We start from the raw sequence: 144179 nt of genomic DNA on the forward strand, positions 1-144179 counted from the left end.
TCCCTCAAAATTCTACACACAATACCCCATAATGACAATGTGAAATACATTTTTTTGAAATTTTTGCAAATCTATTAAAAATCAAAAATGAAAAAAATCACGTACATAAGTATTCACAGCCTTTGCCATTACACTCCAAATTGAGCTCAGGTGCATCCTGTTTCCACTGATCATCCTTGAGATGTTTCTACAAGTTGATTGGAGTCCACCTGGTAAATTCAGTTGATTGGACATGATTTGGAAAGACACACACCGTCTATATAAGGTCCCACAGTTCAGTGCATGTCAGAGTACAAACCAAGACATGAAGTCCAAAGAATTGTCTGTAGACCTCCGAGACAGGATTGTATGGAGGCTCAGATCTGGGGAAGGGTACAGAAACATTTCTGCAGCATTGAAGGTCCCAATGAGCACAGTGGCCTCCATCATCTGTAAATGGAAGAAGTTTGAACCACCAGGACTCTTCCTAGAGTCGGCCGCCCGGCCAAACTGAGCGATCGGGGGAGAAGGGCCTTCATCAGGGAGGTGACCAAGAACCCGATGGTCACTCTGACAGAGCTCCAACGTTGCTCTGTGAAGAGAGGAGAACCTTCCAGAAGGACAACCATCTCTGCAGCACTCCACCAAGCAGGCCTGTATGGTAGAGTGGCCAGACGGAAGCCACTCCTCAGTAAAAGGCTCATGACAGCCCACCTGGAGTTTACCAAAAGGCACCTGAAGGACTGTCAGACCATGAGAAACTAAATTCTCTGGTCTGATGAAACAAAGATTGAACTCTTTGGCCTGAATGCCAAGCGTCATGTTTGGAGGAAACCAGGCACCTGGCCAACACCACAAGCATGGTGGTGGCAGCATCATGCTGTGGGGATGTTTTTCAGCGGCAGGAACTGGGAAACTAGTCAGGATGGAGGGAAAGATGAATGCAGCAATGTACAGAGACATCCTTGATGAAAACCTTCTCCAGAGCGCTCTGGACCTCAGACTGGGGCAAAGGTTCATCTTCCAACAGGACAATGACCTGAAGCACACAGCCAAGATAACAAAGGAATGGCTTCAGGACAACTCTGTGAATGTCTTTGAGAGGCCCAGGCAGAGCTCAGACTTGAACCCGATTGAACATCTCTGGAGAGATCTGAAAATGGCTGTGCACCGACGCTCCCCATCCAACCTGATGGAGCTTGAGAGGTCCTGCAAAGAAGAATGGGAGAAACTGCCCAAGAATAGGAGCCAAGCTTATAGCATCATACTCAAAAAGACTTGAGGCTGTAATTTCTGCCAAAGGTGCTTCAACAAAGTATTGAGCAAAGGCTGTGAATACTTATGTACATGTTATATTTTCGTTCTTTATTTTTAATAGATTTGCAAAAATTTGAAACAAACTATTTTCACTTTGTCATTATGGGATATTGTGTGTAGAATTTTGAGGAAAAAAATGAATTTAATCCATTTTGGAATAAGGCTGTAACATAACAAAATGTGGAAAAAGTGAAGCGCTGTGAATACTTTCTGGATGCACTGTAAATTCAGACATGAACAGATTATTTTCCAGTATTTTACACAGATGAGAAACATTACATATGAAAACCAGTTTTAATAAATAACCTGGCACATAAAACATATTACGTGTGGTAAATTCACCTGCGGGTGCATGTGGATGTTGTACATGTGAAATCAGTCTTTTATGATCTTGACAGATTATGAACTTCAGGTGATGTTTAACATCAACCATATGATGCATTCACACCTCCATGTGAAAGTGGTGCTAGTACTGAGAAGACAATGATGAACACAAACAGACAGATCTGCTGCTGCTGCATCAAAAGGGTTAAATGTCTGGGTGGAGGAGGGGGGGTTGTCAGTGAGTGCAGCTCTATAATGTCAGTCAGTCCTGGAGTGTGAACATGTTTGAAGGCAGCAGGAGGAGGAGATAGTGAAGGAGGGCAGAGTGAGAGAGGAGTGGAGGAGGGGTGTCTGGTAGACTGAGGGAGGGAGGGAGGAAGAGGGCAGGGCGGGGTGGGGGGGAGACAAGCCCAGTGTGCACAATATTCATTCAAACTGACAGAGGCTGTGTGTGTCCTGGTTTGCACTTCTCACTGCTGCTCTCTCTCTCTCTCTCTCTCTCTCTCTCTCTCTCTCTCTCTCTCTCTCTCTCTCTCTCTCTCTCTCTCTCTCTCTCTCTCTCTCTCTCTCTCTCTCTCTCTCCAGCCAGACAGTAGGCAGTTTGAAGACACCAGAGAGGAAGGAAGAGGCGAAGAGTGTGTTAGACAGACTGGCAGGAAGCGGGAGGAAGAAGAAGAAGAAGAAGAAGAAGAAGAGAGGGAGTAGCTTTTCACCGGGAGGGTGAAGACAGAGACGGAGGAATGTGGAGGAAGAGGGACAGAGACACTCTGGCTCAACACCATGAAGGAGGTGAGTCAGTTCACACCTTGTGGTTTGCCTGTTTGCATGAGGCCGACTGATCCCAGAGCAGCCTGACGTCTCCATTGTCACTCTGGGAGAGGCCGACCGACAGGACTCCTCCAGCGGGACAGAGTCAGAGGATGTTTGCTCACACCAATGTCTGTGCATGATGCAACAAGGCAGGGAGGGACTGGTGGATGTGGGGGTGGGGGGCAGAGAGAGCCTGGTGGACTTGGGGAGGGACTGGGGGGGGCTGGTGGACATGGGGAGGGACTGCTTGGCTGTATGCTCACACAATGGAGATGTTCATTCACCAGCACTCGTGACTGGCAGCATGTGTGAAGGACAGCCAGTCCTGTTACCAGTCCTCTGCTTCAGGAGGATGGCTGGGCAGGCATGTGGGCACACAAGCATGTGTGTGTGTGTGTGTGTGTGTGTGTGTGCCTGCCTGTGGAAGGGGGGAGGGGAGGGGGTCGCTAGTCTGGGGGAAGTGAATGGCAATTAGATTAAAGTATTGATCCAGTCTGGACCAGGTATCAAGATGCAGACTCAGTCACACACCCCGTGGGAGAGAGAGAGTGGGGGGGGGGGGGCATCACCATCACCTCTGACATCACACACACCAACATATATATACATCTATATAGATATAGATGTGTATTAATTGTTATCTATAAACAAATCATACGTCTAATTCACACATCTGATGTACAGAAATAAAGTTTAAACAAAAACACAATAATTCAGTCTGTAAACACACACTAACACACACACACACACACACACACACACACACACACACACACACACACACACACACACACCAGCAGATACAAAATGATTTCAAAGTGTTGGTCTAAAGTGAAGCACAACCTTTTATTCAGCACTATTAATGGATAAATTTACTTTTTAAAAAAACACAAAAATAAACACACAGGCAGAGTCAGGTCACTTTGAAACTCACACACACTCACACACACACACACACAGACCAGTGGTTTCCACAGTAATGGTGGTGCCTCCCGTGAACTCATTCACCGGGGGTCATGGGTTCAAGTCCCAGGTGGGGGAAGGGGGAGGGGGAGGAGCAAGTGCGAGAGTGATCCAGTCACTCCCTGACTCACTCACTCAGTCGCTCGCCCCTCCCCACTATTCCCCCCCATTTCTCTGTCTCTCACTGCCCTGCCCCCTCTTTCTCTTTACCTTGCCACAATCTGTCTTCACACTCAGACACACACTCACATGCAGCCATGGGCACACACACACAGATGCAATGGCAACTATTATGCATGCAAGTGCATGTGCGTGTGCTTGTGTGTGTGTGTGTGTGTGTGTGTGTGTGTGTGTGTGTGTGTGTGTGTGTGTGTGTGTGTGTGTGTGTGTGTGTGTCTCTCTCTCTCAGTAGGTCAATGTTTATTTTGGCTGCTGTTACCTGAGCTGTGATGTTAAGATGTTCTATCCGTCTGGACCTGTGTGTGTGTGTGTGTGTGTGTGTGTGTGTGTGTGTGTGTGTGTGTGTGTGTGTGTGTGTGTGTGTGTGTGTGTGTGTGTGTGTGTGTGTGTGTGTGTGTCTGTCTGTCTGTCTGTCTGCATGTGTGATCTCTAAATAAAAGTACAGCCATACAGATGTGTTGTCATCATCATGTTAAATGACTGGTTATGTGTGACACAAAGAGACAGACACACACACACACACACACACACAACACACACACACACTTGAACACACACACACACACACACACACACACACACACACACACACACACACACACACACACACACACACACACACACACACACACACACACACACACACACACACACACACACACACACACACACACACACACACATGAACACACAGCTGTGCAGGGCGAATGTGTCAGATCTGATTCCAGCAGCAGAGACTATTTTTTTTTTAATCTTTTCCACAAGTGCCCATGAGCAAGACACCCGACCACCTGCCTGCAGGAGCTGTCATTCACAGATTGTCTGGTTAGAACAGCTGGAGATGAAATCACAGAGTTTGATCTGCAGATTTTATATTTAGGATCCTTTACTCACTCAGATGTTTAAAGTTTCGATGTTGTTGTTTTTATGCAATTTTAGTTTTAGTGAGAAAATACCCCAAAATTTAAATATAGATCCACTTTAAATAGAATGAAATAGAAATGTCATGTGAAGAAGAGGAAGGAAACGCCTAAAACAACAGTAGACAGACAAATCTAGTCACTCAGTTAAACTATAAACCCTATACACATGTATTCACACACACACACACACACACACACACACACACACACACACACACACACACACACACACACACACACACACACACACACACACACACACACACACACACACACACACACACACAGACCCTCTTTCATAGGAAACAAGAGCAGCTGACCTTTGACCTTTACCATTCAGCCTGTCTGGAAAATACCAAGCCTGGAATCGATCAACACTCCTCTCACCCAGACAGCCAGCGACCCCAACCCCCCAACCACCAACCACCAACCACCTTCTTATTCTCTCCACTCAGCCTTGACTCCCCCTCTTTCCCCCCCGCCCCCTCCCTTCCTCTCCTTCCTCCCCTTCGTCCATCATCATCACAGTCTACATAATTGCAGTTCTGCTGTGAGCCTGTAACAGAGCAGTGTTCAGGTTTTTACAGTAAGACCACACACACACACACACACACACACACACACACACACACACACACACACACACACACACACACACACACACACACACACACACACACACACACACACACACACACACACACACTCAGACACAGGTAAAATAATACTTCATATAACATCATCTGTTTTCAGGTCATTTATTATAAAAACATGAATGAAAGAAATGTTTCATCTTTAAAAGCATTACCAGGAGGAAACGGCTTTATTAGGTGTTTTTCTTATTAGCATTATAAGCGACTGACTGATGACATCACAGTAAATAGACGGCTTCCCTTGAAGTTAGTTTTACAAAGCTGACTCGCCATCCGCCTCGTTCATCGTCTCCTAACCTCCCTGCATACAAACAGTTCCAAGACACCGCTTTCCCTCCGTGTTAGCTTTGAGAGAACAACATGGGACAGGCTGGTCCGTTGTGTGTTTTCTTTGTTGTGACGTCGGCTGTGGAAGGTGGAGGTGATGTTTGGTCGGTTCGGTCCTGCTTCCTCCACACGGGCCCGCGGAGCTCATCCTGCTAACGGTGACATATTTCAGTTCAGGTGCGTCTTCGTGCCCAATTGTAGGAGAAGTATGTTCTTTACGTTGTGTTCAGGATCTCTCAGAGAACGATAATGAGAACGTTGCTGTTTGTCTTTGTTTGTCATCAGTAATAATCATGAAAATACTCCTTTTGAAGAAGTGATCATCTTTCATCACATCCACAGCAGCAGAAGACTGTAAGTTTAAATCATTCCAGCAGAAATCCAACCTCCCCTCTGAGAAGGAAGGACTTTTCAGCTCATAGCTGCTTCCTTCTTTTGCATGAATTTGATTTTAGAATGCTTTCAGATCTAATTCACACACATCTCATGAAAAATGACCGAGGGTGCATTTAGCTTCACTTCAACTCTAAGAAGCAACTTTAGATCAAATATAAAACAAATACTTTTGCATTTTCTTCCCAGAACCTTTGTATGAATCAATATTTGATTCATTTCTTCCTGTACTGACCAAATATCTGTCGTTTCTGTGTTTCAGCTGCATCTATAGGAAGGACTCCTCTGCTGTCATGATGATGTCACCATCAGTCTGCTGCAGGTCAGTGATTCTCACCTGTGACCAGTGACGAGGTAAACAAACAGTGATGCTCAGGATGCACTGGGACTGTCAGCTGATTTCATATCTGACTATAGCACTGAAACAACATCTATCCAGAGATATCAAATTCAATTCTAACAGGAAGAAACCTGCAACAGAACAGACAGAGGAGCGAGAGGAGAGCAGAGAGAGAAAAGAGCAGCGTAGCGATCCAGACAGTAAACAGGCAGGTCGGTGGGATCAATAACAACAGACCAAAAACATGCAGACAAATACACTAACTCCTGTTCTGCTTTCACAAACTCTTGGAACCACAAGCAGGCCGGTTGGGATATAATAATAATAATAATAATAACAATAATAATAATAAACTTTATTTGTAGAGCACCTTTCATATAAGGAATGCAGCTCAGAGTGGTTTCACGGCAAGAAAATGACATGCAGTGTTTCACATATAAAGGGACATTTGAAAATATAGAAAAGAACTAAAATACACGAGAACAGATTAAATGAAACCTCCACTGCTCCTCATGTTCACCATTTTATCCTTTCAAAACATCAACCAAATAATATTGTTCAATTTGATCAAGATAATCCAGTTCAGAACTGCTCTGATATATTTTTTCTTTTCAAACAGCTGATGGAGGATTTGCAGTTAAATCAAAACGTGCAAGTCATGATTCTTCTACATATATAATGTAGAAATATTAATGTCAGCCTGATAAATAAAAGTATCTCCATAAAGAAATGTGCATGAAATAAGCAGCCTGGTTTAGTCTGAAGGTGTCTTCCTGCAGCGCTGTTGTCTCCTTTCGTTTAGAGTCACCGCCGTCCTCTTCTCCCCGTCCTTTCCTCCTCGTCCTTTCCTCGTCGTCCTCTCCTCACCGTCCTCTCCTCCCCATCCTTTCCTCGTCGTCCTCTCCTCACCGTCATCCTCTCCTCCCCGTCCTTTCCTTGTCGTCCTCTCCTCCCCATCCTTTCCTCGTCGTCCTCTCCTTACCGTCGTCCTCTCCTCCCCGTCCTCTCCTCCCCATCCTTTCCTTGTCGTCCTCTCCTCACCGTCGTGCTCTCCTCCCCGCCCTTCCCTCATCATCCTCTCCTCCCCGTCCTTTCCTTGTCGTCCTCTCCTCCCCATCCTTTCCTCGTCGTCCTCTCCTTACCGTCGTCCTCTCCTCACCGTCCTCTCCTCCCCATCCTTTCCTTGTCGTCCTCTCCTCACCGTCGTGCTCTCCTCCCCGCCCTTCCCTCATCATCCTCTCCTCCCCGTCCTTTCCTCGCCGTCCTTTCCTCACCGTCCTCTCCTCACCGTCCTCTCCTCCCTGTCCTCTCCTCCCCATCCTTTCCTCGTCGTCCTCTCCTCACCGTCCTCTCCTCCCCGTCCTCTCCTCACCGTCCTCCCCTCCCCGTCCTCTCCTCCCCATCCTTTCCTCGTTGTCCTCTCTTCACCGTCGTCCTCTCCTCCTCGTCGTCCTCTCGTCACCGACCTCTCCTCACCGTCCTCTCCTCACCGTCCTCTCCTCCTCGTCCTCTCCTCCTTGTCCTCTCCTCCTTGTCCTCTCCTCACCGTCCTCTCCTCCTCGTCCTCTCCTCACCGTCCTCTCCTCCTCGTCCTCTCCTCCTCGTCCTCTCCTCCTCGTCCTCTCCTCTCTTCCTCACCATGCTGGAAGCCAGTCTGTCCGGTAGCTCGCTGTCACCACCGCTTTGTCAAGTCCTGGGAAACATTCAACGCTGTCGGTGAGTTTGTGACTCAGAGAAACCATCGAGTGTTGAGTGTACCCGAACACTTGAGCTTACACCTGATGCACCTCACGGCCTGCAGGGAGCCTTCGACCTGCCAAACACAAGGAAATAGTAACAGTGGCTGAATTTGATTGAGATTTCACATTTCCATGTTATCTAGTAACACACCGAACTGGAACTGAACCTCCTTTTATGTTATTAGTTCCTCTTCTGCTGACGAGTCAAAATATCTGATGTGAAAAAGGTTTGTTAAAGTGAATCCTTTCATATTGAAGATATTATTTCATTTTAGTTCAAGTTCATATTGATTTTAAATGCAGCCATGTACCAGAAAAAACTCCTTCAAGCATCTCACCCGGAGCGCTGCCATGAACACAAGCTAACGTGGACATTTAGCAGGACATTTGACTTTCAGCAGCTCCACCTGCCTCCAACTTTTATCAACAAATCAACTCATCTCTTCCATCCCGAACCCACATCCAACAGACGGGTATTAATGAGTTCCTCCAAGAGTCCACCAAATAATTATTCTTTTCGTTTGCTAACTCAGAATTTATAGCTATTATTATGCGTATAGTAGGTTTTTATAGAATCTACAACTTTTATGAATAAGTTATCTTTTTCCTTTTCATTAAGTTTATTTTAATTACGGCTTGAACTGTTATTTTCTTAGCATTTCTTAACATTTCAAGGAGGTAAGTCCCCTTCTTAATTTCACCAAGGTTATTTCAATTGTCATTATAGCTTGCTAATAACTTTGTACTGTAATGTTAGAAAAGGTCTTTTAAGTATTTTCATTAACCAAGGTTCCATGTAATTGTCTTGACATATTGTACCAGTGCTCATGTCATTTCTAAGACTTTTGTCGCGACAGAAAGAAACAGGTTTGTTGCCCTAAGAAAAGGTCATGTGACTTAAAGGATGAAGGTTCATATTTTTTTAAAAGTTAAAAGAGAATATTAGCAACTAATTCTGCTTTCAGCTACCCAACGTGTGCATTAAATGCTGCTTCTGTAGTGTTGAATACATTTGTCCAAAGTGCCGAGTCACTGATCCGTCTGTCCTCCACGTGAGTCGGCCGTCTGCGCTGCAGGAGTCCGGGTCACATTCATCGCTGTCGGTGGGTTGGTGATGCCGTCAACTCGCCGGACGATGAATGACACCTGTGCCCGTTGCACGGCAACAGTTCCTGAGGCGACTCCTCCATTGTAATATTGGCTTCTTGGCAGGTAATGGGGCTGTTTGGGTTTTACAGAAATGAAATATGTTGTCGGACATAAATAAAGACTTTGGAAAAAAAACCAGATTGAAGTTGTTGTTGTTGGGAACTAATTTACGATTTCTCTGTTGAAGGTAAACATGAGAGAGAAAATCAGACTGATGTACAGACAAGTGTTAAAAATACAACAAATGAAGGGGAAAAAAAACCTCATGCAGTGCTGCCACTACGGAGGACTTTCCAGGTGAAATACTTAAATTAGAGGAGCCCCACTTCTCTGCAGCGTATTTGAATCAGACCAAGGAGGGAACCTCCTCCGTTTCATAACTGTTCAAAGAGCATCAGTGTAAAAAGAGGCGGCAGGACTATCAACAAGATCATCCACTTCTACAGGGGTCAAGTTGAGGTCGCCGCCCTCCGTCTTATTGACACTTGAAGTAAATCATGATGGAATCACTTTATCAGCTAGACATCTACTGTCATGGAAATTCTTCACAAAATGCTGAGTAGTCCATTTCTGTAAATTCAGATGTTTTATAAAAATGGTCGGACAAAATACGGTTCAGAGGAAATACTATTAAATGTTCAGTTTCTATGACATTAGGTCAGAACTTTATTTCCATGCTTAGTCACCTGTTGGCCACGCCCACCTCACCTGTTCCCATTTACTCAACCTGCCCCTCCTGTAGTCACTATGCAATCATCAGTCAGTTAATAAATGAACTTCGTGGAGGTACGATTCATCTTGGAGAAACTTATTTACACAACAGACTTAGATTTAAATTTAGGACCACAAGATTAAACTATCACCCTGGTTTAGTGATCTGTGATGGATAAGACTGATGATCATGGCTTAAGTTTAAGGGCCGCTCCTCCACCCTCCGGCCTCCCAGCGCCTCAGACCAGGTTTTCCCCAGAAAGTTTCCTGATTGTCTCTGAACATCAGTTACAGTTAAGTGAGCTTTCATTGTACATTTCTATACATACTAATTATGACACGTTTCCATGAATGCATACTGTCCATATTAATATTTGGACAGTTGCATATTTTCTGTTCTTGCAGGCTTCGGGCTTCTTCAGGAGCTGAGGGAGATGGAACCTTTTAACAAACACTACCTGAAGTTTAAGGCTTATAAATACACAAAAAGTCAAACAAAATCATCTTTATTAATATTTCGGGGAAAAGCTTTGGGGCCTGACGTCTTCGACTCCTCGACATCAGGTGCTTTGATTCTTGGTCTGACTGAGATCAGCTGATTTCTGTCAGCTGACTGACTCTTCACCCTTTTGACAGGTTGGCTTTTGTTTCATCATTTTATCGAACTTTGTTCCAGAAGTCTGACAACCTTTTTTGAATTGTTTTTGTTCTTGTTAGCTGCGACCTGTCGCTCTGTTTTTGAGTCTTACCAGAGGTTTGCATCATGTTGGGAATCTTCTGGTCCTGATTGCTGACAAGAAAACAGCATTTCTACCTTCTTAATGGAGGTTTTTACTTCACCTTTAAATAGGTGCTATTTAAAGCTTTGCACTTTTCATGTCTATTATATTGCTAATGTTTCAAATTAGCTCAGATCCACAAGAACAGAACAACAAATCTGTAACTCCAAATACTTACAGTCTGAACTTTATATAGTTATATGTATCTCTATTAAATGCTCTGCTATACTGTATATAACATATAAATATGTAAAATAAAACATCAGCGGCCATATTCACAAAGATTCTTAGAATCCTCTCAGAGCTCCTAACTGAGCCTAAAAACTTGTATTAAGTCTTATTTTAGGAGAGATTTATGAAACTTCTCAGATTAACTCTGGTTTTAGTGAGGAGGTGTGGTCGACCCTGTTGCCAGGTGACACGTCCTTTTAAAAGATGTGATTGGTTGATTGGACAGACAGAACGGATAGCGACCTCCAGTGGAGATCAAATGAACTGCGTGTTAAAGTGTTTGTGTTTCTACTCACCAAACATCTCCACCTTCATGTTTGTGTTCTTGAGTTGAGAAGCGACGTTTCTGATGAGATCCACCACAAACATCAAGCTGCAGAGAGAATCAACCTCATTCACAGTCTGAAGAATATTTCTGGCCTCGCTGGACTTCAGCTTCTCATTAAGAAACCCTTCGTCCTCTTAAAGTCTTCCTCTCTGATCCGTGCAGTTTCTTAAGCTCTCTTTAGATGTTTTGTGAAGAACTTTTATCTTAATTTACTCTAAAATTTCAGGGGAAATTCTCAGAAAATGTCACAATTTAATAAATTCCCCACGTGAAGGAGCTCTTCGTCGAGGAGTCTTTGTGAACGCGACCTCTGGGGACACTTCTAGTATTCTGTGGCCTTGATGGCTGAGACTCTTCAGACATTACACACAGTCATTGAAGCCACCATTAATATAATTAACGTGCAGCTTTCTGTCTTTACATGTCATTCATCAGTGGATATTTCCAGTGTTGAACGTCATGTCTCCCTCATATGTTGGAATATTAAACCACTGCAGTTATTTAGTTGAGAGGGCTGTTCTCACTGAGACATACAACACCACATGATGGATGTGGGGTCGGGGTTAGGTTCCAGTCACTTCCTGTTGGAGGCAGATGGCGTGTCCTTTTTCACCTTTGTGCCCCCTCTCTCCTCTCCCCCATGCTAAAACAACTCCAGCTTGTTGGTTATCTGCAGGATATCTCCAGCCGATGACCTCGCTGGGACTAGAAAGAGACAGGAAGACAAAGGCCGGGCCGACGGTGGTGAGAGGAGGACAGGGAGACACCGGAGAACTCAAACCAAGCTGCAGGTAGAAATCTGGACGCGCTGGTGTGAACTGCAGCATCTCGGTGTTACACACAGACCGGCCAACTGTTCCTCCAAAGAAAGGAGAATTAGAAACTCTGCATCGGCACTCCTCAGTTAGAGAATCAGAAAATGAACACAGACTTTTGGCTCTTTGCAAGTACAAAATAAAAGTGTGAATACTTTACTTGCTAATTTAAAGTTTGCTTAAAAGAAGTCTGGTTTCTGTCACTTCACAGTCAGTGTGATCATTTCTTTAAGGACTTATTCATTCAGTCCTGAAGTCGTCTTTAATAAAGATGAATTACATGAAAACATTTCAATTTGATGTGTATGTCAAATCGTATTGTTTCATAAACTGAGAATAATAATAAGGACAACCATAAATGGCTCCAAATATCTGTTCTTAAAAAAAAAAAAATTCACAATGGAAATAACAGATAAAAGGAAAAGTTTGGTACCAGAGAGACCTCTACTGTTTCATTTACGTTACTACACCCAAGCGACACGTGAAGGAGCCTTTATTTAATAAGTTGAAAGGATCTTTCTCTTATCTCAGCATAAAGTCGGTGTCCATCTTATGGTCTGGTCTCACACCATCGACCTGACAAACGGACAGTAAACCTGAGAAAACTCCAGTGATGGAGGACAGAGAAGTGATGTATGTCTGTGTGTGTGTGTGTGTGTGTGTGTGTGTGTGTGTCTGTGTGTGTGTGTGTATGTCTGTGTGTGTGTGTCTGTGTGTGTGTGTCTGTGTGTGTGTGTGTGTGTGTGTGTGTGTGTGTGTGTGTCTGTGTGTGTGTGTGTGTGTGTGTGTGTGTGTGTCTGTGTGTGTGTGTGTGTGTGTGTGTGTGTGTGTGTGTGTGTGTGTGCGTGCGTGTGTGTCTGTGTGTGTGTGTGTGTGTGTGTGTGTGTGTGTGTGTGTGTGTGTGTGTGTGTGTGTGTGTGTGTGTGTGTGCGTGCGTGTGTGTCTGTGTGTGTGTGTGTGTGTGCGTGCGCGTGTGCGCGCGTGTGTGTGTGTGTGTGTGCGTGTGCGTGTGTGTGTGTGTGTGTGTGTGTGCGTGCGTGTCTGTGTGTGTGTGTGTGTGTGTGTGTGTGCGTGCGTGTGTGTGTGTGTGTGTGTGTGTGTGTGTCTGTGTGTGTATGTGTGTGCGCGTGTGCGTGTGTGTATGTGTGTGTGCGTGTGTGTGTGTGTGTGTGTGTGTGTGTGTGTGTGTGTGTGTGTGTGTGTGTGTGTGTGTGTGTGTTCAGTGATGTTGAATCGTTCTTATTCAGTGTTTTAATGTCGTCTCTTTGTGGACGCCCGCTGGCTGCCTCACCTGCTTCATTCCTCCTTGTTTTCCAGTTTGATTCTGACATCTGGTCCAGATTTGGAAGTTCAACACATGGTAGAAATCAGCAGGCCTGTGTGTGTGTGTGTGTGTGTGTGTGTGTGTGTGTGTGTGTGTGTGTGTGTGTGTGTGTGCGTGCGTGCGTGTGTGTGTGTGTGTGTGTGTGTGTGTGTGTGTGTGAGAGTGTGTTTTTAAACGAGTTCTTGATGAACTGCAGCTCAGACAGAAGCGTGCAGACGTTTCACTGCTGCCTGGATTAACTTTGAACCTTTCATTAGAATCGGTTGGTGTTGTTGTTGTTGTTGACTTCCTCAACATGCAGACTGGAAGTACAGGTTCAGCTGCAGCGGTTTGTCTTTGGCTCCTGATTTCAGGAGTTCCTCTCCAAACAGTGCAGGACAACATGGAGGGAGAGGTAGCTGCTGGTGAGGTGAGTCATTCAGGGGAAAATACTGTGTGTGTGTGTGTGTGTGTGTGTGTGTGTGTGTGTGTGTGTGTGTGTGTGTGTGTGTGTGTGTGTGTGTGTGTGTATGGACTGAACTGCTGTCACTGTACAGATTCACTGTTCAGTGTCTTTCTACATCATCACTTCATTCTTTGGTACTTTAATGTTCGTTTTGATTGTAATTCTTGTGTTGTGTTTTCTGTGTAAAGTGAACTGAATGTGAGGATTTCACAGAGGACTTCTCCACTGTGGTGTTGATGTCTCACTTGAGTTTAAGATTCATTACAAAGCCTTGAAATGCTTTTCTTTGCATCTGAAAGCATCATTTCAACCAGTGAGACATCTGAGATTGTGCAGTGAACGTCCTCTGGTCCTCTGTGCAGAAGCTGGTCCGTGAGTCCCTGTCTCTGTGTGCTGGTGAGCAGGAGTACGTTCACAAGAGGAAAAGCGTCGTTTTGGAGTCACTCATCGGTCTGGAGATCAACGCCACTGAGGTAAGAAAGAAGCTGATGACACGTCTCTGTCTTTGCTTCTTTTAGGGCTCATCTGTCTTCACAGTTTAGTTTTCTCACAGTAAATATTTTGATGTGTGTACGACAGGCTGTATTATGAAGTACAGGCTACGGTTTGAACATTTATCAGATACATCTCATGCTAATGATGCAGAACTATTGTAGAAAATATTGTCGTCATTACAAAGTGCAGAATGTGTCTCCACATGAGCGAAGTTCTCCAAGTAACTCAGCTGAAAATATTTTATACAAGTGAGTGTGAGCAGAATCAACACCCATCTTGGACAGTGAGCTCATGAGGTCCTTTATTGGAGCTTTACTTCTCATCAGAGGAGTCTGTCGGGCCTGAACAACAGAGTTTCCCTGACAGCAGCCTCTAAAACTCAGGTGCTGTGTCGACCCATCCGTCCGCCCCGACCTCCTCCTGATGTTCCCTCTCCTGTTTACTCCTTTACTTCTGCTGGACTGTAGTTCCTCCTTACAGGCTTCTGTCACAAATATAACATACTCATAGCTCTCAATAAGCTGCTTGAACAAAGGATTTATTGAGTCATTTTTTTTTATAGGAGGAACTTCTCATAAAAAGTGTCTTCTTGGGTATTATGTTACAGCTCGGCGTTGGAAGTCCCCGCCTGAAAGCACCAACAAATAGTTCTCGTCTTTATTTCAACACAGTTTGTTTTTTGTGCGGGGAGTTACGTGTTCTCATCTGTTTCAAATCTACTTTCATGTGTATGAATTAACTAGAGGAGACATAAAGCATTAACTCCTGAGCCTCAGCTGGTGGCTGGATTTGAACCTTTTTTCCTCCTGTCTCCATACTTTATGATCAGCTAAATTGAGTGCTCAAGTTTCAGATTATTTTCTCATTTAAGTCTTAGCAGAATATGGAATAGGGTTATTTTCCAAAGTTTATTTTGTATTTTCTTAGCAGGGTTGTGTGAGGTATCAGTAGTCTGTGTATTACCTGCTGTAAATGGAGGTCAGCATGTCCCCAGTTTAATGCTGCAGGCAGCTTTCCATCAGGGAGTTGAAGCCATTACATCTCTCTCCTTGAAGCCACCAGACTCCCTCGACAAAAACAATAATTTTACTTCACAGAAGTCGGGTCTTTGGTATGGGTTTGGATCCAAGCTGACGGGTTAAATGACCTTAACACAAACAAACCAACTGATCGAGGCAGACCAGCAATCATTGTGATCCATGAGGTAAAATGACTGTTATTGTCAAGGGAGTCTGGTGACTTTGAAGATGGCGATGTAATGGCACAATTCAATGTGAAATTTATAGTGAAGAAAAATAACCCTGAAAAGTTGAATATATAAAAACAAAGAGAGAGACATGTACTCGCATAACTAAAACGTCTCTTTAAACACCATCCACCTGTGACTAAACTGATGAACTCTCCTCCATCTCTCCGTTCAGGACTCGGTTCCCCACATCGCCCTGCTGGCATCTGGTGGGGGTCAAAGGGCAGCGGTGGGTCTGGTGGGTTCCCTCTATCAGATGGAAAAAGAAGGTCTGCTGGACACTCTGCTCTACCTGGGGGGAGTTTCTGGATCCACATGGTATTGATGATCACAGTCACACACATGTGGACAAGATTGTGCATGAATGACAGCAGAACATACTAACAGACCAGAACATATGACAGGACCACAGACTGAATATAAAAGTGTTCGTAGCTTCAGGTCTGTAAAATGGTTCCGATGCAGAAGTGTCTTAAACTGCAATACCAGCGAGTGCCACTAGAGGTCGGCTCCAAAAAGCCTCCGGCTCCATAGACTCCCATTTAACTTCTCTCATCAAATCCAAAGTGAATAAAATGTGTCCATCAGTTATCTCGGTGTTGTTAGCTAAAGTCACTCCTTCTTATTAGTTTTCTGGAGGTCCATCTGAAAATAATCCCTCATTCATTAGAAAAGAAGATTCAAGAAGACCTGTTTTTGGGGGCGTGTCTGTTTGATTGACAGGCCTGTGGTGCAGTCAGTTACAGCTATCGGTGGGCGGGACGTAGTATCGTCAGGTTTCCAATCAGATCAGTCAGATCCACCGCTGGCTCCTCCCCCAGCTCGTCCAAATATGGTCACTTCCTGCTCCAAACTGTTCCGAACTAGTAAAGATGGTGACGGACAGAATCTGAACTGGAGGCTTCATAACGTTCACAAACCAACGATGACATCACTGATGGATGCTGATTGGTCAGGACTCGGGTAGAAATGTCAGCACCCGGAGAGACATAAAAAGTGGAATGTTCAGGTGTTACTGAGCAGTTTGTCTTTAGTCTGTCATAAGACGTTTGTGCATCAGCATTTTAACATTAGTGAAGTGTGGAAAAAACAGAACTTAAAAGAATGTTAAATTTGATCCACTAATGAGCTTCTTGTGAATAATTATGTGTTTGGTAACTGTGGTGTACCTGTTGTATGTTTTGAAGTCATTTTGGGTTTAGAAACACATACTGTAATTAACTTGAATCAAAGAGCAGATTATTATTACTATTATTCTTATTATATATTATGTGTTTCACGTGGTTTTATAGGATGAACATTAGCTTTTCCAACAAACTAACATCACCTGGAATTTGTTACATCAGCTGTATTATTTCTTTCACACAGTCCAGCTGACAAAGAATATTTAGATAATTCCTTGTGTAAAATATTATCACCTCAACACGACACGAGTGAACAGAGAAATATGACAATATTCAAATCTGAAATAAAGAGATGCTGTTGAAAACCCTGTTTGAGTTTTAAAAACTTCTCATAATGTTTGATCAACAACTCGTTTGACTAAATGCAGAACTAACGATCATTTTTAGAATATTGTTTTACTAAAACGAAGAGATTTGATCATTTCTGGAACAGCACTCGGAGGCCATGTTTACCGTGTCCATCATCTTTTGTTTGCTGATCAGCGCCAAACAGAGTAAACTCTGTAAATCATGCAGGACCAGCTGATCGTTCACCAAACTAATGGTTTATTTGTTGGTAAAAGATAAATGTAATGGCTGTAAAGAAAAGATGTCCCAGCAGGTTGAGACACACGCTGGTCAGTCAGTCTGTCTGTCTGTCTGTCTGTCTGTCAGAGACCACTGACCTCCATCATTTACTCTCCAGACAGATGTTTTGTGAAGATTTGTTCACATTCTCTGTGATATTTGTCTTTTCCTCGTGATGCTGTCGAGTTTATGATAAAAAGGACAAATCTTTATATTCATATTTTCCTTGTACAGCTGTTATTGTACAGTATCTCCGCGTTGAACTCTCTTGACCCGCATGTCTCCGTCTGTCCTCCTGTCCCCTCTCACAGGTCCATGTCCTCCCTGTACAACGACCCACTGTGGAGCGCCAACATGGACGGAGCCGTGGCCCGGCTGTCGGGCCCCGGGGTCGACCTGGGGGAGGCTCTGGTCTGGTTGGGGGAGAGGTCCAAGGAGGAGCACTTCTCTCTGACCGACGTCTGGGGGTTGTTGACCTCCGCTGGGATCATGAAGCAGGTAACGGGTGAACACACACACACACACACACACACACACACACACACACACACACACACACACACACACACACACACACACACACACACACACACACACACACACACACACACACACACACACACACACACACACAGACTTCATCCCTTCACTCGCAGCAGAGAAAGGTCTCGTGTCTCCCCAGATGGACCTGCGGCGTCTGTCAGACGAGGCCAGCAGGAACGCCACCAACCCGTACCCCATCTACTGCGCCATAGAGAAGCACTGCTTCTCAAAAGGGCCCATTGAGGGTAACACACACACACACACACACACACACACACACACACACACACACACACACACACACACACACACACACACACACACACACACACACACACACACACACACACACACACACACACACACACACACGAACGCACACACACACGAACACACATCACCATGTCCCAGAAGTGAGGTCTCTTCTCCGTCTCTCAGGGAAGTGGTTCGAGGTGAGTCCTCATGAGGCCGGCTTCACGGAGCTCGGCCTCTTCGTCGAAACGTCTCTGCTGGGCAGCCGGTTCCAGAGCGGAGTGCTGCTGGAGAGGAAGCCAGAGCTGGACATGGTCAAACTTCAAGGTGTGTGTTTACAGGCTGAGCAGGTCATGTGACTGAAGTCGCAGGGTGAAAATAGATGTGAACAGAGTTTCCAGACTACAACCACAGATAAGACTGAAGCTGTGAGTGACAGGTGGGCGGAGCCAGGCTTTGACCTTAAAGTTGGGATATTCAGTTTTCTGAAAAAAAAAAAAAAGAAGCCAGAATTTGACAATGCAGGCCGTTATGAAGCCTCCAGTTCAGATTCTGTCTGTCACCATCTTTGCTAGTTTGGAGCAGTCCATATTTGGACGAGCTGGGGGAGGAGCCAACGGTGGACCTGAATGATCTGATTGAAAACCTGACGATACTACGTCCCGCCCACCGATAGCTGTAACCTGACTGCACCACAGGCCTGTCAATCAAACAGACACGCCCCCAAAAACAGGTCTTCTTGAATCTTCTTTTCTAATGAATGAGGGATTATTTTCAGATGGACCTCCAGAAAACTAATAAGAAGGAGTGACTTTAGCTAACAACACCGAGATAACTGATGGACACATTTTATTCACTTTGGATTTGATGAGAGAAGTTGAATGGGAGTCTATGGAGCCGGAGGCTTTTTGGAGCCGACCTCTAGTGGCACTCGGTGGTATTGCAGTTTAAGACACTTCTGGATCAGAACCATTTTACAGACCTGGAAGCTACGAACACTTTTATATTCAGTCTGTGGTGTTCAGAAATTAGGTTTTTGGAGCTTTTAAAACATTTTGTACCATTTCCTTTCATGATGTAATGCAGTGATAGATTGTTGGTCATTTCTGCATCAGTCCTCCTCTTTATCTTGTGCAGGTGTTTTAGGTTGTGCGCTGGCTCATGAGGAGATGGTCAAAGACTTCATCCCTGCCTGGCTCAACGGTAATCTCAGTCTGAAACTCACACTGCAGCTGCTGACAGTGTGAGTACTGTATCTTACATCGTGTGTGTGTGTGTGTGTGTGTGTGTGTGTGTGTGTGTGTGTGTGTGTGTGTGTGTGTGTGTGTGTTTCAGTGCCTAGGTATGTAGACATTGCTGCTGAGTACCTGCATGTGTATAATGTCCTGGACAAGCTGACATCTCTGACCCAGAGCACCCTGAAGGATCCTGCTGCTGTCGCTGCTCTGGTCAGCCTGCAGAAAATCCTCCAAGGTGATGAAGATGATCAACATGTTGAATACATCATGAGATCACAGCTGCTGATACTCGGAGAGGAAAGCTGTCAATGTCTCAGCTTCTCTTTGATGCAGTAAATGTCGGAGTGATTCCTTTCTCCTCCAGACAAAATGAATCGGAACGAGTCTGCGCTGCTGGAGTCAAAGAGTTTGGAGGAGCAGAAGAGTCTTTTCCAGCAGTGGAGTCTGGAGCTGCTGGCGGCGGTGGAGACGTGGAGCCAAAGTCTGGAGGACGAAGCTCTGAAGAGCCACAGTCAGTGTGCACCAGGCAAACCGGTCAGCGGGGTGGAACACAGTTTATTAAATGTCCTTTTTTTTAAATTATTCTCCAGTGTCTCTCCTCACCAAACAAGTCCTTCCCCTGATTGTGAAGTGGGAGTGGGGAACAACCGGAAACTTCCTCTATCAGTACCAAGGGGAGACGACCGCCTCGGCAGCAACAAGGAGAAACAACTTCAGTACGAAACAATGAATATAAATAAGGACGTGTTGAAACAGCTTTTTATGTTCTGCAGTAACTCTCTGAAGTGTCGTCACTGGCCCCGCCCCTTGTTTAGGAGCGAACCTTCAGAACCGAGCTAGAAGGGGTGGGGCTTAAAATCCGTCAACAGTATCCCAAAATCACCCAAATTATTTTTATTAATAAGTCTGTAAATCTCAGGAAATTGATCATTAAATTTATAGAAATATACAGTGTATGAATCATGCAACCTGCTAATAATGCTTTGGTGAGCATTATTAGCAGTTTGCATGATTCATACACAAGACTTCATTCGATCTGTTTGAACCAGAAATAGCTTCATTATCCCAAAGCTGCAAATTCTGTTGATTTACTTTATGGACCATTTTGCATGTTGTGTTGCTTCAGTTTGTCTTCTATGTCTCTGGTTGGAGGGTTAGATGACCACTACCCCTCCACCTATAAAAGAAACGGGACACCCTACCGTACGTGGATAGGGTCAATGGGAGGACGTGGGATTGGACCGAAGACTGACAAACAGAGACTTCAGGAAGTCTCATTGGGAATCAACGTTAAAAGGAAGACAGCAGCGCTGCTGAGAGACAGCTGAGAGACTCTGACCTCTGAGGCAGCTGTCTGCAGGACATCAGTTCACCCGGCTGACTGACAGCAGAACTGGACTGCATAAAAACAGATTTCATGCTGAGTCAGGAGGAAGAACTCAGCAGTGTTTTTATGAATGGATTCATGAATTTCCCCTTATTGTTCTCTCTTGGTTCCAGTCTTCATGCTAACGAAGCTGCCGGCTGCTCACTGAGCAAACATCCAACCCAGTATCACGGCAAAATGTGAGATAGTCACGCTTTGTGCTGTCCTGGCGTAAAAGTTACACGTTTTCTTGTAGTGGGGAAAAAAAAATGAAACCTATGCCGAGAGACATTTTATTAACAGGCAAAAACACATGGTTGGAAACAAATAACACCTCCTGGATTCAAACCTCTTCATCCTGCATGATAGTTCTGAATTTGGTCTCAAAACCTCTTTTGTGGGACCTCGGTCACGTTATATGTCACATAATATTTATTTAAGTTTCACACTTTCAGAACGTGTAACTTTCACTCCCATGCAGCCCACAGTGTGGCCGTCTCATGTTCTGCTGTCGTGGACCGGCATGTCTATTTCATGCTTTGCTGTGATACCGAGTTGAAACATGAGAGCTTCACAATATTCTCATTGGATACGAAGACAAAACATTAAAGATCATAAATCAGAGATTGATTATAGATTAGATTAAAAATCATGAATAGATAGATAGTAACATTGTGTTGTGACTCTTTGTTGCCGGGCAGATTCCTCCGTTCCACTGTGTCTTCAGTCCAATGAGAGGTTCCACCTGATGGACGCTGGGCTGCTGATCAACGTGGCCTACCCTTCGTTTCTGGGGGACAAGAGAGACATCGACCTCATCATCGCCCCGGAGTACAGCGCAGGGAACATGTTTGAGGTACGCTGATGTGTGTGTAATCCCCCCCCCCCCTCCTTCAGACTAAAACTAACTTTACATTCATCCAGTTTCTTTCCAGTTCCCGTATGTGAAGACAAATTTGAACCAGATGGAGACTTTTTTTTTTTAAACCATAAACACAAAAGCAAAAATATAAAGAAGGAATCAAACCTCATTTTCAAATAAGTCATCAGATGTAAACAATTCGGTGATTGAAGGTGTTTTAAATGATCATCATCAGCTGATGAACTCTGCTGGTGACAGGGTTTTTTTCAGCTATTTTATAAGGCACACTTGTAATGTGGACGATCAACTGTACTGTGATAAGAATAAGACCCTGTTGCCCTGATGGATCTTTTTACCCTCTATGACCATTCATGCCTTCATCCTTCCTCCGCCGCCGGTCCCATGCATTCGTTTAAAGACTAAAGTTTATTGCTACCTTTCAAGAGGACCGTTCTTCCTCTCGATTTTTCAGTTTCTGTCGACGCCTTCAAAAACCAACTTCAGATATTCAGACGGGCCTTCATCTCCCAACGTGTTTGCATTTCACTGGTCTGTTGTTGTTTGTTGTGATTTTTATTTTAAAATCGCTACATTTCTTTTGTTGTTATTGTTGTGATGCAAATAAATGACCGAGTCAACAAACTTTACTTGATATGTGAAAAAGAGTAGCTACAGAGCGCAAAACAAACGTTACAGTGAGAAACTCATTATTGTCCTTATTAATTCTCTTTTATATGAGAAACTTGCTGATCAGTAGATTTGGAAGAAATTAAAAAAAAAAAAAAAAAAAAAAAAAAAAGTCTTGTTCTTCTTACAAATGGTTTACTACACATTGGCAGCTGTTACTGAGACGTTGGTTACAACTTTAAAAAGCCTTCGTGACGTTTTCCTCACTAGAGATGTTCCAGTCAGGAGTGTGCATGTTACGAAGTGAAGGGTGATAATTAAAGCTGCTGCCCCGTGAACAGACTCTGACTCTGGCGAGAGATTATGCTGCCGAGGTGAAGAAGCCTTTCCCGGAGTTGGATGAGCGGATCGTGGAGGACAGAGAGTGGCCGAAGGACTGCTACGTGTTCGAGGGGAAAGATGAGGCGCCCACCATCGTCTATATGCCGCTCTTCAACAGAAACAACTGCAGAGGTTTGTTCTGACTGATATGTTCATCATGACTGCAGACAGCTGATGCACACTGTTCAGGATGTGACGAAACACGGGAGGTAAACTCAGACCCGGATCATTGAGGCCAAAGTTCACCCACAAACACACAAAAATATGGCTGCATACATTCCTCACACACCTGCCAGAGAGTCTGGACCAGTTAGTGAAGTGGTAATCAGGATGCACAGTAAATATAGTGCTAGAGTACATTGTTGTTTTTATTCTATTTTTTTACATGACAGCCTATTTACAAATTTTTCTTACTATAGCTCAACAATAACAATAAACATAGCAACTTTTATTTAAAAAAAAAATTGTTCTGAAGCTCAATTCTGTGGCTGTTCTATGAATAGTTTCCTAATAAATAATGCATTTAGAAATTTCTGATCAACCCGTATCAATCTCAGGGTTAAATGAACAACTTCCAGTTACTTCCCCATCCATGTCCAGTCTAAGCCCCGCCCACGCCCCGAATAAGCCCCGCCCCCATCAGTGTACAGATACAGATAATTTCGTTGGGTTAACAGATGCAGAGAACAGTTCACTCGCTCGTCCCTAGTAAACATGTTAGCATGTAGCTCAAAGCAGCACTCTCACTTACAACTGGTTCTACCGTGTGACCTGTGTTACTGCAGGTTTAAACACAACCAGAGTGTGATTGGATAACCGAGACCACCTCTGAGGGCTGATCAGATCTCAGCAGGTGACATTAAATCTTTACTGCAGAAACACTTCCTGAAGAAAAAAAAAATCCAGCTAGCAGGTTGAGAAGCTGACGAACTGAACGTCTTTCTGCTGTCTCAGAAGGGAAGCAGCCGTAATAGGACTAACAGTGAGCCACGCCTCCTTATTTGTGTGTAAGTTGGAGCATATTATTATTATTATTATTATTATTACAATGAAGACATCAGGAAGATATTTTAACAGCAGGTGTAAATACACAACCCAGTATCACGGTGAAACGTGAAATAGACACGCTTTGGGCTGTCCAGGCGTGAAAGTTACACGTTTTCAAAACGAGAAACTTACACACACACGTAAATGTCATGTGATGCATGATCATGTGACCAAGGTTTCACTTTCTGACGATGTTAAGAGACAGCAGCTGTGGGATGAAGACGTTTAAATTCAGGAGGTGACAACTTTTTCGTTGAGTTGTGTTTTTGTTTCGTACCTCCAACCAAGTTCTTATTTATTTAACCATAACCACGCGTTTTAGAATCACACGATGCTACGCATGCGGGAGGTTTCATCTTCATCCACGGCAGGAAAAGGTGTAACGTTCACGCCCAGATAGGCCGAAGCGTGTCTATTTCATGTTTTGCCAGTGATGCCGGGTTGCAACACGAAGAGCCAGAGAACATGTTAACATCACGTCGAAGTCACGTAACCTCCTTTAAACTCTCCGTGACATTCTTCCTTCTTGTCCTCCGTTGTAGTTTGATGTGTTGGTGGAACAGGAGCTCTTGAGGGTGCGTTCGTGTCCGAAAGCCGACTGAAGCGACTGATCTTCACTGTTTTCAGATGCGGAGGAGTTCCGAGCGAAGATGGAGGAGTTCTCCACCTTCCAGCGACCCTTCAGCCAGGAGAAGATCGAATTCGTGTTGGAGACGGCCAAAGCTAACGTGGAGAAGAACAGGGAGACTCTGCTGGGGGAGATAAAGATGGCCACCGCCCGCCGGCAGAAGAGGAGGTGGGGACGCGTCTGAGTGGCAGTCGGAGATCAGCGATTTTCACATCTCTGTACAGCATGTAATCCTGGAGCTCACTGTGTGTCTGTAACAGATACTGATGGATAAAAGACTTAGTGACAGCAGGTTATGTAACACCTGTGTGAGAGATAAATAACTGGCTGATGCAACATGTCCTCTTCTGTCTCTCCTTTCAGGACGGCAGCGGGACGACTCTGATTCCTCTCTCTGGTTTGGTGTGAACTCAAATCTATTTTCATATCTTCACTTTGTATTAAAGGAAACTCGCAGCTACAGGACGAGACGTAATCCTGTAATATTCTGCTGATCGTATTGTGCTGTGTGCTCAGACAATAAATCTGCACCTAAAAATACTGATTTACTACTTTGCTTCTTGGCTGATTTTGTGACACTTTGCACGACTGTTTTGTTTTATTGATACTAATTGTGAGAAGATGTTCTGCTATAAAAGGAGTATAAAGCCTCGCTCTTTGTTTGTCCATGTCATGTCACACACACCTGTGTTCAGGCTACCTGTGGTGACGGTTACCGTGGAGAAACAGAAGGTCAGAAACAGGTTCAATATGTCCCAGTACACAGTATGTTAATGTAGTATACTAAAAGTACCAGGATGTTCTACTACATCCGGTCCTATTCTGCAGTCTGCAGAGTTGGTGGCGCTGATGCTCCGCCCACAAAAGGAAGAAGAAGAAGAAGAAGAAGAAGAAGAAACCCTGCGTTTCAAATCACATGCATACATTTCTTTTGACTTTTAGTACGTATTGCAGCTGTTAAGAAGTATGTACTGTTGCATGTAGTATGTATAAAACTGGGACACACTACATCATAGAAATGCACGTTGACCTTTGACCCTCTTGGTCACTTCTGTCGCAATCCGTAGCGCGACATTTTAAGTAAAAAGAAAAAGAATGCGATTTGGAATGAGTACACTTCCTTTTAAAGCTTCTTCTTCCTCCTTTTGTGGGCGGAGCATCAACTCTCCTGCCGGCTCAGTCGATGTGACTTCAGCTGCTGAGGATTGTGGGTCAGAACATCCAGAGTATCACGCTGACCTGCAGAATAAAACCTGATGTAGCAGAACATCCTGGTACTTTTAGTATACTACATTAACATACTATGTACTGGGACATACTGAACCTGTTTTACTTCATGCCACGCTACAGACCAAGTGGGTCAAAGGTCAACGTGCATTTCTATGATGAAGTAGTGTGTCCCAGTTTTATACATACAACATGCAACAGTACATACTTCTTAATAGCTGCAATATGTACTAAAAGTAAAGATAAATAGCATGTGATTCTGAACACACAACATATCTCATCTGTCCTGAAGTCTTTATGAGCCTTTAAACTAATGTTGTTCATCAGCGTTCATGCAGGCCGGAGATGACGTCGGACCATCCACAGATACGACATCCTCAAATAATCACTTTTTCTTTATCTGGTTCATAATGAAATTACAGTTTTCTTGGAAATAGAAAATTATCAACCAGCAAAAACAAAATGTTCAAATCTTCTGTCCCTTTTTGGGGTTTTTAAATCCTGTTTCAAAGCCACAAATTCAGCTGGAGAAACAGTGGCTGTTGTCGAGCTGGTTGAGAGAATGTGAGGAGAGATGCAGCAAAGCAGAAGGACCCGACCTATTTAGAGATTTTGCTTCGTTTACCCTTTTTTGGTTGTTGTTGACTGCATATTTCTGCCTGACTTCTGGCTCCATACTAAAAAATCTACAGCACCCTTTACTGACCGGTTTCCACTGTAGTAACCGAGCCCTACCGGCAGAGGGCGCGCCGCCTTCGCAGGATACAGCGTGTGTTATGTAGGTCAATAGGAACCTTCACCGAGGCCGTCTGGTGAGCTTCACATCACATCATGTTTTTATGTTTTAACTCTCAGGTTTGAATGAAGTCATTAAATCTGAAAGTGTTGATGTTCATTCTCCCACATTTACTGTTTCTGCTAAAGTTTCCTTCATCCACATTTTTATCTGGAACTCTCATCGTTCACATAATTTACCAAAAACTTTAAATGTAAGTTTTTCTTGCTGATCTTCTGTCTCTCTAGATGAAAAATAAACCGTTGTCCCCCCCCCCCTGTTTTATAGGTTTAAACACTGAACCCTGACATCCTGCTCGGTGTGTATGCACGCGGCTCCCCTCCGTCACTCGGTGCGCTCCCGGTGCGCTCCCGGTGCGCTCTGCGTCTCACTGAAGTTTCCTGCAGACGAGCGGCGCGCCTCAAACATCCGGCCGCTCCGAGGACTGACAGAGAGGAGGAACATGCTCCACGAGCGGATCTCACAGCTGACGTCCCCTGCCGGTGGACGGACCGAGGGATAGACGTGGAGGAGAGCGCGATGCTGCCAGAGCACCGACCCGTGAAGCGACGGAGGACAACGCGCTGAGAGCGGATCTCTTCAGCCAGGCTTCTTCACAGCACCTCGGCGGCGCTCCGCGGGAGGAGAGACACCGGGGCGACGGAGGACCGAGCAACGGGAGGCGGGAAAAATGCTCAAAGTTTGGCGTCTTCAAGTGCGACGACGCAGCAGCTGCAGAACATGAGCCGGAATTAAAGGAAGGATGCATGCCGCGTGGGACATATGTGTGATTCTGCAAACATACATCATCTGCACTTCATCAGGTAAGCAGGAAGAAGTCCTACAAACATGAAGACATAACAGCATTATTAATCAGAGAATCAAAGCTGGATGTCACATAACATGGAGTTTATGGACATATGATGCTAACTGAAGTCACAATTTAAACTGCGGGGATATTATCGATATTTAATGACTTTGATGCAGGTGATAAAACAGACACGCGCTCACCTGCCCATCAGGTAAACCATCACCATCATTATCTGCGCGTGCTATAAAGTATTGACGAGTCAACAGGCTGTTTGCATAGAGACACACTGGAACACATCATGCACACTCACACTCAAGTGCACGTCATATGAGTGATACAGTAGGCGGCACGTGCCCACACAGGCTGCCTGAGACAGGTCTCACTGGGAAAATTAATAGTTAATGAATATCAGTCAGTGTGTCAGAGAGCTGATCAACCCCATCATCATCTTCATCATCACCTTCATCATCATCATCACCTTCATCATCTTCATTATCATCACCTTCATCCTCATCACCTTCATCATCAGCTTTATCATCATCTTCATCATCATCATCATCACCTTCATCATTTTCATCATCACCTTCATCATCATCATCACCTTCATCATCTTCATTATCATCACCATCCTCATCACCTTCGTCCTCACTTTCATCCTCATCACCTTCATCATCAGCTTCATCATCATCATCATCATCAGCTCCATCATTACCTTCATCATGACCTTCATCATCAGCTTCATCATCAGCTCCATCATCAACTTCATCATCACCTTCATCATCATCATCATCTTCATTATCATCACCTTCATCCTCATCACCTTTGTCCTCACTTTCATGCTCATCACCTTTATCATCAGCTTTTCATCATCATCATCATCATCATCATCATCATCATCATCATCATCACCACCATCATTTTCATCATCACCTTCATCATCTTCATTATCATCACCTTCGTCCTCACTTTCATCCTCATCACCTTCATCATCAGCTTCATCATCATCTTTATCATCAACTCCATCATCACCTTCACCATCACCTCCATCATCACCTTCATCATCATCTTAATCATCAGCTCCATCATCACCTTCATCATCATCTTAATCATCAGCTCCATCATCACCTTCCTCATCATCTTAATCATCAGCTCCATCATCACCTTCATAATCACCTTCATCATCATCTCCATCATCACCTCCATCATCGCCTCCATCATCAGCTCCATCATCACCTCCATCATCACCTCCATCATCAGCTCCACCATCACCTCCATCATCACCTTCCTCATCACCTTCATCATCATCTTAATCATCAGCTCCATCATCACCTTCCTCATCATCTTAATCATCAGCTCCATCATCACCTTCATAATCACCTCCATCATCATCATCTCCATCATCACCTCCATCATCGCCTCCATCATCAGCTCCATCATCAGCTCCATCATCACCTCCATCATCAGCTCCATCATCACCTTCATAATCACCTTCATCATCATCTCCATCATTACCTATATCATCAGCTCCATCATCACCTCCATCATCAGCTCCATCATCACCTTCATCATTAGTGATGGAGGGTTCCTCTCTGATTTCTACGGAGGCCCCGGAGGGTGACGGTTCCCTCGGAGCCACATGTCTGTTTGCTGCCAGCTGTTCGGGTCCAGTCGTCGTGTTCTGGTCCAGTTGAAGGAAACACTGCAGAGACAGGAAGCACAGATGATGTGACACTTCATATGGTTTTCATCTTAAAAGGCAGATGTCAGACAGGATTCATCTGCTCCGTCTGCTGTGATGTGAACATGTGCTTGTTGTTGGGACTCTGTGCTGTGATGGAGGTTTCTACCTGTTACTATTCAACAGTTCACGTTACAACCATTAAAAACTAACATTATTTTACCAACCCAAAGTCTGAAGGTAGCTTCTGCACTTATTCTGCACTGAAGGGGAAAGTTAATGGAAACGACTCGGAGCTCCGAGCGACACAGTTCATGATTCATGATGGTTTCAGATCTGGACCAGGTCTGATGGGGTCTGGAGGTGAAAACACAGCGTAAAACTCCCTTTTTTTTTTTTCCTTTTCACAAATAGAATAAACATTTCACAAATCAGAAAAACTGTGCTCCAACACAGTAGATTTTTAATCAGAGCTGATTCCTCGTACGATTTTGTCCATCTGATGAACTCTAATGAGATGCAGAGAATACGCAGAGCTCCTCTCTGATCATCTAGTCCAGGTTTGACCTATTTAAGTTCAGTGGTTATAAATCTGAACCAGGTTGCATTTTTACTGCTACAATAAAAGGTTCACAGATTTGAAAGTGCGTTTTCGGGTTTTATCTGAAATGTTTAAGACAGTTTTAGAACAATAAGAATTCACTCAAAGCTGGAGGATTCCTCTGAAGGGCTGAATCAGAAGCTAACTTTAGCATCATTAACTAAAACACTGTTGGAGATTGACTTTTAAAATGAATGTGAACTAATGCATCACAAAGTGTGACATCATGTCTCCATCCAGTGTTTCTTTTCCCTAGAAGTGGATTTATGTCATGGTTTGAACTTTGTTTTGTGTTTCCTGTTTTATTTTGAAAACCGCATGTCTCTTCCTTCCTTTATGTTTGTTTTCCATACCTGTTTTTTTTTTTTTTTTTGGCCTCATCAGCACTATGTATTTAGCTCCGCCTCTTCCTGTTGCGTCCGGCCTGTTCTGTGTGTTCTCCTGGAGTTTCATCGTTCTTCCTTACTATGAGTTTCATTTGGAGCATCTTGCTGTTTTAACGTTGCGTTCAGGTTCGGCTGCTGGTTAGCTGATGTTGGACTTTAATTGTTGGACTGTTGTGTTGCTGTCTGTTGTTTTCCTGTCTTGTGTTTGAGTCGGACCTTTAACATGTAGAACCTGAAGTGGACCAGAGGGAACTCAAAGGTTGTGTGTGACCCTTCTGGGCTTCTGTATTACTGATCCCAACACAGTCACACACCAGCTGTGGTTCATGTTGCTGCAGGTTAATAATGATATGAAGTTTCACATCTATCATAAAATGAGGTGGCAGCTAGCGTAGCATACATTAGCAAACATTAGTGGAGGCCGGTGTGACGTGTTCTTCTTCAGTCCTGGTTTATGTCCTGGTTCTGTGGGTTTATCTCTGGTGCCATCCATCTCACCAGAACCTCCAAGTCTCTGAGTGATGTTTTGACATGCTAATATTGCTCTGCTGGGTAGATGCAGTCGTTATTAATCACGCTCGTTGTCAGAACTACAACTTCTGCGGTTTGTACTGAAAGTTTCTTTTGAACCAACTCACTGAGAGACGGATCGTTAACTTGTTCAGGAGCTGATTGTGACTCTCGTCAAACTGCATTTGAAATGAGATCCAACCACAGACAGGATATAAAAGTGTTCGTAGCTTCAGGTCTGTAAAATGGTTCTGATCCAGAAGTGTCTTCAGCTGCAATACCAGCGAGTGCCACTAGAGGTCGGCTCCAAAAAGCCTCCGGCTCCATAGACTCCCATTCAACTTCTCTCATCAAATCCAAAGTGAATAAAATGTGTCCATCAGTTATCTCGGTGTTGTTAGCTAAAGTCACTCCTTCTTATTAGTTTTCTGGAGGTCCATCTGAAAATAATCCCTCATTCATTAGAAAAGAAGATTCAAGAAGACCTGTTTTTGGGGGCGTGTCTGTTTGATTGACAGGCCTGAGGTGCAGTCAGGTTACAGCTATCGGTGGGCGGGACGTAGTATCGTCAGGTTTCCAATCAGATCAGTCAGATCCACCGCTGGCTCCTCCCCCAGCTCGTCCAAATATGGTCACTTCCTGCTCCAAACCGCTCCGAACTAACAAGATGGTGACGGACAGAATCTGAACTGGAGGATTCATAACGTTCACAAATCAACGATGACATCACTGATGGATGATGACATCACTGATGGTTGATGGTTGCAACCAATCAGAGAATATCTGAGCGATGCGACCAAATCTGTACGACGTCTCGAGCCGAAGAGAGTGATTGAAGCAGGCAAAACTAATTCGTGAGTTAACGTTGAAGCCTCCGGTTAGTGTCAGATCATTTATTCGTTAAACCCAGCTGGTTCCTGTCCAGACCTGAGGACTCATCCTGATGTGGATGTGCTGTCAGTGTGAAGGATGCAGGTCAGTGGAGTAAATGATGGACTGAAACCTTTTCTTCAGCTCAGTGAGCTGCTTCCTGTTTCTCCCTGAATGTGTGCAGCATGTCAGAAGCGGTGCAACACGTCCGGATGTTCCCGTCACATCCCGGCGGCTCCATTTTAATTGTGCTGCTGCAGGTCGGATGTTAGCGGAGCTGCAGCTTCGGGCCTGAAATACACAGGACACGGATGTGGAGCGTCCACAGGGACTCGCTGCGTGGGTCACACATGACCAAGTCTCCACCACGACCTACATGTAAAGAGGAATTCATCATTAATGCAGTTTTATGAGAAATCAAGAGATCCATTTAAAGTAGTCGACTGATGATGGATAATTATTTGTTTCCAAAACTGTAATATCTCTGACATATTATAAAAATCTGCTTTTAAATTAGTTGTCTAAATTCCCACTTTGAGGTTAACAGCTTTGTTTTTAACGGAAACCAAACCAGAGTGATTTAGATTTAGATTTTGCACTCAGAGAATCGTGATGAATTATTCAGACTGAACACTTCAGGTGTCGGCGTGTTGCTGCTGTCTGAGTTTAACGGAGGGTTGCTTTTGTGTGTGTTGGTGTGTTGGACAGGCCGGCTGTTTAGAGGTGTGTCAGAGAGTGTGTGTGGATCTACAGGTGAGACCGCAGGCAGTCGGATCAGGACACCAGTTTTTGTCTTTTCCAAATGAAGGTGCAGCAAAACATTGTGAAATGAGCCTGATGAGGAATAAAGATGGAGATGAGTTGTTGGGAATTGTGTGTGTGTGTGTGTGTGTGTGTGTGTGTGTGTGTGGTTATTTTAACGAACACACACTAAAAGGAAAAGTGTCGGATGTCGCTAGATTCGGAGACAGTCGAGGTCGCCTGCTGCGTTTGAGGACACGTATAATGTGGGAACTCTCGGTTCTCATGCTCACAGCACGATCAGACAGAGAAACTCTGTAAAGTTAACTTTAGTACATGTTGGCAACGACAGGACACCAGGCTGTCTTCCAGATTGATTCACTGATGTTTGGGACTTAATGAAAGGAAACCTCTGAGTTACAGAGGCAGATTGTTTCTCATCATCACATGACGGCAGCGTTCAGGAGAGCTGACCGTGTCCCTGAGGACGCAGAGGAAACGACGGCTGGCAGGATCCAGAGTCTGTTCTGGAATAAAATCTCTTCTGGATTTTAGGATCATATGAGATTACAGCTGTTTGTTATATAAATCATATAAACATCAGATGAAGTTGCTGTCGCAAAGTTTCATCTCTTGTTCTGTGATTTCCCTCCTCAGAGTACATGGTGGTCAAGTGATGTTGTTTCTGGGAAACAAATATTTTACTTTTCTGTACAACTTCTGTTCTTCTGTTGACAACATTTTTTTTCCGGAAAAATCGTGGGAATTTACAAAAATGTAAAGCTCTGGCAAATTTGCGTTAATTATTGTGATCACGAGATGACGACTTCCTGGACAGACATATTATTCTATTTAAATGTGATCTGCGGTTGCAGTTTAGCTGCATCACAATGTCATTTCTTTAAAATAAGGCAGCTGGGAAATAAAAATGATTTAATAGAAACAGAAATCAATATTTTTTCTTTGGACAAACATTCATTTCACATTGTGGCTTTAATTCTGACTTTATTGAAACCTCCTCTACAGCATCAGAATCCCTTTAGAGAAATAAATCCCCTGTAATGACGTGAGTGACGGTTTCATGTGTTCGTTGGTCTCAGCGTGTTCCTGACGGTCTTTTCTTTTCCTGCCTCGCCTCTTTAATGAGTAAAAGTAAAAATGATGTTTTGTCTGACTGAAGACCTGTTTTCTGTGTTTCCATGTTTCTGTCTGCAGCTCAGCCGATCACGTCCAGGCTCGATGCGGGTTGGTGGGCGTACAAGGACGTGGTCCAGGGCAGCTTCGTTCCAGGTAACAGGCCACGCCCACCTCAGACATCACCGCTCAAAACCCACACATGCTCACAAATGTGAAGACACTTTGTGTTTTTTGTTTGTACGTGTCCACGTCGGTGATACACCCAGAGACATTATGTTTTCAGGCTGTCCATCCCTCTGTCCCGCTGTCCCTCCGTCCCGCTGTCCATCCTTTGCAAAAGCATTCACTTCACACCAACAATCAACTGATATGATTTTGGTTGTCAAAGGTCAAAGATCACACTGACCTGTGAATGTGATATTTCAGGACCGCCTGCATTTCTTTGAATTACTTTGACTCAAAGATGAACTGATTAGAATTTGAGGGTCAAAGGTCACTGTGATACTTATTAAATCTTACAAGTTCATTTTTACAAGTTTTACCTTATTTCTAATCTTATTTTCAACCTTATTTTTATGTTTGTGTGCCTGTTGATGGGTTTGCCTCCGTGTGTGTGTGTGTGTGTGTGTGTGTGTGTGTGTGTGTCACTCTGATCCGAAGCACTCTGGGCTGCAGTCTTGTTTGAAAGGTTTTTATATATAAATAAATCTGTTGAGTTGAATGACCTCACAAAAACACGGTTATGGTCATCCCTCAATAATTCATGCTTTAATCATGAGAATATTTTAAAGATCCAGTAGGATGAAATGATTAGTTTCTCATTTAAAAATCATCTCAGTACATTTTTCTCTCCTCTCCTCTGATTGGTTGACTCTTTTGTGACTGACACATGTCCAGACTAATCACAGGTTTTCTTCCTGACTTGGTCGCTCCGCTGCAGAATGACCGCTCTGTGTTTTCTTCCACATTAAAGGCTGAACAGCAGGCCGGGCTGGGGACAGACCTGTAACATCGCTGAGTTTGTGACATCACAAACTTACAGAGGTCCAGAGAGCACAGTTGCTGAATACAGGTTCTGTGCATCTGTGGAAATGTATACAGAATAAGACCTTGAAGAAATTTGAAAAGAGTTCAATATGTTGCAGCATGATAACTGTCTGTGTTTGACATGTTGATCTGAAGCTCTTTATTAGAACAGATCAGTTATGTAATGAGATCTCTGGATGACTGTGATACTGAAGGAAACCTGATGATTCTCAGGGAACTTCTAGAGTTACAAGAAACTTGTTTATTGTTTTATAACAATAGTTTTATTTTTTGGTGGACATGAGAGACAAAAATATCCTCTGTGTGAAAGTCTTCCTGAATGCAACAGCATGTGCATCATATCTATGCACACAATAAACGGCAGAAGAGGTGACGCTTTAAAATTGGAAAATGTAAAATGAAGGTCTTTGACTGAGCTGCAGATTCAGTTTGATTGGAATTTATTTTCACAATTTAACGTAACTCAGATTTACATTGTTAATACTCAACAAACATTCTAGACTGCACGGTGTAGAGATTATAGCTTCCATAAAAACGAGGCCTGTTTCTTTATAAATTTGTCCCTTCAGGAAATTGCGATTGCAATAATGAACACAAATTCAAGCAGTATTTGCAGGAGGTTTAAATTTGTTAACTTTCCCGCAATCTTTCTAAAAAAACATCATCATCAGAATATGTGCTGAAAGTATTAAAAACATAAACTAAATCTTTTCAGACAAATCTCTTTTTAATACCAACAATAACTCCTCATTTCCAATCAGAAAGTCTCTGCTCCTGTTTTCATCACCAAATAAAACTCTGTTCACCGGAGGAAACCGGAACTAGAGGAGAAACAGGAAGTGACGGGGTTTGTGGGAACTGTGGTCTTCACATTAAAATGATCTGATTAAATGTTTCTGATCAGAGGAAGTGATTCCATATTACTGGATGTTAAATGAGTTTTATCGACACGTCCAGTTGTCAGAGACGTCTCTTTGTTTGTTTCATCCAGCAGGTCTATGTGTTGAATGAACATGAATTAAACAGCATCTAAAGCTCTTATTTTGACAGCTGATGTAGTCCTTGTTTCTATATTCCAGTCACAGACGGTCTGTTCTAGAAACATACACAGCTTTTAGGACCTTTTAGGAGCTTTATTTTAAACTTTTATCCCCACGGTTCTCTAAATTCAATAAATAAACATAAAAAAGATTAGAACTAAAATATTTCTATGATGTGCAGCATGATTACTATCACAGGAAGTGATTACAGATTTACTCCTTTATCAGGTAGGCTTAAAAAAAAAAATTGCATTTCTCTTTCTCGACTTGCAATTTTTTTCTAATTCCTGCAATTTAACTGCAAACAATTCACTTGAAACTCCACAAATTACATCGACATTTCAGAAAAAAATCTGCTGCAGGGTTCAAACATTTTTGATCGGAACAATCCCAAAACAACTCAGTGAAATCCTGGAGGGACTGATTAGTGTTGGTCGTACTGGATGGATGTGCAGAAAACAAAGTTACAGCAGTCACAGACAGTATGATTAGAGTTGCGATATGATGAAGGTGAGGGACACAAGACGTCTTCCTCTCTGTAACTCTGCATGTGTAGAAGGGAGCCAAGATCATTTTATAATTATTCTGAAATCAGTCAGACTTTCATCCTGCACACGTCTGCTGTTTAATGCTGCATTTCCTGTTTTAGACTGAAACATTTACAAATGTGTGTGTGTGTGTGTGTGTGCGCGTGTGCGTGTGCGTGTGTGTGTGTGTGTGTGTGTGTGTGTGCGCTGACTTTGACTCCGCCCCCCGTCTCTCTCTGCACCTTTCTTCCTGCTCTGAGTGCTGTGCCAGCAGAGCAGGAACGTCTGCTTCAAGCTGTTTTTGGAGGATGAAGTGGGAATACAGTCAGCAGAAAGAGAAACTAGAATGGTATTAATGTCACCGAGTGTCATCTTGTGCTCGTATTTGCTGTGATCGCCTCTGCCGCCACATGAGTCTCTGGGATTGGCTGAGGTAAGAGGGCCGGAGCTGTGGGTGTTTCTCAGAGAGATGGGTGTCTGCCAGCCGGGAGCACCAACAGAAATCTCTGTTCCCTCCCTCCTGAGATTACTGAGATGGCCCGCGGCAGTTTCTGGAAGCACAAATGATGCAACTCTGCTGCTTTGTCATAAACACAGTGGAGCTCAGAGTGATGGAAAAGAGGAGGAGGAGGAGGAGAGGAGTCTGGCAGGGCCTTTGTGGTTCACCCATGAGTTATTACTTTGGCACCATAAAATATAAAACTAAATCTAACACAGATACAGTATGCAGCACCGATGCTGTGGAACAATGTGGAATGTTTGGCAGGTGGAGACAGAAATGACAAAAATGAACAGAAAAATACGCAACAGATTTGATTCTCCATGATGACAACCAAACGTGTCGTGTGTAATTCCCCTGAGTGCTTCCTGAGCAGGAGCCACCCCGAGATACAATCGCATGCAAAAGTTTGGGAAAATTAAATATATTGAAAACAAATATGGGAATAATTTGCTGTTTCAATTTAAAATATCAGTATAATTCCAATAATCTGTTCAAATGTAATGCTGACTAAATATTGCATTTGGTCAGTGTGGGAGTGTTTTGGTGAGTTACATGAATAGTGTAATCGTTTGTCTGTTTAGTATTGGTCTGACAAAGCTGTTTAGTTATTGGATCGTAAAATGGTTTATACCCATCGAATTACAAGAATCTTAGCTTTCCACAGACATTTGGCATGAGTATATATGATCCCCTTTAACTCCGTTGATGGAAGGTTGGTGCCGTTAAAGTTTTGATGGCCCACGGATGGTCTGCTAAGGTAGTGAGTTGAGTTGAGTGAACTTTTAGCAGTTAATTCATTTAACTGAATCAAACCAGAACAACTCACATTTACAAGGGCTGAAAAAAACGCACAAAATTTGACATTAACATTAATTGCAAAAACACTGTTGGGACATAGTGTTTGCTACTGTGTCGGCTGTTAAACAGGATAAACTGTGTATAAACAAAATAAAAGGTCCCACAGCCTCCATGAAACAACTCGTCATCCACTCGGTCCGATCACAGTTGGAACCAGTAGAAGAACTGCAGGTTGAACTCTTTTATCACTGTTTAAATTAGCATTGAGCTAACTGGAAGCGAGTCGTTTTGAGTTTCTGATGCTCCGCCCATCGAGCGTGCCTCGTGTGCATTAATCTGACCAGTGTGGGAACAGGCGATGTAAAACTCTGTGTACTGTGAGAGAGATTTATCTGAAGGTTTAATCAGTATTGTTTGAACTGTTGTTCATTTATTTATAAAAAAAATCACCTACTTTAGCTGTACGTTAATAAAAGATTAGTTCATGGTACATTTAAATTTATAAACCTAAAGAAACCTTAATACATCGAAGTGTCCGTGTGGTATACATATTGATTTATTGAACAGGGGACATTTCAGGCCTCCGTCCTCGCTGTCCTGTGACGTGTAGACTCGTCTGTCGGTCGTTTCCCGTCTTTCTGCCTTTCTGTGCGTCAGGTTCATCCTCCAGTTGTACACTTCTTATGTATATTTGATTACATCTGTGTCGGCTGGTCTCCCCGTCTCCTTTCATCTTCTCCCCCTCTTTGCCTTTATTCTCTCTTATCTCTTCTGCCCTCTCAGCTCTCCTCCTCCATCTTTCCTCTTTATTTGTGTCTGGTCCACTTTTCTTTGCCTCTTCCCTCTCTCTCTCTTTCTTCCCCCTCCGTCTCCCTCCAGCACCTCCTCATCTCGTCCCCAGCCGCCCATCCTTCTCCCTCTCTTTGTTATCACTCTTATTTCTTCTCTCCAGCTCACTCTTCCTGCCAGCTTGAATGGCCGCGATGTGTTGCTATCATTCATTTGAATTTGTTGGCATTTCGAAGCCCATTTGGAGCCCCGGAGGAAATCTGGGCTGCGTGTAGTGATCAGAGATGAGCGATGGCGCTGCCTCCTCTGTGAGCGTTTACCTGGCTGTGAGGACCGGGCAGTGGTTGGACTGTGGTAGTCATGGTAACCTCTAATGTCACAGTGACAGAAACCCTCATGTCAGTTGACACCTTTTCAAAGAGAGACATGAGATAAAGGAAACGACAGTGGGAGCCGGGTGCTCGAAGACGCTGCAAAAACTGAAATCTTAAAGTTTGTAGTAGTTTTCCAAGAGGACGAAATAAGAGTTATAAAAAGAAATTTGCCACAGTAGCAGAAATACAATACATTATTAAAAGGACTCGTTAGTGTAATCTGTTTTTCCAGGACTAAACTTCTTTATAATTAATGTTGCAACTGCTAATGTAATGCACGTGACAGCAGAGGACATGTTGCTGAGTTAATTATCGAGTCAGAATTAAAGATGCATTGAAAGATATGTTTTAAAAAAAAATATATTTATGAGCAACAGTTGCTTTTTTACACAGTCGACCTTTGTGTCATCCAGTGGCTCCGTTGTGGTCTACGACTCATCACAGATGATAAATAATCCCACTGTTTGCTAACGTCGACTGTTTTCTTTTGGTAACAGTAAAAGTGGAGTGACTTTGAGAGTTAAAAAAAAAAATCCAAAACAATGAGCTAAAAGAGAAGTTAAATGATCTTTGTCTGTGGCTTCGTCGACCTTTTCACATTTCATGCAATCTGTTGAGCTGTAAAAATATGAATTAGTGCATCTGTGACAATAGTTTGGACAATGCAATTGTTGCTGCAGAGAAAAAAAAATATCTGTAATTTTTTTTTAAATGTTTTCTGTGACAAAGTGACATCATTCACAGTATAGAGCACTGCAGTGTTTGCAATGTACAGAATAGTGACTTTAACAAATGATACGAAATTAATGCTGAACCAACTGGAGCTGTAGAAAATAATGTTTCATGACGTGAATCAGAGAACGATGAATCCTGGCGGCCTGAGAACATCTTTGGGTTTATAATTCTGGAGCTGAGAGCGCTGATGGAGCGAAAACACATGAATACAACCGCTTAGCCAGCTTTTCATGTGATTATATGTCAGAATATTACTCAGGCTGTAAACAGTGGCATGTTGGCTTCTGTGGCTCGTGTGTGTGTGCGTGGAGTGTGTGTGTGTGTGTGTGTGTGTGTGTGTGTGTGTGTGTGTGTGTGTGTGTGTGTGTGTGTGTGTGTGTGTGTGTGTGTGCGCGCGCGCGCCTGCAAACAGAAGCATATTACAGACTCTCCGTCCTTTCAACTGGTTTATTACGTGTTTAAAGCAGATTTGAAATTCATTAAACTGTTTAAATGTTCCTGTCCTCTACAACGGAGTAAATAAGGTCTGATGTGTTTCTCACACAGAAGAGAAAAATAAATCAAATTCATCTCTGCTGTTGAGATGACCTCATTATGAACACATTAAGCGCTCCGATCATCAGCTGCAGTAAATCCTGTCCTTGGTCTCTGAATCCTTTAAAGATGCTGGTGATTTATTCTGGCTGTAAAGCCTGGATCCTGTTTTCTTCCTAAACTTTGAGTTGCTCTGCGTTCTTGGCTCGGCGCAGCAGACTGAATAAACTGTCAAACTGCCACTCTGCAACACGCACGTTGTCGGCCAAGCATCGTTAGAGGCAGCGGTGTGTGTTGTAGCGACCTCTGAGAAGGATGGAGCAAAAAAACATCTATTTTCGACTCACTGCACGCGGAAGCAGAAAGAACCATTTTTACTAATAATTGTTCTTTTGTTTTGTAAAACGTCAGATGAAGGAAGTTGAGTGTCTCCTGCCAACTCTGCAGTCCGTCGGTCCCGTGAGCGTTTCATTCAGCGACAGCCGCCTGCACATCTTTCTATTTGCTTCTCTCATTGTTTTGTTTTCGTTTGAATTGGTCACAATGAGAATAAATATCAAGCAAATGCAAATGAAGTGTAGTGAGATGTGGAGGACGTTTGTGTTCGTGCGGTTTCTCTCGTGTTTCTGCCGCCTGGTCGTGAGAGCGAGGAGCTGAACGGACCGAGGGAGTGTGAGCGGCGGTGATGAAGAATGGAAGAGCAGCGAGAGCTCAGGGGAGCTGGCCTTTCCTCCTGATCGATCTCACAGGCTCTCATGGTGTGTCTTTGTGTGCGTCCACTGCCGGCCTTAAAGTGAGAGGGGGAGTGAAAGAGGGGATGAGGAGGAAGAGGAGGAGGAGGAGGAGGAGGGAAGCTCAGGGGATCGAGACGGTCCACCTATCAGCTCGCTGCAGCAGCAACAGCCACAAGGCGATTACAGTCAAATTTAACAACGAGGGAAAATGAAAGACGACTTTTTATAATGTTGCACTTTGGTTCACATTTACCATTTTTGAAAAATCTGATGTCTCTCAATCAGTCTTCTTTCTATGATATACGATGTTTGAATCTCCTTTCTGGACTGGTTTCACTTCTCTGAACATCCTCACAGCACTTCTGAGCAAGTCTGAAGTCTTCATAATCTTGGTTTACCTGTAGGACTGTATGAGGCTGTAGTTTGAGCTACAAATATGTCAGAACCAACCATCATCCATCAGTGAGGTCGTCGTTGGTTTGTGAACGTTATGAAGCCTCCAGTTCAGATTCTGTCCGTCACCATCTTGTTAGTTCGGAGCGGTTTGGAGCAGGAAGTGACCATATTTGGATGAGCTGGGGGAGGAGCCAGCGGTGGATCTGACCGATCTGATTGGAAACCTGACGATACTACGTCCCGCCCACCGATAGCTGTAACCTGACTGCACCACAGGCCTGTCAATCAAACAGACACGCCCCCAAAAACAGGTCTTCTTGAATCTTCTTTTCTAATGAATGAGGGATTATTTTCAGATGGACCTCCAGAAAACTAATAAGAAGGAGTGACTTTAGCTAACAACACCGAGATAACTGATGGACACATTTTATTCACTTTGGATTTGATGAGAGAAGTTGAATGGGAGTCTATGGAGCCGGAGGCTTTTTGGAGCCGACCTCTAGTGGCACTCACTGGTATTGCAGCTGAAGACACTTCTGGATTGGAACCATTTTACAGACCTGGAAGCTACGAACACTTTTATATACGTTGTATGCTCTGTTCACGTTAACATTTGCTCTCTGAAGGGCAGACCAATCAGAGACCAGTGGGTGTGGCTAAGTGTGATGATGTTGAAGTCAAGCGTTTCTTTTAAATGTAGTTGGAGTGGTAGTAGAGCAAACCTGTAACTTTGAAATTACAGGCACAAACTATTGATTTAGTTCCACTGCAGTTATCGCAATAAAACTTAAAAAAAAAACACCTACAAGCTAAAATTAAACAAACTTGATTGAATTTTGTTTAAATACTCACAAATAGGAACATGCAGATGGCCTCTGTATCTAGAAAAGAACATTTAAATTTGTATCAGTCATGAACAGGTGTGCTGTCTGCTTTCTACAGTTTGACTGCTGAAGGAATCTGAGCTGTAACATGAAAACTGCAGAGAAGTCCCTGGTGGAGAAAACATCAGCTAACTCAGGCCTGGGACTGCTTTTATTGGTCACATGATCCTGTTCTTGCAGCTGTCAGTACATCTCCGGTTGTGTGTGTGTGTGTGTGTGTGTGTGTGTGTGTGTGTGTGTGTGTGTGTGTGTGTGTGTGTGTGTGTGTGTGTGTGTGTGTGTTTAGATAGCCTGGTGTTTCAGACCCACATTCCCTGCATGGCTCTCTGGGTCTGGACTCGCTCCACAGGGATGTTTGCAGTTGTTGCTTCCTGTTACGCTCAGACTTCGGGTTAGTGTTGAAACTATCGGAGCGGCCTCTAACCAATCAGAATGCGCCGAAACGAACCGACAACCACCACCGCCGCAGCAATTATACTGTCAGAAAAAAAAGCTTAACCGTGAATGTGATGGCTGGCTGGTGGAACCTGTTTGTGTCACACGTCGTTCAGGTGTTCATCGAATTGTTCGCTGCTTTGTTCTGGAAGAAATCCAAGCTGAATGTAAGTGTGTCTCCCAGTTGAACCTGGTGCAGCGGAGGATGCTGGGAGATGGCGGAGAGCCCAGTAGACACAAAGAAAAAGGAGTAAAAACAGACTGTATCACCTCCAGAGAAAGAACTTTATATGTCACACCTCCTGTTATTTGTGTGTTGTGAAGACGGGGGCGTGCATCTGTACACCATGTGACAATGCTGTTTTATTTAGTGAGTGTGCTCCGTGCTGAGTGCGTGTGTGTGTGTGTGTGTGTGTGTGTGTGTGTGTGTGTGTGTGTGTGTGTGTGTGTGTGTAAGTGGTTATTTCTGTGTCTGTGTGTTTGGGGTATAATATCACGGCTCAGGGTTGTTATTTGTGTGTGCAGCAGAGTAAGTAGGACACCAAGTTAGTGATCAGAGGAGCCTCAGCTGTACACACACACACACACACACACACACACACACACACACACACACACACACACACACACACACACACACACACACACACACACACACACACACACACACACACACACACACACAAACACACTGCTCTTATCCATATATTTTTCCTCTTCGTCATTGTCATGCAGTTTCCCTCTTTCTTCATAAACTCGCTCCCCCTCGTGTCTCGAGAGAGAAGAGAAAGAGGAGGAACGAAAAAGAGGAAGAAATAAAGAGAAGTACTAAGATCAGAGAAAGAGGAGGAGGAGGAGGAGGAAGAGGGAACTACATTCCTCCCACGGAGTAGATATGAGCAATTTCAGACGGACTAAAGGACACGGGGCCGCTGAGACAGGAGTGTGAGAGAGAGAATAAAAGAGTGTGTATGGGATCACAGAGGAAGAGGCGAATTAAGTTATGATACTCCATCTCAATAATCTCTTGATAATATTACACATCCACATTCCCCACGCCTGACGGCCGCCTGCTACATTTCTTGCAATTACTCACCGCGGTAACGACATTAGAGCTAATGCTGGCAGTGATTATGGCAGCGCTGCTATTTGTTCTGATTTAGCCGGGCCGCCGCGGGCTGCCGTCGTGACGACCACGTGCTCTCCGGGACGACGTGTTTCCGTCGTTACTGATTCCAATGGGCTCATTATGGCTCTAATGCAGCAGGGCTTCGATGGGATGAAGACCTCGCCGGGTAAAGAGTGTCTTTTTCAGGTGGCTTATCGGAAACAGGTCCTTTCTGTGAATGAGCAGGTGGGTATGAGAATTGAACCCGTGACCTTTCTATAACCAAAGGTTTATAAGTTCTGTTTAACCAAACAATTTGATATGGTAAAAGGTTAAGTCTGAGGCTCCACCCTCTTTCATATATCCAGAGAAGAAAAGCTGGTGGAGCATGTTAAACATAAATTACATATACAAGTATGTATTACAAAATAATTACAATCCCGTTTCCCAAAAAGTTGGTTAGCTGTGTAAAATGTAAATAATAACAGAAGGGGTTGTTTTGCAAATCACACGAACCAATATTTAATAGCAAATAGACCAAAGACAACATATCAAATGTTGAAACTGAGAAATTCTGTTTCAAAGAAGTTGAGACAGGATCAACAAAAGACTGGAAAAGTTGTGTAAAGATAAAAAAAAAAAAAAAAAAACACCTGATGGAACATCTCACAACTAATAAGGTTACCATGGCAACAGACCAGTAACATGATTGGGTGTAAAGAAAACAAGCGGTTGCCTGAAATGAAAGAAAATGTATTTTTTAAAATCTTTTTATAACTTACATTGTTAAAGATAAATCCTGTATACAACTGTAATTCACTTATTGATGCTCCTTCATGGCGTTAATAGTGTTGAACTGAGCTGATCAGTCGTGTTTCAGAACAACCCGGGTGGCAGCTCAACGAACTCAGAAGTAATGTTCTCTTGGTATTTGTTGTGAATTTGTTCTCTTCGGGGAACAACAAGGAAATAATCTCAGCAACAACACAGACATCGTAGTGAGGATGTCTGAGTGCTTGAAGACAGAGACGAGTTGAAAATGTTCAGCATCCGACACCTGTGGGACTCATTGAAGTCAGTCAACAGGACGTTTCAGGAGGAAGATGGAGCGCCGTCTCGTCACTCCTCTTTGAGATGACCCCCCTGGTACCGACGCAGGGGAAATGTTCCGCTGCTAATTTCAGATGGTGTGAAGGAACGTCGGGCCAGCCGGTTGCCGGGGGAACCCAAAGGAGAGCAGGATTCACTCACAGTCTGAGGCTCAAAGTGCAGCTCAAAGAGTCCGAGTGGACTGCAGACGTGTGACAGCTGCAGTGGTGGTGAGCTGTCGCACATCTGGCTGCAACGAAAGACTAATTTTGGAACTGGAAATTAAGATGCATGTACAGTGCACTCATTCAGATTGACTTCCGTGTTTACCATTCACTCAGCAACCTTAATGCCTCTATAAACAAGAGGCATCTCACCTGTGTGTTCAGTCATCTTACTGAAGAGCTCCATGTTAACGGAGCATATTCAGTATTTCACTTCCATAAAGTTGTGTCACTCACAACCACAGACTGAATATAAAAGTGTTCGTAGCTTCCAGGTCTGAAAAATGCTTCCAATGCAGAAGTGTCTTAAGCTGCAATACTACCGAGTGCCACTAGAGGTCGGCTCCAAAAAGCCTCCGGCTCCATAGACTCCCATTCAACTTCTCTCATCAAATATAAAGTGAATAAAATGTGTCCATCAGTTATCTCGGTGTTGTTAGCTAAAGTCACTCCTTCTTATTAGTTTTCTGGAGGTCCATCTGAAAATAATCCCTCATTCATTAGAAAAGAAGATTCAAGAAGACCTGTTTTTGGGGGCGTGTCTTTTTGATTGACAGGCCTGTGGTGCAGCCAGGTTACAGCTATCGGTGGGCGGGACGTAGTATCATCAGGTTTCCAATCAGATCAGTCAGATCCACCGCTGGCTCCTCCCCCAGCTCATCCAAATATGGTCACTTCCTGCTCCAAACTGCTCCAAACTAGCAAAGATGGTGACGGACAGAATCTGAACTGGAGGCTTCATAACGTTCGCAAACCAACGATGACATCACTGATGGATGATGGTTGCTCACGAAGAGACAGATTTTTAAAACATTAACAGTCAAATTTAAAACTACAAGCCTGAGATACCTGGATGTTTTCTGCATCTCCCATAATGCAACTATGACAGCAGTCGTCACGGGCTGAGTGGTGCTGCAGCAGGCCAGTAAACTCAACCTCATTCACTCAGTCTGAAGATCGGCTTGTTCTGCGGAGCGTCTGCGACCCAAACCAACGTTTTTACCATTTTTTGTTTTTTTTTCCTTGTTACGGATCGAACTGCAGAGACGGTGTGAAGCCCAAACACAGAACTCCACTGACGGGAGGTCTGCAGTGCGACGTTGTACCATCAGCACCAGTGATGTCTGTGTGTGATGGGTCAGCAGCATACCTCCAGCTGTGGTTTCTACCTCCTCCACGTGTTGCTCTCCTGCAGCTCTCTGCTGCTGACACAGAAATACGCTTCATTTTCTGCATCTGGTGGCTCCTCTGTTTGTTTTCTCCTGCTCTTCTTTACATTTGCTCACCATACTGCAAACAACGTCTCACTGACATCATGACTGTATTTAGACACGGCGTTAACAACTATAGTCACTACACTATCTGATGTAATAACATCTTCTGCATTAGAAGTGAGTTGAGCAGCATGTTGCACCTGAACGTCGCCTGTTTCTGTGAACACAGTGTGTCTCCTGCATCGCTCTCTAACGTCTCTGCTACAGTTCAAAGTCAATTTCAAAGGACTCGGAGCGTCTTAAAGAAGTCTGTTCTTTAGTTTTTTGTTTGTTTTTGTGTGTGTGTGTGTGTGTGTGTTGTGTTTCTACAACACACTTCTTATCTGTATTTCATTGTTCGTGAACATTTACATAAAGAAAACCAAAGCCCTCCTTCTCTTTCCTGCCTCCTTTGAAGAAGTATTGTGTTTCTCTGCCTGTTTGAGCTGTAAATTATCTGCATGTATGTAACATTCCACGTGCACTTGGACATGAGTTCATTTTGATTGATTTTGAAGTGTTTAATGTGGAGTAATGCGCCGGTTGTATTAGCTTGTGTTTGGCAGCTTCCTGCTCTCATGGTGGGAGTGAAGACGTGATGTCATCATGTCAGGGTACATTTAGAAAACATGTTTATCCACGAAACCAGCAGAATAATGTATTCATGGGACCTTCTCAGGTGAACACGGTGGGAGATGGATCGACTCTGTTTCTCTGTGATTGACCCTGTTTTGAAGTTTCTTTCCTTTTCTGAGAGCATAACTTATTAAAACAACTTTTTCTTATTTAATGTGTCCCAGCAGCTTGTTAAACTAAATCTACACTCTTCTAGAAACAACACGGAGGCAGTTTTGTTTCATGTTTGCTCGGTCTTGTTCAGGTAACTGAAGATTTACAGCCACTTTTCCGTTCCTTCTGATTGAATACAATTTACATTTACAAATGACTGCGTATTCAAGTAATTCGTTGTTTGGGCGCAACTTTTGCATCTCGATGTCTGCTTCACTTCTGTTGGTGCAATCAGAGCTTTACAATGTTGTGTTGCCTGCTTGGATGTGTCACCATGTCTGCTTCAAAGAAGTAGAGACTCACTTGTGCCATCCATCTTCTAAAAGTGGAGAGAACCGATGAGGTTGTCTTTGGTTCCATCTTTGAGAAGGAGGACCATTGTTTGTGGTGCACATCAAACATCAACCTCACTTCGTCTGGCCGTTGATTATTGATCAGTGGATGTCCGTATGCTCGGTGTTTCACTCCAAGGTCGGTGCTTATCTGTGGTGGATTTGTGTGCTAGCTTTACCTGCAGCGTTTGACTGCATCTCATCTTCTTTTACTTTGACGGCGTTCCACTCAGAACTTCCTGTCGTCTGTAGTTGTCTTTGTATTGTTCACAGCAGGACGTCTAATCTCACAGCGCCGTAAAGTTTTACCTGCCTGGCAGCAACGTGTTCTTCTGCTCCTTCTGTTGTTTAATGGCGGCTGTCAGACAGCTTTTAGGTGCATTACTGCCACCTTCTGATGGGAGGAACACATTACAACCAGGCGCTGGCAAAAACAGGGGAAATAATGAAGAATGACAGTCGCGCATACTACTGAATTTTTTTTATATTAGAACGACCATTTGAATATTCAAAATTCATGTCCAGCCCTTATCGGACACCCGGTCCTTGCCCAATCTGTCTATAATCCCTATATTATTTATATTCAAGAGGAATGTAGTGAGTGAGGAGCCCACTTACAATTCAGTAACTGTAATTGCTTTGATTTAAAAAAAAAAAAAAAAAAAAAAGTAATTCACTCCATTACTTATTAAGGCCAAAGGAAGTAGAATTACAGCAACAGGTTACAACAGCGTGTCACATTTCCAACCCACATCAGCTGTTATCTGTCATATTGTAATTTCTTGTCTGTTTCAGCTGTATGATGTGTGTGAGGAGGAGCTGGTGAAATGTGTCTGTATCTATTATTACCTACAGAGTACAGAGACTCGGTAGCTGTGGAGAATCTATGAAGTGAGGTTTGTGTTGGGTTTTGAAGCTCCTCTGCGGCCCACCGCTCTGTTACATCACACATCTGCTGATGTGAACAGAGAGCAGAAAGCTGCCTGTAATGTAAAGAGATGCTCTTTAACACGTGATCATAAAACGAGCGCTCTATTACATCACACTTTCTGTAATGCTGATCACCACAGTGATATTGTGCTCCTTCCATACAGTATGTAGGTGTGAATAATAAACACCTGGAGTCCAGGTCTAAGCTGCAATACCATCGAGTGCCACTAGAGGTTCAACTTCTCTCATGAAGTTCAAAGTGAATAAAATGTGTCCATCAGTTATCTCGGTGTTGTTAGCTAAAGTCACTCCTTCTTCTTAGTTTTCTGGAGGTCCATCTGAAAATAATCCCTCATTCATTAGAAAAGAAGATTCACTTCACTTCCTGCTCCGAACCGCTGCGAACATGTGAGCTCCGATCATTATGTGTGTTTTGACTTAAAAGTTACGATCAGACAGAAGAAGTAAAACATTTCATGTCTGATGAGGTCTGACTGAAATGTTGCATTTATAATCAGAAATAATAACTATCATTGTGTGGAGCATTTTTCTGATAAAAGGCAACACAAGCTGAACAATGAAAGGAATCCTGCCAGGAGACAAACAATCTTAGAATTATATCATATTGATCTGATTGGCGAGGCTTTGATCTGATCATCAGAACAGCTGATGACCCACTGACCCCGCCTCCTGGTACAGACTCTGAGATCTGATTGATGTTGCATTGTGGAAGACACACACCTGTTTTCAGGTGAGGTAGCTCACATTGTTAACGCTCTGTATTTCAGCTAATGGCAGGATTTATGAATCGGTGGTTTGAACCTGTTTGAGACACACAGCAGGTCGTTCCTTCTCCACCTGTGAAGCTCAGTTAGTATTATCACTGCTACCAGCTTTACTACTGAGTCATGTCAGCGAGCCAGAGCCAAAGTGTGTGTGTGTGTGTGTGTGTGTGTGTGTGTGTGTGTGTGTGTGTGTGTGTGTGTGCCAGGACACACATTTACCTCTGACCAGTAATTAGTTCGAGCAGGTTTCTTATTTCCAAACCCTGGCAGTGTAAAATGTCTGCAGTGACGACGCGGTGATGAGTTTTCTGCTGACTGGATTGTTTTGGAAACAGGAAACATGATTATTTAGATGATATGAGGCGTCATGGCCGACATGAACGAAAGCGATGCTGTTAATAAAGGCTGAGCTGCAGTTACATAATTCACAGCCATGCACACAACAATGATCACATCCCACTCACCTCTCTGCTCCTCGGTCCTAAAGACTGAATAGTCCGTGTTATCCTGCAGTTGTTTGTTTCACAATAAAGGCCTGACAGGAACAGAACGAATTATGGACTTCACATTAAAAGCCTGACAGGAAAAGGAAGAATTATATCCTTCACAATAAAAGCCTGACAGGAATAGGAAGAATTATGTCCTTCACAATAAAAGCCTGGCATTTCGAATTTTGTCCTTCGAGTCTCTCAAGGCTTTTAATTAGTTCCAGTTTAATCAACAGTAGTTTAATCACAGTGAAAAACATGCAAAGACAACGTAAACATGGGACGTTCTCGTACACGAGAAGTAGATTACTACACAAGTGTTTTATGAAACGTGAAGGCTTGTTATAAAATAATAAAGCAGTTATAATGTAAACCTGTTTCTCGGGAGGGACATGAAAGCCACCATTTGAGAAACTGAATATTTCACTGCAATGCTTATTTCCACATCATTTTCAGGTTCTAATATTTCACAGGTTATGTTTGTTAAAATGACATGACATTATGTAATCACATCAGCACACATGAAAACCCTCCGATGACGCCCTGTACCTCACTCACAGGCATGATGGGAAATATTTATAGATGAAATTACCACATACATGACATCAGCTATCATGTAGTGTAATGCTGCATTATTGTTTCTGTAAGACGCTGCATGATAGACTGTGTTGACACGTGTTTACTCGTGTTCATGTAGAAGGGATATACAGTATGAATGTTACCTTACAGGAACAACAAGTCAGCTTCAGAATAAAAGATCTGTGTAGCTGTAAAGTTTCATGTCAGAACCATCAGGTGAGAAAAGACGTGAACGTCTACCTGAATCTGTCAGGTTGTGATCAAACGTCGTCTTCTGAGTGAGTAAATGAGTAAATACGAGGATGGAGGTTTGCATATGGATGAGAGAAATTTTCCGAACAATATTTGAACGAACTTCTTTGCATTTTCTTTGGTGTAAAGTCATGAGGTTATTCTGATGTATCGTTGAGGTATCATGTAGTCATTCAGGTGATATCTGTTTCCTGCACAGCACACATCACTTAATGTAGATTTGAAATGAAAATGTGCTTTGACCTTAATGGAAATAAATGTTATTCACTGAAGTCTTTTGGCCACAAACTAATTTTTCCTTTTTTTTTTTTCTAAGATTATTTTCATTGGTATTTGATGCCTTTATTTAACAGTGGAGATACACAATGAGTTAGATATGACAGGAAGTGACGGTCCGGCCGGCCGGGACCCAAAGCAGGGACTCACTGTATGTGGTATGTTGGGTAATCGGCTATCTGGTTGCCAAACAATTTACTTTTACATTTTTCATATAAAGGATCTGTAACGTCGGCCTGATGATGAAAAAAGTGCAGAAATTTGCTGAAATTTCAAAAAGCGATTTTTCAGAAACACTTTGAGAAACTATCGAGTTCATGAGTGATTCAGACACGTGTGGTCAGTTTGGAGATGGATGAAGAGCCGAATGCACATTGTAACTCCAGAAAGAAATATCTCACTAATAATGGTAGGTAGGTAGGTATTTACTTTATTAATCCCCGAGGGGAAATTTTTTCGCTACAGCAGCATACAGAAGCAATAAGATAATAATAGAAATAATAGAATAAAATAATAGAATATAATATAATAATAGAAAAGCAATAAAACGGCAGTAAATAGCAGTAAAAAATATAAAATATAAAATGCACAGTATATACAGTACATTATATATCTATATATATATATTATATACAAACAAACCAAGAAACACAGTCAACAGTGTTATTGTACTGTGATGGATTTTGCCAGAGGTGAGTTATTGTAAAGTCTTATGGCAGTGGGCAGGAATGATCTCCTGTATCTGTCCTTGTGACAGCGGAGCTGGAGGAATCTTTTAGAGAAAGTGCTCCACTGTCTAATACGGCTCAGATGTGGTTTATACCGTGCTGGAATATAGTGTCTGCTTTCTATTCCATATCTTTGTCAGACAGTGCAGACAATATTGGAAATAAGTTGTTTTTTTCTTTGTTCGAGTGATGTAAAAAACCTTGAAACATATTTTCAACGACTTGAAGGCATGTCCGGCACCGAAACAAGTTGTCCACAGTAAAGGTGTGTTTTAAATAAAAGTGCCTTCAAAAGTCAAATGTAAGAAGAAGAAAATGTCCTGAGACGGTTCAGTACTCATCTTTCTGGAGTTTTTTTCCCACTACAATTCACTATTCGGTTTTTCCAGCTTTCTTTGAGCATTGCATTGTGGGAGAATCTTATACTGTGTTCCAGATGACGTCCTTCCCTCAGTACACTAACAGATAGGACTCTTCCATGTCAGGACTCGTTCTGTGTAGTGTTGTCTTAAATCACACTCTGCTGCTCTGCACTGACAGGAAATGACCTCATCATGTGAACACATCAGCCTCCAAAATATCTGCAGCTTTAATTATTTACCCAGAAATCAACATGTTTTTGTGTCCTCTGTTTAACACTCGATAAACACACTGATTCTTCTGTCCAGCAGCAGCAGTGGAGAAGAAACACTTTGTCTTCAGGAACAGCTGCAGCTTCCTCACGCTTTTAATTTGAAAATCCTTTCGTCCCTTCGTCTACTGAGCCAAGATGGCGACTGTTTAGGGTGGAAAGTTTCACACTTCTTTTTTTGGAGCGTTCTGAGTGCTTCATCCTGGTACTTGTAGTGTTCTGCATGGTTCTAATAGTGAGAACATTGATGCACTGAGAATACTCCCATACTATTTATTTTTTTACTGTCAGTTCATTCTGTAGCTGCCCTTAAACAGTATGTGCTGTTGCATGTAGTATGTGTACAACTGGGACACCACTTTACTATCAAAATGTGTCTTGAACTTTGATCTCTTGGCTGCCTCTTCTTCTGCTTGTTGTGGTGTTGTTTTTCTTCCTTTTGTGGGCAGAGCTTCAGCGCCACCAACTCTCCTGGCGGCTCAGTCGATACGACGTCTTTCCCGCTGCAGAGGATTGTGGGTCAGAACAATCAGAGTATCACGCTGACCTGCAGAATAAGACTGGATGTAGTAGAATATCCTGGTACTTCTAGTGTAGTACATTAACATACTGTGTACTGGGACATACTGAATGTTTCTGACGTACTAACGACAGTCTGGTAGTTTGGATACTGGAACACAGGATGTGTCTGTGCTGCACATGACAGCGAAGCAGTGAAGACATGTTTGGCATCGGAGGCGTGTTTTCACGCTGTGAGACGACGACTCAGCAGTTTGTGAGCAAAACAGACGGATTTCATAAACTAAAGCTGAAGATCAGTGACTGAATCAGTTAGAGATTTATGGTAAAATTGTAAAACTCCTTCAGCTGGATTATTGCTTTTAAAAAGATTAAAAATAATATAACATGTCCACTTAATGACTTTTTAATTGGCTGCTTCAATCACAGCACAGTGGACTGGAGCTGCTGTTAGAAACCAGCAGAACAGACAGATTACTTTTAATCAAATTTTACTGCATCTTTTTAATTTGCTGCAGTATTTCTGTCACGGAATCCTTTTTTGCCATCTCTCCCTCCGTCTGTCCGTCTCAGCGTTTCAACCAGTCTCCTCTCCGTCACTGTCTCCTGCTGCTCCATCAGGTGATGGAAGTGAAACAATTTACCATTTGATCCATTAGTCGATTCACAAAAAGCTTTATTTGCTGGTTTTCAGTGCGTGTTATTAATTAGCAATCAATTAATTGGAAAAGCGAGTGATGTGAAAATGTCACCTTGAATTTGGGAAAATTGTGCCATACATATTGTTAATATTTCATGAAGTAGATAAATATTAATTGATGAAATATTAATTAGTTGCAGCCCTGTAAATCTAAATCTGCTGCTCCCATATTTTGCGCCTCTAAACAAGAACATGTTTAAATTTCTACATATTACGTTTGATGTTTTTAGTCCTTTTTAATAATTAAATTGGAACTGATTGTTTAGTTGCCAAATAGCTTCATTAGTCTTGTTGAAACTTTGTTAAAATTCAACAAACATGCATTTTAGAATAAAACAAAACCAATATTTGTACTCGTGTTGTTCTACTCTGAGACAAACATTTACAACCCTGTTTCCCCAAAACCTGGGACAACACAAGGTGTTGCTGGAATCAAACTCAAAATGAGCAAGTTTTTTCATAAAGCAATAACATTTCTCATTTTCAACATTTAATATGTTGTCTTTGGTCTATTTTCACATAGTGGTGTGAAAAAGTGTTTGCCCCCTTCCTGATTTCCAATTTTTTTGCATGTTTGTCACACTTAAATGTTTCAGATCATCAAACAAATTTAAATATTAGCCAAAGATAACAAGTAAACACAAAATGCAGTTTTTAAATGAAGGTTTTTATTATTAAGGGAGAAAACAAATCCAAACCCACATGGCCCTGTGTGAAAAAGTGTTTGCCCCCTCCTGTTAAAACATAACTTAACTGTGGTTTATCACACCTGAGTTCATTTTCTCTAGCCACACCCAGGCCTGATTACTGCCACACCTGTTCTCAATCAAGAAATCACTTCAATAGGACCTGCCTGACAAAGTGAAGTAGACCAGAAGATCCTCAAAAGATAGACATCATGCCGAGATCCAAAGAAATTCAGGAACAAATGAGAAAGAAAGTAATTGCGATCTATCAGTCTGGAAAAGGTTCTAAAGCCATTTCTAAAGCTTTGGGACTCCAGAGAACCACAGTGAGAGCCATTATCCACAAATGGAGAAAACATGGAACAGTGGTGAACCTTCCCAGGAGTGGCCGGCCGACCAAAATTACCCCAAGAGTGCAGCGACGACTCATCCGAGAGGTTACAAAAGACCCCACAACAACATCCAAAGAACTGCAGGCCTCACTTGCCTCAGTTCAGGTCAGTGTTCATGACTCCACCAGAAGAAAGAGACTCGGCAGAAATGGCTGCATGGCAGAGTTCCAAGACCAAAACCACCGCTGAGCAAAAAGAACATTAAGGCTCGTCTCATTTTTGCCAGAAAACATCTTGATGATCCCCAAGTGTCATGAGGTGGTGTTTACCAGGACCCAAATGCAGGCTCACAGACTTAGGTATCGGTTCCAAAATACAGTCTTTATTGCAATAAACAAAAACAAACAAACAAAAAGGCGGTACCTACAACGTCAATCTGCTTCCCAGTCGGGAGGGCAACTCAACCGACAGATCCGGGGAGACACGGCTGGCAGGGCAGCCGGCAGCCTGTCCGCTGGGACAGGACCGCTGGAAGAAACGGAGTCAATAATCCTCTGAGTTGGGAGGGCAACTCCACCGACTGGTGACTCCGACAGGGAGCTCCGCAGGAGGAACAGAAGCCAGGGGAACGGGACGGAGGACAGACGGGTGACTAACAATGAACTGACAATCAGAGGAGTGCAGGGGCAGGGTACATATAGTCCGGGGAGGTGATCAGGGAGATGCAGCACACCTGCAGGTGGTGATCAGGGGTGAGTGGCTGCAGCTGCTGGGACTGGTGAGGGGTGTGGCCACGGGAGGTGAGGAGAGGAGGACACAGAACAAGCAGACAGAGGACTGAGGGGACAAAGGAGGAGAAGGGATCGGGGGCAAAACGGAGGAAAACCGGACTCCTCACACCAAGACTTTTGGGAAAATACTCTGTGGACTGACGAGACAAAAGTTGAACTTTTTGGAAGGTGTGTGTCCCATTACATCTGGCGTAAAAGTAACACCGCATTTCAGAAAAAGAACCTCATACCAACAGTAAAACATGGTGGTGGTAGTGTGATGGTCTGGGGCTGTTTTGCTGCTTCAGGACCTGGAAGACTTGCTGTGATAAATGGAACCATGAATTCTACCGTCTACCAAAACATCCTGAAGGAGAACGTCCGGCCATGTGTTCGTGACCTCAAGCTGAAGTCAACTTGGGTTCTGCAGCAGGACAATGATCCAAAACACACCAGCAAGTCCACCTCTGAATGGATGAAGAAAACCAAAATGAAGACTTTGGAGTGGCCTAGTCAAAGTCCTGACCTGAATCCTATTGAGATGCTGTGGCATGACCTTAAAAAGGCAGTTGGTGCTGGAAAACCCTCCAATGTGGCTGAATTACAACAACTCTGTAAAGATGAGTCGGCCAAAATTCCTCCACAGCTGGAAAAGACTCTGCAAGTTATCACAAACGCTTGATTGCAGTTGTTGCTGCTGAGGGTGGCCCTTTAAAAACTGCATTTTGTGTTTACTTGTGTTATCTTTGACTAATATTTAAATTTGTTTGATGATCTGAAACATTTAAGTGTGACAAACATCCAAAAAAATAAGAAATCAGGAAGGGGGCAAACACTTTTTCACACCACTGTATGGGTTCATGGGATTTACAAATCATTGCGTTCAGTTTTTATTTATATTTTTCACAGAAACAGGGTTGTTTCTAACTTTGTAAACCGTCTCTGAACACTTGAGCAGTTCATCATCTTCATGGATGAAACTCAACAGGATCACGAGTAAAGTTCACGTTAGCCGACATACTGAGAAAACATGTTGGAGAAATGAGTCAAAGCCAGCTGGCATCAGAGCCTGTGAGCGAGCTGGAGCTGTTGCCGAGCCCCACGGCCTTCTGGGTAAACGTCATCTCTCCGGTCGCAGAAACAACCTGCTCTGTGTGTCCTGTTCTCATTCCGTCGTCTCCTTCTTCATGTTGGGCTGTTTACTGCAGCTGGCAGAGTTCCTCCATGTTGTGTGCAGGAGGGAGGAGATCCCGTCCTCCAGTCTGTCCAGACAGACCGGTACCAGATTCTCGCTGACTCAGCGGTGCTGCTGCTCGTTAAAGTCAATCAGGACACTTTCATGCAAGCGGGGCGGTTACAGCATCGATAGAACAGCCGGTATGTGAGAGGAGACGCTGTCCGCTGTGAGTGCAGCGAGACGGACCTCCACGCATCCGTGACGGGAACGTCTCATTGGACCTGCTGAGTCGAGAAGAATCTCTTCAGTCTCCTTCAGGTCAACAGCTCTGATTCTCTCAGATTCACTGGTAAACTGTGGTTATTACTACTGGGAGGGTGTTTTTATTTTACTGTGTGAAAGTAACCAGTAATCTGTTGGTAGGTGGTGGTAAACAAACCAGTCAGACCATCGCTGGTTTTATTCAAGCTGAGTCAACAGGAATTAACCCTGTGAACCCGAGAGGCTGTTTTCAAAGTGATTTCACTACCTTCACTTTTAAGCTCATATCTTAGTCATTACAGTGTCCAACCATTCGTTGTATATGTTATTTGTTTCAGGACTGTCTCGGCTATCAAAATCTGTTATCATTTAATCTGATAATACTTATAGATTTTTTATATTAGCCCTTATATTGAGGGAAAAATCCTCTTATAACATTTTCATGTTTTTACATTTCTCTCACCATGAAATATTGTCAGTAGAGATATCTTTTTACAGTTGTGTAGAGGAGAATGTGTGCAATCTGGTACAATCTGACCCATGTTTATGGGACATTTAGGGCCTGATTTACTAAGATCTCAAATAACGGGTGCTAAATTGTGTGTTCCTTCCAAAAGTTAGCAAAAAAAGTTTGCGCCGGTTTTGCGGGTGATTTACTGAGTAATTGCGTCATTGAAATCAGGTGCAAATCTGTGTTAAAGTGATTCCAGCAATACAAAACAGAGCGACCGCAAAAGGAAAAGGAAATCTGGTCCCATTGAAATTAAGAAATATAACAAGAACAAAACGCTTTATCGGAGATTATCAGCAAGAAAGTCAATACTATGGGAAAAACAAAAAGGAGAAAAAAAGGCTTAATATTAAAACGTCGGCAAATAAATGAGGAAGGACGTATTCAGCACCTGTGACAGAACACCTGAATAACGGGACTGGAGGGAGATCCAAGCAGCGAAATGCTGGAACGACCCAGAGGCAGGAAAATGCTGAGTCGGAAGAAGTTTTTTATTTGCTGGTATTTCGTGGCTCGTCCTTGTTGTTGGCCGTCAATCATCATTCAGTTCATTCAATAATTCAGAAATGTCATCGCTGGACAAACGATATGTCTGAATAATTTATGTTGACATCTCAAAAATGTTTCCACGGGTGTAAAAGCACGTTCTATGTATTCTTTGGTTTCTCTGCGTCTCCTTCTCACTACAATAAGAGCAGCCGACTCTCCAGATTTGTGCATCTGATTAATACGTTCCTTCCAATCGTACTAAAATACACAACAATCACTTCTCCTATTTCTACTTCCAGGTTTAGTAAATATCATTGCAGGTGCTAAATTGTTCTATTTGCATGTTTCCCTCCCAGTATTTAGCACCTTCAGGTAGAAATGTCCAATATTACATATGTATGCAGGCAAACATGCAAAATGGACAACGTGTGTTAAAATTGCACATTTGAAAGATGCAATCCTCACTGCACTTCGTTGGTAAATCTGCTAGGACATTTTTTTTGCGGGTGGTTTGGAGTTTGCAGGTGATTTTACACACACAAACCTTTAGTAAATCAGGCTCATTGTTATTATTATTTTTCATACAAAGTGGGCTGTAACGTCAGCTCTATGTTGGAGACAGCACACAGGTCAGCTGTGATTTATCACCATGTATGGTTCACGTTGGCATCACAAAAAAAAAAGACAATAAAAGATTCTAATGAAAATCTGAAAAGTCAGATTAACAACAAGTGAATTTGGAGGTAAAACAAAAACCAGCCCAGCCGGACCAGCGTTCATAGAGGTGTCACATTTATTCCTGACAGCTGCTCATTGGATGAAGGCAGGAAAAAAAACCTCCCCAGGTCCCTTCACTCCTGAAGTCTGTCTCATCTCGAGCATTTACTGTCATAAACAGTTTTTACACGCATGAAAAGCCGTGTTCATCGGGTGAACTTCGACAGTACTTTACTTTATCATCCTCTCAACCGACCTCCTACCGGCTCCACGCTCAGATTTACACACAGTGTCACTCGTGTCATCCTCCTCCGGCTGCGTTACCAACGACAACCCGACGATCAGCTTCGCAGCTCCAACCATCTGATAGTGAAGCTCTCTCATGTCCTTTTTCTTTCCAACCTCCATCAACACCAAATGTCAAACTGCTGAGAAATGTCACTCCGATCCTCAGACAGTTATTCAATGCAGAATATCAACGTAAAACGGAGTTCACCCAGCGTTGTTGTAAAAGTGTTTAGACTTGATAAAAAGCCTCTGCTGAAAGTCCTCCTGTTAGAGCGGCAGATGAAAGCTGCTGAGTGACAGGGAGGAAGGCTCTCTATCTCTTGGGTCGTTGCGTCAGTGTGAACGTTTCCCCAGCGCTCTGATCTCTCATTCGGCCGGGGAAATACACTTTGGATGCTTAATTAATTAGTTCAAGAGATATTATTTGAATTGAGCACACAACTCGCTTCCAGCTGTAAAGTCATCGCGGGATAATCCTTCCTCGATCTTTGAGTCGGTGTGTTTGCAGGGAGTGTCTCTGCTTAATTGGATGGAACGATTTTAAGGATGAAAAGAAAAGAAAGCATGAAGTTTAAACTACGTCTAAAAACCACATCGCAGAGTTTTCTTTTTCTTCTTAAACTCTGGTTTTCTGTGACACTGAGTAAATGGCTTGTTTTGATAGTTTATCACCGTGCACACGCTCATGCGGCTCATCTCAGATTACATGTAGGCAGTGTGTGCTGCAGCAGTGGATTAAAGCAGAGCTGTGATATCTCGTGTAGATTAATGTGCTGGAGGAACGGCGCTCTCAGTTCGTCACCTTCGGTCTGAGCTGAAACATCTCAGTGAGTTTCCTAAAGACTGCGGTGATCCTCAGCGCCACATTTATTGTTCAGTAATTCCTGCATCACACCTATTAAATTTATGATATTGTTGTCTTTTATGTACTTAAGTGTTCGTTCAGGTCAGAAAAATGTAAACACAGTTCCCTTAACGTGCACTGTTTACCTAACACGGCATCATTCACATTTGAATCACTATTGTGTCATCTCTTCTATGAACCGTCGATCTGTTTGCTTGCAGATGACTTCAGGGTTTTATTTGTCTTCCTCCTCTCAGCTCCCGTGTGCGGTCGGTCATGTGCACAGACTGAATATAAAAGTGTTCGTAGCTTTCAGGTCTGTAAAATGGTTCCGATGCAGAAGTGTCTTAAACTGCAATACCAGCGAGTGCCACTAGAGGTCGGCTCCAAAAAGCCTCCGGCTCCATAGACTCCCATTCAACTTCTCTCATCAAATACAAAGTCAATAAAATGTGTCCATCAGTTATCTCGGTGTTGTTGGAGGCTTCGTAACGTTCACAAACCAACAGGTGACCTCACCGCTGGTTGGTGATTGTAACTATAATGCTGCATGGTTGATCTCATTGATTCCTACAAATCCTCTGAGCTCAGATGGACCATGTATAGTAGTTATTTACATCGGTGATGGGATGGTGTTATTAATTCACAAACGTAGAGTAAGTTTGAGGACGAGAACATTTTAATGACATGTTGTCGTGGGTCACCGTGTGTGGTACCTGTTGCTGTACGGCCTCATTTCATTTTGCCGTTCATATTAATGCATCATAGACGCCGCACTGCCTGCTGACACGCGTGACTCATGCATGTGCATCATTTATGAAATAGACCCGACACCTATGTTTCACGTGTGCTGCAGTTCCCAGCTAAAATATACAGAGAAACGATCTGTGATCACATTGTACTGAATAATCACAGCAGAAACCCAGTGAAGACTCTAATTATATCACGACGACACTTCACCAGGAAAAAGGCGGAGTTTTCTTCTCTGCTCTGTTTCTGTATCTCTCCTCTGTCTCGCTATGAACGAGGGTAAACAAAAACAACACGACTGCTTTTTGGTTCTGATTTATGTGTTTATTATGGCATTTATAGATTTCATTTCATTTTAACATAACATAAACATATAACAGATAGTGTCAGTAACCTGTCAGTTACTACAGTGTATTTTTAGAGGCTGCGTACATATTTTATTATTTGTCTTTTCTGAACACATTTAGCTTTTTTAAAAAGTATTGGTATCGGATCAGAAATCCGTGGTATTGAACATCACTACCTGTCGGACCTCAAAAATTCAGCACCAATGTCTGTCAAATAGAAACTCACTGATTCATTGGTAGAACCTGCAGCAGCACCGCAGCCGTCACACAAGCACACAAACGCACGCACACGCACACACACACACACACACACACACACACACACACACACACACACACACACACACACACACACACACACACACACACACACACATACACATGCACCAGGACGTGTGTCCCAGGCCTTACTGGCTTGTGGTTGTCTATAACTTTACCCCTCATCATCAACTGCAAAATACCTCTGTAGTCGACTCTTGTCTTCAGAGACATGATGAGTGGGTGATTAAAAAAAAAAAAAAGGTTTCTGGGCTTATTGTTTATTATTATTATTTTAGTATTTGGACACATAAGCAGAGCGTATGTATGATAAGTTTTTTAGTGTACTGTTATTAAATGGCAGGTCAAACGATAAAATCACAGACTAAATATAAAAGTGTTCATAGCTTCCAGGTCTGTAAAATGGTTCCAATGCAGATGTGTCTTAAGCTGCAATACCAGCGAGTGCCACTATGGGTCAGCTCCAAAAAGCCTCCGGCTCCATAGACTCCCATTCAACTTCTCTCATCAAATACAAAGTCAATAAAATGTGTCCATCAGTTATCTCGGTGTTGTTAGCTAAAGTCACTCCTTCTTATTAGTTTTCTGGAGGTCCATCTGAAAATAATCCCTCATTCATTAGAAAAGAAGATTCAAGAAGACCTGTTTTTGGGGGCGTGTCTGTTTGATTGACAGGTCTGTGGTGCAGTCAGGTTACAGCTATTGGTGGGTGGGACGTAGTATCGTCAGGTTTCCAATCAGATCAGTCAGATCCACCGCTGGCTCCTCCCCCAACTCGTCTAAATATGGTCACTTCCTGTAAACCGGTCTGTTGCAGGTGTGTGTGTCGTGCGTTCAAAGGCAGCAGTGTTTTTCCGAAGCCTCCCAGAATGCTGCTGAATCCACATGTTAATTCAGTCAAATTTGGGTCCTCAGCTGAAACTGTGAGCGCTGCACATCCAACCTATATTTTCATTGCAACTTTAGAAGCTAAAAATCCACTTCCTTGCTGCATGTCTGCAGTATTGACAGTCAGACTCAGGGGTTCAAAAGGAGCCAGTTGCCCCAGTTTTCACTGTTATTTTCCAAACCTGTTCCTGCCAGCCGAGTCCTCATCCTTGTTGATTTCTGTAGAAAAAATGGGAACAAGTCAGACTAACACAAAGATTCATTAGTGAGCAAAACTAACAGCAGCAACAGGAGGTACATACAGTATGTATTTAAGTAGGCTGCTGCTTTTTGATAATCTTGAAAATCTATTTTTTTTCGGGAAAACCTCCGTCCCCTTCCAACCCCCACTATCACGACAAAACGTGAGATAGCCACGCTTTAGGCAATCTAGGCGTGAAAGTTACACGTTTTGAAAGCGTGAAACTTACACACACGTGACCAAGGTCCATCAACAGAGGTTTTGTGAACAAGAACAAATGCCTTTTTGGGGGTATCAGGAGGCAGGAGGGTCGGAGAGCTCGATGTGGGACGACGAGGTTGTTTTTTCAAACATAGGTTTTAGCTATAAGTTTAATTTTCCTGTAAATGACATTACTCTACGCATTCAGTAGGTTTCATTTTCGTGCATCAGCTGCCGCCCTGAGCACCGATAGTACGCGACGTGCAGCAACGCGTGAAAGCCACAGGCAGCATATACAGTATCTGTTACTGCAGCATCAGGACATTTTTAGTTTGTTTATGGAGTCATAAAAACTTGTCTCTGCTCATCACAATTACATATTTACAAGTTCTTTCAGAGAAAAAAAATTCCCCCACTGCCCTAAAGCAGAAGTTCTCATCCTTCTGAATTTTTTCCCTGCAATAAAAAGTTGAGGATAAAAACAGTCAAAAAGCATCATCTTGAATGGATTTTTTTTTTGTTTGAAACAGAATTTCAATAATCTTGAAACTGAATATTAAATTAGAAAGTTCAATATCTCCCCCTGCCTTGTGTACGTCAGGCTGCTGCGCTCCATTTGCATGATGCAGGAACAGACTCAGAAATTTTGGATTGTGCCCAAACATCATCCATCAGTGATGTCATCGTTGGTTTGTGAACATTATGAATCCTCCAGTTCAGATTCTGTCCGTCACCATCTTTGCTAGTTCGGAGCGGTTTGAAGCAGGAAGTGACCATATTTGGACGAGCTGGGGGAGGAGCCAGCGGTGGATCTGACTGATCTGATTGAAAACCTGACAATACTACGTCCCGCCCACCGATAGCTGTAACCTGACTGCACCACAGACCTGTCAATCAAACAGACACGCCCCCAAAAACAGGTATTTTTGAATCTTCTTTTCTAATGAATGAGGGATTATTTTCAGATGGACCTCCAGAAAACTAAGAAGAAGGAGTGACTTTAGCTAACAACACCGAGATAACTGATGGACACATTTTATTCACTTTGGATTTGATGAGAGAAGTTGAATGGGAGTCTATGGAGCCGGAGGCTTTTTGGAGCCGACCTCTAGTGGCATGCGGTGGTATTGCAGCTTAAGGTTCTTCTGCAGTAAGTGATTGTGCATCGTTCTGAAGGAAAGTTTATGTAGACAAGTGACAGCAGAACTATGAATCTGCGTCAACTGCTCTTTCTCAAAAACAGATATGTGACACATACTGAAATTAAATTTCATGAACTGGATTTGAATAATGAGAGCTGAATGTAGAAGTACACAAAGATTTTCTGGGAGGATCAAATACAGTTTCAGAGCAGTTCTGCTGAAAACAATCTGGTCAGCATCCAAATAAACGGAGCTTAGGCGCTCGAAGTTATTTTTACACCACATTTCTACACATTTTGATGTGCTGTTGTTTTTAACATGTAACACAGCAGCGGACCAGTAGGACAGGCGAACCGAGGCTATTTCTGAAGCAAGTTTCTTTCTTTCACCACAAACGCTGTTGTGTCAGCTGACGTCAAACATCTTCTCTGCGTTCTCAGAAACCTCCCACCTTCTGAGTGTAATATTCCCAGTTCGATGTACGCTTGGATGTTTCCGCCTACTCTGAGGTCGGAACTTTCCCACTTCCCACTTGCTCATGAACGCCCCATTACTGCCCTGGATTTTTCCTTTCAGGCAATGGAGAGTTTGTCCTTATTGCTGGATGTTGTTGCAGCTACATGAAGCCTGAGAGAGGAAGTCTACATGCACTAATCAGGGAGTAGAAGAGAACATTGCATGAGGCAAAGATCCTCTAAGGTAGTAAAACAGCGTTTTTTAAATAGTGGAATCTAAATGTTAATATTAAGGACAGCCGGCATGTTAATGAGTCATTTACACAACATTTGAAGGAGAGAACATGTGATCCTTTCGGTGTTGTTTGTGAAGTTACATAATGGATTTTAATAGAAGCGAATTCATTGTTTAATATGATTTGTGAATGTAATTATAACTAATGTCTCAGGTAAATGATCAGAGGATTTTTTTTGGGTCACGTTTGCACTAAACATGCAACAAACTGCAAAAAAGATGATCTTCTCACCATCTCTCTCTCACACACACACACACACACACACACACACACACACACACACACACACACACACACACACACACACACACACACACACACACACACACACACACACACACACACACACACCATCCTCTGCTTTTTGTTCAGGAAGGAGGAGGATGCACAATTCTCCTGAAATAGGGCCATGATGCAATAGTGTGCTTCTCACCATTTTTGGTGTGAAGACAAACAGGCTTCAGAAAAGTTGATCAACTTCTAGCTTGAATAGAAAGAAGCTCAGAGGACACACAACATATAACTTGATCCATGTTAAACATGCCCAGGGAGGACTTCACAGATTTTTAACCACAAAGTGTTAGTAGCTTCCCAGTTTGAACAATGGTTTCGATGCAGAAGTGTCTTAAGCTGCAATACCACAGACTGCCACTAGAGGTCGGTTCCAAAAAGCCTCCGGCTCCATAGACTCCCATTCAACTTCTCTCATCAAATACAAAGTCAATAAAAGTCAGTCAGGTTGCAGCTATCGGTGGGCGGGATGTAGTATCGTCAGGTTTCCAATCAGATCAGTCAGATCCACCGCTGGCTCCTCCCCCAGCTCATTCAAATATGGTCACTTTCTGCTCCAAACCAGTCCAAAGTAGCAAAGATGGTGACGGGACAGAATCTGAACTGGAGGCTTCATAACGTTCACAAACCAACGATGATGTTACTGATGGCTGCTGATTGTTTTTAACATGTTTTCTATCATCATTAATGTGAAGGGTATCAGCTGCAGGTTGTCTCTGCGACCAATCAAATGTCTCGCTAATGGTGCTGCATGAATCAAAATATGCCTGAAACCTCTGAACTCTACATGTTCTTTATGTGTCAGGAGACTCAGTGTCCACGTGTGTTTCAGCTGTATGTCTCTGTCCACATGTCCTTTTCTTTTATGGCTTTCATGCTGAGTCCTGACCATTTTCACCCACAGCAGAGAAAGAAACAGACAGACACAGAGAGACAAAGAGACAGAGAGAGACGGAGAGACAGACAGAGAGATAGACAGACAGAGATAGACACACAGACAGACAGACAGAGACAGATAGACAGACGGAGACAGAAAGACAGACAGACAGTGACAGACACAGAGACAAAAAGACAGACAGTGAGACAGACAGACAGAGAGAAAGACAGACAGACAGAGAGAAAGACAGACAGAGACAGTACAGGGGGACAGACTCAGAGTGGATTACAGTGAGTTACATCATTGTTTGAGGGTTTTATTTGTATTGTTATTATAATGTTTCATTGACAGCAGCTTTCAACTTCCAGTCTCATGTTTCTGAAGTGAAATCTAGAAATCCTGCACAGTCTGAGCTGCACCTTCTAACACAGTTCTCTATGGTTCTTTATGGTTCTGTATGGTTCTCTATGGTTCTGTATGGTTCTCTATGGTTCTGTATGGTTCTATATGGTTCTTTATGGTTTTGTATGGTTCTGTATGGCTCTATATGGTTCTTTATGGTTCTTTGTGGTTCTATGTGGCTCTATATGGTACTTTATGGTACTGTAAGGTTCTTTATGGTTCTTTATGGAGACACAGTTCAGGTGGTTCCCAGCGAATGTTTCCCCTCAGAAGGTCCCAGGAGAACTCGATGTTGACAGTCTGACTCTGGGGGACGAATTCACGGCTGCAGTTAATTTTATGTCCACTGGATGTTACTGTCCACTCTGGATTTGATGGACCAATCAGATCTTTTAAAAGGATGTGTCACCTAGCAACAGGATCAACCACACCTCCTCACAGAGATAAATGTGTCTGTCCCTTCTTTGCTCAGAGTTGCCCTCAGAAGTTTCCTAAATTAATCCTCAGCTCAAAACGTTTAGTGAAAGTTAGGATCCGAATACGGCCCATAATGCACCATTTTGACGGTGATGTTCTGCCCGGCCCATCGCTTCATCGCCGTAGACTTTCTGAAGCATTTTTAAGGGTCTTTAAGGCGCCGATTTCTGAGGACATCCTGATCCACCCTCGTACAGGCTAATATGAAAGACACTTTCCAACAGGTCAAACTGATGTTGTACCGAACATCTGGATTTAGATTGAACATCAGATCTGAACTGGCACCCTGCAGACTGATGGATGCATGTTTCCATGTGGATCCATCAATCCAGATTATTTATTTATTTGTTTCTTACTTCCTGTGAAAAGTCTTTTTTTTTCTGTTGGCGTGCCATCTTTCTTAATGGAGTCACATGATCTTGTGATCTTATTATCCACTCCACCCACAACACGCGATGAGCAGCTCGGCGACTGATATTAAGGTCCCATCAGAACTAATAGCCCGGGACAGAGTGATTACTGGACGCTGCAGCCCGGTGAAGACGTCAGTAACGTGCTGCTCTTGAGCAAACACTGTAATCCTGCTCTGCACTTGGCATATGGTTTCCACGCCTTCGGAGATAAGTCTATGTTCTGTACTTACATGTAAACAGGAAGTGAGGAGAGCAGCCTGTCCAGCTCCGCTTCATGCACGGTTAGTATGTTAGCATTAACACAGATATGAAGAGCTCGTCTCACATTCACTCGTTTTCACGATTTACAGCAGTGAGCGTCGTCTCATCGTGCGTTTCAAATCGCACACTATTTCTTTTTACTTTCAGTACGTACTGCAGCTGCTCCTCCAGAGTATGTACTGGTGCACAGTGTGTGTACAACGGGGACATCATAGAAATGCACCTTGAACTTTGACCTTCCTGGTCATATCTGCCATGATCTGTAGCGCTTCTTCTTCTTCCTCCTTTTGTGGGCGGAGCATCAACGCTGCTGCCGGCTCAGTCGATGTGACTTCAGCTGCTGAGGATTGTGGGTCAGAACATCCAGAGTATCACGCTGAGCTGCAGACTGCAGAATAGGACCGGATGTAGTAGAACATCCTGGTACTTTTAGTATACGACGTTACCATACTGTGTACTGGGACATACTGAATGTTTCTGACCTACTAATGACAGTGTGGTAGTTTGGATACTGAACAGCAGGACTGTGACACACTGAGGTCCTGAATCAAACTCATCTTCACAGTTCAGCTGCTTTTACTAAAAGTTTTTTTTTTTAATTTTTTTTTATTATAAAAACTTGAACTTTGGTTCTGTTTTGCAGGACTTGGAATGAGATCTGTTGGCTCTTTAATTTGTGTGACTTGACGACTGCTCCACTGAAAGGAATCCAGTCACGCATTTATTTATGAGACTCCTTGAAGAAGCCGGTTTGTTGTGATGAGGTTTGCAGAGCAACAAAGGACATAAATATAGATAAAAGTAAGACGAGCATGAAGAAGTGTGTCCCGGGTTTTGAACAGACTTGTGTGTGTGTGTGTGTGTGTGTGTGTGTGTGTGTGTGTGTGTGTGTGTGTGTGTGTGTGTGTGTGTGTGTGTGTGTGTGTATGTGAGCAGCAGTGGACGCTGCAGCACCAACACACAGTGGATGTCTGATAAAGGACTTCTGTTCCTGCTTCCACCAGAGCAGCAGCTGATAATGAAATCATTCCGGGGGATGAATTGCTTTGAGAAAGAACAGGAAAGGTTAATGTGAGCGTTCTGGGCTCTGTGACGTGCTGTGTGTTACCGCGGCGACCCATCAATCCTCTCAGTGGCAAAACTCATAGTTTTACGGGTAACCAATCTACTTAATGGCTGTTGTTTTCTGAGGGAGGTTCACTTCACATGGTTTGAGCTGGGGAGCTGAATGAGACTCACCTCCACCTCCTCACATCTCCTCATACCTCCTCCACCTCCTCACATCTCCTCCGCCTCCTCACATCTCCTCCACCTCCTCACATCTCCTCCACCTCCTCCACCTCCTCACATCTCCTCACACCTCCTCCTCCTCCTCACATCTCCTCCACCTCCTCACACCTCCTCCACCTCCTCACACCTCCTCCACCTCCTCACATCTCCTCACACCTCCTCTACCTCCTCAGACCTCCTCCACCTCCTCACACCTCCTCCACCTTCCCCACTTCATCTATCCCCTCACACCTCCTCTACTCCTCATACCTCCTCCACCTCCTCACATCTCCTCCACCTCCTCCACCTCCTCACATCTCCTCCACCTCCTCCACCTCCTCACATCTCCTCACACCTCCTCCTCCTCACATCTCCTCCACCTCCTCACACCTCCTCCACCTCCTCCCACCTCCTCACATCTCCTCACACCTCCTCTACCTCCTCAGACCTCCTCCACCTCCTCACACCTCCTCCACCTTCCCCACTTCATCTATCCCCTCACACCTCCTCTACTCCTCAACCTTCTCTACCTTATCCTCCTCCACCCCCTCGCACCTCCTCACATCTCCTCCACCTCCTCCGCTCCTTCACCCCTCCACCTCCTCACACCCCCTCACACCTCTTCCACCTCCTCACACCTCCTGTACATACTCCACCTCCTCCACCCCTCCTCCACCTCCTCACACCTTCTCACACCTCCTCACGCCTCCTCTACCTCCTCCACCTCCTCACCCCTCCTCCACCCTTCCACCTCCTCAGCCTCCTCACACCTCCTCCAACTCCTTCCATCTCCTCCACCTCCTCCAACTCCTCACACCTCATCAACTCCTCCACCTCCTCTACTCCTCCAGCTCCTCCACTCCTCCACCCACCAGGCCTCCACTCGTCTGTCTGAACATGTCTCAACATTCAGTCCAAACAGCAGCTCCTCCTCATCTCTTGCTCTTCTTCTCCTCCCTCATTCACGACTCCTCTCCAGAGTCTCTCCGGTCAGTGGTGACTTCCTGTCTGTAACAGGAAGCAGACTGTTTCCAGTGTTTGTACCTGGCTAAGCTGCTGGCTGTGGAGGTGAACTGAATGGTTTGATGTGTAGCAGCGCTCCAGGTTCACTTTCAGTTTAGTTTTACAATCTGTTGTCTCAGTTTCGTAATGAATTGTTTGCATGGATTTTCACATCAATATTTCTGTCTCCCACATGACCCTCGGGGGCCTCCGTAGAAAGAGACGGACATGAATATGAACATCTGAACCACAAAATGAATAATATCTCGACAAAGTTGAAGCTCTTTGTGCAACTATCAACAATTACTCAACTATCGTACCGAAGTACACATTTCAAGTATTGTACTGTATTTCCGTGCTACTTTTTCTCCCCACTCCGTCTCATGGACATTCATTTTATTTAATTTTAATTTAATTTCTACACTTTATAGATTAAATCCCACCTGATTACACACCAACTACGTCAGTAAAATACGATTCACACATTAAATCAGTATTTATAATGATGTAATATTATGTGGAATAAGGCAACACTCAGTGGGGACATTTTTTATGTTTTGTTGTTGTATTTACTTTTAGTAAGTTTTATTAATACTTAGCTGCTTTTCCTTAAGTAACATTTCAAATACGAACTTGAATTTATAATGGAAGTCAGTATATTAAGGATATATTTTAATATTTTGCAGTCCCTTAATTTACATAAAGAAACAGTTCAGCGTTTGTGAAACTCCTTTATGCTCTTTCTTGCCATACAAGCATGGACACCAGGGTCATGTACAGTAAACATGAGGTTTGTGAACTGCAGCTTGAAGCCTCCAGTCTGGCATCTTGTTGTTTTGGCACCAGAAGCGACCATATTTGGACGTGCAGGGGAGGAGCGAGGGGAGGATGTGACTCATAGGGCTCTGGAACAGTAACAAAGTGCACCTACCAGCAGCTCTGAAGCCCGCTGACTCATGCTGGATCCCAGCGGAGCCTGAACACTGCAGCGCCTACAAATCCCATCAGGCTTTGCTCTTCACACCTGAATGTGAAAGTCTGATGTGGCTGAGATCGCTGGTATCTTACTGGATAATTTCATCTTTTATCCGGACGCCCTACAATGTGGTCATGACGTCACGCGCCAGACACTCCCTCCAGGAAATCACGATAATAATAATTTACGCAAATTGAAGCAAATTTCACGATATTTGTTAATATTCACGCGATTTTTCCACAAAAAATGGTTCGCAGAATGTGTGCTGAAAGTATTAACAACATAAAGTAAATCTTTTCAAACAAAAATCTCTTCTTTACCAAAAATAACTCCTCATTTCCATCTAGAAAGTCTCTGCTCCTGTTTTCATCACCAAATAAAACTCTGTTCACCGGAGGAAACCGGAACAAGAGGAGAAACAGGAAGTGACGGGGTTTGTGGGAGATGTGGTCTTCACATTAAAATGATCTGATTAAATGTTTCTGATCAGAGGAAGTGATTCCATATTACTGGATGTTAAATGAGTTTTATCGACACGTCCAGTTGTCAGAGACGTCTCTTTGTTTGTTTCATCCAGCAGGTCTATGTGTTGAATGAACATGAATTAAACAGCATCTAAAGCTCTTATTTTGACAGCTGATGTAGTCCTTGTTTCTATATTCCAGTCACAGACGGTCTGTTCTGGAAACATACGCAGCTTTTAGGACCTTGTAGGAACGTTGAGCCTCACGGTTCTCTGAGTTCAATAAATAAATAAAACAAGATTCGAATTAAAATATTTCTGTGACTGCAGCATGATTATTATCAGTGAGGTAAGTGATTACATATCATTGTTTATTAGGTGGTGCTTAAAAAAAATGTCTCCACTTGCAATTTTTTCTAATTCCCACAAAAAGCTCACTTAAAACTCAAAAAATTACATTGAATTTTTGAGAAACTCTGCTGCAAAATCAAACATTTTTGATCAAAACAATCACAAAAAAGCTGAGTGAAACCTCGAAGGACTGTCCAGAGCGCACATTTATTCTTTCTATTTTCGTGCAACTCTCAAGATGCAACCAACATTTGAGCTTTAGATCTTTTTCAAGCTCTACTTCCTGGTCAAACTAACTAGATGAGTAACAGACTGCGGTGAGACCTATTTCCTGTTCATCACTGTTGTTAGTAGGAGACGTTCATGTTGGACTTTCTGTTGGGTTGCTCAAGACAAACCAGAATGACCCGGTATCACTTCTACTGCTCTCTGTGTAATAATGTTCGCTACATTTATTACGTCCTTATCGTGAGGCTCCAGAAAACTGTCCTCCTCTTCAGCAGCACCGTGAATCCCCAGTCTGTCCTCCATCCCTCTGTCGTCCCCCCGTCTCTTTGTCTCTCTCTCTTTGCCCCACCGTTTGAACCCACTCAGATTTATGAATATTAGAGAGGACGGCGGCTCCTCAGGGCTTCCTCCTTCAGGCTCCGTCCCTGTGCCTCTGTCCTCTGTCGCTCTGTCCCTGAGTGGCTCCATTATTTTAATGAATGTGTCAGACAACTTCTCCGTAGACTCCCAACTGAACGCTAGTCGATGAGATGGGTTATGGATTTACGCCACAGGTGTCAGATAGGAAGTCACCCAAACTGTAGGATCATTTTGAGTGGATTAAAGAAGGTGACATGAAAACTCTGCATGTTATATTGTCTCATCATTCGACAGCATCAACATGACTTATCATCTGAAACATGTCAGCCGCCTCCTGTCGGCCACCTGCTTGATGTAGATAGCAGACAGCTGACTTTGTGTGCTTGTAGAATTTATATTTTAAAGGCTCTTTTCACGTTTTGGTATTTCTCTAATGTTGCACCGTGTTAACAGTGAAACTTATGACATTATTTATCATCCCTGCAAGAATGTTTTAACACCATGAAAATATTTATTTAGATAAATTTAGCCACATGTACTTCCTGAAACACACACACACACACACACACACACACACACACACACACACACACACACACACACACACACACACACACACACACACACACACACACACACACACACACACACACACACACACACACACACACATCCTGAGCTGGGTGATATAACAGTGCGTTGACATGCGACTGTGTGCCGAGAAGGGGTCAGGATTTCACTCTGCAGATCAGAGCTGCGACATCTGTCACTTCATTCCTCCACAGAAAACTACTGGCAGAGAGGGGTGGAGGGATGGAGGGGTGGGGGGATGGAATTGTGGAGGGGTGGAGGGATGGAAAGGTGGAGGGGTGGAGGGGTGGAAGGGCGGAGGGGTGGAGGGACGGAGGGATGGAATTGTGGAGGGACGGAGGGGTGGAGGCGTCTCCCAGGTGTCAATCAGTAAGTATGAATATAAAAACAGCATCATGAAGCAGATAAAAATGATATAAATTAGTTCTCAAATCAGAATTTTATGGTTGAAGTTCACATCCATCATTCATTGTAACTTTCTCCCGTTTCGATACGTCTCAGCTGAACAGGACGACGGCTGTTGATGAGTTTTTTGATCATAATGACAGCTGCTTCTCATTAAGCCAGTTTCTGATGAGCGTTACGACAGTTCAGCCCTGATAATCCCTCTCATCTGGCTGTCTTTGTCTGCATGTGTCAAAATGACAGAGGCTTTAGTGAGGTCATCTGAGGCCGTGTGTGCGTTTGTGTTCATGTGATCATCCTCTTCCTGTGTGTCACAGTGTTAACTGAAGCAGCCCACATCAGGCTGCCTTTTGGACAGCTATCAATCCAACAGTCCCGTCCAATCCCTGTGCAGGTCCAACGCTGCAGGACAGAGGAGGGCAGTAATCATATTACAGCAGAGGATCAGCTGGTGGCTGAGTTTAATCACAGACGGGATAGAAAAGTGTTTGTAGCTTCCACGTCTGAAAAATGAGGCCGATGCAGAAGTGTCTTAAGCTGCAGTACCAGCGAGTGCCACTAGAGGTCGGCTCCAAAAAGCCTCCGGCTCCATAGACTCCCATTCAACTTCTTTCATCAAATCCAAAGTGAATAAAATGTGTCCATCAGTTATCTCGGTGTTGTTAGCTAAAGTCACTCCTTCTTATTAGTTTTCTGGAGGTCCATCTGAAAATAATCCCTCATTCATTAGAAAAGAAGATTCAAGAAGACCTGTTTTTGGGGGCGTGTCTGTTTGATTGACAGGCCTGTGGTGCAGTCAGGTTACAGCTATCGGTGGGCAGGACGTAGTATCATCAGGTTTCCAATCAGATCGGTCAGATCCACCGCTGGCTCCTCCCCCAGCTCGTCCAAATATGGTCACTTCCTGCTCCAAACCGCTCCGAACTAGCAAAGATGGTGACGGACAGAATCTGAACTGGAGGCTTCATAACGTTCACAAACCAACGATGACATCACTGATGGATGATGGTTGAATTTAAAATGAGCACATATTTTTCATAAAACAATAAAATCTCTCAGTTTCAACATTTTATATGTTGTCTTTGGTCTATTTTCAATTAAATATGTTTTCACATCATTTCATCATATTCAGTTTTTATTAACTTACAGCGTCCCAGCTTTTTAGGAAACAAGGTTGTATACTGTTCCTGTTATGTAACGAGTGGGAGAATTATTCGACAGACTTTCATCACCGTACTTGTACTTGCAGAAGAACCAGGAGACTCTAATGAAAGTTCCTTTTTTTTAATTCTGATTTTAATGAAGCAAATGTAAATTCAAATCTCCCTGAACTCCCCTGTTTCTCCCATCCCGTCATAATGAAGCTCATCTGCTCACTTTCCCTGTTTTTATGGTTTGATCTTAAAAAACACACACACACACACACACACACACACACACACACACACACACACACACACACACACACACACACACACACACACACACACACACACACACACACACACACACACACACACACACACACACACACACACGCTGGCTCTAATTGCTCTCCTTCTCCACCAACAGTCCCGTCCTTCTGGGGTCTGGTGAACTCAGCCTGGAACCTGTGTGCCATCGGGAAGAGGCAGTCGCCCATCGACATCGAAACCAGTCACATGATCTTCGACCCCTACCTGACCCCTCTCAGGCTCAACACAGGAGGACGCAAGGTAAGAGGTCGACGGCGTTTATACACTCCTGACATCCATCTTCAGATGAAAACAGTCCCTCGGGGGAGCCTCAACATTTCAGAGGCAGTGATGGAGGAACTCATCAAACAGATGCAGTGCGAGCAGGATTGTCCCTCCCTGACAGCTGTTGGGCTCCAATTCATCAAAACACAACAGGACAGTTTCTAAATCAAGATGCAGAGAAACTTGTGTTTGACAGAGATGATGAGCTTTTCATCCACATCTGAATACTTTAAAATTCCCAGTTGCGTTTCTCTGCACCGGGCTCAGGAGGCACGACAGTTTTAGCAGCGATGCCAGTTAATCTTTACGGGAGAAATCCTCCCTAAACACCCTAAACCTCCGTTACAATACAGTTTCTGGGGGTGGTGGGGGTGAGGTGGGGGTGAACTGACTCACTTGTGGATTCCACCTGCTTCAGGTTGACTTCCTGATTCGGTCGCGCTCGCTTGATTTTTGTTCCTCCAGCGGCTAAACCTTGTTAAATGGTTTCTTTTGTCCATTTTGTGTTTATTGTTGTTATTTCCTGATGTGACCTGCAGCCTGAAGACAAAGTTAATGCAGTTTTCTGTGTTTTTGTTATTAAAATTCATCCTCAGCATTATTTCATAACTGTATTTCACAGTCAGCCTGAGGAGAACACGTTTCTTTTCCTACTTGAAAGACTCCTTTAGTGATGTGGTAAACACTGTAGTCGGCGCAGGATTTGAAAACTGAGCGGATTCTCTGCTGTTCCCGCATCTGACTTCCTGACTTCCTGTTTTGGGGGTCTGATGCCAGTTCTGTCAAGAATAGACCCTGTGCTCGTTTTCAGTGAAACACGGCAGATCATTTCTCCGGGGACGCTTCCTAAATGTACTTTGGCGCGTTTGGTGGAACCCAAACAAAACAAATATGAATGGTTTTGAAGAAAATACCAAGAATCAGAAGTGTTAAACTCTCAACCCAATTCGTTGGCCTAACAGCAGCAACGTGTGGAAGTGACCGATGCGCCGTCTACGTATATATGTGTCTACGTACGCAAGAGTCTACATGACCCAACTAAATTGTTTTTCAGTTGTTAGTCACACCCCCATGTGTTGCCATGGAAACGGAGATCGAAGTTTACATTTTGTGGATACGTTTAGATTGCATATTTTATTTAGTTGGTCACTACTATAATGGTAATGCTGACTGTCGTGTTAAAGCACCTCCTCTGGTGTAAAACTGCTTCAATCAAACAAACAGAGTAAAGACGCAATGTGATTCTGCCTTTGCCTTTAAATCCTAAATTAGTCTTCATAAATGAATGGAGATAAAGTGTTTGTCCTCTCCTGCTTTAACAGGAACATCGTGTTTGATATTTCCATCCTTCGTTTTCAGTCGTCCCTTCACAGCAGTTAAATAAACCTTCCCGGTACCTGTGACATTGACACAGTCCATTATTTCTGATCATCCATCCTGAATGTGAGCCGACTTCATTTCCCCTTCATTTAGAAGAAAGTCTATTTTCAGTCATAAATCATTATCTCACAGCATCTTTATGGAAACTTGATCACAGCACGAAGCTTTGATGTCGGTATGATGCATCCTCTGCTCTCCATAGGTTCCATGTTTGGTATGACGACTGTCGCTGATTTATCAGAAACTGGTAAATGATTGAAAACCGCCTCTGAGAGTTTGAGAAGACACACTTTATTCTTTTATTTGTTAAATATTTATGTTTCTATGGAGCCTTGACAAAATGTAATTAAAGCTCATTAGAAGAAATGAACACATAAATTATTAAGAATAATACTTTTATTAATAACAGTACTACTAATACAACTAATATAATATTGGAAGTAAAATAATTTAAATGGAGTGTATGAAACAAATATCTTTATTTCTGTAACACTGACCCCATAAAAAACATAAAACAGAATTGTAAAAACAGATGAACATCATCTGGGGAGGTAAAAACTTCAGTGGATATCAGCTTCCTTTTGCTCGAAGAAAACTAAATATAAGAGTACAGAAGAGAAAAGTACAAACACCTCGATCCTGCACACATGTGGTCGCAGCAGGAAGACGAGTACTCTGTGGTTTAATGTAGTTCTCTCCAGATACCAATAAAGCTTATTGTATAGATGATTTGTAAAAATAAAAAAATATTTTAATATATCTGAAGCTTGGCGTCTTAAATTGTGTTAAAAAAAACATAGTGGTTAAAAAAGTGCAGATAAAAAGCATAATTTCCACCTTTTATTAATGTAGGATTTTAGGAAGTTTAACTCTTCATCAACTATAGTGACAATAACTCAACATATTCAATAATTAGAATGAAAATTCCTCGACATGTAATAAATCCCACATTGTATTCTGGCTCTCAAAGAGAATTAGTCCGATCCGGGTGCCGACCAGACTCATCTTCACCTCCTGAACATCTGAGTCTCTCCACCCTCCAATCGTTTGCTGTCGTTCCATCCTACTGGGCGTCGACCGCCGGTTAAATTTAACCAATCAGCAACTGGCCGACACTCTGCCACCGATGTAACTACCTTCCGTGTCCTACCGTGTTTTTCCTGAGTACAGAATATTTTTTAAACTGTTTTCATGAACAGCAGCAGCGTGACGAGCTGCTGAGTTTATTCTGCTCTAAACAACGAACGTTTTTTTTCCGGTCACAGAGAATTCACCGAGGGTGGCGCTCGTCAATCACCAGCCGTCCAATCACAGTGAAGGAGGGGCGGGACAAATGCGGTTAACCATCGACACTGGTCTCTGATAGGAGAAGAAAAGTGAAGCTGTGAGCGACAGTCGGTGCAGAGAGGCTTAATTAGTCTTGAGTTTAATTGAATAATTTTAATATTATAATAATTTTTCATGTTTAAAAATGCAACTATAGTGAAAACACAGTGACATAAGAATTGTTGTGATGCTCTGATTAATTGATTTAAAGATATATATTTTTTTGGATGGAAACATTTGCGAACTGAAAATTGAGCCAAACAGTGAAACACTGTGACATTATTAATTCATGAACTCCTGTAGAGTTACAGGTGAACCTTTAAATTCACACTATTGTGCCTCAGTATATTTAGTGTTTGTTGCTTTATGAATCCTACGGCTCCCAAACTAAAGGCGTTGGCTTTAGTTGGTGCTATAAAATCCTGTAATTTCCTTTGCAATCAGGACATAATGAGCCCACAGAAACAGGACCATGTCTCCATGTATCTACATTTCCCCGTGAGCACAGAGGAACCATTCAGCCCATCACAACCCCGCTCAGGTCCGTCTCTGTGATTCCCCACGAGACTCTCGTATCGGGCTGAAGAAGTGCCACGGGGGTGTGTGGCACGTCATTCCCCGAGAGAGCAGTGTCAGCCAGTAATCACGGCCGCAGACGAAGATGGACGAGATCACATGAGTGATGGCAGAAGCTCCGGCTCTGTTAATCCAAACCACCGGGGAATGTAGGTCGCCCGGGCTAATGAAATATCTGGATTACTGAAACTGTTCAGCAGCTCATCTCAAATACATCTGCATGGAGGTTGTTAATGTGTGTGCAGCTCACATTTCAACAGAAATAGAGCAGTTTTAATGTGTTGTGTTTGTCCTTTTGATACTGAGCCAACGTACATGTTCACGCTCACAGTAACAACTTTACAGAACATCTAATTATATGTACAAAAGAATGCAGAGAAATGTAGGTCATTTAAAGATATTAAGAAATAAAGAAATGGCCGGTCAGCTGCAGAGTCACAAAACCTTTAAATGGTGTGCAGGAGGAGCAAAACCACACACGTGACCTCACAGATGGTTACAATCCAGTTACAAGCGCCTGAAGGGGGAAATGTGGAAGTTTAAAGCTTTGCTTTGTTTCTATTAATGCAGGAATAAATACACTCACATAAAGCCGACAGGAAGCCCCCCCTCTTCCCTCCCCAGTGTTCCCTGAACAACAACCTTTGCACAAAACTCATTCACAATCTTTACAAAAGGTGTTGAGATATTTCATAAAGAACTATAAATATTAACTTCATGGCTGCGCTTGAGGAAAAATGAATGAATCACTCACTTGAACATCGAGTCAATCCGAGAGCGATGCCACTGTCATGGCCGACAATACAGATGACAATAACACACGGCTCCTCCCCACCTGATTAATACCTTTAATAATAAAAATTATCCACATTCTTGGAATCACATCAGAATTAAGCAATATTACACTCGAATGTGTGCTTTAACTTCTGTGATGCTTACGGACCAATAATCATGTTAAAGCAGATTATATAAGTTCCCAACTAAATGAAATATGTCATCTCAATGTGTTCATATTGTGGAGCAATTCAATCTCAGAATATCAAATTTTTTGTTAGCTTGATCTCCGTTTCCATGGCAACACATGGTATGACAAACAACTGGAAAACAATCAGTCACGTCAGTAGAAGTAAATGTAATGTCTTCAATGTTTACTACTCCAGGAAGTAGTCCGACCCTTAGCAACCACCTAGCAACAAAGAGGATTTCTAGTCTCCAACTGAATAAATACAGGATGTAGAAACACTAAACTGCTCAGCTGGCTCAGTCTGTTTGGAACAAAGATATCTGATGAACAAAGATATCCATGGACTCATGCACCGTGTCTTAGCACCGTGTTGTGTGTTAAAACCAAAACCAGTCCAGCTAGCCACCGCTAGAACCCCATTTCACTAAATGGGTCATTTAATAGACCTATAACAAGTAGAAACTACATTATATTGCATATAAATGAAATGAAATAGCCACGCTCTTGGTCCGTCTAGGCGTTGACAGTTACACATTGTAAAAGTGTGATACTTACATACACGTAAATGTCATGTGGCCAAGGTCTCGCAACAGAGGCAATAAAGGACATGGTTCGCATGGTGGCATTAGACTGTGTTCAGACCAAATACGAAGCAAATTACTCCCACAGAGCGATTACATGCAAAGTCAATGCAAAGTTGAAAATATGTAACTGAAGCGGCTGTATTCACACAAGTAACACGAGGCGAACATTCGCTTCGCGTTTGGTTTGAACACGGCCTCAGACAGCCACGCGGGATGATGAGGTCTGAATCCAGGAGGTGACAAAGTTTTGGTTGAGTTGTTTTGTGTTTTCTAACCCCGACCATGTGTTTTAACTGTAAGTTTCATTGCAGTAGGTTTTATTTTTGTCCACTACAGGAAAATGTGTAACTGTCACGCTTAGACAGCCCAAAGCATGGCTATTTCACGTTTTACTGTAGTGGACCGGCGTGTCCCCCCAGCTCGTCCAAATATGGTCACTTCCTGCTGCAAACCGCTCCGAACTAGCAAAGATGGTGACGGACAGAATCTGAACTGGAGGATTCATAACGTTCACAAAGCAGCAGAATTAATATTATATTATCAGATTTTTAATGAAAATAATATATTCAGATGGAACCACTTTGGAATCACACGCATTTTTAATAGTAACTGTAATTTTTTAACGTATTTTTTAATAACTGTAACAGATTACAATTACATTTATTTTGTAATTTGATTACATTACTCTGTTTCATAGTTACTCTCCAACACTGAGTGTTTGATAGATGTGGTTAGTCAGTAAAACCTATCAAGTAAAAAGTACATTATTTCCTTCTGGACTGCAGATGAGTGTGAAGTTTAAAGTATGGATTTATTTTCAGCAGCAGCTCTGTGTTTTAGTCCTGAACATGAACCTTTAATAAAGTGCAGCGCTCGGATGTCATAATGTGTTTGTCTCTGCACGGATCAGCGACGAAGACACGACCACTTAGTGACTGTCGCCTGTAGAAACTCTTAGCACCTCTGGACCCCCCGGGGCTTCCTGTTTGGTGGTGATGTGTGCAGTCGGGCTCTGGGGGGGTGGGGGGGTGGGGTAATCCAGCCATGCATCAAATCTCCTGTCCTGTGGGACGGCTTTGGCACACAGATGTTTTCCTGCGGGCGGTGTGCTTCTTTATTTAGCACCGGGTCCGAGTTTGGTGTTCTTCAGCAGCAGCCGGGCCAGATGTGTTATTAGAGTCATGAACAATCTTCTTCTTTCATGTATTATGTATAAATACTGTTGTTTTCCAAGCTGTGAGTTCTGCAGCGATGAAGGTCTGACTCTCCACTTGAAGTTTCATCTCTCCGTGATGCCTCAAACCGCTCTGCAGTGTGAGGATCAAATTAAATTAAATTCATTTTACACATCAAGATCAGTTTACTCAGCTCAAGCGTGACTACTGGGCATGTGCAAACAGGTGAATGTCTTCAGTGGATCTGGAGGATGAAATGATCCTGGTTAGATAGTTTAACCTCCGAGAGTCACAGTTACTGGCTTTACAGAGCTTTCAGTTTAAAACCAGGCATCAACCAGCAGTGACGTCATGTTGTTGCAACTGGAAAGTGAAAGGACTTGTTGTACGTCAATGCAGCAAATAGTTGTTGCGATATTTCGCCCAATATTAAACTGTAAGTGGCGCTAGAGGAAAGATGAGAGGTGCGTTCGTCTTCTGCTACATTCATACCAGATATTATGGAAATAAAATGTTAACATGACTAAACAAAGTGTGAATCTAAAGTAGAAAACAATTTTTTTTTTAGTTTTTTAAGCCTTCAAAGAGTCACTTCCTGAATGTGATGATCACTTCCTGAATGTGATGATCACTTCCTGAATGTGATGGTCTCTTCCTGAATTCGATGATCACTTCCTGAATGTCATGAATCAGGACTTTTCATAGGAAGCTGCTGCACAACTGTAGTAAGAGTGAAATCCTCTGTTTGAGTCTTGTTTCATGATTAATGCTCTTGTGCATCTGCTGAGTGAGAGCACACAGCTCGGCCATCTGTCCTGGCGGGTGTGTGTGTGTGTGTGTGTGTGTGTGTGTGTGTGTGTGTGTGTGTGTGTGTGTGTGTGTGTGTGTGTGTGTGTGTGTGTGTGTGTGTGAGTGAGAGAGAGTGTGAGTGTGCCTAGAGGAGAGAGAGATGGGAAGCATGTGTAAGGTGAGATTGTGTTTATGTGTGAGAAAATGATATCAAAGATCGAGGTCAGTTAGAGCGCACGTGTTTGTGGGTGTATGTGAACGTGGTCAAAAACGAAATTGGACACCTTTAACTCTGTGTGTGTGTGTGTGTGTGTGTGTGTGTGTGTGTGTGTGTGTGTGTGTGTGTGTGTGTGTGTGTGTGTGTGTGTGTACGTTAGTGATCTGGGCCAGCCGCTCTCTCAGCCTCTCTGTGTTGTGAGCGAGTTTCCTCCAAAGCTGCAGCTCAACAGATTGGCTGTTTTGGCTCTCGCTGGCAGCAACAGATTTCTTTGTTGCTTCCAAATTCACTGACAGCTTTTACATACATCTTTACAATAATCCTGTTTTCACACATTCACACAGATGCAAGAAGGACAGTTATGTACAAACTCAGCTGAAGAACCTGTAAATCTGTGGCACGTGATTGGCTGATTGTAATATTTGCATCAACTGTCAGATGTACAGGTGTCCTGTGGCGTTTAATTATTCATCACACATTAAAAACAGCCGTGTGAACGTGATACCTGCACACAGGAAGGTTACATCCTTGTTTCTCCTCCGTGTCCTGCGATCACGACGAGTTTCCCTCGAAAGCGCTCAACACTCGCTTGTTTATCACGTTGACTTCAGACTTCGGAGGTTAGTGACCTGGAGCTGGCGTCTCCGCTCCTGTGATTGGTCGACTTCATCTGCGCTGTCTTTATGAATTGTGCAGAACTCAGATTGAAAGGATTCATTGTTGATTTCATTGTCTTCATTGACTCAAAGATGGTGAAATAAGTAATCTTTTTTTGTGATTGATGTGATAATTATTTTTTTATGTTTAAGCAGATTTTCTCAAAAACTTCGATGTAATTTGCAGTTTTAAGTGAGTTTCTTGCAGTAAAATTGTGGGAATTAGAAAAAAAAATTGTAAGTGGAATTTGTTGTAAGCACTACCTGATAAACGATGATATGTAATTAATTTCTATGAAGTAGAAGCAGCTGCCATCTTTATCCACTCAAACGTACTCACCTGCCCTGAACCGCTTCACTGCTCTCATGTACTTTTGTGTGTGCAGATGATGCTCATCTGATGTTCATTAATAATTAGTCGGTTACACTTCAACTTGTGACCATGTTGTTCTGAAAAGGCCATCAGCTTCGTTTCCATCCGACACAGTGACAGAACGACCTTCACCTTCACAGCAGAGTCTCACTGAGGTGTCACAAGACCTGCGAACATGACAAATGACGTCTCCACAAAGATCTAGACGGCTCTACAGCACGCTGACATTTTACTAAGAACTTGGACAGTACTCGTGCAAGTGTGTGTGTGTGTGTGTGTGTGTGTGTGTGTGTGTGTGTGTGTGTGTGTGTGTGTGTGTGTGTGTGTGTGTGTGTGTGTGTGTGTGTGTGTGTGTGTGAAAGTGACAGTTCATTAGTTACATCCTGTCTCATGGAGTGGCTCCAGTACACAGAGAAACATGCAACACCCACTCAGTCAAACAGTAATTGATCAGTGGCAACAGTCATTAATTAACCCACAGACGATGTAGACCACTTCATTAAACTTCATTTAATGTTGTGTTGTAATAACATGCAGAGAGTCGGGGAAGCGGAGTTTGAGCTTCAAGGCCAAGAGACAAACACACTTCTCCGTGTTTGTAATTAGTGATTGTGTTACGTTTGCATCATCCATTTTATCGGATTTGCCTTGAAGAGCTTGTGAGTGCTGATGTTCACAATTCCCGCACCGAAAGCAAGAGTTAATTTCTTAATGTAATAGGCTTATGTAAGGCCATGCTTCTTGTAACTGCTGTTTATAACACGCATGTACGCACGCACACACTGAACAAACACAATTATAAAACTACCGCCCACTAATAGCTGTAACCTGACTGCACCACAGGCCTGTCAATCAAACAGACACGCCCCCCAAAAACAGGTCTTCTTGAATCTTCTTTTCTAATGAATGAGGGATTATTTTCAGATGGACCTCCAGAAAACTAATAAGAAGGAGTGACTTTAGCTAACAACACCGAGATAACTGATGGACACATTTTATTCACTTTGGATTTGATGAGAGAAGTTGAATGGGAGTCTATGGAGCTGGAGGCTTTTTGGAGCCGACCTCTAGTGGCACTCGGTGGTATTGCATCTTAAGACACTTCTGCAGGCCTCATTTTTCAGACCTGGAAGGTACGAACAGTTTTATATCCAGTCTGTGATCCAGACTATAAACACAGTGAAGAAAACTGAAGCTGTGAGTGACAGTCTGGTGGAGCGAGGCTACAAATCTTATTTCTCTTTTATACGTACAGGTGTGATGGTCCTCATTAACAAGGAGCAGCATCATATGTTCCTGGATTAGAAGGCTTTACTCCAGAAACACCCTGCTTACCTCCAGTGCTGTTGGGGAGTAACAGGTTACATCTTACTTAGTTACACAATTAATTTTCAAAATAAATGTATTTGTAATCAGTTACTGGGAATAAATATGTAGTTATATTATTATATAGTTAGAAAACATTAATTATGTAGTTAAATTACCGTTATTTTTCAAAATGTTTGTGAATAAAAAGGGGTTTAATCTGAATATATTATTTTTTTGATAAAACATTTATATTTAGAGTTTATATAGAGAGTTAATATTAATGCTGCTGCTTTGCACAGGAAAGTATTTTGTTTATATTTGGCTTCTTTTATTTGTGATAACATTTGAGCCTCACTGGTTTTTTTTTATCCGCCTCTCGTCTGCAAATTAAATCATTATGAATTCCTCTCAGCAGCTACACCGAGGCAGGTGGTCATGTGGTTGGATATTAAGATAAAGAGATATTAGAAAGTCCTTCAGAAACCAGCGTGAAACATATCTGAATATGATTTATGACCTGCAGTCCAGCTGCATCCCTCTCAGCATGAGATTCACAACAACACTTTTTACCCTGGAGGTTAATCCGGATTACAGGTGCTCTTCTTTATGGACCTTTGAGCAGGTAGACTCCACCTGAGTTCAGACAGATTTAAATTCTGCTCATAAAAGATCTTTACTAATGAAACTTTCAGGACAATTCACAGGAGTTCCTTCACTCAAGCGATCTCAGGGGAGAAAAGGATTCAGGTGGCGATCAGACAGACGAGTGACGACAAATGTCAAGAGACGACTGAGTGAAAAGAGGAAAAGAAAAAGAAAGGAGGCGGTGATTGAGATGGAGGATGGGAACAGTGAGGAGGACCACAGAGAAGGAGTCGGGATGAGAAAAGAAAAAAAGAAGAGATGAGTGGAGATGAAGGAGGGGAGTGGATGGGAGTCGACAGAGGTGAGCGGGGGGGTCGTTCAAACTGTGAATTAATCATTTTGACAGCCTCTGTGTCTCACACATAAATCACATGCTCTCCTTCAGCCTTTCTGAGCATAAAGACAGCCGCAGCAGAGAATAAGACGGAGACAGACAGTTCAGTCGAGAGGGACGTTGCCTTTACACATACTGTATCCTCAGAGCTGACACAACCAAAGGTTTTTAACTTAAGAGTGAACTGATGAGGGTGTTGTTGGTTTTGTGTCTTATTGACTGGATACCGCAGTTGAGGGCCCAAACTATGGCCAAGAAGATTATTATGTTATTATAGTGTCTGAACTTAAAGAAGCATGGAGCTCAAAGTTATAAAAAAATAATCCTCAAAGTGCCGCAGCTTTACAGAACAGACAGTTTGTGGCTGTAATATAGAATATTAAGGTGACATCTGCTGTCAAAATAAGAGCTTTAGATGCTGTTTAATTCATTTTCCTTTAAGTCCTGTGATACTGTTAGTGCACAAGAACAAAGTCTAATCTTCTAAAACTGTAAATGTGTCTTAAACTCCTCTGTGATTGCTCAGATGCAGGAAGTGCGACGATTGGGAGCCTAATTCTCAGGATACGACCATATTTCCCATAAACCCCATTACCTCTTGTTTTCATTTGATTTGTTTTGATGATGAGGAGATGTTGAAAAGCTGCTCAGTTATTTTGTTTGGAAAGATTTTCTGCTTCTTTTTATTCTGTCTGCTGCAGAAATTTTTACAAACTTGCAAGCTCCTGCAAATATTGCATTATGAACATTTATGCAATAATTATTGCAAATGCAAGATCATGATTTCTGGGAGGGATCGACGTATGGACTGCAATTTATGAAACCCCTCGAAGTTCGTTGGTCATGTTTGTTGTGCCGTGTCTTGTTGTTTATAAGGCAGCATGTCGGCCATCAGTGACACACCTGCAGTGAACGCATGCTGGACTTTGGTCTCCAGTTGATGTCTCTGCAGGCTCAGTGTAAAATGCATCTCCTGATTGTAAACTGTGAATGACGTGATCAGTGCTGGTGAATCACGTATTTATGCAACATCATCAGGTTGCTTTCTGTCCATACTGTAATCATACATATTTTTTCTCTTTCTCTTTGGTTCTGTTTCAGGCTTTAAGTCTGTCTTAGAACAACATGTATTTGAACATCTGCCATTAAAACGTTTCAACAAATGTTCCTCTTTGGCCGGAGATGAACCAGCTTTATTCGACGCGTTGGTGTGTGCATGATGGTGGCCTTACGTATCCTGCGTGTGTTCGGAGCGTTGGTTGTGAGAGTCCTCAGTAACTATTGCAGCGTAAGATGCAATATACGCATGGCTAATGAGGGCGGTGCGGTCTGAAGATGTGATGGGTTCAGGAACCTGCAAAACTAAATGGAAACAAGTTTACAACAGGAAATTGAGGATGTGGAAGTCCTCCAGTGACACGCGGAGTACAGACGCCAGTATGAGCGATAACGGTCACAACGAAAAACGGTTGTCAACGTGAACGCGTGGTTCAATGGTTCAATGGTTCATGGTTGGTCTTCACACACGCTGATTCTCTGCTTCTCTGCTGCAGAGGAAAGGAAGCAACATAACGGGGTCAATGTTTACATGGATTAATTAAGATTGAAATTAAGTTTTGAATACATTTTTTGCACAGGAGGACCATAGACTTCATCCCCATCACTTAGACTGGAGGTGCATCAGAAAGGGATCTCTCAGTGTCTCCACATCTCTTGTGAACTTCCTTTTATGTGAACATCTCCTTTAATGTTTGAAATTGGTTTTAGCTCCTCAGTTTGTTAAAAAGAGGATCTGACTGATTGGAAACCTGACGATACTACGTCCCGCCCACCGATAGCTGTAACCTGACTGCACCACAGGCCTGTCAATCAAACAGACACGCCCCGCCCAAAACAGGTATTTTTGAATCTTCTTTTCTAATGAATGAGGGATTATTTTCAGATGGACCTCCAGAAAACTAATAAGAAGGAATGACTTTAGCTAACAACACCGAGATAACTGATGGACACATTTTATTAACTTTGGATTTGATGAGAGAAGTTGAATGGGAGTCTATGGAGCCGGAGGCTTTTTGGAGCCGACCTCTAGTGGTACTTGGTGGTATTGTACCTTAAGACACTTCTGCATCGGCCTCATTTTTCAGACCTGGAAGCTACGAACACTTTTATATCCAGTCTGTGGTTTTCACCTCCTGGTTAGTTTGTAATTTACATGAAATGGAGCGGAAATAAAAGATAATAGTGGATCTGAAATAAATATGAAAACATAATTAGGCCTTCCAACCAATGAAGCCAGTGTAGCACGCTCCCATTCACCCATCCACTGCCACTGTCATACATAACATGGGTCACTTTGCTCTGATTAGGTTCTGGTGTTACTGGCAGGAAATCAGTTATGCCTCCACGATGTGACAAATTAAAAGTTAGCAGGAGGCGCTGAAGTTATCTTCTGCGGTGCAGTTTTAAAGAATATAATGAGCAGAACCACATTTTGAAGCAGCTCCAAGGTGCTCATGCTGATTTCTTGACTGGTTTCCAATTTTTCTTTTATTTTGATACAAGAACACACAAAATTTAATTTTAGATGGGATCGACAGGCGTGACATCCAAAACTAACAATCTGTTAAATTAAATATATATAAACACGTCTGTTTGAAAACTAGATTAGCTAAATATGGTTGAATTAGACAGTTGATGTTTGTCCAAATATGAAATTGGTCTGAAAACTGAATTAATTGTTGGCTGTCTTGGAGCTCAAACTTCATGTTGAAGTTTAAAGATCTGCTGCCATAAAAATAAATCGACTAATTTTCAATAAATGGGTTAAAAAAAAAGAGGCTGAAAAGCCTCTGAGACGATACAACCGACAGACCGAGAAATTCTGCTGACCTATAAACTGTCGATTGAAAGCTCTCCATGCAAAAAGCATTTGAAGCTTTTCAAGGTCATAAAAATCCAGCACGCAGTGAATTCAGAATTATATGAGCATATAGACCAGACGTCCAACTGAGAGCAGTTTCTGAACTGTGAGAATACAAAGAGGAACTCATCGTGTTTGCAGTCATCCAGTATTTCTATATTCTGAGTCAAACTATTTAATAAACATGATTAAACACACGCAGGTCCGATTTGGAGAAAGGTGACGAATTTGTGTTGAATGTGAAGCGCTGGAAGAAGTTTCAAAGCCAACAAGCAGATGTCAGTCTGTGACCAGCTGAAGGTTACATGGGCCAACTCTTTTTAATTAACGGAGTCAGACTGATGACTCTTCATAAATGCTCCATAAAATCACTGCTGAGATGTCCTGTTAGTGGGTACAAAACATGATGACGTGCATTTCAAATCACTATCACATAAGCAGAAACATATTTCCCTCCAGGATTTCATGGAGTTTTTTTTGTAAAACTTGCGATCAGAATGTTTGAATTTCCTTTATTTTTAAATTCTGATGTAAACGGAAAACATTTCCAGTTTTCTTGAACAAAATTGTTGGAAATAGAAGTTGCCAGATTCTATTGAGTTTGTTAAAAATTGGAAGCTCCAACAAACGTTGCAGAGATTGGCTGCATTTTTATTTAATGTTGTCACTGCAAGATTGAAGATTTACTGGAAGGACTGCCGGGAAAATGAAAGACCTTGATGTAGTGCTGCCAAAATCTGTATGCTGATTTCCAAAAGTTAGTTTTTCCACAGATGCACACAGTTTCATTGCTTGCATGTTGTGCTTTAAAGCAACAACTTTCAAACCACCAAGTGGAGAAACACATTTGTTGAGCTACAAATTAAATTTGGACCTTCCATGTTAGATTAGATTAAGTCAAATCAACACGCACAGACAGGAGCTGCATACTGGATTCAGAACTTCTATACTGGATTTGGAAATCCACACATTGGTTTTAAAAGTTGTCATTCTAGATTCAGACGGTGACAAACCTGATATTTTGTCGACTAAAACATGCTTATTTCATCATGAGAGTGTAGCAGAGGTCCCTGAGGCAGAGAGTGTTTGGACACCGCCGGCCTCCGGCAGCATAACGCTGCGAAATAGCAAAGCAGAGTTCTCCTCACCGTCCTCCATTATCTATACCCACTTTATCCTGACAGGGGGGCTGGAGCCCATCCCGGATCACTTTGGGCGAAGGCAGGTTACACCCTGGACAGGTCGCCAGTCCATCATAGGGCCAACACATAGAGACAGACGGAAACAAAGACCACACCTAAGGGCAATTTGTAGAATCACCACTTAACCTGACATGCATGTCTTTGGACGGTGGGAGGAAGCCAGAGTAGCCGGAGAGAACCCGCACACGGAGAACATGCAAACTCCACACAGAAAGACCGAGGCCCAGATTTGAACCCTGAACCTTTTCGCTGTGAGGCCACAGTGCTAACCACTGTACCGCTGTGTCCAGCTTTATAATTAAGCCCGTAGTGTCAACAGAGTGGCAGCCGGGGAGATCGTCTCCAACAGATACTGACAGAGCAGAGGGCTCAAATTAAAACCTCGGCCCTCACTGTGGGTTACATGCATTATGCAGTGGCCTATTACAGCCCAGGCCCAGGTGGGACCAATCCTTTTCCTCCTTTAAATATTAGCATTTCATTTCTCTTAGTGTTGCTCTGAGGAGCTGAAGCTCTCTCTAACCCATTTCTCTATCTACTAAAATGTCCCTCTCCGTCCCTTAAACTCTCCCTCAAACCTATTTCTCTCCGTCAATCATTTTTTTGTCTAATTTGTGCCCAGTTCTGTCCTTCTCCTTTTCCATCACATTTTTTGCTCATTACCATTCACCTTCTCTGAGTGCTATTTTTGCTCATTCAATCTTCCTTTGTCTCTTTCTTTCTCAATGTGCACTTGTTTGACTCACTGATTTGTGATTCTGTCTTTGTCAGTATGTGTTTCTCTTTCAATTAATTTGTAGTGTTAGTTGTTACGGTGTGTCTGGCTAATGGTGTGCGGTGTTCTCCCACTTTCCAGAGCATACTACTTAAAACAATAATCCATGATATTCAACCGCGGTCCCATCATGTCTCTGTAATGCAGCTTCATGTTTCCAACAAAGTTGGAACACTGTGTAAAATGTAAATCATACTTAAACCATATTTATTTGAAAATAGATGAAACTAAGAAATGTTATTGTTTTATGAAAAATATTTTTGAATTTGATAGCAGCAACACATCTAAAAAGAGTTGGAACAGGTTTATGTTCACCACTGAGCTGCATCACCTCTTCTTTTTACAACACTGTAAACATTTGGGAACGGAGGAGACCAGTTTCTGGAGTTTTTAAAGTGAAATGTTGTCCCATTCTTGCCTGATATAGGATTTCAGCTGCTCAACAGTTCAGGGTCTCCTTTGTTGTATTTTTCATGTCATGATGATCCAGATGTTTTCAATGATTGACAGGTCTGGACTGCAGGAGGTCAGTTTATCAGCGAACTCTTCTACTACGGAGCCATGCTGTTGGAATACGTGCAGAATGTGGTTGGACGTTGTTCTGCTGAAATAAACAAGACCTTCCCTGAAAGAGACGTTGTCTGGATGGCAGCATATGTTGCTCCAAAACCTGAATATATCATTCAGCATTAATGCTTCCTTCCAGATGTTCAAGCTACCCATGCCATGTGCACTAATGCATCCCTGTACCATCACAGATGCTGGCTTTTGAACTGAGCGCTGATAACAAGCTGGATGGTCCCTCTCCTCTTTAACCGGTAGGATGCAGTGTGCCCCGCACCCCACGCCAAAAATATAAGCCAGCCACTCTAACTCACCAAGGAGATGCACACAATGCAACTCCCATCCTGTAAACCCACCTATAATCATCTTAAGCTGCTGTCCGTGGTGCTGATCAAGACTGACCGAAACTCCAGTTATATCAGCGCTGATCTAACAGCGCTCTCTGAACTCAGGCCAGAATATCATCAAATATCTTACATCGTATGTTAATAAGCAAAGAACAAACAGCCACCAAAGAAAGCACAGCAACTCATTATGGCAGCTGTTCACAGAAGATATCATTTACATTCATTTAATTCATCATTCATCATCAATGACGCTGTGGCAAAATGTTATTACAGACACAGATTACACATTTTCCAACATATGAGAGGTAACGAATTCATTGCCGTAGATTTAAATTCCTGACAAAATAAAGAAGCTGTACTCACCCATTAGAAGCTCATTCTCAATACTGCTCGAGTCCAAATTCCTGCCTCCGCTGGTGTCTATTGAGAGTAGAGCCAAAGCATTTTCATGTTTCTTGTCCCGTACTGCTTCGTAAATAGGACTTTATCAACTTGAGCTTGGAGAATGAACGTTCTGTGGTTGCAACAGTGACGGGTATGGTGAGCTATAACAGTGATGCTGTGCAAACATCACTAAACGTTGTGGTCTTTCACTGTTGGCTCTTTTGCTATTTTGGATTTAAAGCAGGCTCTGAATGCAAAGAGTTGCTTAGTTAAACTCTGGGATAAATCCCTGCTGCGGTGGTCGGCGAGGCGCCGGGAGTCCTGGTAGACTGGAACAATTCGCTAGTTTCACGCATTGAAGTGAACCTCTGTGAAAGCTGGCTGATAATGATGTCCAGGCTGGCGTTGAACACATTCATTCTGAAATGACTCTCACCTCTCATCTTCACACAGCTCATCGAAAGTGGCGTTTTACTCTTCTTTTGCAAACTTCCATGAAGTCGCGCTGCGCTCGACCTGGTCACAGGCATGTCAGTATACAGATCGGACCAGGGTTGTGTTTGGGAGGAGACCCACTGCTTTCTGGATCTCTACATCTTTTAACTGCAACATCTTTGACACAGCATTCATGATTTCCAATATTTTTGTTGTACAACTATAAAAAATATATTAAAAAAATAATAAATAAAGAAGACACTAGCAGTGTGGCAGCTACACACAGAGCCCCATTGAAGAGTCATTGAAGGAGAGGAGGAGGTAACAGTAGTGTGTTGTGTTGTTTTTTGATTTTTGAACATTTTCACCTCAAATAATGCTGAATCAAAGCAAAAGTAATTTGGTAGAGGTGGCAGCATTTGTGCAAACTCAACAAACTGTTAATGTTCCGGTGAAAAGGGAACTGATGGTTATAGTGGGCGAGACGTAGTATCATCAGGTTTCCAATTAGATCAGTCAGATCCACCGCTGGCTCCTCCCCCAGCTTGTCCAAATATGGTCACTTCCTGCTCAAAACCGTCCCGAACTAGCAAAGATGGTGACGGACAGAATCTGAACTGGAGGCTTCATAACGTTCACAAACCAACGGGTGACATCACTATTGGTTGAAAAGGGGCGGGGTTCATCCCTTTCTTTTGATATCATGTTTCATAAATTACACAATGTGATTGGTTGACAGGTGCCTGATCTCTGTCAGTAATTCAAATGTGATCATTATAAGTAAGTTGACATACTGTAGGTTAGATTTGATTTGAATGGATTGACCGATAGAAGGAAGTAAAAAATTAAATATTATATATCAGATATTTGATGACACAAAGCGCCAGTTTTACTGGGGAATCCAGGAATAGTCCTGAACCTGCTTTGTTTTAGTGATGTACCATAAATATACTAATATACTGTCAGATAAACTGGGCTGCATATGGTGTCTTTTCTATAATTAATACATAGTCAGCTCAGGGAGTCAGGACTGCACAACTGCGTGATAAATAACAGCTCGGGATCCTCGTAGCAGGTCTCAGATCTCCACTGAGAACAAAAACGTAGGATCCTGAAACTGGGACTGACACTCATTATTTTTAGGAGTTTATTCTAATTCATAAGTAATATTACTGTAAGTCTTCATCGGAGTGACATGCCAGTGTATATGCTACAACATTTAACTAAACTGCCACTTACATCGTGAACTAATTGACATCTAAACCATCCCTGCTGTTGTTGTACATTTACATCTGTAGTAATTTCCTATTTGTCGTTTTTGCATCCCTGAGAGTCACTTCTGACCCGATAACCTGACAAGTTGTTCCTTGTTTTTACTGTCAGAACATCTGAACAGCAATTTGTTTTTTAAAAAAAAAATGTGTTGAGGATTAAGCCTCACAGACATCCAGCTCCCTCTGAACTGTCTGCATTTTCCAAGTAGAAACAAGCGATAAAATAAAGATAAAAAAAAAAAAAAAAAAAAAAAGGTTTTGCAGCTCGTTAAATCTGACTCGGATCACTAAAACGACCAAGTTTCATCAGAAACAGATGAGAAACTTGAGATAGAAACGGTGCTGCGTGAGGCGTAGATATCCCTGCATACGGTAGAGCATGTAAGATGTCTCTGAACCTGTTGAGTGACGTATAAGAGTGAAAATCCTCCAGTCGTTTTTAGACTCTAAATCCTCAGCCTCTTTTAAAATAATGCTGTGCTTTTCTTTGAGGATTACGCTGTGAATAGATTCCAGGCCGGTGAGTAATTGTTTAATTTCATACTACCCCAGCAGTGGCACGTCACAATTAGACTCAGGCTGAGAGCTTTCTGCTCATTTATTCTATGCAAACATCAGTAATGAATGTGTGAATGCTGCAGTGTCATATAATATGTATGATGAATATGCTTGGCATGTGGGAAAGGAGCATGAATGGTTTATGTGTTACCAGCGGCATTGTGAGGGGCCGACAACATGCTGCTCCGGGGCAATGTGAGCAACAGGAAAAGCTGTTTTAATCCACACACACACACAAACATCACCTCGTGTGTCATACACAGTAAATATAGAGGAGTGTGTTCTCTGCTCTGGGACAAAGGCACCAGAACAACCAGCTGTGAACAAGGAGACCCAGTTAACACGGCGCCGGTTCAGAAACATCAGGGATTTCCATCGATAGCGAACTTCAGGGTTTTGTGAAAGAAGGTGTTGAGGTCTGGAGATGTTTAATGCTGAGTGGATGGCCACCAGGATGAAATAATCTGTGTTTGTTGTGAAAGATTTTGCTTTTCTAGCTCAGTTTGCTTCTCCGATTTCATCACATTTTCTGATTTCTCTTTAGTTTTTGATGACAAAAAAAGAAAAGACGAGAAACAACCAACACAGAGACATTACACCAGACGTAACAGACATGAAGCTTCAAATACAATACACCGGTTTAGGAGATCATTGCATCACCGCTCCATCTAGATAGGATTTAGCTAATCTACATATAATACATTCAGCTTTCTATTTAATAACTTGGACACCGAAAATATTTCGTCACATCGACATTCTGGTTAAAGTAAAAACATGTTATTAACTTGTTTCTGCTTTGTAGGTTTGACTTGTTGACTGTGTGTAGTGGGACAGTTTAAGTCCCTGAAGAGAGCCACAGAATAATCTAAATAGTTTACTGGGACCTTAGCAAATGAATGAATTAACCATGTAGTTTACATGTATACAAAACCCCGACTACAACATGCAGCAGCTCGACTTTTAACTGATCGTAATAGGTCACATATCACGTCAATTATATCCTCACTACACTCACATCCAATTAAGTTCAGGATTAATTTTTTAAATCCCAGTGCTCAATTTTAGAGCTCTGCATGGTCGAACAGCTCCGTACAAAACCGATCTCCTCCTTCCTTACTCACCCAGTCGGACTCGAAGGTCTACTGATCAGAAATGGTTGTCCATAATCATCAACCATCAGTGATGTCACCAATCATCAGTGATGTCATCGTTGGTTTGTGAACGTTATGAAGCCTCCAGTTCAGATTCTGTCCGTCACCATCTTTGCTAGTTCGGAGAGGTTTGGAGCAGGAAGTGACCATATTTGGACGAGCTGGGGGGAGGAGCCAGCGGTGGATCTGACTGATCTGATTGATCTGATTGGAAACCTGATGATACTACGTCCCGCCCACCGATAGCTGTAACCTGACTGCACCACAGGCCTGTCAATCAAACAGACACGCCCCCAAAAACAGGTATTGAATCTTCTTTTCTAATGAATGAGGGATTATTTTCAGATGGACCTCCAGAAAACTAAGAAGAAGGAGTGACTTTAGCTAACAACACCGAGATAACTGATGGACACATTTTATTCACTTTGGATTTGATGAGAGAAGTTGAATGGGAGTCTATGGAGCCGGAGGCTTTTTGGAGCCGACCTCTAGTGGCACTCGCTGGTATTGCAGCTGAAGACACTTCCGCCTAATTTTTCAGACAAAGAAGATACGAACACTTTTACATACAGTCTGTGGTTGTCCCTCAAACCTGCTTTAAAACTAGAGGTGGGCGAGCCTTTCAAACTGGTGCACCTAATTTATTGAACTATCTCCCTGTGTTTGCAATGTCTTGACTCCTGCAGCATTTTAAAGAGAAGGTTGAAAACGTTCCTATTCTTTCAAGCTGGTGGTTATCCTAGAGCTGCTCTGTTTTATTTAAGACTCATTACTGGAATAATTCTCCACATGTGTCAAGGGCATTTGTACTTGTTCTTTTGTCGGTGTCTTTGATTGTTTGTTTGTTTGTTGTTGTGATCTTAACTGGTCAGCATCATGCTGTTTTATTGATATGAAGCCTTTTCTGATTTTATGTCTGTGAAAAGTGCTGTACAAAAAAACTTTACTGAATTACTTACCAACCAATAGCACTCCTTTTCAATGCCCTCAGCATACATTGGCTAAAACACAACATGAATATCCAGAGTGAACAAGTGAAGCGAAACTGTCCTCTTGTTCCATAATTAGGATGAGAAAGTCAGCTCACTTAAATCTCCATAAAAACTACTGTAAAAAAAAAAAAACGGGCTGCAGTGAAACCCGCCACACATCATCGCACATGCTACTGTTTTCATTCAGCACTTTGTCAGGAGACAAAACAAGAGTAGTTTCTGTAAGTGGGCCACGGCGTTGCTCGGTCCGGGGAAATGAGATTACCCATTTTACAAATAAAGAAGTGGCTCATTAAGACAGTCCTTAAGTAGCGTACGTTATACTTTATAATATTAATAATGAAAGGAACATCCACATATTAACAGCTCTGAAGGTCATTACAGTTTTATTGGTGTTTCATTAGGGGGATGTGCAGTTTCAGTGCATGGTTGTTACATTGAACTGTTTTTGCAAAGTCAGCTTTTTCTGTGATATTAAACAATGTTTATGTCACCACTGCAAAACAGAAAAAACTAAAACAAAGCCGAGAGTCCAGCAGCTCCGGACGCTGTTCTTTAAAACACTCAGAGGACGACCGAAGTCGTTAGAATCCATCTGCCGGAGGGACATTCAGCAACCAGAGTGGCTCCGAACTTTTTCCTTTCCTTTGTGAGTGCTCTAACATTCAGGTGATTCGGCTTTGGTTTGGTTTTCAGCTGCTGTCCGAACGTTATTGATGTGTCTCCGTGTGTGAACAGAAACTACCTGGAAACAAATGTTCTCTGTGTTCCACTTGGTACTAACGTTGACTTGACAACAGACGCCTTATTATTGTAATACTTGCTTATAAATAATATGAATGCACTGGTTAAAAATTCCCCCCAGAGTCTTGTGGTGTTACCAAAATGACTGCACTGCTACAGGAAAAAGAACTTTCAAGAAACTGACAATGTTAATTTAAAAAAAAAAATTATTATTCAGTTACAGGGGATCAACTAAAGTGTGAAAACAGAATTCATTTTCCAGCCACAGCTCTGCCTCCTCTGTCAGCTGTCACACACTGAAACTTGTGTCAAACTGATTTTACCAAAGCATTCATCACAGAGCTGAATAACCTCTGCAGTATTAAGTGAGCAGCGTTAACAACTCGCCCCTCGAACATGCTACTGGTGTTAATTAGGGAACTTCAGAGGTGCTGCTCTGAGGATCCTTTGGACGGACACAGTTTAATAACAACAGGCTGAAACAGTGGTCCGCTGGCAGCCAACCGAAGTTAGCAGCTGCTGGTGGTACTTTTATATTTATTGGACAGATGAGTGAGATCACCAGTTTCTGTACAGAAACTCTCCACCTTGTTAAAATCTGGGCTCTAAGTACTCAAGCAATATTACAGGAGAAGGTGTGCTTTAACATCAGTATTGGCCGTCGCCTTGGTCCTGACCAACAGGACCAACAGAGAGGATTTCTAGTCTCCAACTGAATAAATACAGAACATAGAAACACTAAACTGATCAGCTTGCTCAGTCTGGTTGGAACAAAGATATCTGAGGAACAAAGATATCCATGGACTCATGTGTTTTTAAGATTTTAGCACTGTGTCGTATATTGAAATCAAACCGGTCCAGCTAGCCGCCGCTAGGGTTTTAGGTGCGCGACTATCCGTGGTGTTACGGTACGGGTGCCCGGGGCGACCAAAAAGGAGCTCTCAGTCACTTTGGTTTGGTGTCTGTCTCGTTTGTTCTCACATCTCATTGCTGTCGTCTCATTAACACCCGTCCCTCTCTGTTTTTCTGTAGATGGGAGGCACCATGTACAACACAGGGAAGCACGTGTCGCTGCGGCCGGACAAAGCCCACCTGGTGAACATCTCGGGGGGCCCGCTGGGTTACAGCTACCGGCTGGAGGAGGTCCGCCTCCACTTCGGGAGCGAAGACTCCCAGGGTTCAGAGCACCTCCTCAACGGACAGGGCTTTCCTGGAGAGGTGAGAGACCATGAACATTGACCGGCTAATGTAATAACTTCTGGGAGCAGACAGACAAATAATTACGTAAAATTATAATATCTCGGATAAAAACACATGCTGAAAGTGTGCATACAGACTCCAAACATGAAAAAAAGAAACGCACCCAAGACCGCCACCAGTAAGCTCTTCTGAAACACTTATCTGTCTTTAAGGCGTAAACTTTTTCCAAATGTGGCAGATTTGTTCCCTTCAAATTGGATTTGAAGCTTATCTCCGAGCTTGTAATCCATCTTGAAGGGAATTCAAACCTGGTTGCCAAAACTAGAAATAGGCTGTCTACCTCTGAGCAGCTTGTGGCTGCGTGGAAAGTCCCCGAGCTTTCAACCCGACGCTGATCACAATACTACATTTGTCATGTAAATCCACGCCGTCCACAGAGACACGCAGCAATTTCAATGGGAACTGTAAACTTTTGAGACACTTCTTAGTCATGTCATGCACATTTGATTTGTGATTCCACTTCTGCCAGAGATGTTCCGGAGGAAGACGTAATCTCACTGACTCAATTTCATTTGGCAGAGCTGGAGAAGCTCAAGAACTGTAGTTTTTATATTTGGGCCGCTGTTGCTCAAAAGGTACAGCTGGTTGACCTGAAACTTGGACAGAGAAACAGCAGATTTGGTTTCAATCTCTGGAAACGGTCAACACTGACCCTTGAAAGCTTCTTGTGCCCACGTGTTGTCTTAACAGGAACTTGTGTGCATATGAGTGAATGAGAGGAACCGTGCTGTATGAGTCCATAAACTGTTCAAACAGTGATGTGATGGCGCTCGTCTGAGGACGTTGTAAGGACTTCATGACCTATTAAAATCCTTGTTGTTTTTTGTGATGTGAAAATGTTTTGGTCACCAGTTTTTACGTGATGGTCATCTGATCCACAGAAAAATATGGACTAGAGCTGATTTTAGTTTTTTATTTGAGGAAATATTGTGGTCGTGTTTAAAAGAAACCATCGTTCCCTGCTGGGAGGAATGGAGGTGTAAACTATCTGTCATGTCAAAGTTATAGTCTCCTTCATCCACTCCTCTTACATGAAGCTATTTGGTGCTATTTTCCATCATTAAAGCTTGGTCATACATGCTTTTAAAAAAAGCAACATTTTGTGGTAAGATCGATGGACCGGTGACCAGAGACTTTACGCTGTTGACCAATAGATTGAAGATCTATACATTAATTTGAGCCACTCATAATAATACATATTGATCAGGTGCTGTTCCTGCTGGAGATGTTAGAGCTCTCTGTCATTGTGTCTCTTTCAGGTCCAGCTAATCCATTATAACCAGGATCTGTATGCCAACTACAGCGAGGCAGCTAAGAGTCCTCACGGCATCGCTGTGGTCTCCATCTTCATAAAGGTCAGCATGTCCTTCTGGGAGTACAGAGGAACAGAGTGAAGGGACGGTCATGCTGGGAAAAAACAGGCAGACCAGAGAGTTGTAAGGTGTCAGGACCGAAAATGAGCGTTCAACATCTGATGTAGTGTTCAACCCCGTTTCAAGAAAAGTTGGGACGCTGTTTAAAATGAGAATAAAAACAGAATGCAACTATTTGAAAATTACATAAACCCATATTTAATTGAAAATAGACCAAAAACAACATATCAAAAGACCCTTTGGGCTCTCAGGCAGCACTGCATTCAAAACACACAATTCTGGAGTGGAAAGCACTGCATGGGCTCAGGAACACTTGTGAAAACCATCGTCTGTGAACACAGTTCATTGCTGTGTCCACAAATGCAGGTTAAAACTCTCCAAAGAAGAAACCAGATAGAAACATGATCCAGAAACACCGCCGCCTTCTCTGGACCGAGATCATTGAAGATGGACTGAGGTGAAGTGGAAAACTGTCCTGAGGTCTGATGGATCACAATCTGAGGTAATGTTTGGAAATCATGGACGCTGCATCCTCCAGGCTAAAGAGGAGAGGGACCATCCAGCTTGTTATCAGCGCTCAGTTCAAAAGCCAGCATCTGTGATGGTACAGGGATGCATTAGTGCACATGGCATGGGTAGCTTGAACATCTGGAAGGAAGCATTAATGCTGAATGATATATTCAGGTTTTGGAGCAACATATGCTGCCATCCAGACAACGTCTCTTTCAGGGAAGGTCTTGTTTATTTCAGCAGAACAACGTCCAACCACATTCTGCACGTATTCCAACAGCATGGTTCTCTAGTAGAAGAGTCCGCTGATAAACTGGCCTCCTGCAGTCCAGACCTGTCAATCATTGAAAACATCTGGAGCATCAGGACATGAACAATACAACAAAGGAGACTCTGAACTGTTGAGCAGCTGAAATCCTCTATCAGGCCAGAATGGGACCACATTTCACTTTTAAAACTCCAGAAACTGGTCACCTCAGTTCCTAAACATTTACAGTGTTGTTAAAAGAAGTGACACAACACAGTGGTAAACATGATCCTGTCACAACTTTTTTGAGATGTGTTGCTGCTATCAATATCAACATAAGCATACATTAAAAAAAAAAACTTTTTTAATAAAAAAACAAAAAATCTCTATTTCAACATTTCATACGTCGTCTCAAATATGGGTTTTCATGATTTATAAATCATTGCATTCTGTTTTTATTTACATTTAATATAGCTTCCCAACTTTTTGGAAAACAGGGTTGTATTATAGTCAACTTATTAAGTTATTGAATGAATTGAATGATGATTTACAGCCATCAACAATGAGGAGCCACGAAGCACCAGTTATCAATGACACAATTACTCAGTACAAAAAATGGCAAACGTTTGGAATAATCACGGAATTTGAGATCTTAGTAAATTAGGCCTTGAGTGTGCGTTTGTGTGTGTGTGTGTGTGTGTGTGGGGGGGGGGGGATTTGATTTGAATATTTGATTTTCCTCTGTTTGTCATCTCTCAGCTCTCTGAAAACTCCAATGTCTTCCTCAACCGAATGCTCAACAGAGACACCATCACCAGAATTAACTACAAACGTAGGATACACACACACACACACACACACACACACACACACACACACACACACACACACACACACACACACACACACACACACACACACACACACACACACATGCAAAAAGGAATCTTCAATACATTTTAGAATTTCATGATGAGTCACAAATTCATTTGTTTGTTTACAGTATATTTGTTTGGATGTCAAAATTCAGACAAACATATTGTTACATCAGTGCTGCGAATTGTGTTTTTACCAGTCAAGGAAGTGAGGAGCTCAGCAACACCCTCAACATATGGTTTTAACATCTGATGTTTGTTGTGTTTCTACTATTACTATAGTATTATAATATACTAATACTCCTAAATATTAATACTATACTGCGATACTATACTAATACTCCAAAATACTAATACTATACTATGATACTATACTAATACTCCTAAATACTAACACTAATACTGATATACTAATACTCCTAAATATTAATACTATACTACTATACTATACTAATACTTCTAAATACTAATACTATACTACTATACTAATACTAAGACTCCTAAATACACTCCTAATGACAGGGGGATCTTATTCTACCTAATGTAACACAGCCACACACGCACACACGCACGCACGCACGCACGCACGCACGCACGCACACACACACACACACACACACACACACACACACACACACACACACACACACACACACACACACACACACACACACAGCCTGTTTGTGGTGTCCTCCTTCAGGAACAATACATTCTTAATTGCATACAAATCAGTTCTCCGCTGCCAAAGTCTGTTTTCAAACCTCTGCTGTGAAGATGTTCAGCCCTCAGGAGAATTCCCCTTCTGTTAATGGGGCTAAACATAGCTGAGTTACACACTCTCACACACGCGCACGCACACACACACGCACGCACATGCACGCACACACACACGCACACGCACGCACGCTAACACACAGTATTGTTTGTGTCACTTAGCTAGACATTACATAAAGCAATCCTCTGCAGACGTACAGATACACTCATCAATGAAAGTTTCAACCTTTAAAATTTTCAGTTTGTCTATAATACGAGTACACACACACACACACACACACACACACACACACACACACACACACACACACACACACACACACACACACACACACACACACACACACACACACACACACACACACACACACACACACACACACACACACACACACACACACACACACACACACACACACACACACACACACACACGTTTTCTGTGTTTCCTTTAACAGCATATTCCTGTTAATGGGTTTGATTGGACCTTCAGACAACACTAACACTTTCTGTCCATCCTCCTCTTCTTTTAGATGATGCGTTTCTATTGATGAGCCTGAACATAGCCGACCTCTACCCTGACACCACGCGTTACATCACCTATGAGGGGTCCATCACCATCCCGCCCTGCTATGAGACGTCCACGTGGATCCTCATTAACAAGCCGGTTTATGTGACACAGATGCAGGTACGTGAATACAGAGTCAGTCAATGTGATGACGTTACAATTACAATAACGAAGAAATGCAGTGGATAGACAGAACCCATCCAGATGTTAACTGGTACCTGCCTCTGTATCTAAAATACATTTACGGAACCAGTAAAGCGCAAGGGATTCTACTTTTTGACTTAATTGGCATAATGTGACGGAAACCAGTCGAAGCAATGACAGTGAAATCCTGCACAGCTGACTTCAGACCGGGTTTTTGTTGGTCAGACCCTTTAGCTGCATCAGTGCTTCAGAACACACCTCATTTTAAGACCAACACACCGACAGGTGCAAGTTGGGGTGCAGTGGTTTACTGGAATCACGGTATATTATTATAACTGATGGTTATCATTCTGTGCCCAAGTGCTTAATACTGATATTTAAAATACAATGCAACAAACGGATGCCTTCGCCTGCATCTCCTTTCCTCATCGACTGCCTGTCAGACTCAGCAACGGGCGCCACAAACACAAAAGCAGCAGAGAATACGAAATGAACCCTATGACCATCTCCACCCCTGAAAAAGTGATTAAAAATAAACGAGACAACTTTGGACATCTTAAACATGAACGTGAGGTTGTCCTCATAGACGGACATCTAGTTTGCAAATAATGTGGACTGAAACTGAAAACACATCAAACCCCTGGAAGAATCCTTCCACGGATCAAAGTATGCGTCCTGGTAATAAATTTAACACCGAACTAAAAAAAGAGTTTCATGTACAGTGTTGCAGTGAACGCGGTTCCAGTTTACTGTTGGTTTTTATAACCGAATATTCAAAGTAAATACTCAGTTTACTATTCCATGAAGAAAATAATCTTTGCTTGCAGGTGCATGAGTTCAAAAGAGGTCCACATGAACCAACCACTGCAGTAAAATCCTGCTTCAATTACATGTGTTTTATTCATTTTCATAAGCAAGACTTTTTTGCACTTCAACTTAACAATGTAACCGATAATAATAATAATAATAATAATAATAATAATAATAATAATAATAATAATAATAATAATACACCTAATAAAAATAAAATACCGTAAACTGTGACACCGTGATGTTTTTTGAGACGGTTATCATACCATAAAAAATAGCGTTGCAACCGAAGCCGCAGGTCCATCTGCCATTCAAACATCGTGGATGCTGGGCGGGAAAATGACGAGTGTGTTGTCACTTTGCATTCTGCGCTGCTAAGATTGAGCCCTTACAGTACAAACTATCATCGGCTAACAGGCACAGCGACGTAGCTGTAAATCTACTCACCTTGTTGTAACGTATCTGGGTCAGAACCAGAGAGCGTCTTGGCATCGCTGACGAGCAGCTACAGAGATCAGTTCCAACCTGCACTCTTCAGACTTGGAAGCTGAGCGTCAAAGTGCAGCACGTTACGATCACACTGGATTGTAATGAACTCTCGCACCAGCTGCCTTTTACTCTCGCTGCTCTCGCTCCTGCTCGTACTCCCCCGTTCTTCCTTCTCACGTGCGAACTCTTCTCTGTTGTTCAGCAACGTGGTTTCAGGTGAAGCGTTTCAGACGAGACGCTTTTAAATGTGCTCCATGAGTTTTATTATTTCAACCTCAATTTTGTTTCTATAGCACCAAATCACAGCGAGGGTTATTTCAAGGCTTCTGATTAAGAAACTCTTCGTCCTCTTAAAGTCCTCCTCTCTGATCCGTGCAGTTTTTCTCCATCTTAAGATGTTTTGTGAATAACTTTGATCTAATTTACTCTTAAGTTTAAGGGGAAATTCTTAGAAAACGTCACAACTCTAAGATTCTTCTTAGAACTTGGCCACCAGGAGGAACTTTTAGTCTGACGTTTAATGCCAGTGTTTGTCATCTACATGACGCAGGTTTTTGTATTTTATATCATTAAACTAACTTCTGATTCTCATAAAATACCAGGGGAAGAGTTATTCATGATATTAGTTACCTCTTGCTCAGGCTGTGATCAGCCCATGGAGGCCATTAGCAGCATGTTAGTTTCCACCTGTGTGAAGTCTTAAAGGGGATGAGAAGAGCTCATCTGATTGGCTCTGATTAAAGTCGGCTGTGAAACACCTTCTGATTATATTCCTCCTACTTTCCCACTGTGCTATGATGCGCCTGAGTTCCCAAGAATCCCTGCTGAGGTGGATGAAAAGAGTTCTGACATGGTGGTTAGTTACTAATCTAAACTGACCTAAACTAATCTAAACTGACCCAAACAAATCTAAACTGACCTAAACTAATCTAAACTGACCTAAACAGATCTAAACTGACCTAAACTAATCTGAACTAATCTAAACTGACCTACACTGACCTGTGTTCCCACAGATGCACTCCCTGCGCCTCCTCAGCCAGAACGAGCCCTACAAGATCTTTATGAGTATGAGTGACAACACTCGGCCCACCCAGTCGCTGCTGCAGCGCTGCATCCGGACCAACATCAACTTCAGCAAGCAGGGCCGCGACTGCCCCAACAACCGCGCCCTCCGCCCACAGTACAGAGGTAAGGTGGGGTGAGGGGGTGGGGGGCGTGTTCTGCAGTAATCAAATCAGTTTTATACTCCTAGAAATGATCAAAAAGTACGAGTTTCCCTTTTTCCCTTTAAGGCTAATTAGGTCAGATTTGTTTACTCACAGATAACCAGGAAACCTTCAGTTTAAGCCAGCGGATCAGTGGAAGAAACAGTCGATGTCATGATGTTTACAGTTGATTTTGGGATAAGACTTCTAACAGTGCTGCTTCAGTAAATACAGGCAGCCGTGCTGGTTGGGTTGGTATGCTGCTTCAGATACAACTGATGATCACAATGAATCACTTGGAAACTGATCACAGTGATTCACCATGCAGCATTTCACCAATGATTACTGTTTGAGAATTGTTGCATGGAAGAATGTCACTTGTTTTGATTTATGAAATATACAAAATGACTTTGAATTAATCCCTGGATTCAATTTGCAATTTGCTTTTCACAAATTTGGTGAAAAGATCTGCAGAGCATTTTACAACACTGTCATAATTCAAGAAAGTGAAGAGATTTCAACACCAGCACCCGGTTTCTCCTGGAACACATTCAGTGTGTTGCCTGAAATGGACACGTCACACATAAAAAAGAAAGCCAAGACAACCAGTGTGTGTGAAAGTCAGATCCATGGCAATTAGAGAAATGATGAGGTCAGGTCAGTACCCGAGGTTTTGGAAATACTGAGAAGTCCAACATGGCACGTTTTCTGTTCATCTGTTTGTCTCCATTATTGTAAATGTGATATCTCAGGAATGTCTCTTTAAATTTCAAGTTCACCTGGACTCAACTGATTCCAATTGAATGGTCAAAAGAGAGAGACACACACTGAGACACACACCGAGACACGCACTGAGACACACACTGAGAGATGCACTGAGAGACACACTGAGACACGCACTGAGAGACACACACAGACACACACTGAGAGACACACGCTGAGACACACATTGAGACACACACTGAGAGACACACACACACACACACACACACACACACACACACACACACACACACACACACACACACACACACACACACACACACACACACACACACACACACACACACACACACACACACTGAGAGACACATTGAGAGACACACTGAGACACACACGTTGTGTTTTTGCTGATTGTTGAGTGAGGTTCAGGGTTCCATCAGTTTTGTCAGTTTCATGTTTTATTTTATAAAGAATTTTGTTGATTTGTTGATTTTTATTAAATACGGAAGAAACAAAAATGAAGGCTGATTCCGTTTGTCCGTTCTAAATTATTTTTAGATCTATCTATATTATGGTATGTGTGGGAGTGTATTGTCTGTTTTTGGGAATGTAAACCTGGTTAATCGCGAATGGTGTTAAAAAGAAAACTGTTGCACCACACACACGCACGCGCACACACACACACACACACACACACACACACACACACACACACACACACACACACACACACACACACACACACACACACACACACACACACACACACACACTAAAACAAATGTGGAAGTGGACAGCGTAGGAGTCCTTCCATCCATCAGGAATAAAACTCCTGAGCAGCGTCTCCTGAGCTCCGTGAATATCTTCGGTATCGATCCAGTCGAGCTCAGCGCTTTCTCCCCTCAAATGGCCTCTGCTTCCCTTTGATATGCAGCTTGTTGCAACACAGAGCCTGAACAGTCAAGGTCGAAGGGCCAAAGAGACAGAAGGATGAAAAATATGGCACATAAAAGTGACGAAGCTTCACAGAACTAATACAGAAAAAACACAGGCTGCAGCTTCTGTAAAATGAAGAGCTTTAAATGCCTTTTAAATGATAATTCAACACACGCACATAGACAGGAGGCAACGCCAGGTGATTGTATTAAACTTATGTAATTGAACTTTTTGAGTGGCGCAGGGCGAGCAACGGGAGCCTATAACTCATGATAAGACCTCGTCACTTCCGGTTTTCACATCACAAAAAGAAAGCAGTTTCTCATCAAACAGAAAGCCATTTGAAGTTGTGTTTGTTGGAAGATCTCTGTGCTTCTGTGGGACCGTTTGCACTGTTTTTTTTTCCAGCTTTGCATCGTGCTTCCATTTTCTTCGTGACCTAGATCGTAGGAATTTAATGTCCATCAACCAGACACTAAAGATGGATCGTGTTCAGTCTGCACACTTCCTCCATAACCTGCTGAGAGTTCATAAACAGTTTTAAACTGTTTCACTCCTCCAACTTTCTCTTCTCTCATCATCCTGTCTGATGTTTCTCTGTTTCTTGCTTCGCCTTTTAACTTCTTAAACCTGAGGCACCACTTTGTTCTGTTTTCTGCACACTTCTTATCCTTTCTCTACTAATTATCTCTTATTTTCTCCTCTCCTCTCCTCTCCTCTCCTCTCCTCTCCTCTCCTCTCCTCTCCTCTCCTCTCCTCTCCTCTCCTCTCCTCTCCTCTCCTCTCCTCTCCTCTCCTCTCCTCTCCTCTCCTCTCCTCTCCTCTTCTCTCCTCTCCTCTCCTCTTCTTCCTCAGTGAACCAGTGGCTCCTGAAGTAGAAGATAATAAAGAGGTGAGGCTGCAGCGCCACAAGAAGAAAGGCAGGAATCATTTGAGTCCAGTTCACATTGCCGAACCGATGAGAGCTGAACAATCGTGAGATAAACTGAATGAAAAGCACAAGAGCTGTTCTTCACTACAGACTGATGACCTGAACTGACATCAGCTGACTCTAAACTAACTGCTGTGCCGGCCTCCTGCACGTCTACAGCCTGACACAAGTCTGTGGGGTCTGCACAGCGAGGGCACTAATCAGTCCCTAAAGACTCTGATGTCTTCACTCTACTGTGTATTTATTTGTTGTTTGAACTCACAAAGACTGTAACTGTAAAGACTGAATCACTTTGGATGAGGTGATGATCGCCGGTCCACATTCAAACCCAGGCTACAGATGGCAATTCTGGAAACTATCCTCCACTCGCTGGAGGAGTTATTACATTTCCACTGATGCTCTGTACCCACGGCAACGATGTCAAATAGTAACTGAGGAGTTTTAATTTTCAAAGAGAATGATGAAATGTGTGAGTTTCAGGTTTCATTGATGAAGGGACAGACAGCGGCCTGAACCGATAGAGAGGGTACTTGCTCTGCATGATTCTGAAATAGTTCACTCGTCTTCCTGGTGTTTAATAAAATGTGGTGACAGAGTTCACCTCGCATCAGATCTCTGCTTCTCACAGCAGCATAAAGGTCCGACCGCCGAGCTGTAACTCCAACTAACCAGCTAACACACAGCAGACCAAGAACATTCAACCAAAACTGAAGGTCGCACTTTACAAAGCCAATATTAGGTTAGCGGCTGTAATGAGAACGGCACACATGTCAAGCTTTGGATATCCTCACCTCCCAAACAGGTTAAATCAAATAAAAACTACGGCCATTATTATTGTTATAAGCTTGACATCACAGCGCCCTCTGGTGGTCAGTAATTAAAACAGGAGCGAAGCAGGATGTGACGTCAGAAGGATGGTTGAACTTTAACATCGTTTTCTTTTAACCATGACCGTTCCATCACTGCATGTTTACCAATGTAACCATGGCAACAAAGGTCCTCTCACCTTATCGTGTACTTGTTGCTTACAGTAGCTTACTAACTCATGCTGTTTCCTTATTTCCATGTCTTCTACATGTACCATCAGCTGGAGTTGACACTGACAGCTGCGGTGCTGCCGCTGGAGGTCCGACCATTGAATCAATGATAATCACTATCAGTGCTGATTTTTTAAGGTCAGACAAGCTGAGTTGGAACCAAAAAGTAGCCACGTGTTTTTTGTTTACCCTCGTTCATAGCGAGACACACACAGACACATACACCGAGCGAGAGAGCAGTGAAGAAAACTCCGCCCCTTTCCTGGTGAAGTGTCGACATGGTATAATTACAGCCCACACTGGATTTCTGCTGTGTTTATACAGTACAACTGTGATCACAGATCTTTTCCTTTTGTATTTTAGCTGGAACCGCGCACGGCACGAGTGAAAAATAGTTGTCGGTTCTATTTTATAAATGACGCACCGCACACGAGGCGTGAGACGAAGGTGAGACTTGCGTGTCAGCAGGCAGTGTGACTGCTCTAATCCTTTAACATGAACACTGAACTGAAATGACGTCATGCAGCAACAGGTAACACACACGCCACACGGCAGGCAGTGTTCCAGGCCTGAGACAGGGAATTACTGCAACTCTCAGTACGATGTGAACGTGTAAGTTGCCCCAGTCTTTTAGTGCAATGTTGTATGTAGCCATCAAAACAGGCTGGCAGGAAGTAGGATAAACTTGGCTAGCTACAGTTGTCGGCCCAGCCTTCAAATCTGCAGCAGTCTGCAAGAAAGGAGAAGCTGTTTTTGTTTACTTCTGTCTCGAATTTGAGAGTTTACTGAAGATTTAGAGTGATTACTGTAAACTGCGCATGTGCCACAAGTGAACTGAAATCTTGACAGGTGTTGCCAAAATAACTAAAGCCTTGTTCAGCCCAAATCCGTTCTTTTTTTGTGTCATATCTAGATTGATTTTTTAAAGTCCGGACAGCTAAAAAACACATTTAGCGCAAACCAGATCCAAACCACATTTGGAGGCAATTTCCACTCAGATTTCTACAGATGCGTCTCAGTCCGGATGCTCTGCTGGCTCATCCGATTTGCATCATCTATGCTAACACTAGCGGGGCGCTAGATTTCTGCGCTGTCGACGACAACGATAACGACTCTCCACGAACAGAAATTCTGTTGGAAAGCTGCGTAACTGCGAGTACGTCGTCACCACAGCAACCCGTGCAGACAGCTTGGTGATGTCTGGACTCACCAAATCTGATCAGCTCACTTGCAAACAACAGTGCGGACAGTCTTTAAGAAAAACCTGATTTAAGGAACAAATACAGTTTTCCTGCATTCTGAACAAAGACTAAGATGCTTAGTGAAATCTTATTTTATCGTAAAACGGTTGGTCGTATTTGACCAAAAACAGAAAACAAGATAGTCAGCAACAACGCAGTACTACAAGGGTCTAATTTCAAGATAGAATTTGTGCCACTTAAAATCATGTTGTTGATTGAAACTAATATTTTAAAGAAAATAAATCACATTATTGATTATTGTTTTCTTGTGAACAGACGAACGTTATTTTTATGTTCAGGATTTCTTACCAAAACCTGTCTCCTTCAGGTTTAGTAAACATGTTCAGTGCATTTGCATTCTCATGTTTTTTGTATTTTTTAAACAGTGTATTCTTGCTTGCAGTCTGCGGGCATCAGCGCCACCTATAGATCAGTAAAGGAGTGTGACACTGTTAACAGAATGAGTCATCATCTGTCAAACAAAAAAATGTAACTCATTAATGAGAACCCTCCACGGGGTACCTTTTAATAGATCTCAGGTACAAACACATTTTCACTGCGGAGGTCTTTCGTGGTCCACCCACCCCCTGATCAGAACCACAACCAGAACCAGAACCAGTGTTTGCTGGCATCTATTCAATTTTTTTGGACACATTGGCACACAAATCTTGCTCTCTAAAAAAACATCTGAAACCGGGCCAACTTGGGTTGCTTGGTTGAGGAGTTGTTTCTTGAAATCCATCAAGTCCGCAGTCAGCATGTGGAATTTTGAAGTGACAGTTGAAGTTTGTAAAATGGCCTCATGTTACGGTGGGACATTATGGATTAACACCAATACAATTGGTCATTAGCTTGTTGGATTGTTTTTACAGTTTGCTGTGATGTTGTATCTCATGAAGAAAACGAAGCTGAGTTTATCATTTTCTTTACTCTTCAAAATGTAACTAATAAATAAATGGAAGTGTGATGAAGGTGGAGATCAGTGTGATCACATTTCACCCAGCGAAGAAATTCACAAACAATTATAAAGATTTGATCATTTTTTTGGGGATATAAAACTGGTATACTGTGAGTGGTACTGTAAATATGAGTTGGGTTTTAATCTTTTTGGAAAAAAATAAAAGCTGTCGTTGTATGTTTAAGAATTGTGAAACTTGTTTACTTACTCCAGGCAAGAATTAAATAAGAAGTCAGTGAAAGATTAGCCAAACCCTTTGGCTTGCCTCAGCAGAAGTGTTCTCACTGCCACCCCAGCAAACCTGGCAAACACACAGTGGATACGTTTATTTGGTAATGTCCGTAGAACCTTCAAACAAGCTCTCTCAGAATGTTTTTGTAAATACAATCATCATAAACCACTAAAAATGTAACAAATGGAAATTTAAGCAGTTCACGAGCGTGAGCAGCGTTGACCATCATCTTTGACTATAGGAATACAAACAGGAATACATCATGGGACCACCTACATGATTTAAGTGACAAATAGAGACATGGGGTCTTCTGTTTGCACCTGCTGCAGCACAGGTGTAATTCCAGGCGCAAAGGTTTTTTTTATCCATCCTTGTGCCTATTTGCAATTTTCATGGATTGATGTCAACCTGGCTGCGCCGAGATGGTCCAGAACAGCCCGACAAATGGACGTGTTGGTAAAGATGCGCCGGTGCAGTGCAATTTTGATTTCAACTTTGAGGTGAAGTTGTGCTGAAGGGTTGTTATTGTGGGCAATAACACACATGAAAAAAACAATGGAAAATTCCACACAGGTTTGGTGGATGTTATACATATTTAATTCCACCTACACACCTTTTTGTAATACAACCTTCTTATTTAGTTAATCATATGAAAAATGAGGCTGACTCGAGTCTATTGAATTGGATGTGAATCAGGCGGTTGGCGCGTGTCATGATGGAGCAACCAATCTCAGCCATAAAATATAAAAGACACTCGGGTTAGCTACAAATGAATTGCATGTAAAGGGGTAACAGTTCAAAAGCCATGTCATCCACTCATCTGGTTTAGTTGCCGTGTAAGACCACAGAGTGTGACACTGTGTCATGGACACACTAAAGATTCAGGGTAATTTAAGCAAGGCAGCTCAGGCCATTTAATTAATTATTGGAAAGTAAATTATTCACACTCAAAGCTCCCAATGCAGTTCGTTTATTAACACCACAACATCAGTGACGTTTGGAGCACATCGCTCTTCATCAGTGTTGTTCATAAATTAATCGCCAAAACAGGGACAATTCAAAAACATGTGTGAAATATTTTAGGGAGGCTCAGAAATCCATCTTCCCGACTGCGCCTTTGAAAACATATATATACTGTATGATAAAGCATAGACTTATGTCAAGAGAAAGAAGTCCACAATATAAAAAAGTTCTTTGGCTCATCAGTTAAAGAATAGGCAAAACATAGTGAGAAATAAGCAAATTTGCTTTCTTGCCAAGATTTAGAAGATTGATACCACACTGATATCTCAATATAAAAGTACTGTATGGCTGGAGGTTGGCTAGCCAAACTTACCATAAAGATGCAGATAGTCTGGCTCTGTCCAAAGTTCAAAAACATGTCTGCCAGCACCTTTTCACGCTCTGTAATTTATATTTTGTATTCTATTTTTCTAGCCTGCACAAAAACAAGTAAAGATTGATTTTTGAGGTGAGTTATGGGATGGGACTACTACTTAGCTGGGACCAACACATTTCTGGTGTCACCTGAAGACACAGTACATCTGTACAGTCACTGCAATTTCTGGTCGGACTCTCAAGAGTAATGTCACCAATTCTGCCATAAATGTGAAATAGATTCTCAATTTCCACTTCTTCTTATTTGTGTGAAATATTGTCATAATTAATGTATAAATTGTTGAGTTGTAGCCATAAATGTGTTTTTCAAGGTCACAGTGACCTTTGACCACCAAATTCTAATGATCCATTCATCCATTATCTATACCCACTTTATCCTGAACAGGGTGACAGGGGGGCTGGAGCCTGTCCATTGGGCGAAGGCAGGGTACACCTGGACAGGTCGCCAGTCCATCACAGGGCCAACATGTAGAGACAGACGGAAACAAAGACCATTCACACCTGAGGGCAATTTGGAGAACCACCAATTAACCTGAGACTCATGTTTTTGGACGGTGGGAGGAAGCCGGAGTCCCCGAAGAGAACCCACACAGGCACAGGGAGAACATGAAAACTCCGCACAGAAAGGCCCAGGCCCGGATTCTTTTTGCTTGGAGGCGACAATGCTAACCACTGCACCACTGCGCTGCTCAAATTCTAATCAGTTCATTCTTAAATCAAAGTAAATGGTCGTGCCAAAATTTCAAGAAATTACCTTAAGGCGTTCCTGAAATATCACAATCACAAGAATGGGACTGACAAAAAGGGCGGGTGTGAGGTCACAGTGACCTTCATCGCTGACCTCAAAAATCCAATAAGTTCATTGCTGAGGTACAGTGAACATTTGTGACAAATTCAAATTACCCCCGGCGTCCCTGAAATACAGCGTTGACGGGCGTGTGAAGTGAAAGTGACCTTGACCTTTGAGCGCCAAAATCGTTGGTACCAAATCATGTTTTTACCAAGTTTGAAAACATTCTCCGAAGGCGTTATTGAGGTACTGTGTCTCATGAGAATAGGACGTACGTAACTATGGACAACCTGCAAACACAATGCCTCTGGATATGACTATTCCCAGCCTGGAGGCATAACACAACATATACTGTATGTAAAAATGAAGGCATTAAAGGTGGAGGGAGTAAACAAGTTGACATAAAAAAACAAAAAGATGTCGCGTGTGTATCTGTATCTAAGTGTATGTACACATTTACTTTGGGGTTTTCTATCTTGATACTGTGTTCATGGTTCTGATTATGTGGCTTGTAATGTAGTGGTTAACAACCTGGAAAACCCCTACGTTACCAGAGACGGGTGATAACCAGCTTCATGATACCCGTTATCCAGGATCACCAATGTTAGTTTTAAAGACACAAGTGACCCAAAGAGAGACAGAGACCGAAGGTTGACTGCTAGCCAGGTTCTACTAACTTGTCTTCTTGCCCAGACAAACTCTGAAATTATGAAATTCAGTACAACAAATTTCTAAATTAGTGAGACTCCACAAAACACGCCACATGCTGCCAACAATTTTGATATTACATTACATTACATTTAGCTGACGCTTTTATCCAAAGCGACTTACAATAAGTACATTTCAACCATGAGGGTACAAATTCAGAGCAACAACAATCAAGAAAGTACAATTTTCTTCAAGATAGCCAAACTTCCAAGTGCTATAAATAAGTGCCATTTTAAGTGCTACTATTCAAGGTAAAGTCTGCGAAGATATGCGAGCTTTGTTTTAGTAATAAAATATCAGTCCGCTTTCTGTCTGCCTCCCTTGTCTCGTTATACCAGGAAGTGTACATGCACATAAACACACGCTGGCACCGGCAGCTGTAATCCTGTGAACACTGTGTGTGCATTTAGTTATGATTATCTTTTTTTCAATATCCATTCTTGACAATCAAATTGTGACAACAGCACATCCTTGAAATGAACATGAATACATCTCTGTTGCCCTGTAACTTGTTTGATTAGTAGACATATCTTCTGCAGAGTGAAAGAGCTGTGATTGGCCCTGGTGCATCCATCTTTCTTGTGATTCTCCCATTTCCCAGCATGCCCTCTATCCTTCGTAACTTTTAAAGATAAAGCATTTGTTTTTGGAACATTTAAAAAGAGACACATTTAAACAGCCTCTGTGGAATAAGCTGTGACTCCAAACTATAAGGGTTCTTGGTGGGAAGGTGAATATTATCCCTGTCAAACTTTGTGACCGTGACACTATCGAGTAATAAAAGCATGTGATGCTGCTGGTTTAAACATGCACATATCCAAACCCCAATTACACTTAGGAAGAGACTAGTTATATAAGCAATCGTATAAAGACCTTGAGTACTTAACACGGTAATTATCTATAGTAAAACGATTTCTATTCACTGGTGGGTAAATTATGTTGTACTTTTAAATGAGATCCTGCCAGCACACACTTACACACACTTACACACATTTACACACACTTACACACACTTACACACATGTACACACTTACACACACATAAACACATGTACACACACTTACACACACGTACACACATGTACACACACTTACACACATGTACACACTTACACACACTTAAACACATGTACACACACTTACACACACATAAACACATGTACACACACTTACACACACGTACACACATGTACACACACTTACACATATGTACACACACTTACACACACTTACACACATGTACACACGCTTACACACACTTGCATGCGCAGTTTCTTCTTCTTTTGTTTTTTTGTGGTACGCCACCACGCTTTTTGTAATGAATAATTTGACTTTCCGAAGGCTGCTAGAGCTGTAGATCTCCTCCAGAGATGGCAGCTGGATCCCAGTAGTGTTGTGATCACTCCTGACAACACACTGTAGGGCTCAGAGATGTGTCAGTATGCTCCCAATACTCGTGCAAAAGGTCACCAGCAATCCTTGTTGATGTTTACTGTCTTGAGTGACGGGGAAAATAAAGTCTTTGCTGAGCTTTCTTCTCTGAACCTGACTTTTTATCAATGATCAGTCCAGTCACTGTGGTGTCTTCTGCATACATTATGATTTTGTTGGTGTTATATGCAGGTACTCAATCATGGCTGAAGGAGGGGGCTCAGCACACAGCTCTCTGGTGCTCCGGGGGTCAGGATCCGGGGGGATAGGAGGTCAGGGAATCTACAGTTGCAGAGCTGTTGGGTGGGACCCATGTCCTTCAAGATGGACACGTCTGTTGGGGATTACAGTTTTGAAAGTGGAGTTGAACTGCGTCTTTGCATATTGGTCAAGTGGGGTTAGGGCAGTGCAGACACATTGTTTTAAGAGTACCCACGGTAGAACAAAGTATTTTTAAAAATAACAATAAAATGTTCTGGCTGAAAAACTGCTACTGCTCTTACCTTAAGGCCATATGCGCTCTGATATATTAAAGCACCTCTAGGTTACATAAGCATGTCCCAATACACCAGGTAGGAACTGCTGCTCTCGTATGCTTCCTCTCTAAACCCGAAGGAAAACCCACACTATGTAACTGATGGCTTCAGTGTTGGCTGAGTCACACTCAGTTGTTACAAAGCAGAATCTACTGTATCATTAGAATGAGCTTGATAACATGAAACAGTGGACCACAGTGATATAAAGGATTCCTTCTGTTTGTTGTTTGTTTTCATGTGCTGGTTCTATTTGTCTGCATGATTTAAAAGGAAATATGCAGGATATCTTTTCAGCACGGAAACAGAATTTAAATATGGTTTCTAATTTTCAATTACTGTGGTTAAGTAAAGGGCGGAAAAACAATCAAACTGGAAAGTGTCTTCGGGTGCAGAGCCTCTTCACTGATCTGTTGAGAAATGCTGATGGAACACTTCCATGTTAAGATTCCGTGTTTGGTTGAAGACATTTCACTGAGTGATGGATACGACTCAAAGCTGTCTAGCTGGGATCAGATCATCAAGCAGGTATGTTAATACCAGGTGTAAACAGGCTCTAAGATGTAACAACCACTCTTTGCTGTAGTTCTTTAATGACCTGGGAACAAAAGTTAATAGAACAGAACTGTTTACCACTGTGTTGCATCACTTCTTCTTTTTACAACACTAAAAATGTTTGGAAACTGAGGAGACCAGTTGCTGGAGTTTTGGAAGTGGAATGTCCCATTCTTGCCTGATATAGGATTTTAGCTGCTCAACAGTTCAGGGTCTCCTTTGTCGTAATTTTTGTTTCATGATGATTTGACTCTAACTTTAAAATTAGACTCAAAACGTTCCTTTTTGATAAAGCCTATAATTAGGGCTGGCTCAGGTAGACCTGAACCAACCTTTAGTTATGCTGTTATAGGCCGAAGCTGCTGGGGGACCTCGTTACATGCTGAGCTTCTTTTCTTTCCTCCTACTCTTTAACTTGACTCATACCTCACCATATTTTTATCTCCCATAGTTTCTTTTTATTATCTGTTATCTCCATTCAGTTCCTTCGCTCGCGTAGTTTCTCTTCTTTCTTTTCCAGATGTCCCGTCATGGAGCTGCATGTCTCTGCTCTGCGCTTGTCGTCTCCACCAACAGTTCTACTCTTGTATCTCTATGCTGTCCTTTTCTCTCTCTGCTCTCCTCTCACCCCAACCGGTCGAGGCAGATGGCTGCCCACCTATGAGCCTGGTTCTGTTGGAGGTTTCTTTCTGTTAAAGGGAGTTTTTCTTCCCTCTGTTGGAGGTTTTTCTCCCTTAAAGAGGAGTTTTTTCCCTCCTAGCTTATGTGGAAATTGTTGAATTGTTGGTTTCTCTGTAAAATATTGTAAAGTTCTGCTGTAAGGACTTTAATGTGTTAAGTGCCATGAAATGACCTATGTTGTGATCTGGCGCTATATAAATAAAGTTGAATTGAATTGAATTGAATGATGCTCCAGATGTTTTCAATGATTGACAGGCCTGGACTGCAGGAGGCCAGTTTATCAGCGGACTCTTCTACTATGGAGCTATGCTGTTGGAATACGTGCAGAATGTGGTTGGACGTTGTTCTGCTGAAATAAACAAGACCTTCCCTGAAAGAGACGTTGTCTGGATGGCAGCATATGTTGCTCCAAAACCTGAATATATCATTCAGCATTAATGCTTCCTTCCAGATGTTCAAGCTACCCATGCCATGTGTATCACGGATGCTGGCTTTTGAACTGAGTGCTGATAACAAGCTGGATGGTCCCTCTTCTCTTTAACCTGGAGGATGGAGCGTCCATGATTTCCAAACAGAATCTCAGATTGTGATCCATCAGACCTCAGGAGAGTTTTCCACTTCACCTTAGTCCATCTTCAATGATCTCGGTCCAGAGAAGGCGGCGGTGTTTCTGGATTATGTTTCTATCTGGTTTCTTCTTTGTAAAGTTTTAACCTGCATTTGTGGACGCAGCGATGAACTGTGTTCACAGACGATGGTTTTCACAAGTGTTCCTGAGCACATGCAGTGATTTCCACTCCAGAATAGTGTCTGTTCTTAATGAAGTGCTGCCTGAGAGCCTGAAGATCACCACCATCAAATATTGGTTTTCATTGTGTTCAGAGATTTCTCCAGATTTTCTGAATCTTTTAATGATATTATGAACCATAGATGATGAAATCCATGAATTCTTTGCAATTTTATTTTGTGGAACATTATTCGTAATTTTCCCTCACTCTTTTTCACAGAGTGCTGAACCTCTCCCCATCTTCACTGCTGAGAGACTCTGCCTCTCTGAAATGCTCTTTTTATATCCAATCATGTTATTGATCTGTTGCCATGTAACCTAATTAGTTGTGAAATGTTCCACCGGGTTTTTTTTAGGTTTTTTTTTAGCTTTACGCAACTTTTACAATCTTTTGCTGACCCTGTCCCAACTTTTTTGAGACGTGTTGCTGGCATCAAATTCAAAATAAGGCCATATTTTTCATAAAACAATACAATTTCTGTTTTACCATTTGATATGTTGTCTTTGGTCTTTTTTCAGTTAAATATGGGTTCACATGATTTGAAAATCATTGCATTCTGTTTGTGTTTGCATTTTACACAGTGTCACAACTCTTGAAAATTGAGTTCTACATTCTCGGACATGCAGAATCAAATGTTTTTGAATCTTCATGTCAGAATTGTCATGGTTGTATTTTGGTTTGTATTTCCTGTTTTACTTTGTAGACACTAAGCACCTGTGTTGAGCTCAGTCTACTTCACTTCCTGCCCTTGTGTGATTGCTAGCCCAACCCTGATTAGCTTCATCTACCCCCGTGCATTTGGCTCCTGTCTTGTTTTGAGCATTTGTGACAACAATGTCATGCAATAGCAAATTAAATGATAATATATCCACCAGAAACCAAACTTCAGGTATGCATCATCATTATAAAGCCTAAATATTCAAAGCAATGAAACAAAAGTAACAATTAAATGGCCTCTGCAACTGATTCCAACAAACCATCATCCTGAAAATCAATGAATGGTGAGTGATTGAATGATGGATTTTTGCTCTACTAGTGTAGTCTCAGCATAAAGGTCTGAAAGCAGATAGATAAGCCAGAAAAAGTGACACTGTATTTGACCCAGATCCTCTCTTAAAGAGTGTAGTGGTTTTTTGTTTTTGTTTTTTTCATGGACACGGAGAGCGACGTGATTTGTCTGCAAATTCAACTCACAAGGCGTTCCTTATCAAATATTTATCCTCATTTTGGATTCAGAGCTGTTGCTGTGAAGAGCAGTCTGAGTGTGTGTGCGTACATGTGCCATCCTGCTTTTCTGTGTGTATGTGTGTGTGTGTGTGTGTGTGTGTGTATCCGTATCCATCCAGCTAACGGCTGAGCTGTATTTTGTCAGATTAAAGAGGGTCTGATGCAGAGTGTTAAGCAGCCCGCTGTCTGGTTTGGTTTCGGCGTCTATCACAATAGTAGCCATGGGAATATCACACTCTGCTTTGCCCTCAGGTTTGGAGCACGCTGTTTCTCTGCTTAGTTCACTTGCTCTCTGCCTCTGTGTCTCTCTATCTTCCTCTGCATTTCTTTCACACTTTATTTATATTTGACTCATTATGGGGCTGAAACGATGGGCAATAATGTGTTTCACCAATAAGCATCATCCACTTCTTTTGGTCAGGGGTAGTTTTCAGCTAAATCCTTTAGTTTAAGTTAAAGGGAAGTTCAATGCTACACGATAGTCTGAATCAAACACTGTGGCAATAGTTAATGAAAGGCATTTTCCTTGTTTGTGACTTGCTTGCGTTTGTGCGATGCAGAAGTGTCTTAAGCTGCAATACCACCGAGTGCCACTAGAGGTCGGCTCCAAAAAGCCAACCCGGGGGTTGGGTCAGTGTCTCTGTCTGCATCATGTCATGGTTGAAGTTTCCAGTAATGGTCACCAAGGCCTGGATGTGTTGAGACTGTAACTTAGCAACAATGGCGTGTATTACAACACATGCCACTGCCTGGATTGGAAATATTGATCAGTATGACAGCGGAGAACTCATGTGGCAGATAATATGGACACATACCCACAGTCCCCAAGTTCAGTGTCCAGAGAGCAGAGACGTTCCATCACGGTAACGTCCAGTGTGACACCAACATTCATCCCAAAAACACGGCAATCACCTTTCCAACTTCTCCAATTTTCTTCTTCAGAGTAACATTCCGTGTCTGTGTAACAACTGGAAATGATAATTATCTGGTAGAACTTTAAAAGAGTCAATTCATACTCAGAAATAAGGTTAAAATGCTGTAAAATGGTTAAAAAGATCATATGTCTTGACGAAGAATGTATAAAATGTATTGAAAAAGGGTTTAAAACAGCAAGAACTCAAGCTGCTAAAATAGGTTGAAATACTGAGAAACGTATTTATTCATTGTTTATTGTATTCATTTTTGTTAAAAATTAATTCACTATTGCATTATCAATCATCTGCTGAGTAACCTGATCAGTGTGCCCTGCTGTAGCCAAGTGTTGATTGTTTTGTTAAATAGTTATATTGTAAATGTATTTAATTCATTCCAGTAAATGCGTTCACTGAAGAAACGTCACATCACTCTGGTGATTATTTCTCCCTGTTTTCAGGGGCGTAACATTTGCCTGAATGTTGCTGAAGCAAGATATGAAGACATTGTTGTCGTGTGAAACCATGTCTTCATAAAGCACAAAATACTGGTCTTCCTCTTATTTCCCAAAGATCTCATGACTGACAGAACACAGGGTTTAACTGGGATATTCCACTGAACATGGGTCTGTCACGTTACGAGTGCTTCGTGATTTTGCTCCGTCTTCGGCACAGCTTCATATTCTACCCGGAGCATTCACAAATGTTTTGTCTATCCATTTTATCTTACTTCCTGCTTCTGGGACACTGCTGACACGCAACCGGTGGGATATGAAGCATTGATTTTAATGACGGTGAGTCACTCCGGTGGCCGTGTTGGAGACGGAACATGTCACAGAAATAACGCGGTGGAAATAAGCCTTAAAGTTCCTCCTCTTCATCCCGACTTCTCCTCCTGCTCGGACTGCAGGTCTAGTCCTGAACAAAAGCACTTTTTTAGGGAGGTCTTCAGACGTGTATATAAACACAACACCACAAAGAGAGCCACAAACCAACCAGCAACCATCAGTGATGTCACCTGTTGGTTTGTGATCGTTACGAAGCTTCCAGTTCAGATTCTGTCCGTCACCAGCGGTTTGCAGCAGGAAGTGACCAAATTTGGACGAGCTGGGGGAGGAGCCAGCGGTGGATCTGACCGATCGGAATGGAAACCTGACAATACTACGTCCCGCTGTCAGCGTGTTCGTTGATTTGCGAAGAGAAAGTCCAGGAGAATTGTTATTTCTCAGTTCAGCAATTTATTTAAGCATTAGAGAATCAACATCAGCATGTACATGGATCTTTTCTGTTCAGAAAACCGCAGACTGCGAGCAGTTAACTGTAGCCAACTTTCCAAAAAAGAGTGTCTGTCTTAGCGTTAAACAGAGTTTTAAATGAGAATGTGCTTCTATCTGATTGGTCATAAAAAAGGTGGGGAGGCCGTGATTTAGACTTAGCTCTCCCTTCATTGGTGCGTAAGCTGGTCTCACTTCCGCGCCGCTTCCACCAGTCACAGGAAGCATCGCCCTGAAGGGGAGGAAACCCTACACTGTCATGTGCTGCTCCTGTCTACTGCAAGGTTCCTCTTATCTGTTTAGTAGTCATAACTTTATCATAGAGCAGCACCGAATGTTCACGTCATGGTGTTCTCCTTGAGCGTGCACCTGGTGTGACAGACAATAATAAGTCTTGTGAGAAACAGTAGGACAATGCCTTAAATTGTGCAAGCAATAAACTCTGTGTGCATCAGTAGTTTCTTTGTAATAAGTAAAACTTTGGCTCATTGGTTCGTATATAAGCATAAAAGTATAAAAGTAAAAATAAACAGACCTAACACCGCCCACCGATAGTTGTAACCTGACTGCACCACAGGCCTGTCAATCAAACAGACACGCCCCCAAAACTCATCCTTTTTAACCTTATTTTCTCATTAATGAGGGATTATTTTCAGATGGACCTCCAGAAAGCTAATAAGGAATGAATTTAGTGAATAACATACAGGAAACCTTTATTGAATTAATTTCATGAGAGAAGTTGAATGGAAATCAATGGAAACCGCGCCGACCTCTAGTGGCGCTCTGTGTTATTGCAGTTTAAGGCACTTCTGCATTGGCCTCATTATTCAGAGCCAGAGCTTTTATATACAGTCTATAATACAAACACATAATTAAAAAGTTTGGAAGCCGTCGTGAGTGAATACACAGATCAACCTGCAAAACCGGAACGACAAAAAAAAAAATCCCTAAATAAAAATGGTCAGAGAAATAAAACTCCAGGAGCTGCTGCAACCGGCTGCCACTGACACAGCGCTATCTTGTGAGAATACGGTGAATTGCAATCAACCAATATTGTTGAACAAAGATTTTTGAAAACATTAAACATGACATTTTTTTGTAAATGAGTAAATCTGCGGATTTTCTAAATTGTCTAATTTCAACGTCCTTGCCTGGTGAGAGTGTTACGATGTCAGTGACCTTTATCTATTTAATGTCTCATCCCTGAATGGGATGATTGTAAAAGGACATATCAGATATCACATCAGGTGTACTGTTCTGGGATCCACATATTTCTGGCCATGTTGTCTATCTAGTTGCAGCTTGCTTTCTCATCTCTTCTCCTCCTACATTTCTTTTCTCCCTCGCTCCCCAGAGTTTTCCACATACCCTCAGAGTCGCACACAGACATACACACATTTTCTCTCTGCTTCTCCCTCCTCTCACTTATACTCTCTTTTCACTGTAAGGAGGAACCTTTACCACACTGCTCTTCATTTCTTCATCCTTTGTTGCTCCTTTTAGCCTCTTCTTCTAATTTTTCTTCTTTCCTCTTGTTCATCTCCTCGTTTCTGTCTTGTCCTACTTCCTTTTGTCTTTCCCTCTCCTGGATGTCTTATAAGCATTCAGTGGTAGTACCATCTGATTCTACTGCCTCACCCCCCCAACACAGAGACACACTCATGCACCCAGCACCCACCCCCCTCCATCTCACTCCAGCCTGCCATTGTATCCTAGCAACCTAACTTTTACTAGTTGTAACATCAGCCTGCCGTCTCTCCTCAGCACACATGAATATTCTGCACTGGGCATTTGGATTCTTGTAGGTTAAATAGCATCGCTCTTTACATAAAAATCTGTCCTGTCAGTTCAAGGAGTAACAATGATCTGCTTTGTAAGTTTTTATCACAGCATCTATTAATTATTCAGGTAGAAAGATATCCACGGTGAATGATGCACCCTTTGATCCGGGCAGCAGCAACAACAGAGAATATTCCCTTGAAGTTTTGAAAATCTTTCCAGTGAATTGCAGCACCTCATCCAGGCCAAACCATGTATTACTTGGAAATAAGTGGCACCAGAATTAGAACACATAATCCCTCCTCCTGCTTTCCACAAAATCAGATCTGTGGATCTGAGAAACTACTGAAGTTTTGGCCTGTGACTGAGACCAGCAGTAACTCAGTGAATGCTTGGTGGGTGTGTGAAGATGGATCACTCATGCATCATCAGGCTTTTATTGTGTTTAAATGAACACTTTTAATTGGCTGTGTAAGGAATTCGCAAGAAGCACAAAAGATTCAATAAATCAATGTATTATTATTAATAATTATCATTATCTCTCTGAAATCAAGATTTCTCGACATAAAAACACATTTCTACAAGAAGACATACATACTGTACATGGTCTAAAGCCTGCATGCAACTGTATGCAAATGTTCAGGATGTGCACATTCAAATTTAACCTTTTAATATAATGTTAATACCCTGTTTTATTTTAATTTACTGAATTACAAAGAAGATATGAAATTGTGAGTGCCATAACTTCTTTGAATCTTTGATTATTAGGTCTTGTAAGGCAGGTCCTCACCTGTAGTAGGTGAGTAGTTGTCACTACTCGACCTAAATTCTCAGACTCTTCAAACGTTGTGGTTACATTTAACGACCATGTGCTGTTGGTGTCATTAAGTTTTGCCAGAGCTCAGCCTAGATTTAGGAATAATTTAGTTCAGACTTGGAGGCCTTGTCTATGAAGACCAGGTACCTGGAGGAGTGCACGCATTCCCCCAACCTCTTTGGCCAGCTCCTCATCTCAGCCCGAGGCACTGGAGTAAGTATGGACGGTGCGATGTACCGGGGCCACGATTTCTAATCAGTTATCTCGGTGTTGTTAGCTAAAGTCACTCCTTCTTATTAGTTAGAAAACTAATATTATTTTCTAATCAGTTATCTCGGTGTTGTTAGCTAAAGTCACTCCTTCTTATTAGTTAGAAAACTAACTCCAGAGGGAGGTCCATCTGAAAATAAACCCTCATTAATTAGAAAATAAACTGTGTTTTTGGGGGCGTGTCTCTTTGATTGACAGGCGTGTGGTGCAGTCAGGTTACAGCTATTGGCGGGTCAGGTTTCCAATCAGATTAGTCAGATCCACCGCTCGCTCCTCCCCCAGCTCGTCCAAATATGGTCACTTCCTGTTGCTGGTTGCCACTTGGTTCTAAGGTAGGAGAGGCTTGGACCAGAAACAATATTATGGGAGGGTCAACTTTAGGATTTTGCAAGTGGATTGACTTGACCTGGCTCTGTCCAATCACAAACAACAAGTGTTGTCCTACCCTTTCCAGTTTTTGAAATGTTTTCGTTTTTTCTGAAATGTTTTTGCGTTCAGTGAAATGTTTTTGCGTTTGACCCCTGGGGCCACCGTAGGTTTGAGTCCAGGGAGAGGGCTGTTAGATCAGTGCTGATATAATTGGAGTTTCGGTCAGTCTTGATCAACACCACGGACAGCAGCTTAAGATGATCATAATTGGGTTTGCAGGATGGGAGTTGCACTGTGTGCCTCTCCGGAGTGAGATAGCGTTGTCTTCTTTGCAATTATCTGGAGTGGTTGTGATGGATGTCCGCACGTGAACGCATTTATTTTTTGGGCATAGGTGGAGCCAGTGAAAATCATTTAGTTCTCTACCTCGTTAATCTACTGACTTGAGGTAAGAAGCTTGCATTAGCTGCTACAGAACTTGCACAACACACCCAAGTCTCAGGCCGAAATGTGGGTGGTTGAGGTGCTTTGTGGGTATTGTAGGAATGGGCGTAACCACAGCCTCTTTGGCGGGGCGTGTCCAATACTGAAGAAATACCAATCGTATACCATAGTATGACATTTTTCTGACATTTCTGAAGACATACTATGGAATATAAAAAAATATATATTTACCACACGCAAAACTAAGACACTTTTATGATATATAGTATGATTTTCATATGTTGAACGACATCCCTTCTTGCTTCATTTTTTACGACATACTATGCTATGATATTTCTTTTCATAATTTTGACAACATAGAATAGTATCACTTTTTAATTCCAGGCCAGGGATCGAACCCGCAATCTTGTTTCTGTGGGGTGACAGTACTATCAACTGCAACAATGAGCCTCTGCTATGAACTGACTGTAATATTCTTCATGACATATCACAGTATGACTTACTTTTTTCATATCTATAACGGCATACAATAGTATGACTTTTTTCCATATTTGGGACGACATACTATAGTACACTGCTCAAAAAAATAAAGGGAACACTTAAACAACACAATGTAACTCCAAGTCAATCCCACTTCTGTGAAATCAACCTGTCCAGTTAGGATCAACACTGATTGAGGATCAGTTTCACCTGCTGTTGTACAAATGGAACAGACAACAGGTGGAAATGAGGCAATTATCAAGACAACCCTATAAAGGAACGGTTCTGCAGGTGGTGACCACAGACCATTTCTCTGTCCTCGTCCTTTCTGGCTGATTTTTGGTCACTTTTGCATTTTGCCAGTGTCCTCACCACTAGAGGGAGCATGAGGTGTCTCCAACCCACAGAAGTTGCTCAGGTAGTGCAGCTCTTCCAGGATGGCACATCAATGCAAGCTGTGGCAAGAAGGTTTGCTGTGTCTGTCAGCACAGTATCAAGAGCACGGAGGAGATACCAGGAGACGGGCCGGTCCACCAGGGGGCCGTAGGAGGACAACAACCCAGCAGCGGGACCGCTATCTGCTCCTTTGTGCAAGGAGGAACAGGAGGAGCGCTGCCAGAGCCCTACAAAATGACCTCCAGCAGGCCACTAATGTGCATGTTTCTGCTCAAACTGTCAGAAACAGACTCCATTAGGGTGGTATGAGGGCCCGACGTCCACAAGTGGGGTCTGTGCTTACAGCCCAACACCGTGCAGGGCGATCGGACTTTGCCAGAGAACACCAAGATTGGCAGCTTCTCCATTGGCGCCCTTCCTTCTGATGCAGGACAATGCTCGGCCTCATGTGGCTGGAGTGTGTCAGCAGTTCCTGCACGATGAAGGCATCGATGCTACGGACTGGCCTGCCCATTCCCCAGACCTGAATCCAATCCAGCACATCTGGGACACCATGTCTTGTTCCATCCACCAACACCACGTCGCACCACAGACTGTCCAGGAGTTGACTGATGCTTTGATCCAGGTCTGGGAGGAGATCCCTCAGGAGAACATCCGTGGTCTCATCAGGAGCATGCCCAGGTGTTGTAGGGAGTGATACAGGCACGTGGAGGACACACACACTACTGAGACTCATTTTGACTTGTCTTGAGGAATTTCCACAGAAGTTGGATCAGCCTGTGATCTGATTTTTCCACTTTTATTTGGAGTATGATTCTGAATCCAGACCTCCATGGATAATGATTTTGATTTCCATTGATCATTCTTATGTTATTTTGTTCTCAACACATTCCACTATGTAATGAATAAAGATTTGCAACTGGAATATTTAATTCATTGAGATCTAGGATGTGTTGTTTAAGTGTCCCCAGCAGGCAGGCAGGCAGGCATAACGAGGACTAGGAGCAGGTTCACTGTGTGGTCTTCCGAGGTCCGTCACAAGAGGGCATGTCGACAGAACGGAACAGAACAGGAACAGGAATAGGAACGGATGGACGGCTGGTAGTACTGGCGACAGGTTGGACGGCAGGAAGCCAACGACGTACCTTTGCTCGGAGGCCTGTAGGGGAGCGTTGGTTAAGGCGTGACCCCGCTGGGCACAGAGCAGGAGGTCGTTGGCAAAGGCGGGATCGCCGCAGAGAAGGGAAGTGTTGGTGGCGAAGGTGGAACCCTTCAGGCGCTGAGTTGGAAGGCGTCGGTGGCAGATATGGAAACCTTCCGGATGCTGAGCTGGAGGATGTCGATGGCGAAGGCGGAACCCCTTCGGTCGCATAGCAGGAGACCGTCGGCGGTGAAGACGGAACCCTTCCGGGCGTGGAGGAATTCCGTCTTCGCTGTCGACATCCTCCAGACCCCGAGCTGGAGGCGTGGTGTCGACCCAGCCGGAGGCAGGAGCTGGAGGCGTGCCGCGACCCAGCCGGAGGCAGGAACAGGTGGCCCAGGGTTGGCGACCCGTCTGGCGACAGGAAATGGAGGGACGGCATCGTCGACCTGGCTAGTGGCCCGGCGTCAGCGACCCGCCCAGAATCAGGAAACGGAGGGGCGGCGGCGTTGATCCAGTCAGAAGCTGGTGGCCTAGCGTTGGTGACCCATCGGGCGACAGGAAACGGAGGGATGGCGTCGTCGACCTGGCCGGCAGCTAGTGGCCCGGCGTCAGCTACCCGTCTGGAGACAGGAAGGGGTGGAACGGCATCGTTGACCCGGCTGGAAGCCAGTGACCCGTGTGGAATATAGATCTGATTAAAGCATATGTGGGCTCATATGATGTACGTTCAAGATACATACTGATTGTAATCATTGTAAAACACATTGTTTATGCAGAAAACATTACGGGTATGAAATATGGCCAAAAGTAGGATGCAACTAGTGCATCATATTAGGAAATGAAATGTGTTTGAGGGAACTGAATGTGTTGATTGTTTGTATTATCCTGGACAACAGGAATCTGTATGGAAGGGTCACGTGGGGTGCAACTCCCTATCAGGCAAGAGGAGGTGTGGCTTAAACGGAGGACAGTGGAAAACAACCAGACAAACATACTATGCAAATGTTCCCTCACAGTATAGGACACGCCTCTTCCAACAGCATAAGGGTATGTGCCGGAAAGCGGGAAGTTAGAATCCAACAAAGAGACGTTTGTTGATGTTGGGCTCTCCAAGATATCTTGTAAACTACGCTTAATAAAAATCAACTAAAACCGGTAACTGCCTAAAGACTGCTTCTATCAACGGACTCGGGGAAAACAATTGGGGACAATAATTTGAGATACAACACCCGGCGTCTGCGACCCGCCCAGAACCAGGAAACGGAGAGGCGGCACCGTCAACCCGGCCGGAAACCGGTGGTCCGGCGTCAGAGACGCGTCCGGTGACAGGAACAGGAGGGATGGGAGGAACGTCCGTAACGGCTGCGGGGGCCGTAGACTCTGTCGTTGCGGCTGCCGGGAATGTTTATAGTTAATAGATCCTCTCTTTATTTTATTATCAGAGTTATTATATTTAATAATTATATCAGTTATAATGACAATAAGTGAGAATAGTGAACACCATATCTGTCTGACAATAAACACAAGACAATTTCTCCGTTGTTAGAACTGAAACATTATTTTCATATAGAGAAAGAAAGCAAATATTCAGGCACAGAAGAGCTTCAGCTGTGATGTTTGATTTTAAGTGAACTCTAGCAGATATGTGACGGTCTCACTATATGATAGCATCTGTTATTATCATCAACATTAATTAAAGTTATCTGCGTCGTTATGGCTCGTTGTAAGAGACTGTTAATGTTGACTGCTCTGACTACACTCTCCTCAGCTTCCCTGTCTCTCCCCTGCTCTGCCTGCAGTGGTCACAGTGGCTTTACTTTCCTCCTTTAGGTTCCTGTTGCTGCACAGTGTCGGTGCTGCAGCTGACGTTGAAGCTCCTTCAGCCCCGGCAGCAAACGCATCGGTTATTTTGATAAATTTGGTTACATCCGCTACTATTATTACTACTATTTAAAAAATGTCCCCTCGGGGATTAATAAAGTATATACCTACCTACCTAAATTTAAACTTTTTTGGCCTGCTGCATCTCCGCAGCCTTTTTGTGCTTTGGTCTGCACGGCATCTGACACGGGAAACAGGACAGAGGGGAGGGCTGGGGTTTAGTAGTGATATAGTAAGAGATGTGATTAGGCCAGCCCACTGTCAGTAAAGAAAATAAACTAATGGGCCACTGTCCCAAATTTATGGGCTGGTCGTTGGCCACCATTTTCTTATATTACCTTATATCAATTAGTCTATAGATTAAATTCTATAGGCCTTAAAGTGCGTCAACCCACTGCGAAAATGCCCGGTACCCCCGATGGCCAGTCCAGCCCTGGTTAAAGATCTGGAGGTGTACGATTGTATATTGGTGGAGGTGTCTTCTGAACACACATTTGACATAATTGTGCTGAATATTCATAACAATGGAATTATTTTTTGTTTGGTAAAAAAGAACGGAATAATTGAGGTTTAGAAGGAACTTGACAGACAACATGTGTTTTTAAAAAAGTTAAAGTTTTTTGTGTAATAATGACTTGTGATGAATTCATGTTGGATAGATGGGGTTACTGTTGAGGACTAAATCATCAGTCGAGTTTAATAAAAAATTGCGTCGGCTTTCTGCCTTGAGAATAGAATCTCTCTTCCTTTCACTTTTTCAAAGTGTGATGTCAGTCACCACATGTTTCTGAATTTCTTCTGATTACATAAACCAAAGTATTGTACAAATTTAAATTCAGATTTAAAGTCACAGACTCTCCTAAAATAATACCATTCATGCTAACGGTGTTCCAAGACTCAGGGTAATCCATCCAATAGTTGTATTTCAGTCAAAATCAAAATGTTAACATTCATCTAATACAGTTATAGTCTGAATCTTTGGTCAACAGTTTCACCATCCTCCTCCTCTTTGGCTATCTGTGTTATCTGTTTAAAAATCCACATTGCAATGGGAACCAACAACAGGAACCTCACACTACAGATGTAAAGTTTAACAGATTTGGATCATGAAGAAGAGAATATAGCCATTTGAATGCCTCCAGATACAAATGTTCCACCAAAACAAGTTCCCCTTGGTGCTATTTTGCTATGTCGCTCCATCCTGGGCTTAGGGCAGCCCAAAATGATAGTGTGTTTAAAAAAAAAAAAAAAAAAAAAATACAAACAAACCAGAGCATTTTCCCTCTTATAGCAGGTCAATGTTTGGGTGCAGCCAGACCGGTTCCCAGCTCTGCCACAGTATGGTGGACATTTCATAGTGCCTCTAGCAGAAAAGTAAGTGGAAAGTCAACAGAATTCCTCCTCTGAAAATCACAAGTGTCTGACCAAAATTTCACAGCAAATCATCTAATAATTTTATTGGAAAGTATTTGAGTTATAAGCAGGAAGTTACAAGCAGGAAGTAATTAGGTAGACATCTTGCTTCTACTGTGCGTACATTGCCAGGAACAGAAAGGGGGATGAAAGTTACATGAAAAGATGGCAGGCTGAAGTTGTGCACGCGGCGCTGTAGGCACATGGTGTGCACACTAAACCCCGCCGAGCAGCAGTCAGACGAACAGAAACAGCAGGAAACCATGTTTTGCCACCACCTTTGATGAGAGAGGAAAAGACACTGTGCTGTGGAAGGACATTGACTGTGAATTATTGATCATCGTCCGGCAGCAATATTTCCGCATGGTATTCACAGCACAAGGACACTTTAAAAAAAAAGGACTACAAGGCCACCCATACAACAAATACCTGCAAAGCTGGACATGAGATCTTCACACATCTCATCACAAACTGTTCTACCTTACCTCAAGGCCTGGTACATAACATCTGTCAGGGATATAGATACCACTGAAGACACTGTCATGTCCTCCTTATTTATAGGTCTAATTTGAGAACGTATTTGTAGGCTTTCTATTTTAGTATTGAATATAAAATAATACAAAATTAAGTTAGTCTAAAAAGGAACATAAATCATTGCCCACCATAAAGGTGCTTTATTTTATGGGTGCATTCATATGATTTAGGCTTCTTATGATTCCAGGGCTGTTCCTGGAAAAACTTGTATAGTTTGAAACAAATTTATGTAAAAGACAGAAAAAGTTCTGCACCAGTTATTTAGCTTAGTTATTAAAGTTTGTTTTTTAAGATTCAGTGAGTTACAGTGATTTTTCTAAAGCAATTTTAATAAAACGTGCAAAAAAATCAATTAAACAGAAACTAAAGAAAGATATAAAAGCAGCAAAACTCAGGAGAATTCATCCTCTGCAGACCATGAATATCAGGGCAAGCCATCTGATAGTTGTGAAGAAAGTTCAATGTGAAACAAAGCAGTGAATCAACGAACATCATCTACACATTGAGCATTGCTAATATTGAGAGAAACATTGAGAAATATTTTGATTAGAGTTTACTTAGTTGTATGTTTTTTTTTTTAAATTTGTAGTGAAGTTCCATTGAAACACCTGCAGCATTTGCATTAAACTGACTAGAAACATGACATATGTTACAGCAGATATGCAGCCTTGCTGTAGCCTGGCTTCTTTGTGAATACAGTCGGGTAACTCTGCTCGTATTACTGTTTGTACAGCCACTCTGAAGAGTGGACCAATCAGAGAGCAGTGTTTGTCCTGCCCCTCCTTCACTGTGATTGGACGGTTGATGACAGTAATGAGTGCAGCATTAACATTTTCCAACTTTCACTGACCGGGAAAAAAAACAAAGAACGTTCGGTGCTCAGCGCAGAATACATTTTCAGCACCTCAGCAAGCTACTGGCGTTCATTAAAATCAACTTTAAAAATATGCTGTACTCATGAAAAAACACTTTGGTGGACACAGTAGGTAGTTTCAGTGGTGGCAAAATTTCAGCAGGTTTCAGCGCATGCTGTTTGGTTCAAATTATTACATTTGCTATAAAAGTTAGATTTAGATTTTGAAACCAGGATCCAAGGACCTTGATGCGGGTCCAGTTCATGAGATAGTGACGTTTGTTTATATGACATCTGGCTGCATAGAAAAACCTCTTACATAAGTTGTAAGAGACAAGAAGACATGTGATAGTTGCAATAATAATAATAATATGATAAGCCCTTTTTATTCTTTGTTTAAATTTCATTGTATCTTGACAAAATTTTAAGAAACGTGTGCTCCTGAAGTATGTACAAATTTAGCTTATACATACATGTGGACAAAATTGTTGGTACCCTTCGGTTAAAGAAAGAAAAACCCACAATGGTCACTGAAATAACTTGAAACTGACAAAAGTAATCATAAATAAATATTTACTGAAAATTAACTAATGAAAATCAGACATTGCTTTTGAATTGTGGTTCAACACAATCATTTTAAAAAACAAACTATAATGAAAATGGCCTGGACAAAAATTATGGTACCCCCAGAAAAGACTGAAAATAATTTGACCATAGTGACATGTTAAACTAAGGCGTGTCCTTTAATTAGCATCACAGGTGTCTTCAAACTTATAATCAGTCAGTCTGCCTATTTAAAGGGTGAAAAGTAGTCACTGTGCTGTTTGGTATCATGGTGTGTAGCACACTGAACATGGACCACAGAAAGCTAAGGAGAGAGTTGTCTCAGGAGATTATAAAGAAAATTATAGACAAGCATGTTAAAGGTAAAGGCTATAAGACCATCTCCAAGCAGCTTGATGTTCCTGTGACTGCAGTTGCACATATTATTCAGAAGTTTAAGGTCCACAGGACTGTAGCCAACCTCCCTGGACATGGCCGCAAGAGGAAAATTGATGACAAATTGAAGAGACGGATAAGACAAATGGTAACCAAAGAGCCCAGAACAACTTCTAAAGAGATTAGAGGTGAACTCCAAGGTCAAGGTACATCAGTGTCAGATCGCACCATCCGTCGCTGTTTGAGCCAAAGTGGACTTCAGGGAAGACGACCGAGGAGGACACCACTGTTGAAAGCAAATCATAAAAAGCGAGGCTGGAATTTGCCTAAATGCATATTGACAAGCCACAAAGCTTCTGGGAGAATGTCCTTTGGACAGATGAGACAAAACTGGAGCTTTTTGGCAAGTCACATCAGCTCTGTTCACAGACGCAAAGATGAAGCATATAAAGAAAAGAATATTGTACCTACTGTGAAACATGGAGGAGGCTCGGTTATGTTCTGGGGCTGCTTTGCTGCATCTTGCACAGGGTGTCTTGAATCTGTGCGGGGTACAATGAAATCTCAAGACTATGAAGGCATTCTGGAGCGAAATGTGCTGCCCAGTGTCAGAAAGCTTGGTCTCAGTCGCAGGTCATCGGTCCTCCAACAGGATAATGACCCAAAACACGCAGCTAAAAACAGCCAAGAATTGGACTATTCTGAAGTGGCCTTCTATGAGCCCTGATCTAAATCCCATTGAACATCTGTGGAAGGAGCTGAAACATGTAGTCTGGAGAAGGCACCCTTCAAACCTGAGACAGCTGGAGCAATTTGCTCACGAGGAGGGGGCCAAAATACCTGTTGACAGGTGCAGAAGTCTCATTGAGAGTTACAGAAATCGCTTGATTGCAGTGATTGCCTCAAAAGGTTGTGGAACAAAATATTAAGTTACGGGTAGCATAATTTTTGTCCAGGCCATTTTCATTAGTTTTTTTTTTTTTTTTTTTTTTTTTAAATGATTCTGTTAAACCACAATTCAAAAGCAATGTCTGATTTTCATTAGTTAATTTTCAGTACATTATTATTTATTATTACTTTTGTCAGTTTCAAGTTATTTCAGTGACCTTTGTGGATTTTTCTTTCTTTAACGGAAGGGTACCAACAATTTTGTCCACGTGTGTATATTTTAAGTGATATCATTGTTGACCTTGGAAAGTAATCTCATTTCAGGGTCCAATTACTGGACCAATCTAATCAAGACCTTCCCTGAAAGAGATGTTGTCTGGATGGCAGCATATGTTGCTCCAAAACCTGAATATATCATTCAGCATTAATGCTTCCTTCCAGATGTTCAAGCTACCCATGCCATGTGCACTAATGCATCACTGTACCATCACAGATGCTGGCTTTTGAACTGAGCGCTGATAACAAGCTGGATAGTCCCTCCCTCTCCTCTTTAACTTGGAGAATGATTTCCAGAAATAATTTCACATTTTAATTTGTCAAAGTGCAGGAAAGTTTTTTTCTTTTCTCATGTGTATATTGTTTATTCATTGCATGGTAGAGTTTTAACCTGCATTTGTGGATGCAGCGATGAACTGTGTTTACAGACGATGGATTTCAGAAGTGTTCCTGAGCCCATGCAGTGATTTCCACTACATAATTGTGTCTATTTGTGTTTTAATGTAGTGCTGCCTGCGGGCCCGAAGATCACCAACATCCAATGTTGGTTTTCAGTCTTGTCCCTTGTGTTCAGAGAGTTCTTCAGATTCTCTGAATCTTTCAATGATAATATGAACTGTAGGTGATGAAATCCACAAATTCTTTACAGTTTTGCAACCGCGTTTCCAAAAAAGTTGGAACGCTGTGTAAAATGTAAATAAAAACAGAATGCAATGATTTGCAAGTAACATACATGCATATTTAATTGAAAATTGACCAAAGACAACATGCAAAATGTTGAAACTGAGAATCCTTTGTTTTATGAAAAAAAAAAAAAAAATGCTCATTTTGAATTTAATGCCAGTAACATCTCAAAAAAGTTGTCATGTCTGTTTTTATTTACTTTTTCCACAGCGTCCCAAACATTTTTCATATTAGGGCTCCACGATTCTGGATAAAATGAGAATAAAATTGATTTGACTAAGAATTGATATAATAGTTCTCTCGTGCTTCTTTCAGTAGAAAAGTATATTACTTTTATTTAGATGACCTAATACAGAAGACAACTAAAAAATATGATAATGCCTGATGTAGGATGTAAGATACTGTAAATTAATGTGTATTAATTTTGACTATATAGTAATATAATATTAATATTTACAATTTACAATTTCCCAACAATTGTAAAATGCTTCTACTGAGTCTAATAAAACACTGATGACTCAAAATATTTAAAAACAACTGACTTAAATGATTTATTATCACTGATGAACCTGACAAAGAAGACGACATCCTATTTAAACAGCTGGTAGATCATTACAATGTCTGTAGTTTCCCTCCCGGTCCTCGGGGGTGAAATGTCATTCTCAGCAGGCAGGCAGAACTCACCAGGATACGTGTCATAATTCCTGCATATCAACAGAAAGGGAACACTGTTTTAAACACCGAACACAAACTATCCTATTTTTTAATGCAATGGCTTCTCATCAATACAAGGTATCAATAATTTTTTATAATCGTTTATTAATAAAACAAATGTAACTTGAACAGGCTGTTCAAGTGAATGCTGGTATGTATTTGAAAGCATTTCTCTAATATTTGCAAACTTCTATTGCACTACTGAGCTGGAAAAGGAGAAACTGATGGTGGTCTGCTGCTCTCTGGTGGAGGATGAAATCACTGCAAATGTACCAAGACAGATTTTAAAATAAAATAGTTGGTATGTTATCTGATGTTCAGGCAAAATTATTCATCAAACTTTACTGATTCAAAATATATTACTGTATATGCAACTGCTGGTGCTGCGCGGTCAGAGTGTTGCTGCATCCAATGAAATTATGATGAAATTCACAAAATCTTTGCAGTTTTACACCCCCGTTCACAAAAAAGTTGTGACCTTTTTAAAATGTCAATCAAAACAGAATGTGATGATTTGCAGTTCATGCAAACCCTTATTTAATTGAAACTAGACCAGACAACATATCTGTGAAAACGGAGAATTTTTGTTATAGTTTTATGAAAAATGTATGCTTATTTTGAATTTTAACTTTTAATGGCAGCAACACATTTCAAAAAATTTGGAAAGGAGCAAAAAAATTGAAAAGTCGTGTCTTACCGCTCTTGACCCAAACAGTAACTGCTGTTGCTTTTTTTGTGGACACCTAAATTTGTCCTTGTCCTTAATGTCTCTTCCGTCTTTAACTTGACATCATCTATATTTCCACCTCTGAATTCATCACCCTCATCGGCTCTTTCAAAGCAGAAATGTGATTTGTCACCTTGGTCAGCATGTTCACTTCAAGATTGTGATTTTTCTTTTTCATTTTGAACAACTCAGCTCCTCCATGACATGATGTCACAGCAAAATAAACATGAGGCAGGTGAAGTTCAGAGGGTTGTGGAAATAAATGACTGTCCATCTGTGTCACGGTGTTCTGTTGGACAGCTCACTTGTAGCTTGAGTTGATGAGTGTCGGTATGTTTAATGTTACTTTCTGGTCCCCAGGTTCCTTCAGTTCAAGTCAAAAGAAGGTCAAGGTGAAGGTGAAGAGACTCAGCCAGCCGAGCTTATTTGGTTAGTTAAAACGACGCTGCTGTCTCTGTCTCTGTCTCCTGTCTCTGTCTCCGGTCTGAAAGGGCCATTTCCTGCATTATATTTCACTTTTGATACGTTTAGCAAGTAATTCTTTTTTTTCTTTCTTTTTTTTACTTTACTAAATGAATATTTCCAGACTGGTTTTGCAACTTACAACGACTTCCCCTACCACAGAAGATAACTTTACGATACTATTTAATTGAAGGTAGATGTGAGCTGTGCAGCAGGACATCATGAAACAGACTGCAGTTATTATGATGGTCTTATCAGGTCGGTGCATTTCTTTAATTTCCTAAAATATCTGACATTTAGTTTGCTGTGAATTAATGTCATGCAGAAACTTGGTTGTTAAAAATGAAATCGAAAAATTTGATTTGAAGTCTGAAGTTTTCAATTGTGGACTAAAATGTGCATTTAGAATTTGTTTTATGCGAGTACTTCTGCTGAGTTTCAGATAAATCCTGAAACAAATCACGACCCCATTATCTGTACATGTCTCTTGTGTATATCTCTCTCATTAAACACACATTAATTAGTCCATGACATGTCTCTTTGTAATGAGTAACAAACTGTATAAAAGTGAGATTGTTGTCAAAACCATAAAGTGAATATCTTTATTATCACCACAGGACTGTGTTTCTTACCTGCCTGTTTTCCTCACATCTACATCCATGTCAGCATGTCAATGACCTGGTTTGAAGCTCAGGAATACTGCAGGTCACACTACACTGACCTGGCCTCTGTGCATAATGAGCAAGACTTGGCCAATCTCAATGAAGTAACAGGTGGTGTTGAAACCTGGATCGGACTGTACCCTGATGTTGAATCCTGGAGGTGGTCTCTGGAAAACCAGGATTACGATTGGTAAGTTCAGGATGTGGTTGGATGGTGAACCCAATGGCAACACAGGATATTATGAAGTTTGTGTGACGATGGATGAAAGTGGGAAATGGCTTGATACACAATGTTATGCCCAACTACCATTCTACTGCTACGACAACGGTAAGGAAAACACATGATAAGTGCCCTGAACATTATTATTGTTAATTTTGATAAGCCTTTGACTTTCTGATCTTAAGTTGAGGTGATGATTAAACAACAGTGATGTGGTCAATCATGGAGAGATGACTTAGTGAAAAGCAATGACTCCTATTGCTTTTCATTGAGTTGTACCATAGGCAGCCTTAAAGCTCTCAGTACCTTTGTTATTACAGTGGATTAACTTGCATCTCATTTCCCTTATTTGATTCTTCCTCATTTGTCAACCATTCAAACCATCAATTTTGAAGGCCATCCCAGAGCTGCTATTTCTGCTTTGTGGACAAAACAATGACTGAATCATTTGGAGTAACAAACATCACAAAACAACTGGGATCATTACATTTTGAATTTAAAATGAGAATAGAAAACCCAGAGGCAAAAAACTACTGTCATAATATAATTCATGAGCATTCAGTTTGCTTAATGTTGATACATTCCGAAAGATACCACCATGACACAGTTGGGTCTAATTAAAAAGGATTTATTGTATAACTTCTCACAGGAAATGACTAAATGACAGATGTGCTTATATGAATGAGAATGCAGAAATTACTTCTGATTACTGATGGTGAAGTGAAAGAGAGAATTTGCGACCGGGCTAACAGAAAGAACTGAATGAGTGAAGTCTATAATTATATTTTTGAATTCGCCACCCTGAAGAAATGAGCCAGCCTACTTTGTGATGATTTCGACCACGGGCCGGAGACGGGTCCAGATGGTGTCGCTCAGAGGTCCGGTAGATGGAAGACGAACAACGGGGGTTTCCTCCTGTTCTCAGCTTCCAATCCGTTCGTCTGGCTACGATGCTGGCCCTGAGGTCCCGTGGAGGTCGTCGGGCAGAGACGTCTCGGTCAGGCTGGACGTCGGCAGGTGGAGGCTTGGGTCGTTGATTTCCTAATCGTCACTACTTATAACTCTGATGAGCGCTTAGAGCTGGCCTTGCTCGCAGCGTGAACATAATTACCGATAGTGATACAGGCTCGTCAAAATGGGTTGAATTCAGTATGTAATCATCGAAGTTGCTGACGTACTGTAAGACTTTGATTACTATGTGCACTAAAAGCTTAACAAAAAGGCAGATATAAAAATGACCAAGTCAAATTGGAAAAAACACAAAAGGTCAGTAACAAATAAGAAAACACCTCTACATAAGAGAGGGAGTCCCCAATAAGAAGAAGCAAATAAATACCTGACATTAAAAAGAAAATTACAGATATTGAATGTGCAGCTACAGTATATCAATGTTATGAGTAGAAACTCACTTTTTCAGTCCTTAGTGAAACTCAAAAATAACTGAAAACTCTAAGAGGAGCGAAATTAACTTGGAGGAGTCTTGAAAAACGAAGGGAAAAGAGTAAAAAATGAATCTAGAAGAAAACTAAATAGGTTAGGTTAGGTAGTTACTTTATTAATCTCCGAGGGGAATTTTTTTTTCGCTACAGCAGCATACAGGAAGCAATAAGATAATAATAGAATAATAGAAAGCAATAAAATAGCAGTAAAATAGCAGTAAAAATATAAAATATAAATTATAAAATGCACAGTATATACAGCACAGTATATATCTATATATATTATATACAAACAACCAAGAACACAGACAACAGTGTTATTGTTGTGTGATGGATTTTGCCAGAGGTGAGTTATTGTACAGACTTATTGCGGTCGGCAGGAATGATCTCCTGTATCAGGAATGATCTCCTGTATCAGGATTGATCTCCTGTATCAGGAATGATCTCCCGTATCAGGAATGATCTCCTGTATCTGTCCTTGTGACAGCGGAGCTGGAGGAGTCTTTTAGAGAAAGTGCTCCTCTGTCCCTGCAGCAGGTGGTGGAGAGGGTGGACAGGATTATCCAATATGGATAATAGTTTCCTCAGCGTTCTCCTCTCCACCACCTTTTCCAGACTGTCCAGTTTACAGCCAATGATGGAGCCGGCCTTCTTAACCAGTTTGTTAAGTCTGTTGGTGTCTCCGGCTCCAATGCTGCTCCCCCAGCAGACCACAGCGAAGTACAGTTCACTGGCCACAACAGACTGGTAGAACATCTCCAACATCTCGCTGCACACATTGAAGGATCGAAGTTTCCTCAAGAAAAAGAGTCGACTCATCACCTTCTTGTAGACATCGTTGATGTTGGTCTTCCAGTTCAGTCTGTTGTCGATGGACACACCCAGGTACTTGTACTCCTCCACCATGTCCACCTCCTCTCCCAGAACTCTCAGCGGTTGTGGAGCCGTCGTCTTCCTCCTGAAGTCGACCACCATCTCTCTGGTCTTGGCCACGTTCAGGAGCAGGTGATTCCTTCCCGCCCACTCCACAAAGTCCTCCACTACTGCCCTGTACTCGTCCTCCCGTCCATCCCTTATACATCCTACCACTGCAGAGTCATCAGAGAACTTCTGCAGATGTCGTGACTCTGAGTTGGACTGGAAGTCAGTTGTGTATAAGGTGAACAGGAAGGGAGACAGAACAGTTCCCTGAGGAGCTCCAGTACCACTGACCACCGTATCAGACAGCACACTGCCCAGATGGACAAACTGTGGTCTCCTGTCAGGTAGTCATTGATCCAGGAGACGGTGGACGTGTCCACCCCCACCACCCGCAGCTTCTCACTCAGTAGCAGTGGTTGGATGGTGTTGAATGTACTGGAGAAATCAAAGAAAGTGATTCTCACAGAGTCACCGGTTCCATCCAGGTGAGACTGAGTTAGTTGCAGCAGGTAGATGATGGCATCGTCCACTCCCACATGAGGCTGGTATGCAAATTGTAGAGGGTCCAGAGAAGATTTCACCAGTGGCCTGAGGTGGGCCAAGACCAGCCTCTCCAGGTGTCGATGGAGGAAGAGCCATTTGAGATTGAGGGCTCTATGCAGCTCACCAGAGGTGAGGGGGGAGGCAGCAGAGGTGTTTGGGAGGTGTAAGGCGTGGAGGAGACAGATGAGGGTGGTGAACTAAACCTGTTGAAGAAACATTTTAGCTCATTGGACCTCTCCAGGGAGCCCCCTGGTTGTCTCTCTCTCCCCTTGAACCCAGTAATCTCCCTCATACTGGTCCACACCTCCCTCACGTTGTTCTGCTGGAGTTTGGCCTCCAGCTTCCTCCTGTAGGAGTCCTTGCACTCTCTCTAAATAGAATCTAAATCTAAATGAATCTGCGAATCTCCGAATCTAAAACGAATCTGAATGATCACCTCGAGTCTCCCTCTTTGAAGCTGAAGAGGATGGACAAGGATCAGGATGTCGAATTTCACCTTATCGATACCCTTTCTCAGGGGGTGAGGAGGGGGTGTCATGAGGAAGGGGTGTCATGATTAGGGTGTCATGAGGGCCCACATTTAGGACATTTTGATTCAAACTTTGTACAAAGGAAGTCCCTTATTTCACTTCACCAACGTATTATGAGATATAATACAACACAAATCACATTTTAACGATAAGGTCATTTTACCTAGTTACTCAGATAGAGAGGTGAAGGAGGTGGAGAAGAGTGAGAGAGAAGGGTGAGAGACATAGAGGAGTAGAGAGAGAGTGTCCGCATATTCAAGTAAAGTCATAGTTTGCGATGCAGAACACTTTCTAAAAATGTCAGTTAGCAGAATCATTGTAAAGTACATTATAGCAGGGTATATAGTTAGGAATCACAAAGTCCATATTTGGGTCTTATAGTTTGTGAGTTTTTGGTGGAGTATGACCACATGAGGTAGACGTGGATCTTCCAGGAGGGTCAATACTCTGGTCATCTGGAGTCTGGAGAGTGTCAACTTTGGAGTTGGTGTATTGACCCAAAGGGATTAAAAGGGATGTCCTGTGGTTTTCGGCTGGCCGGCAAAGCGACATGTTTTATACCATAAAAGGGTGTGGATACCATCACTTGTGGCAGAAGTTTGGGTTTTTATGAGGCAAAAGGGGTAATAAAGAAGGGCCAGAGCAGTTTACCAAAAGTTACCTACAGGCATGTGGGGGTGAAGTCAGCTTGATGTGTCCTTCTCAGGTCACGGAGATAACGGGTGAGGACATGTGGTTCTGGCACTTTGTGAAGGATTCTTCAAAGCAGGTTCGCTACATCATGTTTGAAGAGGTTTTGGAACCAAATGCCCGACAAAAATAAAAGTAATTTTAGACTCCTTTACTTTATAACTAAACAATGAGAAGAGACTAAAGGAACGAGAAGAAACTTGCAAAACTCAACCACAAGGATGAACTGTGACACTATAATTATTTTTGGTTTATTTTGAACATAGAACTCAATACAATTCCACATTCAACACAATTAACATTTAATAATCACTCTGGTTATATGTATTTACAGATTATAAGTATTATTGTATGGTTGGTATTTTGTAATATTATATCATATCTCTGTCTCCTGTCTCTGTCTCCGGTCTGAAAGGGCCATTTCCTGCATTATATTTTACTTTTGATACGTTTAGCAAGTAATTCTTCTATTTTCTTTTTTTTAATTTAATAAATGAGTATTTCCAGACTGGTTTTGCAACTTACAACGACTTCCCCTACCACAGAAGATAACTTTACAATACTATTTAATTGAAGGTAGATGTGAGCTGTGCAGCAGGAGATCATGAAACAGACTGCAGTTATTATGATGGTCTTATCAGGTTGGTGCATTTCTTTAATTTCCTAAAATATCTGACATTTAGTTTGCTGTGAATTAATGTCATGCAAAAACTTGGTTGTTAAAAATGAAATCGAAAAATTTGATTTGAAGTCTGAAGTTCAAATGTGGACTAAAATGTGCATTTAGAATTTGTTTTATGCGAGTACTTCTGCTGAGTTTCAGATAAATCCTGAAACAAATCACGACCCCATTATCTGTACATGTCTCTTGTGTATATCTCTCTCATTAAACACACATTAATTAGTCTATGACATGTCTCTTTGTAATGAGTAACAAACTGTATAAAAGTGAGATTGTTGTCAAAACCATAAAGTGAATATCTTTATTATCACCACAGGACTGTGTTTCCTACCTGCCTGTTTTCCTCACATCTACATCCATGTCAGCATGTCAATGACCTGGTTTGAAGCTCAGGAATACTGCAGGTCACACTACACTGACCTGGCCTCTGTGCATAATGAGCAAGACTTGGCCAATCTCAATGAAGTAACAGGTGGTGTTCAAACCTGGATCGGACTGTACCCTGACGTTGAATCCTGGAGGTGGTCTCTGGAAAACCAGGATTACTATGGTGAAGGAGAATCTGAGTTCAGGATGTGGTTGGATGGTCAACCCAATAATTGTCCAAGATTCTATGAAGCCTGTGTGATGTTTGATGCCAATGGGAAATGGGCAGATGCCGGCTGCTCTTTCACAGCCCCATTCTTCTGCTACAACATGAGTAAGTAAAAATATGATCAGTGCCCAGTTTAAGAATAGTTTAAGCTAATATCTGCAGTTGGTCACATTGAGGGTAATTGGCCAGGAAAATAACGTGGAAAAGATTTGCATTTTATAAAATTAATCAGCCTCATAGCTACAATTAAATATGGCATACAAATATCTATCAACATTACATAGCAAAGCTTAACATCGGGGAAAAGCATGGCCCTGAGTTTGAGAAACATCCACAGTAGCAGGAAGAGTAGCAGGTTCTTCATCATCCTGATGATGTTACTGAGGACGTGTGCTCATATTGTGGCAACTAAAAGCTCGAAACAATCATTTGTAGGATTTTTAACTGAAAGGAACTCACCAACATTGACATCAGGTAGCCAGTTTTATTCTATTTTGCGAGCAGTTATTGGAAAACAGATTTTTTTTTTTTTTTTTAATGTCTGCTTTACAATGAAAGCCTGAATGCAGACTTGTGCAGTTGTCTTTCATTATGCACAAAGTTAGCATTTATGCCTCTGCGCTAGTGATAGCTATAGCTGGAGGCATTATTGTGGTGGCGGGGCGTGGTTTGGCTCAGCTGCAGGAGGGGCTGATTGGGGGAGTGGCTCAGGGACCGGTGCCTGGGAGAGGCTTAATTGGCCCCAGCTGAAACTTGTCCCTGATTGTCCCTCTCTGGCTTGATAAAAGGGAGTAGCAGGACACCAGACACGAGGGAGGACACGGAGTAGCAGGGTGGTTGTGAGACAGACAAAGGACACAGAAAGGATGTATGAATGCAATGTATTAGTGATGGTGAGATGAAGCCTCATGAGGCATCGAACCACTTCAGTCAATTGGTTCTAGAAAGGGTTCATTACTCGAAGCTTCATGTGCACACGAAACCACCTACTGGCCAAGTGTATAATGACAGGCAGCTGTATCTGAACCACATCATGTGATGCATTGAATTTTTGTGTCTGTTATGGCTGTTGGGAATGACTATGAATTACAAAAATGTATGACCAAATAATTTCTGTACATAAATTATCACATATGTGCATAATAAAATATCTTTTGAATGTATTCTGTGTGTGTAAATTTTCCCAAAATGGTAGTATCATATGATATGGCAGGTTGTGTAATAATGTTTTTCTGTCACTTTAGGAAAATGGCATGGGCTTAAGCAGGCAGAGGACAGTGGAAGTGCTTGTGGAACTAGGAAGAAGGGACTGAATATGCTTGTGTAACTTGGACAATGATGTACAGGACAGGGGACATTTTATTCATTTTTATTCAGAAATAACAGTTTCTCAACAGTTTTTGGTTTTGTGGATGTCCACATGTCAGAAGTAAGGCTAACAGCAGCCACCTTTTCCACTTTAGCCTTAGCCTTCTCCTTAGCTGACTCATACTTGGCCTCCACCGTGGCCTTCAGAGCCTAAAGGAAAAAATATATAGTGCTGAACTGTGAGACACAATAAAGTACTCATTTGTTTCATGCATGCACCCATACATACCTGCCCTTGTAGGGAGGACATAATTAGGATCCAGTTTGGACACAAATGCCCTGAATCCAACATCATCCACAATACTGAAGGGCTGTGTGTCCTTCACTATCATGGAGATGAGGGCTTCATCCAGCTCTTGTTTTCTGGTGGCTGGTTAAAAGAGAATAAATACAGTGTCTGTTACCTGTCTTTATTTGCACAATAAACAAAAGTGAACAGGGAAAAATTGTGATGGTGCATTTGTAATATTGTAATGACTTACCTTGGCTGGGTGAAGCTCCAGTTTCCTCCTTATTCTCATGCAAGGCACGGTAACGCCTCAGCATGGATGAGCTGTTGTTATTGTACCCCAACTCCTTGGAGCACAATAAACACGTCACCTTTGAACAAAATAAGAAACTGTGAAAAATACAGTTCTTGATAAGCAAACCTAATGTGTCTGAAATAGTTAGATTTACCTTATTAGGAGTTATTAAATCAAAGTGTTCCCACAGGGGAAATCCTCTTCTTCCTAGCTGGCTCCATCTTATCACCTGTCCTTCTCTCCTCGCTCTCCTAAATGTCCAAACTATCTCTCTCTCTCTCTAACTTCTCCAAACTATCCAAACTCTCAACTGACTGCAACTCTCCATCAACAACCCACATTTTGAATGGAGCCTGAGAGGTTTATATTGCCGTCAAACCTCCCGGCAACACCTGAACCACTTCCCGAAGCAGTCACGTGGTACAGCCGGGCAGCGAGGCTTCGGACGTCATCATTTTTGGCTCCTCCCCTAAATGAAGCAAGCCTCGACACACGCTTCGAGGAAATGCCCCCTCCATTACTCGACACACGCTTCGAAGCGTCGGCACATCTCGTAACATCACTACAATGTATGTTTGTGGTGGAATAAACACCTTGGAAACACGACTTCAGCCGACTATCGTCATTCATGCTGGGAAAACCCACTGGTGGTAGGAAGATGCATCCCACAATTATGTTTTCAAGTCTTCGTCTCTGCATATGTAAATCTGTCCCGTTTTGGAGAATGCAATATCTCAAGAGTGCCTGCAGTGAATTGAAATTGTTCACAAATGTGCACTGTGACTCAGCAATGATCTAATTATATTTTGGTGGTGAAAGGTTGAGAATCGACACCTTAATGTGGTGGAGGGGTTTGAGTGTCTCAGTGATCCTGAGACATCCGTGATGAATTGCAGCACACGCAGTTCAACCACCTCGCCCGGATTAGGGAAACGAGGACACTCTCGTAAAGTCAGAACTGGGAAGGGAGCTTGCCGGCGAGCGCCTGCTAGCCGGGCCTTTGCCCATGGTGCCTGGAAAAACAACATGGAGCAGCCGCCCTGTGGGCCCAACACCCGAAGGTATATGCATCGGGGTCGTGTGCATTGTAGGCAGTGCGGAAGACCTGCCCAGGATTGCCAATTCATGTGGGGTTGGACCTGATGCCAATGGGGATGGGCCTGGGTTGGTCCCGTAGCTGCTCTGGGGCTACATTAGTGGGGCCTGTATCTGTGGGGTAGTGTAGTATTCATAGTCATCCCTCCAATAGTCTTCTGCCATTATTATCTATGAACACAACAGCTGAGTTAGTTAGCATTTCGATGTGTCAATAGTGATGATACTAAGCCTCGTCTAGCATTATCTATTGCTGATACTTTATCATAAATTTTAAATTTGTCTTTGTACTTTCCTGACCTTCTTTTGCAGATTGCACTATTCCTTTTTTATTTTTTCGCACCCGGTCAGATTTAATTGCTATTGTTACTACTCCTTTACATCTTTTGTTCAATGACT

At 42.5% G+C, this 144179-nt stretch overlaps 2 protein-coding genes across 3 annotated transcripts; both read left to right on the forward strand.

Annotated features, from left to right (window-relative positions):
• The first annotated feature begins 13558 nt into the window (after positions 1–13558).
• Positions 13559–24818, forward strand: LOC138634577 (cytosolic phospholipase A2 gamma-like). Of its 2 annotated transcripts, none has more exons than XM_069721594.1 (14): positions 13559–13694; positions 14093–14203; positions 15647–15789; positions 17534–17720; positions 17905–18010; positions 18204–18344; positions 19155–19220; positions 19353–19490; positions 19620–19766; positions 19846–19971; positions 21323–21477; positions 22452–22623; positions 24166–24334; positions 24530–24818. In XM_069721594.1, the coding sequence occupies exons 1-14, from the start codon at positions 13581–13583 to the stop codon at positions 24549–24551; spliced, it is 1797 nt and encodes a 598-aa protein (XP_069577695.1). In that variant the 5' UTR covers positions 13559–13580; the 3' UTR covers positions 24552–24818. The 2 variants fall into 2 exon arrangements, with proteins under 2 accessions (XP_069577695.1, XP_069577696.1); XM_069721595.1 differs by having other exon boundaries at positions 14096–14203.
• A 1695-nt stretch (positions 24819–26513) lies between these two features.
• Positions 26514–106780, forward strand: LOC138634581 (carbonic anhydrase-related protein 10-like). The gene is made up of 9 exons (XM_069721598.1): positions 26514–26992; positions 32981–33055; positions 72993–73135; positions 95865–96050; positions 97352–97447; positions 98982–99054; positions 100405–100559; positions 102896–103070; positions 105602–106780. Exons 1-9 carry the CDS (start codon positions 26932–26934, stop codon positions 105622–105624), a joined length of 987 nt encoding a protein of 328 aa, XP_069577699.1. The 5' UTR covers positions 26514–26931; the 3' UTR covers positions 105625–106780.
• The last annotated feature ends 37399 nt before the right edge of the window (positions 106781–144179 follow it).

This window comes from Brachyistius frenatus, unplaced genomic scaffold, assembly GCF_029030835.1.
Source record: "Brachyistius frenatus isolate BFR_SWC_R1_liver_20210118 unplaced genomic scaffold, ASM2903083v1 Contig_268, whole genome shotgun sequence".
Lineage (NCBI taxonomy): Eukaryota > Metazoa > Chordata > Actinopteri > Embiotocidae > Brachyistius > Brachyistius frenatus.

Excerpts from the sequence above, each read along its gene's own strand:
- LOC138634577 (XM_069721594.1), top strand. The coding sequence starts at position 13,581 with ATGCAGACTGGAAGTACAGGTTCAGCTGCAGCGGTTTGTCTTTGGCTC. Across the intron at positions 17,721-17,904 it reads CCGCTGGGATCATGAAGCAG|ATGGACCTGCGGCGTCTGTC; the intron begins GTAACGGGTGAA and ends GTGTCTCCCCAG. Across the intron at positions 21,478-22,451 it reads GCGCAGGGAACATGTTTGAG|ACTCTGACTCTGGCGAGAGA; the intron begins GTACGCTGATGT and ends CCCCGTGAACAG.
- LOC138634581 (XM_069721598.1), top strand. The coding sequence starts at position 26,932 with ATGCATGCCGCGTGGGACATATGTGTGATTCTGCAAACATACATCATC. Across the intron at positions 96,051-97,351 it reads GACAGGGCTTTCCTGGAGAG|GTCCAGCTAATCCATTATAA; the intron begins GTGAGAGACCAT and ends TGTCTCTTTCAG. Across the intron at positions 103,071-105,601 it reads CCTCCGCCCACAGTACAGAG|TGAACCAGTGGCTCCTGAAG; the intron begins GTAAGGTGGGGT and ends CTTCTTCCTCAG.